Source organism: Danio rerio, chromosome 8 (genome assembly GCF_049306965.1).
Source record: "Danio rerio strain Tuebingen ecotype United States chromosome 8, GRCz12tu, whole genome shotgun sequence".
Classification (NCBI taxonomy): Eukaryota; Metazoa; Chordata; class Actinopteri; order Cypriniformes; family Danionidae; genus Danio; species Danio rerio.
In genome coordinates this window covers 21,413,827-21,558,005 of record NC_133183.1, presented here as the reverse complement: position 1 = coordinate 21,558,005, position 144,179 = coordinate 21,413,827, and the positions used below count along the sequence as shown (strand labels likewise).

At 36.4% G+C, this 144,179-nt stretch overlaps 5 protein-coding genes across 8 annotated transcripts; 1 reads left to right on the top strand and 4 right to left on the bottom strand.

Annotated features, from left to right (window-relative positions):
* Window positions 1-12,723: 12,723 nt before the first annotated feature.
* Window positions 12,724-15,013, bottom strand: foxd2 (forkhead box D2). Its single transcript, NM_131271.2, has one exon. It carries the CDS (start codon window positions 14,575-14,577, stop codon window positions 13,468-13,470), a length of 1,110 nt encoding a protein of 369 aa, NP_571346.2. The 5' UTR covers window positions 14,578-15,013; the 3' UTR covers window positions 12,724-13,467.
* A 4,051-nt stretch (window positions 15,014-19,064) lies between these two features.
* Window positions 19,065-20,712, bottom strand: foxe3 (forkhead box E3). Its single transcript, NM_001079682.2, has one exon. It carries the CDS (start codon window positions 20,580-20,582, stop codon window positions 19,314-19,316), a length of 1,269 nt encoding a protein of 422 aa, NP_001073150.2. The 5' UTR covers window positions 20,583-20,712; the 3' UTR covers window positions 19,065-19,313.
* Window positions 20,713-38,885: 18,173 nt separating this feature from the next.
* Window positions 38,886-50,035, top strand: fam78bb (family with sequence similarity 78 member Bb). 3 transcript variants are annotated; one of them, XR_012383903.1, is made up of 3 exons: window positions 38,886-40,007; window positions 46,534-47,446; window positions 48,351-50,035. XR_012383903.1 is itself a non-coding variant. In NM_001123313.1 (2 exons), exons 1-2 carry the CDS (start codon window positions 39,745-39,747, stop codon window positions 47,054-47,056), a joined length of 786 nt encoding a protein of 261 aa, NP_001116785.1. In that variant the 3' UTR covers window positions 47,057-47,163. The 3 variants fall into 3 exon arrangements, 1 of the variants encoding a protein (NP_001116785.1); NM_001123313.1 differs by lacking the exon at window positions 48,351-50,035 and having other exon boundaries at window positions 39,745-40,007; window positions 46,534-47,163; XR_012383904.1 differs by lacking the exon at window positions 38,886-40,007 and having other exon boundaries at window positions 44,431-47,446.
* Window positions 49,934-67,717, bottom strand: slc35a3a (solute carrier family 35 member A3a). 2 transcript variants are annotated; one of them, NM_001123249.1, is made up of 9 exons: window positions 67,356-67,635; window positions 66,462-66,531; window positions 64,535-64,760; window positions 61,554-61,708; window positions 56,723-56,845; window positions 56,467-56,641; window positions 53,448-53,566; window positions 53,177-53,310; window positions 51,001-51,091 (listed from the first exon to the last, which is right to left on the bottom strand). In NM_001123249.1, exons 3-9 carry the CDS (start codon window positions 64,722-64,724, stop codon window positions 51,001-51,003), a joined length of 987 nt encoding a protein of 328 aa, NP_001116721.1. In that variant the 5' UTR covers window positions 64,725-64,760; window positions 66,462-66,531; window positions 67,356-67,635. The 2 variants fall into 2 exon arrangements, with proteins under 2 accessions (XP_005166908.1, NP_001116721.1); XM_005166851.6 differs by lacking the exon at window positions 66,462-66,531 and having other exon boundaries at window positions 49,934-51,091; window positions 67,356-67,717.
* A 1,856-nt stretch (window positions 67,718-69,573) lies between these two features.
* Window positions 69,574-140,379, bottom strand: notch2 (notch receptor 2). Its single transcript, NM_001115094.2, has 34 exons — window positions 140,052-140,379; window positions 117,802-117,880; window positions 99,381-99,646; window positions 98,709-99,047; window positions 97,922-98,044; window positions 96,826-97,059; window positions 96,456-96,611; window positions 96,158-96,343; window positions 95,926-96,039; window positions 94,010-94,123; window positions 93,671-93,904; window positions 92,766-92,876; window positions 92,201-92,393; window positions 90,343-90,488; window positions 90,142-90,255; window positions 88,421-88,540; window positions 88,020-88,172; window positions 87,412-87,640; window positions 87,124-87,325; window positions 86,404-86,557; window positions 86,135-86,319; window positions 83,308-83,440; window positions 82,986-83,228; window positions 82,771-82,883; window positions 80,738-81,249; window positions 79,912-80,262; window positions 79,677-79,819; window positions 77,568-77,769; window positions 76,980-77,070; window positions 76,738-76,888; window positions 76,304-76,626; window positions 73,709-73,856; window positions 73,489-73,586; window positions 69,574-73,380 (listed from the first exon to the last, which is right to left on the bottom strand). Exons 1-34 carry the CDS (start codon window positions 140,122-140,124, stop codon window positions 71,986-71,988), a joined length of 7,428 nt encoding a protein of 2,475 aa, NP_001108566.2. The 5' UTR covers window positions 140,125-140,379; the 3' UTR covers window positions 69,574-71,985.
* Between the last annotated feature and the right edge of the window lie 3,800 nt (window positions 140,380-144,179).

The following is a 144,179-nucleotide window of genomic DNA, read 5'->3' as shown; positions in this document are numbered from 1 at the left end:
TCCTCCCGCAGCCCTGAGATGTCCTTTCATTCTGCTCTCTCTCTCACTCAGCATCTGTTACATCTAAACAGCCCCACTTAACCTCATCTCTGTCACTTTCTCCGCCGGCAGCATGCACATACACACAGAGGGGCATACTTTCTCCCAGCTCCCTCAACAATGCATTCATGACAGAAAAGGAGAGGAGAAATCCTTAGTAAAATTACTGGAGGACATTAATCATTAGGGCAGATTATAAGCAGCCCCTGTGCTGCCAGATGCTTCTCTGTTTGAGCCTCTGCTCTGCAATCTCAGGGCACTTCACCTCCGCTGCTGCTGCCTCTCAGGGAGGACGGCCATTGTTTCTGGGCAGCTTTTATTTCTTTATTCCTAACATTTTTTAAATAAGGCGCATTAGAGAGGTCTCATCATCTTTTCCCGCTTTTCAGCCCTCCTCAGCTTTGAACTTGGGGGCTGAAAACCACAACCCACTTCAGAACCTTTAGCCCTGTGTGGCCACAACACACACACACGTATATATGCACATGCACAAACCCACACATACACCACAAAAGACTTGTTCCTCCATAACATGGTGCTTCAGGGCTGAAAAATAGTCCTAGGAAAGGTTCTCTAAAGGCAACAAAAGGCTAAGGGGAATATAACTACACATGCACGCGCACACACACACACACACACACACACACACACACACACACACACACACACACACACACACACACAAGGCTCTCTTAAAGGATTAGGGTATGAGAAGCAGTATTTAGGACTAAAACCACTAAAGTAGGGTTACTACCTTAGAAACTCTCTGTAGGAGTGATAAGTAGTCTCCACCTCCTCTCTCCTTTGGTTGTGCGAAATTGAGTTGCTGTAGTAATAGTGGTGCTCCACGGCTCCTGTGCTGTTTGGTGATGCGGGGAAAGTATTTTAGTGATTGCATGTTGCACACGATGGGCTCATACCTGTCGGCTGTGTGCACAAACAGACAAAATCATAGGTAAACAGAGAGTCAACGCAGAGAGTCAACAAATATTGCACATATGTGGTCAAGGGGAAAAAAGGGCAGAAAGAAACGCATCATCTGCTCTTTGTTGAATTGAATTTAGCACATGTGTGCAACGAATCATGCCCCACCGCCCATGATAATGGCATGACTGTGCACAAGATTTAAGAAAGTGGATGAAGAATGTTTATATTTCCCTTAGGAAATGATAACCGTTAAATAATTTATCAATGAAAATAAGTTGATGTCTAATAAATTTAGTGTAGTGGTTACAAAACAGGAATTTGTAAATAGTTTGCGTATCAGACTTATATTAAACACATATTACAAATGTAATTATATAATAATTAATGCTTTATATAATTATTAATTAAATATATTCCCAAGAGATGTTTAATACAGCAAATAAATTTTCACCATATTACCGAGAATATTTTTTCTACTGGGGAAAGTTTCTTTTGTTTTAGTTAGACAGGAATCAAAGAAGTTAGAGGCAGTTATTTTAAAAACTATTTTTAAGGTCAATATTATTAGCCCCTTAAGATTTTTTGTTAATAATTACCCACAGAACCACTGCTGTCCAATGACTTGCCTAATTGACCTAACTTGCTTTAGCCTAACTAACCTATTTTAACCTTTAATTTGCACTTTAAGCTGATTAAGTATCTTGCAAAATAACTAATAAAATATGTACTGCTGTCATGTCAAAGGCTAAAGAAATTCACTTAAATTTATTAAATCACTTTTAATAAATGCATCCCAAAATTTCTGGTAAATCCTTCTAAATATTTTTTTGAAGTTAAAAGGAAAATTTCAAAGGAGGGCTAAATTTTATTGTGCAAATTATATGATATACGATAATGATACACTTGTATGCTTGGTAAAATGCACTAGTATCCTTCAAACGACAACTAAAAACTCATCTCTTCAGAGAACACCTGAACCCCAGTGAATAATACCAAAACCTCCAGAAGCACACACTCTCTCTCTTTCTCTCTCTCTATCCCTCTCTCGCTCCCAAAAAAAAAAAAAACTCCTACTCTATCACTAAATTCTCCGAACACAAACAAGTTACTTGCTGCTTGAATCGCTGAACAACTCAACTGTAAGTCGCTTTGGACAAAAGCGCCTGCTAAATGTAAATTTAATGAACTATCCATTTTCAAATGTTGTTGCTTAAAAAATATATATGCTTTTTATCAATCTATATACATTTTTTCTTGTGTAGCCAGTCTTTACACTGATGGCTGAAGCCAGAGTTTTTTTTTATTGGTGATTGGCTGAGACATATACTGTATAAAACAAAAAAAAGTAAAATGTAAAAATACATTGAACTTTTTACATGGTCAGACAGCCTATTTTGGTATCTGAATTATATAAAATCCACAAAGTTAATTAACATGCATAGAAAATATATTAAATGCAGGCACAAAGATACCCAAACTAGGGCACGTGGGCCAAAGTTTGCCTATATAGCCTTTGATTTGGCCCACCATCCCGTCTGAGAATGATGGGCATGATTTGAAATTGTAATTTCAAATCTAATGTAACTTTTACTTTGTTTTATCGTTAAAAGCTAACTGAAATTAAATGTTTCAGTTAAATAGTGTAAATTATTTAGATTTTGTTTAAATGTACATACTGTCAGCTGATGGATAGAGGACAATGCTGAGTCTTCAAATCAAGGAAAAGGCAGATTCTGCTTGACTAGTCTAATCAGCATTGAACTCCTCCACTAGTTACTGTCAATGTTTTTATTGCAATGAGTTATCATTTTAAATGGTATACTGCATTATTTAATACAAGTTAAAGCCATGTTTTTAATTTATTTTTAAATATTGTTAAATAAATTAGGAAATAATGTCAACTTTAATGTAATTTAGTCTGATATACAGTATTTCATCCCACGGCTCATAATGATATTTGGTTTTTGACCCTTTATATAAAAAAGTTTGGGTACCCCTTTGCAAGCAGCTTCTACTTTAATGTTTCACTAACTTGTTTTGAAATAAAATATCTAAATATGGTCAAATAAATGTCTGATGGTCACGGAGCATAAACTTACTAAAATATCTAAAGAAAAAGGTGATCATTTATTCATTTTCTTTCAGATTACTCTCTTATTTATCAGTGGTCGCCACAGCAAAATGAACCACCACACTGTAAAACCCAACAGTCAACTTTATCAAATGAAACGAGAGAAGTTAACTCAAAATTGACTGAATGTTAATTCTACTCGCTAGAAAAAAAGTTTTGACTCAGTGTTGAAGGTAATGAGTTAATTAAATACCTCAATATTTTAACTTAAATGGAGTAAGTTCACAGTACTCATATAGATTAGTTTTTTTAACTCAAATGTTTGTAGAAATCAGCTTACGCAGTTGGTTTGAGTTCTCTTCATTGATTGGGTTTTACTATGCTCAAATTGCTTTGTTTACTCAAATGGAATAAGTTTACAGTACTCATTAGGATTAGTTTTTTGAACTTACAGTAAATGGTTGGTTGCAATCGGCTTCCTCAAATGGTTTGAGTTACCTTAACTTATTGGGATTTACAGTGCATAAGTGATCATGTTGCATTTTATTATAGTGTGAAATGTTTAAAAAACATTTAAAAACATCTTACTGATGAATCTGTAAAACCATGCCGTTTAAGGATAATGGCAAAATATACATATTTGATATGTAATAACCTAATTAGTAGTATTTTGGGGCTACTGTGATGCCTAAATATAATGTTTTAATATGTAATTTCTTTGTATATACACTTCTTTGTAGTTTCATCTGCAAATAATGTTAACATTACACATTATAAAATATTAATAATAAATCTGCTTTTTTTTTATTTTGATGCTTGAAACCCCCTTTTTGTCTTTGACCCATATATACTTTCACCATGTTTGTTATTCTATAAATGTGTATAGAGAGAGCTCTTTTTCACTTGTTCCAGAACATTTGATTTGTGGATTCGCTTCGGCTGGCTGGGGTGTAGAAGAGGGATGACCAACAGGAGCATGGGGGAAGACCTGTCCCAAAATGTGCAAATCGTTTCCCCTTCTCATTTCCTCTCCTGCGCATAGATTTACAAATGTGAGCATAATGACAGTAAATCCATTCAGATAGTGTAACAATCCTGTTCATTTAAAGAATTAGCATGGTGCACAGCATAGAATCCTGAAAGAAAAAATAGCAGGAGAGGACACATTTGGACAAGTGTTAAACACTATGGTGCAACAAATCTGGATTACCTAGTATTGTTTAGCACATCACATACACTCTCTCTTTCTCTCTCTCTCTCACACACACACACACACACACACACACACTCATTACCTCACACCACTATACCATATAGAGTGGGGTTGGGGAAATGTGCTTGAGAGCGGTGGAACATTAAGTGTTTCAAGTCACCCGGTGAACTCAAATCTATTGTGCCCGTATGCTGGCCCATATCTGGGAGACAGGGGGTTCTGCTATGACAGGGTCCCACAAAGGTAGAACTAAGAGAGTGAAGTGCAAAGAGGCTTCTTCCTGCGCTCTCTGCCCGCTGCCTCTTCAGTGGAGTATGTTCTTTGGTATGTGTTGCTCCCCAGCCATTGTATATCTGTGCTCTCAATGGCCTTATCTCAGTGGTGTGGCATCTGGCCAGTAGTTTTAACGCAATAACACTTAAATTGCAAGCAACATGTTGTTGTTGCAACTCCATACACCCAAAGCCATAAGTTTGCAGAGATAATGGATTTTTTTATTTATTTGTTTTATATTGTAATTCAGTATTTTTTTCCTATTCTAAAAGATATGGGTAGTTGCAGTCTAAATTTGAATCATACAGGGCAAAAAAACTTTTTTTTAAATATATTTATCTTAATCAAATTTGTTTTAACAAATAGTTTGATAATCATTTGTTCAAGCCTAGGCTAAACATTTTGGGTTAGTGCAACCCAAATAAAAAAATATGGGAAAAACAATGACAAACACAACTTCTGAGAAAATCCAACCAGTTGGATTTAACATCTACAAATTTTTATTGCACAAATTTTATTTCATGATCTCACCACTAAAAAGTAATAGCTCTTTTAAGAATAGTCTATAGGCTATTTCAATAGGGCCATGTCATTGGCCCATGACCATTTTCTTCTTATTATCAAACTACAGCATAACTGTAACAAGAGGCAATTCAATCATAACTTAATGTTAAAACAGCTCATAACATTACTGATCAATGTGTGGCTGTTTTTTGGATTCTCAGAAGATATAGAAATAAAAAATGTAAAACAAGAAACACACTGGGACCATTGTTTTTTTGTTTACATATCTCAAAATGGTCTATTAAAAAACGGCATGACTGAGAATGGTCCATCAAAGCTTTTATTTTTTAAAAAGTGAGTGCATAGCATTAAGACCATGCTCACATATATGACAATAAATAAGGGTTATGTGTAGCCAACTTGCTTTGGTTCTATTATTCTGTACTTTGTTAAATAGAGAGCATTTTACTCAACATTTTGAAATAGCTTATCAGCATATACAGTATAGCCTATATATTTTATTACCACCACATACAGATTAATATCAAAAGTAAAATTTACTGTCACATTATTTAAATATTGAATTTGAATAAAATTGTATTTTACAAAAAAAAGACTATTATTTGTACTGTGACATTAGACCAGGAGTATTTCAGCTTGCTCATGTGACGTTCTTTAGAACCCTTAAAGCCAAAAAAGTTATTAAGATATTGGATCACTAATGTTTTTGTGTTGTTCCTCTAGGGCTCGTTACCATCCGTGTCGTGAGGCGCAGCCGGCCCGGGAGAGAGAGCGTGAGAGGGGACAGTCGTCTCAGGAGGGAGCGAGAGGCAGGAGCAGAGAGGGAGTTCGACGCGGAAGACACGGACTGGCTGTTTGATGGCCATTCCAGCTGAACAAACAAAACACCCCAAAACACGACGAACCTGGGAGTTGAAAATATGTGCGGGTCTGCTACGAGGTCAGATTCCTAACCGTATCTAATTCAATTTTACAAACTGTAAGAAAACACAAGAGTTCACTGGAGCATCGATCTACTTACAAACAACGCACACACTGAGTTAAACAAAAACACGGCGCTTTTATCTGTTATCAACAAGCATCAAATCAACGGGTCAATTGGTTTTGAAACAAGTTCATTTGCGTAACGCTTACAGTTCCGAAAAAACAAATGTGTTGAACCCAAATATTGTGATTGTCCGTCTCGCTTTTTGACACACAAGTCTCCTCGAGGGGTTCCCGCCACAGTGTCAGTAGCCAGGAGAGGCTCTCGCGCGCGCACGCGGGGAAAAAGCTGCTCGCGCGGTGGTCCGGTCAGCTCTGCTAAAGACATTAGTACTGCGCTCGAGGAGAGCGCGGGAGGCTCATAGACAGCGCTCACTTCTCTAAATAAACATTAGTCTTAAAAAGTTTGGCCCCGCGACCTCTCTCTGATCGCATTTCACTCTGGATAGTAAACTTCATTTTTATCGCGGGACTTTCCCATTCTTTCCGAAAACAGTCTTTGGTTTACGAAGATATGAAATGCCTACACTGACAAAGTTTCTCTTTCACCTGGCCCAGGGATAGACGTGTATCTAATTTCTTTTACTGTGGAAAACGGAGCCTTTAAAAGTGACACGGGAATTAAGTTTTTATTCAAGATGAAAAGGTTTGCATGCTTCATCGTTGAGAAACGTGTTTGGATTAGACCCGAAAACCAAAAGATCATTATTTTGTTTAGACAGACCTCAAAATTTCACACTGAGGGAAAATCTTTCTTTCAGAGTGCTACAGAGAGACTGCATGTGAAATGTTATGCCGTTATCTGAGGCGACTCGACATCCCCACATTTCACTTAAGACTTTTCTTAGGCCCCGTTTACACTAGTGCGTTTTAGTTTTAAAACGGCGTTTTAGAATGAAAACGATCCGCGTCCACACTCGCGTTTTACCCAGCGTTTCTGAACAGCTCTCCGTCCACACCAAAACGCTGAAAACGCACATCACGTGACCACACACACACACTTTGGCAATCGCTGGAGCCCATCTACCCAGATGAGAGCTCTGCTAGTCGGACTTCTCATCAAGCATCTCCCGCTGGATCTAATAATCTCACTATATTTATTAAACGTGATATTTCATTCATCTTGTTGTCTTTATCTAACGACATATTCCCTGACTTTGGTCACTGGAATCTATTACTTGTTCTCAGGTAACGTGTTTTGGCTGAGCGCAAAGATAAGTTAATGATTAATGAAACCACGTAGCCTATTCTGTATATTGACTGATCGCTTGCCTTTATTTCCTATAATGTATAAACTTATTGTATGTTATACTTTTATAATGGCCATTATCGATTATTAAAACTGATATTCAGCAAAAGAGAGGGTATGTTTCGTATTTTCACTGAAATTGAAAGGAGGCAGTTGTTATCGGCTCCGTTTTGTTAAAAATATGCACACAGTGAAGATGACACTCATGCAGCACGACGCCTCAACATTTCTGCTGTCTGTTTAGTTGTTAATATTAAAATAAAAATAGGCAGTTCCTTATATCAAGTTTACATTTTATTGTTGAGAAAGTGAAACAACGTAGCCAAGGTGATGTGAATGAAGTTATAAAGTACACGATTCCCTGTGAAGATTGACACGTGTCCTCGGTATGTTTTCCATATCAAACTGAGAAGAAGAGATGCAGCCTTGATCAAACTTGCGATGTCTGAACTTACACGGAGAAGATTCAGGACTGAACTGTGTGTTAGGCTACTTAATATTGAGGAAAAGCCCCAATCAGAGAGGCGAATGTCTGCAGCCCCGCCTCCGTTTTCAGATGTCTCCGTCTTTCCCCATCCACACTGAGACGGAGCAGCAGCGTTTTAGAATGAAAACGGCCTCTCCAGCGTTTTCGAAACGCTCCGTTTTCGGCGCTCGAGAACTCCGGCGTAGTGTGGACGGATGGCGTAACCGTAGCAAAACTTATGCGTTTTCAAACTAAAACGCACTAGTGTAAACGGGGCCATAGTCTGTCGCTGATAGTTTCTTGGGACTTGCTAAATTGAAAAATCACTATCCTCGTTGCACCCCTCTGTATTTAAATGTCATTTTCTAAATTGGAAAAGTGTTGGAGTTTGTTTAGTTCTTGCTATAAGCGAACCCTAGTTATTATGTGCCTGTGAAAAAGTCATTTTAAGAGCTACTCGATTTGTATGTAATGAATGAAAAAGTGAATAAACCTTTGGGAAAAGACATTCAAATTGTGTACGTTTAGACTGTGTGTGTATTTTTTTTCTTTTTCTTTTGAGAAACTCTGGTATCCTCCGGACCGGATAACGGGAGCATGCTCTCGGACAGACGACAGCTGCCCCTCTCCATCAAACTGAGAGTTTGTAGGTCACAAGTTAAGTCCTCGGCTTCCATAACGCTAACACTAAACCGTCACTAAGCCAGGCTCCGATTCGATGATATCCCCAACACATCTTGAGAGGAGTGTGTGTTTCTGTTTTCTGGCAAACCCAGAAGACGCACGGGAGGATCACTTGGGCATCGTGCCACAGAGACTGTCATTAAACGGACCATACATCACTTTTGTCGAGCGGTCATTTTTAGGTCATATAGAGACGCTATTGTGCTGATCTGATGACAGAACAGATTTGAGATTATTCTTCAGTACTCGCTCATCGCGGTGATGCCCGTGTGTTTCTCTGTGTGTGGGATGGCAGGACAACAGCAGGTGTCCTTCAGTGAGTCTCAATGAGTCGAAGTCGATGGGGCGAACGCTTCCAAAGTTAATATTTTGTTTCAGAGAAGAGGGGAGGCCTGTATCTCTGCTTTATTTACACATTCTAAATTAATTAAGCAGAGGATTCCTCGGTGCGCTAGAAAAACATGGAGGGGGAGATGCTGCGCTGCGGAGGGAGGGTCTAATTTATTGTGGCCGTACATCTCTGCTTCATGCCAGGGTGTCAGGGGACTCGGCCGCCGGCATTCCTTCACAATGAGGACGAGAGCTCCCGTCATGTTTATTTCACCGCTTTAAATGAAAGAGTATGTTAGAGATAGATAGAGAGAGAGAGAGAGAGAGAGAGAGAGAGAGAGAGAGAGAGAGAGAGAGAGAGAGAGAGAAGTTTTAAAAACACAATAGCAAAAGTTGAACGTAGGCCTAATTGTCTGAAATTGAAAGACGATTATAACACAAAACGCAATCACTTCTAGCCATTTTAGGCCTATATATTATAATTATAAAACGTCGACACGGGTTTAGACCTAATTATTTTGAACAACTCACTCCAAATTAATACACAGAAAAAATAGATGCTTTAAAGTACACGTTTGTACCAGATACATCACGGAGATAAATACCTTTCTTAAAATATATAACTAATAAATTGAGCAGTTGCTACTGAACGCACGAACATGCCCATGCGTTCGGCAGCAACTGCTCAATTTAATAAGTTGTGTATTGCGACAGGTGCCCCAGTTTACCTAAGGTTCATGTATCGAAGACCTATATTTTTATCAAATCGCTTTGCAGAATTTTCTAATTATAACCATGGAACTTAATAAGATTTACTCTAGAGCCTTGTAACAATATCTTTATAATATTAGGCATGGTGCAGTATATCAGTCACAAGCACGAATAACAAAGGAAACAATAGGCTACAATAATAGTAATAATAGTAATAATAATAATAATAATTATTATTATTATTATTATTATTATTAACATACATAACAGTAATAACAACAACAAGAATAATTTACCATAACCGACATTATATATTAAAAAAATTTATTATTCACAAAACAATAGGCTAATGCAGCTCAATTACAAATGTAGCTCGAACCATATTTAATATTTTATAAGTTACAATAAATAAATCACTATAATGAATGTTTTAAAAGGCTTGTTGTATGAAACTACAAAAATTATCGCTTCATTTTACAGTTTGAAAATGCGGTTTGCAAAAATAATAATAATAATAAAAAACTTAAAAAAACAAAATTGATGAAAAATGCTTTTATGCATTATTTGTCACAAAATTAAGTGAAAAAATGCATGTTGACACTTATTTTCCATAATTGAATTCCCTATAAATGAAACACCTTGTTATAAAAAAACAATGCATGCGTATTGAGAGAAAGCCATTTCTAAAATGAAAGTGCTGCTAATGTGCCTGTATCATTTCGGCTGAGGAATGATTGAAATATTAATATTCAATTATGCATGAAACAATAAACATTTTTTATGAAACAAGAAATGTATAGCTATACAGTGAAATAAATCTTATTTAAAGAAACCTGCACGTCATCTCTCCCTAAAATAAAAACAATATATAGAATGAATATATAGATTTTTCTATAACTTTTAAAAACATAGACTAGCTTTTACACATTTTTTTTTGGGGGGGGGGGGGGGGGGTGGTCGATCGGATATAATCAGTAGTAAACTTAACCTAAGAACCAAAAATTCAAACCTAATTGTCAACTCAAGTAATTGAAAAGACATTTAACTGCATTGAGATCATATTCAAGCAACATATATCCAGGCTGAAAAAAGGCAGACAAGAAAAGCTGACTACATCGCAAAAAACAAAACAAAAGAACACACAAAACACCGTCCAGAAGTTGTTTTAAAGATATCCGTTTTAAAATTACAGCGATAGATGAGATAAGTAGAGATATGCCTTGCTCTTTGCGAAATCGTGGGTGGTCCCTCATGGTGTAAGTAACGCGCCACACGGAAAAAAATGAAAGCTAAATGAACGGGCAATTAGTGGGATTTAAGGCCGTAACCCATGATTTACACTTTCGATCCGATTAAAGGAGAGTGATGTGATTTCTCATGGAGAGACAAAACAAGACTAAGAAGTACTGAACGTCAAAAGAGAAGATGAACATCCTTTTACACATTAAAGCCCATCTCGCATTTTGTCCCTTTAATCAAGAGCCGATTTTTCTGAAACTTAATTAACCACCACAAATTCATTAGCTGTAAATTATGACATGGCGCAAACACGACCACATGTAAGCAAGTGTGGTTAGGCTGAAGAGATTTTTCTCCTGATTTAATTCATAGGCCGCGATTATAGGCCCTATTTTTTCACTGTGGTAAATACAGATTAAAAGTATATTCTGTGTAATTCTCCTTCCTCTCTGCTCTGTCACCTACGACAAACAAAACATTGTGTTCTTCCTCCCAGTCTTTTTTTTTCACTTGTTGAATAGAGAAGCTCATGACCTCTGCTTTCAAGACAGCCTGGTGTCCCAATATTAACCTTGTATAATAATAATAATAATAATAATAATAATAATAATAATAATAGAAATGGTTGTGAATCTATAATTATAAGAGTATTGGTTTATTATTTAGACTAAGCATCCCCTTTCCCGCCTATTATATTCATGTGAAATTGTAATAATAATTCAGTAATTTACCTATTAAGACAATCTGCAACTAGCACAAAACAAAAATATACAAAATAAAATGTATTTTAAAATAAATCCCACACCCCTAAAACATTTTTATGATATTAAAATATAACTATTATGACAAAAAAAACACTTGACATTTGAAGTCACGCGTATTTGATTGGTGGCTTTGAAAACAGAATTAAATACTACTTTAGCTCTTTTTGTTCTTATGAGATATGACCACATATTTTAGCCTGTTTTTAGATGACACAATTTGTGACGTTTAAAATTAATGGGCTACAACCGCGACCGACATGTTTGCATTTGCTTCAAAAGGATTTGCGGAATTGAAAAGGAGAGAAAAATACGGTGAGTGAGTCAACCCTTCCTTTATCCCCAACAACCAGTTGTCAAAAACACCCCACGAAGCAAATTTACCCATTTACGCAAGCACCGAGTAAATAAAGGCAGCTTTTTCATACCACCTCCTGAACAGTACCGTGCGCTCGGCCAACTCTGAAATGGATTCATCAGTCTGTTTTTCGCTCTACGGTGAATTCCCGCTGCTTCTTTTGTACATGTCTCAAGACAACACAGATGACATGAAAGCGGACAACCGAGAGTCTTTTAAGACGATCGCCTTTCAGAAGTAAATGTGTGTGGCTTCTTTCGCTAGGGACCACTTGCTGGGCGCCCATTCAGGCCTTAGGGACAAGGTCTTCAGTGACAACATCAACAAATGGGCAAAAAGCTGCATTATTGTGGATTAGATTCCAGATGAAAAAAATGCTACCACAAATTAGCAACGAATCCTCAAAAGACTTCGTGGGTATCCATGTAGAACCCTCACATTCAATTATAGGCTTTCAAGCGCTGATGTTCCCATTGCTTTAGCTCTTTGTCATTTGCCAGAAACTGGTCAATTATCAAGGCTCAAAGCGCCACACAAGAGGAAACATGTGCCTTGGACCCTCAGTGTAGTAAATACTGGTGTGAAAATGTCACACATTTAGATTTCTTCACTTTTAAGAACTATTTAATTTAAAGTCTTCACAAATAAAGTACTGACAAAGCAAACAAGACATTTTGTAAAACGTTATTGCTCTTTGACTTTTAAACGTCTTATAGGTCAAGTATATGCATATGTAAAATTAATTGCAATAAACCAAAAACAATGTGGTTAATGTTTTCCTAATTAACATAATTCTTTAAACTTAAAAACGTAGTCTTTAAACCTTAGAGAACATTTGCTAGCTAAGCCAGTAGGCCTGATAAAAATAAAACGAAAAGAAGTTAACCAAAACATCTTGAAAATTCACAAACATTTATTGTCTTGCCATTACAACAAAAAATGACCTATGGACATTGTTTCGTCTCTTTACATATAACAACATTCTTTTTCACAGATAATTCTTTTCAATGGAATAATGAAATATGTAATAACGTATGCACAAGAGTCAGACAGAAAGAGGTAATGCGATTTACACCAAGAACCACATAATCATCTATCAACAGAAATAAAATAAAATTCACCAGAACACTTCTGTTGAGTGAACTAGGGGAAGTGGGACGTTAACCTATGTAATCTATTTACAGCCCCTATTGTCTCTGGCAATGTGCTTTCAAAACAAGTAAATCCTGAGTTTTAAGTCTCGGTACTGACAGTGCTTTTCACAAACTCACAAAATATACAAAACAATAAAATAATTAAAACAATCTTCATTAAGGTCAACCAAAAGAGGAAATTCCATGTCAGTGAGTATAAACTATTTAACTTTTTGGACAAAACGGCAAAGGTCCACTGGCCGTCCAAAGGTGAAATCTTAGCTTACTATTTACATGGACTTACTTTCCTCACTTCAGCCTGTTTCTCTCTTCAAAATCTTACATATTTACAGTTCATAAATATACTTAATTAGCCTTTTCATTTAAGAATTCGGAAACATGAAACGGGCGATATTTTAATCTTGCAAAAGTGTAAATCCTACCTTAGCAAATGACGAAACAACCATATTAAACGGACTGCTGCACTTTCTATTTGTTGCCACTCTAGAAATGGCAATTGTTAAGGCTTGACGTTTTGCTCGAGAAAGTCTGTGTGCCAGGCTGAAGCATCGTTTCCTGCGTTATACTTAAGTGGTTCGTGGCCGAAGCAAGAGTGGGAGTCAGCATGGCTAAGATTTGAGCCTGTCCAGCCGGTTGTGTGGTGTATGGTGAAGCCGGTGAGCTAGCCGCACCAATTATATTGTCTATAGAGAAGGAAGGCCGACTTGGACCATTAGTGTCCGTTTTGAGCGGAGCCAGACCAGGAAGAGTCGGGCTGAGTTGAGGATAGAAAGGCTTTCTTAGCTCGGTACCTAAAAATGAAGGCAAGCTGTGTGGCGTGGAGAAAATCGACGAAGGTGTTGGTAGAGCACAATGTGTGTTTTGGAAAGGGAACGCGCTTCCCGGATGGTGTGGATGATAGGGGTGATGCGCATGGAAATTTTGCAGCTGTAGGCCGTAATTGTAACCGTACGGTCCGTAGCCAAAGCCAGGTAGAAATCCCCCCGCTTCCCTAAGAATCTCATTGGTCTGGTGTCTTTTGAAGCGCTTCCTTCTGCGCAGAAAACTCCCATTGTCAAACATGTCGGCGGACTCTGGGTCGAGGGTCCAGTAATTGCCTTTGCCCGGGTTACCGGGTTCACGGGGTATTTTAACGAAGCAGTCATTTAGAGATAGGTTGTGACGGATGGAGTTTTGCCAAGCGGGAAATTTTTCCCGGTAATAGGGAAACCTGTTGCTGATGAATTCGCAGATCTCGCTGAGAGTTAAACGTTTCTTCGGACTCTGCAAGATAGCCATCGTTATAAGGGCTATGTAAGAATAAGGTGGTTTTACCAATGCATTTTTTCCTGGTTTATCCCCTGTCAACGCACCAGTTCGGCTGTCATCCCGTTGCCCTACTCTGTCAGCCGGACAGTCCAAGCTGCTTTGGCCCGGAGAGATTGCGCCCTCCCCCGCGTTCTGGGATAGATTGTCATCGGAGTCATTGTCCAAGTGAAAACTAAGATGATGGTGAAGATATTTACCCTCTTTCACAATATCCCCGCCAACGACATCGATGTCCACGTCGTCAGACAGAGCAGAACTGTCCGACATGTCCGTTCCCAGAGTCATCCTTAGAGAGTCTTTTTGTCTTCCTCTCTCACGTTCCGTGTCCAGTCTCGAGTAGCTGTGTGAGTCCTCTCAGTCACTTATTTGTTCTGTGACAACAGAACTCCCGTCCTCCAGAAGCCAGTGTTTTCTTCACGTCCTGGAGCCGCATAGAAAATGCACATTAAGAAAGAAAAACACTCGAAAAGGATCAGACCGTGCTCGCATAACACAAACTATCCAGAGCTCAGAGCGCTTTCAAGTCGAACTGGACACTCGGTAGAGACCTGGATTTCCTTTTCATTGAGCGAGTAGTTGTTCCACATCAAGTGCAAACTTTTAGGTCATATGAGTAGCACTAATATGCATTCGGTAACAACTTTCCAGTTTTCATTATTCGAGCATTTGTTTTCGTGTACAGTCGCAGCTCTGTGCGTGAATGAGCCTCCAAGTATACCCCCGCGCGGCTTCCAAAAACTATTTATCCAGGCACCACAATCACGTGATCAGCATGTCAGTAACCAGGAACTACTGGACGTTTACAGCCGAGAAAAGCAGCACAGGAGAGACAGCGAGTACGTGTCGTCAACTCACCCTGTGCTACAATCAGGGATATTCGCTAGAAATTAACTAAAAAATAATAAAAAAAAAAATAATAAAAAAAAACAATAATTGTAATTGTACAGTAAGCACAAAGTGTGCTATATTATCAGGTTTCAACCCGATTTACTTTTTTAAAAGCCAGGTCTTTTTAAACAACAAACAAAAAACTTTGAATAAATCATCTAACATTTTAAAACACAGATTTATTATCATTGTTCAGAGATACTTTTAATAGCATTTCACTGTCAATAAGATCTTAATAAATAACCTTGCCTATATTAGATGAAATGAAATTGTTATTATTTCTTATTGTTATATGCTTTATTAGATAATTTGGAAAAAAATAGACTAATAATAAGGCATATAAAGAGAAAGAAGAAAAGAAAAGAAAAAGAAAGAAAAGCATTCACATATTGTGAATTAAAACGAACTACCATAAATATTTATTCCTTTGCCTAAGCAAGAAATGTAGAATCATAAGAAGTAAATAATCAATATTTTGCTTTAAGAAATGTTTAACAAATTAATGAATGGACATTAAATCATCTGTTATGCTATATGATGTTTAAAATAGGAAGAAAATAGTCTATGCAAGAATAAGGGTAAATATTTTTTTAACATTTATTAAGGCTTAGTTGAAGATACATATTTATTTCATTATGCTTCATTTTTATTTTTTGTAGAAGTTAGCAGTTTATTAACAGCACGAATCAATAAGTTATTAATGGAGGATACTCGACAGGTGGATTGGCTATTTTCATAGTAAATTATGTTTTGGTAAGAATAAGCTTGACTTGTCTATAAATCAAAACGAAATTTGCAAACTCAGCGTTGCTGAAAATTTCTCTGGTTTCTAATGGGTACTATAATGCGTTATTTGTTATAATTATGATTATTTAATTTAATTTCGCCTTTAGCCGCTTTTCACGAGTTTATGTGTTTTGTGAGGAAAGAAACTCGGTTTAGTTTTTTTTTTTGCATAACTAACATACTCTCCTAAAGTATGTAAAAGCACACATATACTTTGCAACTTGCCAAAATTCGTCATTGCTTAATGACAAGCTGAATGGCTCAAGTCGCGGTCATCGAATTGTTCTACATTATGCTTATTCAAACTCCACTGTATCGCGGTGAGATTATAATTCCATAAGATTCGCCAAATTTCAGGCTCTGCCTGCTTTGCGACCATATATTCTTTTGAAAAAATCTATTTTATCCAATTTCCCATAGAATTTATTCTGTTTGGTTAACCGCCTGTTTCTAAATTAAATTAAAGCAGACAAAGAAATATGCATCTCGACAATTAAAAATCTGATGACTCTAAGAGTAGCCAACAAATTTAGAAATATGTAGAATACAGCTAACTGGTAAACATTATTTGAGAAACAAAGTTTTTGAAAGTATAAAAGAAAGACATAAGGTAATAAACGACAAACATGTGTGTCATGAACAGCTTTTAGATACGATGGCGGTGCCAGCAATGTGTGACACTACAGAACAGCTGCCTGTGAGAGTTCAGATACAGAGGTCAAGTTAACACTTCAAGTTCTTGTCTTAGCAAATATTCTACATGACATTTCTGCACTCCATGGCTTAAAATTCTTTAAATTAAATTCATTCATATATTGTTTCATTTTCCCATCTCTGTGTTAAGCGAATACATTTAGTGACACTATTTTTGTTTATTCAACAGACTAAGTCGGAAGTTTATGTCCAGTTCAACATAAATGTCATAGTGCAAACCGCAGGCGATACCCTGAAAAATAACCAGATAATTACCGTCGGGTTTTCGGGCTAAACTGACAAATATGGCTTCCCTTCCTTTTTTTCATTCTTTCCGCTTTTAAGTGGCCTCACCAGTTGATGTATTGAGGACAGACCAACGGAATAAAATGACCCTGCAAAGCATACAGTGGTTTTAAACCCCAATACTGCCACCTAGCGGTAATACTGTGTACGATACATTCTAAAAATTCAAAAGGGGATTTCATATTAATGTAAGTGTGAACTACTATTTTTGATCCTCAAAAGTAAATTTAAGTGACCCTTTTCAACAAGAACTATTTTTTTATTTTCATTTATCAGGGGAACGGTTCCAAATGAAAGCATTTGTGCTAGAAATATTCAATGATTCCTAAAGATTTACTTGAGCCATTGATTGCAATAAACAGCTCTTATTTTAAGAGTGCTTATATTAAATAATAATCGTTGAAATGCTGTACCAAACAAGAAATTACATATATAGGTCATTTTATTATTTTTGATACATTTTGTGGACATGAAAAGGATATTTGAAGCAAAACATGCCGCGGTAACTAAATATGTTGCATTGTGATACAAATAGTGGGAACACTCTACCGTTTCTCTATATAGCTAAATTTTACTCGTATTTAAAGTATATTTTACTTAACTTTTGGCAATATTTGACATATATTAATGTTGTCTTCAATGAACAAATCAGTGCATCTTTAAAAGTGCAAATGTCTTGAACGAACAAATGCCTTTGAAATTAAAAGAGGATTAAATAAATAAATAAATAAATAAATAAATAAATAAATAAATAAAAATCCGCAAAAATTAAACTGCAATTTATCTCGCCCTGATAAACAAATCAATAAACATTCAAAATGTGGGAAAATGTAGAGGAGAAAACAATGACTACTCAATGTTAACCTGCTTCGACACAATCTACTCCGTAAACGCGCTTAAGAAATAAATATACATTGAATTGAAATATAGATAACACTATTCCTGAAATTGACATATAAACATAAAATGACAGTAAACAGTTTAAAAACAATTCAAGCATTGTATGGCACTGCTACGTGTTTGAAAACAGAAATGAAACCTAATTTATACCGTAGAAAACAGGTTGTTAAAAATAATTAGAATGAATGATTGCATTAAAGAAAATTTTTTTTTTCGCAGTTGTCATTTTGATGCGAAAAAAAATGGGAAGAAATATCAATTTCAAGTATTTTAACAGTCACGTGTGCTTACCCATGCATGTATTTAAGGTATAGAAAATTTTGTTTTTGGGTGAATGGCCATTATTTACTCTAACTCTACTTGTTCCAATCAAGAGCAGTATGTGTTTCTTAGTCATGTTAAACTCATAAGAAAATATTTTTTAAATGTTGAAACCGGTAGGTTAAGGGTTTACTGTCTTTAGCTTTGCTTAAAATATTTTCTGTAGTGTTCAACAGAACAAAGAAAAAAAAAAGGTTTAGACCTCACCTGAGAGTTTTAATTTTTTTAGGTGAACTGCCTAGCATTCCACAGGAAACCTAGATAGGTCTTATCTTGGTGGTGACTGACATCTAGTGGATTTTATGTGAAATGCCGTGTTTCAAAAACTGACATTTATTTCAATACCCAGGTGATGTCGCCCCCTTGCCAGCAAAATGAGAAATCGTTTTTGACTATGTACTAAATCAAATGTTTAAAGAGCTGAAGATATTTTATCAGGGTTTAAAACGATTATGAAAAAAATGTATGTCTACAATTCTGATTTGATCTGATATGACTACCTATATGCTAACTAAAGTTAGTTTTAATAAATATACTCCATAATACTGGACAAAGTTAACAAAAATAACTTAAACCAAACTACATTATTAAATGTATAACTACATTAAAAACATTGAAAACTATAGGCATCCAGGGGCTTGCTAGAAAATTAAATGCCCCGAACATATGCCCCGTTATATTCTTTGTTATTCAGCAAGTAGTTTATTATTGCCTGTTATAATATTAATAATAATTATTATTATTAGTATTATTATTAATATTATAATTATTATTATTTATGAATAATAATTAATTTTGCATAAAAACTGCTTTTGCATTTATTTTAAAAATCAAATAGGTTTGAAAGATTGTCAGGATGAAAAACAAACGAAAATTTATTACACAAAAAATATTTATTTGCTTCAAATATTTACATTGTTTAGAGGTGCATTTGTCCTCTGATATATACCCTATAAAATAGCCAAACAATGTTTCAAACTACATGTCAATAACAAAACTGTACTTGTTAATTTTACATAAGGTATTTTTTCACACAATTCCGCCAAGATAGGCTACATAACTTATTTTACAGAGCAAAAACAAGAACTCAGTGTCGAGACCAGTAAAATGCAGCTGAACGCGAGTTTTCACATGTATCGCTCCAGTCCGGATGCAAAATTGGCTTGTCTCATATATGAATTATTGTAGGAATTCATCGTTGGCCCCGAGAGACCTAAAAGAGGCTCTGTGTGATCTGCGCAGGACCCAGAACGCACGGGCGGCAGCGAAATCCTGTTCCCCGAGCAGTACACCTGTGAACCTCCAGGGGAGAAGCCGGACTGCGTCACACCGGACAGGTGAGAGGGCGAAGTCGGAGACGGGTAAGTGTAGCTGGATGTCATATTTGAAGCAAGAGATCCAGTGTTCCTGCTCAGCATGTTGCTCGTGGGATTAATCGCTTGGGTCTGAAAGCAGGTTGGGTCAGAGGTGGATACGGAGCAGCTGGAGGTCATGGTACCCAAATCACCCGCACCCAGGCCGAGAGATTGCGTGTTGAGATCTCCTCCACTTTGCATCACTGTCTGCTGACTAATAATATTATCAATGCTGAACATCCTAGCCTGGCCCTGCGTGACCCCGGCCGATGCTTGATAGTGATGCAGCATCGCCGGGTGTGGGGAACCAGCCAGCTGAGACCCGTAGCCAGATGTCACACCCGGGTACAAGGTGTTGGGGTACGCTTGTCTACCCATAGGTGTGGGCGTAAAAGCGCTGGAGCTTTGCATGTAACCTGGATAGGTGCTGACATCAGTCCGCTTAAAGCGCTTCCTCCGCCTTAAGAAGCTCCCGTTGTCGAACATGTCCTCAGCGGCAGGGTCAAGCGTCCAATAGTTTCCTTTTCCGGGCCTACCGGGCTCCCGGGGGATTTTCACAAAACAGTCATTGAGGGTAAGGTTATGCCGTATGGAGTTCTGCCACTTCTTGGAGTTCTCGCGGTAAAATGGAAAGCGCTCCATAATGAACTTATAGATGCCGCCGAGTGTGAGTTTTCTCTCAGGTGAATTGGCGATGGCCATTGCAATCAGTGCGATGTAACTGTATGGAGGTTTACCTCGCTGCACTGGCCTTTTCCTCCGCCGGCTACCAGTGGCGGGCAGATGTTCTTCGGTTTGACCCAATGAAACAACTTCCTCTCTGTCTGTGTTTGGACTGCTGCCTTGAGGCTCGGCTTTGATGAGAATGCCATCTTTAGTTCGAGCTTGGTGGTTAAGCGCAAGTGGTGGAAGAGGAACCGGGGAGTCCAGACTCACGTTTGGAGACACCACCACTGGACTGGCCGCCTCGGCTGGTGAGTGCTGGGACTCTGCCGTCATGTTGCACATGCCCGTGAAATATGAAAAGTTTGCAAGATTCATAAAAGTTGTCTAATAAAGCTTAACTTTTAGAACTTTCAGAATTTTATTTACCTAAATTTGCCAAACTAAACGGGCAGTAGTAATAAAATGCGCGTATATCCTCAGCTGTCGATTAGAGAGGTGTTTGTCTAACCAGGTGAGTGAGACGGGGGGAGTTTTATAGAGCGGGCAGTGTGACGACACAGGTCGCCTCGTGACGATTGACTGGGTGACACAGTTCTCCCCTCACTAACAAAGAATGCAAGAACAGAAAAATCAGCGTTTGATGTTGTTGGTTAACCTGATTATAATCCACATACCAAAAGTTAAGAATAAATTACATAGAAACTATTTAAATAAAATTCTAGATAACGGTCGCTATACATTTTTTCCCTTTTAATTTCTTTGTTTTTATTTAGTTCGTTATTCCTTTAGTTGGTTAGTTTGATTTGCAGAGATACCATAACAGAACCTATTTTGGTTCATCAAAAAACTTTGTGAACAGTTCTTTAATGCAGCTTCGTTTTAAGAACTACTATTTGAACTTTTATTTAAATATCTAATGAATTGTTTTTTACTACAGAAACTTGGTAAGGTTCTTTGTAAAGAAAAAGGTTCTTTATGGAATCATCAGAACCTTGATTTGTAAGAGCTGACATGTTAAAAAAATACTTTTAAATTATTATTACACAGTAGAATGTCTTTTAGAAAGCATTAAAATAGCAAAAAATAAATAAATAAACAAGCAAACATCTACTCCAACAACTTGTTGCCATGAACTACAGCTAAGCTGAAAGTCTAAAGGTGACCAACAAAATTAAGTATTCTAAAGAAAACTTTGAATACTTAATTATATTATTTTATTTAGAAAAAAAAAAACAATTAGAAATATATACTTTAAAACATGCAATGCCATCAACAGTTGCCTATTTTGTCATTCAAGCATAAACACAATGGAAGCACTACTGACTTGTGAGCTTAAATGGAATATACATAGTTAGATATCAGATAAGGCAAAGTGGCTTACATAATGGCTTCCTCCTCTGACTTTGGGGGTCTTAAAAGTGAAAGGATTAGGCAGAAAAGGTTGGAGAGGTGGAGGTTAAATATCTGTCTCAAAATTGTGTTTTGACTAGTCTCAATGAGAAGGTCTTTCTTTATATCACACTATTAATTAAATTAAATTTAATTCAACTTAATTCATCTTTATTTCTACTGCGCTTTTACAATGTAGATTGCGTCAAAGCAGCTTAACATAGAAGTTCTTGTAAATTGAAACTGTGGCAGTCCAGTTTTCAGAGTTAAACTTCAGTTTAGTTCAGTGTGGTTTAATTTTCATTGCTGCAAGTCCAAACACTAAAGAACAAAAATTTTTAATTTGATAAAAATAAAGGTTATTTTTAAGTATTAATCATTCCACAAAGAGTCTTAAGCCTATCAAATCTGAACCGCTTCTAATTCTAAAGTTTGTTTAAAACTAAAAAAAGGTGCTTTAATTAATTCAAATGTTCTTCATGCTAACAAATAAGGGTTTTTTTTTAGATCTTTTAACTGAAAAGTTCTTTGGGGAACCAAAACAGTCCTTATATTGTATCCTTGTCAAATCCCATTTTAAAAAAGCACTAGTTTTAAAAGTGAACTCATTGAAACAAAAAAGAAACATTTTAATCCCTGACCATTTTTTTGTTTGTTTAATATAAAAACAATCATTGTTATGATCCCATGTTCTTAACATCTTAGAATCTAGTTTTATATTTACATTTTACTAATAAAGTGCTCCAAAATGCAATAAACCTTACTTAGCAGTTTGCCACTTTTGCATAATTTTGAGTTGACCTAAAACGCCAACCAACAAATTCAATCTACAATTGAACAAGGTAAAACTTAACAGCACAGAAACTATCAACAGAAAATAAAACAGCAGCCGCTCAGTCAAACTCTATCTTTGATCTCTCGCTCTCTCTCGCTCTGTCCATCTCATAGTTTGCCCAGGACTCACTGTGTATCCAGGACAGAAACAACACACAGAAAGGCCATAACAGACTTCCCAAACTACCTCTCAATCCACCAATTGAAAAATAACAACAAGCCTTTAAAAACAGCAATTGAGCTGTGAAAGCTTTACAGAATCTTAAGTAAATACTACTGGTTTATTTTTATTCTCTAGATTGAAACTACAGAACGGCGGTCGCCAATACGGCATCACATCACAGGCTTTCCCTGATCAAATTGCAGAAAGACAACAGCATCATGCACAAATTCTCTTTAGCTGAAAATGAATAGTTAAACCTATTAGGGAATTACAAGGGCTTTGCTTTTCAACACAAGGATCTACTAGAAGGTCAAAAGGTAGAAAGTCACCCCGAAAGTAACTTTTCCAAACATTCAGCTGATTTGAAATGCATGTTTGGATTACACCAAGCTAAAAAAAAAGTGATGTAAAACTAGAGAGGAGAACATAGGGACAGACAGTACTGAGCTCTGACTGATAAGAAAGAAATGGTGGGATGAATAAGACCAGAGTCATGAGCCAGAACAGCATTCACCCCTGCCCAAGCACAAAGCATGCGGCGGCCCCAGCTTATGCCCCTCCCTGTGCCCAGACGCACTAAGCCCAGCTAGCCCGACAGAGCGGCTGGCTAACAGCTTCAGACAGGCGTGGGATCAGAGTTGTATCCAAGCAGGATCTGCCCCGAGTGCTGCCAGGTCAGGCAGACAAACAAGGGCTACAGCCAGGAAACAGCCCCTCCTCCCAATATCCAGCAGCCCCAGGCCGGCCATCTCACCGTAATCCCCATCATATTACTCTCTTATCAGACACACACACATGCCTGCATGCACATACATACATACACATAAAGCGATGTAATGATGCCAATGTGCCTTAATTAACTTTTAAACAATGTGGTATAAAGGTGAATATAATGATGCATGATATAATGGTCTTGTTTGAGGTCATACTGGATTAAATTCATGTTTCCCTTTGATTTAGATGCATTCTCAAGGAAAATGAAATGAAATTAAAGTCACTGGAAACATTTTAGTTGGATGCTTAAAGATATTGCACTCAGAAAAATGACCAATTCTTATATACTAACTTTTAACTTTTTTTCTTTTATAAAGGGGTCAGTAAGGTTTCAGAAATAAAAAGAAACTTAATGTAATGAAACTTTTTTTGCATGCTGTGATGACTATTATTAAACATGATATTGAACTGTTATGTTTTAATATATTTATTAAACATGTACATGTTAAAGTGAATTACAGCATTTGAATTGAAACATTTAATTTCAGTTAGCTGATTTTCTGTAGTTAAACAATGAAATAAACACATAAAAGGTTGTATTAAATTAGAAATGTCCACGTCTAAACTATTCTTCTTTGTCTCTTCACAGATGGGATGGAGGGCCAAATCAAAGGTTACCATGGGCCAACTTTATGCTGCAGGCCCTAGTTTGAGCATCTCTGTCTTAGACTGACTAAATGAACGACTATTCATTTTAACATGATTTTTGAATGGCTTTTAAACTAAATGTTATATTAAACAAAAAAACTGCATGTTTTGGAAAACTATTTCACCCATGTTTATTGTGCAAAGACATGAGTTAGTGATGAGTTGGTGAACTGTCCATTTAAGACTTAAAATGTATGAAAGCCACTGCATTAGGCACATTCAATTATGCATATTTGCACATAAATCCAATATAAAAAAAAAAACAATCATTTAATTTCTTAGTGAAAGTGGTTTGTGAAATGAGCATTTGTCATCATTCTTAAAAAAATACTTAATAAATAAATAAAGGCAGCTATTTGGTTGCTTTATCATAGAGGTTTGGAAGCAACAACAACAAATCCTTAAAAAACAGCATTAATAAACAAATTATTAAAATTCACAGACTATAACAGACTTGAGATCACCTTAAAAAGAAAAATGCCAGAAAAAAGTCTCATATTAAACCAGTCCAACACATTACTGTAACCTAAAGTACATAATAATTACCATGTGCAAATGGTCCATATAATGTGTATCAAACACACACAAAATATCATCATGGCAGAACACAACACACAAAAATGCATAAACATAAGTGAACAATATGCCATATAAAACCCTAACATACATAAATGATGACAAAAAAAGTAAATAAATTCAATTTTAAAAATGTTGTGAGCCATCTATCCACTGTAAAACACAAAAAGTTAAGGTAACTCTAACCATTTGAGGAAACCGATTGCAACGAACCATTTAAGTTCAAAAACTAATCCTAATGAGTACTGTGAACTTGATTCATTAGAGTAAACGAAGCAATTTAAGCACAGTAAAACCAAAGAAATGAAGTGAACTCAAACCAACTGAGTTCTGTAAAACCCAGTAAGTTAAGGCAACTCAAACCATTTGAGGAAACCGATTGCTACAAACATTTGAGTTAACATCTAATCTATACGAGTACTGTGAACTTACTCCATTTAAGTTGAAGTAATTAAGTATTTAATTAACTCATTACCTTCAACACGGAGTTCAAAACTCTTTTTCAAATGAGTAGAATTAACTTTCAGTCAATTCTGAGTTAACTACACTCATTTCATTTGATAAAAGTCATTGTTGGGTTTTACGTGTATACCCACTGAAAAGGTATAGTGTATTTATTTCAATGTAAATCAATGTGTTCTGTTTCACTTCAAATGCAATATATTTAACAGTTCTGTAAAATGATATGAAATCTCCCATTAGTTCAGGTTTTCACTGTATATAATAATAAAATTCTACAATAAATTATTAACAACTAACGGGTTTTTACAGTAGTATTTTTACACCCTTTTACCTTCAAATATACCTTTTATAAAACTTTAACCCTGGGTGTTCCAAACACAGCAACTACAGAAAATAAATACATCTAGCTGTAACCTTGTCATCTAGCTGAATTTCATGTTAGAAGTTATTTTAAATTCAGCTCAATCTGTCAGAGCAGACAGACAGAGAGAGAGAGAGATGTGAAGGAATAGGTAGAGAGAGAGAGAGGGACAGAACTGCTGAGTAAACACTTGGAACTCATTCATTTGCACACTGGCTCCAGGCAGGGCTGGGGTTCGAGAGGGGGGTGCATGAGAAAAAGAGAGAGAGAATGAAAGAGCGAGAGGGAGCGAAAGAGGGAAAAGCGAACGGGAGAAAGAGCTGCCCCTTTTCTTACCCAAGCTCATCAAGTACGGGCCAGGGCTCCTGAAAACGGCAGGATTAGCGGAGGGCCGGGGCTCGGTCAGGTCGGCTCAGCCCACATCACTCCTGTACTGCACGCTACGCTGCTTCGCTAAAGCGCTCCAACATGGTTCTCACACACACACACACACACACACACACACACACACACACACACACACACACACACACACACACACACACACACACATAAAAACACAAAGCATATACACACTTAGTAGGCTCACTACACATAGGTCACCAACATTCTGAGCAAAGGACTACTGTCAGGAACATTTGCTGTAGCTCTTGATGCTTCAGTGTCCACAACAACATGCTGGCTGTCATTTTTATTAATGTGTTTGTTTTATTTATGCCTGTTTTATGTGTTTATCTGAAAGTGGTCATTCACTCTACCCTGAAAGCAAATCCTTCCACACACCTGTTGATATCACTAAATCACTATGAGAATTGTGTCCTAAATTAGGATTCTGAATGATGCAACTCATTTTTTGTTTCCATATCATAAACCGCTTCCCTCTAGGAGATATAGAGTCCCTTAAGTGTAGGTTGAACTGAAATAAGAAATCATTTGTACCAGTTTCAGTGTTTTTATTCAACAATAGTCTATCTTAATTAGTATTACAATTATTATGCAGGCTCATCCATATAGTCAAACTCATGAATTAATGTTACTGCCATGAAAAAGTTTTAGATCACACTGCTCTGCTTTCTTCTTGCAGTTGCAAGTTATAAACTAAAACAATTAAAGAGAATCAGAACTATAGGAGATAAGCTCAAATTCAGATTTTTTATGGCACTTCCAAGTTTATATCTTGCATAATTTGCTTTTTGTTTTTTTTACTGTGAGGAACTGCTTTTTATCAAAGTATAAATAGTGAAATTAAAACTCTAAATTGTTGTAAGATAACAAAATAAAATCTAAATGACCTTTTTATGCATTTATCCTGGAGGCTTGCTTTCCATGCAAGCCTGCACTGTAAAACACAAAAAGTTAAGGTAACTCAAACCAATTGAGGAAACTGACTGCAACAAACCATTAACAGCAAGTTCAAAAACTAACCCTAATGTTTACTGTGAACTTAATCCATTTGAGTAACTGAAGCAATTTGAGCACAGTACAAGCCAATAAATGAAGAGAACTCAAACCAACTAAGTACTGTAAAATCTAATAAGTTAAGGCAACTCAAACCATTTGAGTAAAACAAATCCATACAAGTACTGTGATTCGTGGTGCGAGTACCTCCATTTAAGTTAAAGTAATGAGGTATTTACTAAACTCATTGCCTTCAACAATTCTTCTTCAATAGTTCAAAACTCTTTTCAAATTAATAGAATTATCTTTCTGTAAATTTTGAGTTTACTACACTCATTTCATTTATTAAAGTTGATTGTTTTTTACTTTTTGACTGGGTTTTACAGTGTGTATTTGCATGGTTTATCATCATGTAGAACATAATTGTGATTTTATAAGAGTAAAAAAGTAAAGATTAGAACATGAATTATGCAACTGAATGCACATCCTTTTAGAAACATGCATCAGCTGATTTCATCAACAAACTCTTAATGACAGCGCTTGAAGTGATTTTGACCCTCAGGGTCTGCAGCCATGCATGAAGATGAGAACTCATACTCACTAAAACAAACATGGTCAGTTCATTACCAAAAATCAGACTAACCTGACTTTTTTGGTTCGAAAAAATCCTACAGAAAGTCATGCATGTTACTAAAATTAGAATTGAAATTGTTAACACATTTCAAACCTATAAAAGTTTTTAATATTAGAAAGTACTTTGTGTTCTAAACCTGTGGCTGACAACTGTTTAGCATTTTCTACATTGTAAAAGGATAGAAATATAGATATTTTTGTCAAATCTTTTCTGGATCCATTCGTTTGTTTTATTAAATATATTAAATAACAATTTAATTGATTTATTTATTGTAATCAAATTCTGATCAATTGTATTATTTATATTTATTAATTTTAGAATTAAATTGTTTTTATTCCATTTTGTATTTAGATGTCTTTTAACTAATGCATGTGTATTTATCCTAATAAAAATTTGGATAATTTATTTTAAAATTACTTGTTACATTAACATGTTCCCTCAATATTTTCACTGGCACTGCCTTGTGGCCCCCTAAAGGGTTGCCCAGACCCCAACCTGAAAACCCCTGTTCTAAAAAAACATTAAAGCCTGTTAAAAAATTATTCACAAATTGAAACGCCTAAAACATTGTTTGCCATTTCACCATTTATAAGCCTAAAATAAAATTGTTCATTGTATAAAATAATCATGTCTCTCTAGAAGACTCTAATGGTTCAATCGATATGGATATATTTTTTGATCTCTAAATGGATGATTTGGTGACAAAGCTTCAGACAAAAACTCTTTCAGTGGAGGGACAGAGATCTCCCAGAATTGACTAACATTATCTTTATCTGAATTTTAAATAAGAACAATAGTCTTATAGGTTTGGAATGAGATGAGGATAAACGATGACCGTATTTTAATTTGACTGTTTTTTTGAGTATGAGTGACATGTGTTCATGTATTGTAGTACACACACACACACACACACACACACACACACACACACACACACACACACACACACACACACACACACACACACACACACACACACACACACACACACACACACACACACACACACACACACACACACACACACAGCCATTACAGCAGTTATAGGTTCAGTGCTTTTCTCAAGGGTCTTACCTTTGAGGCAAGATTGTTTCAACTTGAGTCAGCAATCCTCCACTGTGTCCTATAGGATCTCTGTTTGTACAAGGGAAACTCATGGATGATGGTAAAACTAAGTTTAGAAGCCATATGGGGACAAATCATGAACATCTGTTGCATCATAACATGTCAAATATACACTAACAGATATAATAAGAACACCTTTCAGAAATCTCAAAATGAATGTTATTTAACCTGAATCTCCATGCTGTAGATTTTGGGGGGTTTGTTGGTTCAGTGGGTTTGTTGCCCTGAGCGCGCAGGAGATTCCTAGAGCGTTAGCTGGCCCAGACTGCTGACCGACTGACGAAATGTGTCTGCATCTATTTAGCACCAAAAAAGGCTTTTAGAGGCTCTTAGGCAGGGCTGCACAATTAATTGAATAAAGATTGTGATCTTGATTCTTCCCCCCACACAATCTTAATCCAGCATCTCTACGATTCAGCCAATCATATTTTCAAGCTCAGGAGAGAAGCAGATGGGCTGTTTTACAAGTCTTCACACCTCCAAATGGTGTTGAAAGAGTCAGCATATTGTATTTATAAGGTCAATGATTCACCAAAAAATGTTATTTCTGTCTTCATGTAACGGCAAAATTACATGTGAGCTGACACACTGTTTACAAGAGAGAATAGTAGTATTCTGATGTAATCACTTTACTGTGGACCAGAACAAGTCTATTAATGTACACGGTTCCAGGTCTATACAAAATTTAGCATTTTAATCAACAGTAGAAGTTTTGCTTAAAATAAAGATTCTCATTTAAGCCAGAATCGTGCAGCCCTACTCCTAGGTGTCCTAAAGCACAGCAAAAAATAGTTACATGCTAAAGACACTATCAAGTAAAAAGGTGCAATAAATATATCATAATGTATATTCTCAATCAATCTAATCTTGAAAATCACACAAAAAAGAACCAATACAAAACTGTTTTGCAAATCTAAAAATAGATGGTCAGACCCACCATGTGACGCAAGCGAGACAACAAGACGATGAGATGAGAGACAGCGACGACTGCGAAAAACACAAGGGCCTTCTTTCTTCTTCCAGCTTTATCTTTCAACAGACACTTGTTCTTGTCTTTACGCTCATAGCCTAAAAAAAAACTTACAAAATTTTGGTTAAAGTTCAAGAAAAATGACTTGAAAATTTTAAATAGGAGACATTATAAATATTTTCAATTAAAGCGTTAAATAACAAGTCTAAAAATAAAGGATCTTTATTGACAATGATGGTTCAACAAAGAACTTTTATCATCCATGAAACTTTATCATTCCATAATGGCTCTTTATAGTGGAAAATGGTTATTTAGGTCATTAAAAAGCTTTACAAATTAACAAAAAAGGTTATTTTAAGCACAATTTACTAAAACTCCAATATATTCCTAAACGGCATCCCTTTTTTAAGTTGACAACATGCAACTAGAGATCAACTATCAGTATCAATGTTGTATTTTCTTCTACTTCTCAGAAAATGTTAATTATCAAACACTACTCTGAACAGTGTGAAAGGACTGAATGTAATTAGCCTGACAGTCTGGCAGGAGTCCTGGTCTCCAGGCATCTGCGATGGAGCTGAGCATTGAATAGTGATGAGAGATGGAGCTTCAGCATCTCCAACCTTTCATTACATCGAGAAAGACAGAGAAAAAGGAGGGAAAAGGTGGAAAACGTACACAACTAGGCCCACATTCTCTTGAAACTAACAAACAGGCCCTATGTTGACACACACACACACACACACACTTCTCGTCTTTTATCGTTACGACATTTCATTAAAGGAGAAAGGTCAGATTCAAACAGGTTTCTGATGAGTTCCTCACCTTCTCTGCTCCTCCCACAATTCACCCACTAACACACACACACACACACACACACACACACACACACACACACACACACACACACACACACACACACACTTTCCATCACCTTAAAAGACACCAAGCAAGCTACTGAGCACAGCATTAAATGTTTTAGGGATTTTACTTCTCTACACCTCAGCCCTGGTTTCCTTTAGATTACATGGATTTTGTGTCTAGTTGTTTACTAAAGGAGGATTTTAGTGCTTGTCCCTCCTCTGAGTCACATTACACAGTTTAAATAGGTGCTAAAGCGGTCTAGACCTGCTCTGCATAGGAAAGAGCAGGCCTGGATTATTTACCCACCCATGTAAGGATTACAGCCCATCTTAGCCTGTCCATTAGCACTGGGCCATGGGACAAACAGGCTGCCTGAAAGGCTCTTCTTTTTCTGTCTGAGGTCTAATCCACTCTAGCAGAAGCATGATCTGATAGAAGAAAGCTGAAAGATTTTTTACTTCCATTTACTACTTCTTTACTTACATAGGTTCTTTCCATTGTCATTTTGTCTCGCAGATATATTCTGAAAATGCCGACTATGCATCACAAAAATGTCATATTAAAACAGAAAATGTTCAGCATTATTTTCCAAAAATTGAAAGTGTGTAAACTAAGACTATAACACATTCCTAAAAGAAACACTCAGACTTCTCAGAATCAATGTCTCCCCCTGGTGGATAATTTGGTAAATGCAAATTTAGCCCACAGGAGGGCCGGTGTGCTGGAGAGTTTAGCTTTAACCCTAATCAAACACACCTAAACCAGCTAGTCAAGCTCTTACTAGATATACTAGAAACTTCCTGGCAGGTGTGTTAAAGCTAAACTCAGCAAGACACTGCCCCTCCAGGAGTTTGGACACCCCTGCCTTAGATGTAGGTGGAATGCTTTTTGGATTATAACCAACAAACCACCCAACCAACTAAATAAATGAATAAAAACATACATTTGGTGTCACATTGGAAATATACTTTATGTTTCGGTGACTTAATGAGTAAATTGTGAATTTGTACATTTCTAGAAGAAAAACCTACCACCACATCACACATTGCAGCATATAGGATATATTTAATACCCATTCTATAGCGATTGACAGTTTCACACTTCAGATTCAGTGAGGTAAAAGCTGTAATGTGATTGGTTATCAAGGCACACACGAGCAGTAAAGGCTGGACCAGTACTGTAAAAAAGGACAATCAAGCCATATAGCCTTCATCTTGAAAAGCAACAGAAAAGTCTTTACTGAACAGGGTCCATTTATGTTAAAGTTTATAGAATTTGTATCATTATAAGGTAAACTACATTTCTTAAAAAAACCTTTCATCTGCCATATTCTACCCCCCCCCCCTTTTATTTATTGATATTAAACAAGACCACACATAGCAGTACGCAAAACAAAATGAATAATTACAGATTGTCTTAATTTAAACCAACTCTTTCTTTCCCATAAAAAAGGATACATTATGATATATACAATGCCAACATGAATTCAATCATACTTCCAATTATACCCCCCCCCCCCCAAAAAAAAACAAAAAAAAACAAATCCCTCTGATAAAAGAATGAATAAATAAAAGAAAAAAATTAAAGAGCCCATATTATGGGTTTTTGAAAATTCCCCTCCATGTAGTGTGTAACACAGCTCTAAGTGAAGTGAAGTATCCAGCTTATCCGGCTTAAATCTGTAAGAATACAGTGTTTAAAACGGTTGATTCATCTATAAAAGAGTCGACTCATAGTGCTTCAAACGAGTCGCCTTGATACCGAGTCATTAGGTGTTTCGCCATGACGTATGAACGAAACCAAGTTATTCACGTGGACGCGCAAACCCGGGAGATTTCAAACCTGAGGCCCCGCCCTCTGACGCAGAAACCCAGACACACACACCCACAAACACACGCACACAAACATGCCAGTCGATTGAAGTCACACTGCAGATGGATATATTGAGTCTCTACCCAAAGATGAAACCTCAGCATTGTAACCAAGCAGTTGGAAACTACTGGAAACTACATGCTACAAAGAATACTTCATTGGTGTTTGTTAAAGGAAGGATCAGTAAAGAGTAACTTACTGATGGACGTCAGGATTAGTTTCTTCCTCCATTTCTCAAGTGTAAGTACGTGGGATTAAAGTTGTTGCCTCGTTGACTCTAGCTTGCAAATGTATTTAGTTGTGATTTGTTACTTGTAACCGAGTGTACTGTATCAGGTTAACTGGCTATATTCTCTTATCGTGAGCAAAGTCACGTTAAAAACGCGACGCGTGCTGCTTTGTTTATGGAGCTCCGTGGAGGAGTAGTGTGTGTGTGCGCGCGCAAGGATGAGGGCAGTGTGTGTGTGTGTGTGTGTGTGTGTGTGTGTGTGTGTGTGTGTGTGTGTGTCTGTGTCTGTGAAAAGAGCAGAGTGAGACAAGCTATGTGATCTCCTCGACAGTTTTTGGAGTTTTTGCTCAATAAAATAGTCGTCTGAATTTTCAAGTCCATCGTCTGTATTTACATTGACCCACTGGCAGCTAAAATCCACGCCTACACTATCGAGCGTGTATGAACTGTGATTACTTTTATATTGCCGATTAGCTGTTTGGCATTTCACTCTGACTGAAGGCAGTCGACCAATCGCAACAGACTGTCATTGGTCCAATCAGCGCAGATTAGCTTCGCGCTAAGGAGGGGTTTGGGAACAAATGAATCACTGGACGATTCATACAGAAGTCGCTGGGATAATTAGGTAAAAATAAATGCAGATTATAAGACCATGAAAGTGTTTTTTGACCTTGCATGCATATTAGACTGTTGTTGGAGACCCTTACAACCAAGATATGACCCTATTTCATGTATAATATGGGCTCTTTAAGCTAAATTAAGTAAAGAAGACAAAAATAATCTAAATGTTTAAATAGATTAGGGCTGCACAATATACCGTTTCATCAATGTGAGCATTCGCAATAGACACATCGCGAGCACATGCAAAGTTGAGATTGTATTAGAATTCATCATTTGCTTGTGTTTTTGATAACTGGGACTGTATAAAGACCTTAAAAGCATTTAGGCATAAGAAATTGAACCATTTGTGAGTTTAACAAAGATTCATTTTATTGAATTATTGCTATTTTAATCATTCAGTTACTGTACTTGAACACTGTTAGATTCTGTAAATGATAAAACCCTTTTTCAATTGTATCTTTTTATTGGTTGTATTTATAGATTGTTATGCGTGAAAATACAATATGTGCAAATACACAAATGCGCTGCAAATAGCGCAGACCACAATAAAAATGTGGTGGGCGACCCCAAAAAGTTTATAGATTGTTTTTTAGATTTTATGGAGAATCACTCCCACTGCAGAATCATCCCAATCAATCTAACATTATAAATTCTTTCCAAACAGAGATATTAAGTTATGTCAAATTGTATTCATATCACAATACATATTGCAAAAAAAAAAACATCAAAATGCTAGATTTTTTCCAATATTGTGCAGCCCTAAAATAGATGAAAAAAATCCCTCCAAGGAGTCAATGTTCCCTTTTTTAAACAGTCTACTGTGTATTCGAACTGATATCAACAGAACAAGGTAAGCCTTCTGCAATATTCTCTAAAAATCACCAGCATTTCATCTATTCTTCATTAAGTAAAAAATAAAAACTGCAATTGAGCAAGCATTTGAAGGAGCCTTTGAACTGGGAAAGGCTTTGTTGCAACACAAAGATGCAATTCTCTTTTTAATGCAACCTTCAAAGGATGCATCCTCTTAATTGGAACACCACTCAAATGTACTTCACACATCCTGAAAAATAAAGCCAAACCATTTTAGCACCCTCTGCTGGTTGCAGTATTCATGTAAATAAATGACATAAGCCAAACTTTCTTGCAAACTATTTTAAAGCATTGCATTTACTTGTGGAATAAAGGTGGAGAAAACAGCGTGTGCCACCATGATTGCTTCAATTTGCCAAAATGTAACATTGCCATGAAATCATGGACTGTAAAACAATCTGGGTTCCACACAATTCCTTCATGTTGTCCTATTAATTAAGTTAATTTAATTTTTACAAATTTAATTAGATTGAACATAAAAAATTAAGTTGTCCCCAAATGAACTCAAGGATTGTGTTGATTCAACTCATTTTAAATAAGTAGTTAACAAGTGAATAATCAGCAAAAATAGTTTGAGTGTGTATTATACACTCACCGGCCACTTTATTAGGTACACGTTACTACCAGGGGGTTGGGCCTTCTTTTGCCTTCAGAACTGCCTTAATCCTTCATAGCATAGGTTCAACAAGGAACTGAAAATATTCCTCAGAGATTTTGGTACATATTGACATGATGACATCCCGCAGTTGCTGCAGATTTGTCGGCTAAACATGCATAATGCGAGTCTCCCATTCCACCACATGCCAAGGGTGCTCTATTGGATTGAGATCTGCTGACTGTGGAGTCCATTTGAGTATAGTTAAAGAAACCCAATCTGAGATGATTCTTGTTTATTCGCCTATTATCCTGCTGGAAGTAGCCATCAGAAGATGGGTACACTGTGGTCATAAAGGGATGAAACAGCAACAATACTTAGGTAGACTGTGGCATTGACATGATGCTCAATTGGTACTATTGGGCCCAAAGTGTTTCAAGAAAATATCCCCCACAGCATTACACCACCACCACCAGCCTAACCCGTTGATACAAGGCAGGATGGATCTATGCTTTCATGTGGTTGACGCCAAATTCTGACCCCACCATCCGAATGCTACAGCAGAAATCAAGATTAATCAGACCAGGCAACATTTGCCCAATCTTCTATTGTCCAATTTTAGTGAGCCTTTGCAAATCGTAGCCTCAGTTTCCTGTTCTTAGCTGACAAGAGTGGCACCCGGTGTGGTCTTCTGCTGCTGTAGCCCATCTGTCTCAAGGTTGGACATGTTGTGCATTCAGAGATGCTCTTCTGCATACCTTGGTTGTAACGAGTGGTTATTTGAGTTACTGTTGCCTTTCTATCAGCTGGAACCAGTCTGGCCATTCTCCTCTGATCTTTGTCATCAACAAGGCATTTGCGCCCACAGAACTGCCGCTCACTGGATATTTACCTTTTGGACCATTCTCTGTAAACCCTAGAGATGGTTGTGTGTGAAAATCACAGTAGATCAGTAGTTTCTGAAATACTCAGTCCAGTCCGTCTGACACCAACAACCACACCACATTCAGTCACTTAAATCACCTTTCTTCTCTATTCTGATGCTTGTTTTGAACTGCGGCAGATTGTTTTGACCATGTCTACATGCCTAAATGCACTGAGTTGCTGTCATGTGATTGGCTGATTAGAAATATGCGTTAACGAGCAGTAGGACAGGTGTACCTAATAAAGTGTATAGAGTGTATAGAGTATATCTGAGACATCTTTATGTGCAAATCGCATTTACAAGCAAAATGAAGGTAGCCATCTTAAATATTCTCTATTTACCTCCATGCATCAGATATTGGTCTATATCATTCATTTGGATTTAAAATAAAGCTGGAAGCACAGATAGTCACTTACAGATGTAGCAGATGCTTTTATGTAAAGGAACTTACAAATGGAAAACATGTCAATAATCTCTTTTGTGACTCACACCTATACATGTTTATTTCCTCTAGTGTTTTATTCCTGAGAGTTCAGATTCACTAATTACAATAATCTTCTGACCTCACACACACAGAACCAGATACCAGCCATTTCTTCACTGTGATGTTTCCCTGATGGATAAATTTGACACAAGATCGGCCTTAGTGACGACAGTCCATCTATGGTGGTTGTCATGGTTACATAGAAAGCCATCAATTAAGAAGCGGAACATGTCTGTGGCACTGTATTATCTCCCCTGTGCTAATAGACGAGGGCAAGCATTATGGATCAAAGTTGCAAAAGGTAATTATTATTTTCAGTTCGGCAAGTGAAAATGTATCTCTAAATGTCAGAGGTAAGATAGACTTCTATATTATGCTCTTAAAGGTGAACTGCTGAGGACTGTTAGTCTTTGTAGTGCATTTTTCTTTGAAAATTCTAACAAACATAAAGGTTTTTGAATCAAAGATCCTGACAATAAATATATTTACACAGATTCCACAGTGTATGGGTGTTTGCAGTTTTTTAGAAGTGTTTGTTCTGAAAGTAGTTTTGCTTTTTCCCCCTCCTATAGGAATTTTTGAAAAAGATTAGGGTTAGGGTTCAAACTTCATGCATGATGAATCAGCGTAAAATATCATTACCTGCTAAACTTTAATCAAGGTTTAACCGTAGTTTTGAACTACTTTTATAAAAAATAAAAAAAATAAAAAAATAAACAAAACCATGTTTCCTTAAAGAGAATCCTAAAAGTAATTTCATTCTTAATAACTCAAAATGTGGTATCAAATTAGAAAATAAAACAAGTAGCCAAATTACTTTACTATTTGTTACAATCATGCATGTAAACCCTGCCTATACATTTTTAAATGACTTTTTTTTTTTTAAATTACAATTTCTAAGAAGAACTACTCAATTACAGTAATTTGAATATTTGTAATTTGTTACTTTACTCCACTGCACCTCGCTGAAGATTCAACCCCCCTCCTTTTCATTTTGTTAGGTACCTTCAGGCCAGAAACTATGTCCATTGAAATATAAACTCTTCAAATGCTATAAGGGTCTAACCTCTTTAAAAACAGAACAGATTGTGATAGTCACTTGGGAAGAAGACTTAGGGGTTTTAATCTCTGAGACTGGTTGGGTTCAATACCTTTTATCTGTTTATTCATGTTCTATAAATTCTAGACACAACTTTATTAAGTACAAAGTATTACACTTCACTATTCTAAAAAAGAGCTTAGTAAATTATATCCCTCGGTTTCCCCCACATGCGCCAAATGTTAAGCTGCCCAGGATACCTTAGCAAATCTTTTTTGGGCGTGCGTTCAAATTCAGAGTTTTGGGTTAGAAAAAATTCAGTTCTTTCTTAGGGTTTATGTTTGTGTTTTGCTGCCTGACCCAATGATAGCAATTTTTGGCTGGTCAGATTTTTTGGAGACTCTCAACTAAAATGTACAGTTACCTGTTCAGCATGACACGATCATAGCTTAAAAAAATAAATAAATAAAAACTTACCCAGATAGCAAAATTCATGTGGCTTAAATCCAGCCCACACCAAACACTTACATCCGGCCCACATACCGCATAGAATGATGACACTGTTTGCCAGATCTGGGCCACAATTTAGCCATAGCAATACCACATATCAGCCAGAATTCAACCAAATGAACCAGAACTGACCCTAATCTGGAACACAGTCATATCACATCGGGGCCACTTTAGGCTCACAGTCACATTAGCTAGAACTTACTTTGCCAAATATTTGCCAAAAGTGTCCCACATATTCTTAATACCTGGGTCACATTTGCACCTAAACATGTGAGCTACTTTGGGTTTAGATCTAGATTACCCTCAAATGACTATACCATATTTTAGCCAACTGTCATTTGGGCCAAATTGATTCCACATGGGCCACATTAGGTTCACATACAGATTACATTTTGCTATAAGTGCCAAATCCTTGCCTTAAATGGCCCATATATGAATTGGAAACTTTGGCACACTTTTGCCATTGTACAAGTGGGCCACTTGAGGCTCACGTTCATTTCGTCAAGGCCAAAAGACGACCAGACTGTCTAAAGTGGCCCACATTTGTATGCTGTCTGGGTATCCTTTGTTTCTGGAAAAAAAAATGTTAGGCCTCTTTTTTTCTGACTGGCTTCTTGGACTCAACTCCATTTTACATTTTACATCTGGGAGCTCTGTAAAATTTGAGAAAATGTGGGACCCAGTTTTTCACCGTAACGACTAATAGTGTTGTTTAATTTCTGAATATTTGTTGGGTTTTTTCTCCCTTGTAGGTCATAGTCTTGTATGTCGCCATTGTCTCCTTTCATGTTTTATTTTACATTTTGCACAGATTATCGTTTCATGATGGGTTTGTCTGTCTGTTCTTTGTTTTTCTATGTCTACAAAAACTAAACTATTATATAATTATTAAATAAATAAAATAAAACATGGTTCCATTAAGGGTAAGAATGCAGTTCTTAAACCATCTTTAAAAATAGCTACAGAAAATAACATAGAGAGATTTGGTTATGCGTTATGTATAATGTTATGAAAACACTTTGACATCTAATAGCATGCGTGTCACACAGGTCTAAGAAAGAATAAAGATAATAAGGCCTTGCCTACATATGCATAACTACAAATATCAACAAGACTTGCATGCTAACATTAGGAATAAGCTTACAAAGGAAGTTTTTTTTAAGATCAACTAAATCAACAGGTGCAAACTGTTATATCATTTTACATGTCATTAGCCTACTGCAATGCATAGGTTTTCTCCGTTTGACAAAAGCCCAACCAGATGAACGGAGAGCTACAGTACGTGAGCAGGATTGAACGTGCTCTGGAACTCCCACGCGCCTCTGACCGTTCATTCAGCACCACAGCAACTGAACAGCGACCGCGGAGCGTGCACGCGCTGACAACGGAGATGAGGACTGTTTCTATTTAGCCGTGTAACAGTCCTACTGACAGTGCACGCTTTTTATATTTATGCAAGCAATATCATTTGGATGCCTCGCGTGTTTATGTGGATGCCTTGTTCTTACTGTTGGAGCACACGCTATAACGGAACGTCAAATGTGATGTGATCGACAACAACAAATCGTCGTTTAACACTCCTTCGCACGGATTCTCCTCTGTCGTGAATCATGTATTACTTTGAGATTGTTTGCTGTTCCGAAAGCGCAAACATCAGTCGGGAAAAACAGAATCGCGACCACCTCTTATCGAGGCGAGCCGTCCGCCACACCTGACTGTTTTTGCTCTGCCTCCGCTTGTGACATGAAAACTCGGACCAGAAAGAAACGTATGAAAGGGCGAAGAGCTGCAAAAGGTCATGCGGGTTTGAAAGGAAAAGTATCAGATTGAAGTTGAAGACAAAAACAATCTTAAAGTGCAACCGCGAGTGACAATCAAAGGCATGGGGACAGCAAAGATGAAGAGATGGTCGGAGGTCTTGCAACCTGTTGTTGAGTTACCAGTCAGCGGCTTGATAAGATGTGGATCATAAAATGGCAATTGATCTGGAAAAAAACACGTGCTTTTGAATGACACTTGTTTATTTATTTTCTTTTCAGTAGCCTGCATTAAGCCTATTAATTTAAGAGTAACTGTTTGGCGCATTGACTGGACATGAGATTTTACTGATGCGTTTTTCGTCAATATAAAATATCTTCATATAAAATCACTCTTGTTTGGTTGTTCATCCTGATTCTGACAACGTCCAGCAATGGGCTGCCTTCAGAGCGTCGCCTGCAAGCCCCGAATCAAGCGCGAGAACATAGTTGTTTACGACGTGTCTGCTACTATTGACCATTGTCCGACAGTAATCGAGGAGAATTCACCAATAGTGCTCCGCTACAAAACTCCGTACTTCAAGGCCTCCGCCCGGATAGTAATGCCGCCGATTCCTCGAAACGAGACTTGGGTGGTGGGCTGGATTCAAGCGTGCACTCAGATGGAATTCTACAACACTTATGGAGACCTCGGCATGTAAGCTTGATTCATGTCATTATTCAGTGTCTTTGCCTTCAACCAAAGACACATTTCCAGCTAAATTTGATAAATGAAATGATTTATAAGCAATTATCAACTTAAATAAAGTCACCTGCCAAAAATTCACAAACACACTAGGTTATCTTTCAACCTGTCAAGTTTTTAAAAAACAATTAGCCAGGTTGTTAATAAAACTTCAAGTTGCATAAATATCAACGATAGCCTGCTAAATACTTGTACGCTGAATACAAGCAAGTAATTTGAATCATGATTCATACATTTTACATAAAGTTACAAAGTTTTACTAGAACAAAACCTGCCATTTTCTACACCACTAATAAGACCATGGCATGTTCTAACACTCTCACTGCACTTGCTCTTCACCAAAACAACATTAATATGCAGGAATTGGCAGCATTTATGATTTAAGTATTTTAAATGCAAAATTGTATTTTGTAATCAGTATTTTAAAGAGTTTATGAAAATGGCTCAACATTTTGTATCAATACTTAAGGATCTTGTATTTTTAAAATATTTTGTAAGAAGTCTATTTGATGACATCATAAAAATGCGGACTCAGATTGATGCTTTCTCAGTTTTTTTTAATCTAGTCTTGAGATCAGAACAGAACATTGCTTAAGAAGGTAGTCAATGCTCGAAGTCATGCATCTTTGCTTAAGAAATGAGATGGAAAAAAATATCATTCCTTAAGAACAGGATGGGGAGCCTTCAGCACATGATCATTTTCTGTCTCAGTGCTGCAGCTGGAAATTCAGATGAACTTTATTAAACAGCTAAAGATGTTGTACTGGTGTTCACTAAGAGGGTAAACTGAGACTCCTCCAGTTAAAGAACTGAAAAAACCTTGGGAGAATGAGTAAACTGCACATATAATAGCAGTTTTGGGTGAATTGCTGATGTATATGCTGAGAAAATATAAGAGAAACAACATACAAACAAGTCCTACAGTGACTGACTTAAACTTGCCCAGAAAAGCTGTTGCTATCAAACATTGTTTACCAAGTCAGTTTAATAGTGAAAGGATTGATTGAATAAGCCTATTGATTTAAAGTTTTGTGAAGAAATGTCCCATGCAAAAGTATTTTGTATTATTTTCAAAATACAAAACACAATATTTTTTTCATAGTTGATGTGGCTGCTGTGTTTTGTAGTTTATTGTAATACCAAATACCTCAATTTTAAGCTTATATTATTTTAAAATACATGTTCCATGAAGAACTTTAACCATATGGAACATTTTTGTTCAACAAGAGGTTCATCAAAGTAAAGGGTTCTTTAGATTGTTCCTACATTTAGAAAAGAAATGGTTCCTTTAAGAACTTTTCACTAAAAGTTTTTCTGAGAAAACAAAAATTGGTTCTATATGGTATCTATGGCTTAAGAAATCTACTAAAACACTTGAATGTTATAACTTGCATGTTGTAAGAGCAACAAATAATAGCTTGACTTTAAGTTGATTATTTGTAAAAGTGGCAGAATGTAGATTTTTGTGATTATCTGTTGAACAGCATCCCAATCATCACTGCAATACTGCAAAAGATAGAATACACATGAACCCAAGATTCTCAAAGAAATCAATCAAGTTTGGTGAAGTAAAAATCATGGTTTGGGGTTACATTCAGCATAGGGCGTGCAAGAGATCTGCAGAGTGGATGTGAACATTAACAGCCTGAGGTGTCAATAGATTTGTGCTGCCCATAACATTAAAAACCAAAGGAGAGGGCAAAATCTTCAGCAGGATAGTGCTCCTTCTCATTCTTCAGCCTCCACATCAAAGTTCCTGAGAGCAAAGAAGGTCAAAGTGTTCCAGGATTGGCCAGCCCAGTCACCAGACATGAACATTATTGACCATGACTGGGGTAAGATGATGGAGGAGATATTGAAGATGAATTCAAAGAATCTTGATAAACTTTTGAAGTCCTGCAAGAACGCTTTCTTTGCCATTCCAGACTTTAAGTTTTTTGAGTCATTGCAGAGATGTATGGACGCAGTAGTCCAAGCTCATGGGAGTCTAAACTGTACATTACTTCTGTTAAGTGTAAAGACTTTTGTATAAGTCTTACTGTCCTAATTAAATAATTAGAAATCAAGGCACGATCATATTATATTTTGGTATAATAAGCTAATGTCGAGGCCTTTCATATAAGCCACTTTCCAATGCCAAATGATCAACTGGAAGTCAAGTTAATATTTGCTGTTCCTAAAACTTGGATGGGCAACAAGACTCTTGTCAGGTAGTGTATATACACACACAAACATACAACAGTCTTTTTGATAGTAAGCTTAATTTAAATTATTTTAAAACTACTATTTTTAAAAATATTTCTTTAAATCCGTTGAATTTGTTATGTCATCAGAATGAACAGTCTATAAGTAGAGCTATAATCGATATGCATGACTTCAATGTAATCAAGACCTTAAAGTGTGTGCAGCACAGGATAACTTGAGTGCAGTGCACCAGTGATTTATATTCACAGAGAGTATGCATACATCAGCTCAGTGCCTGAGGGGAGGAGTGTTTGCACCTTCATCAGTCACTGCTTTCATTTATACTCCCACAAATGAGTTTCACAGCCTGTCACTGGATCAGACGTGGAGAGGCGGATAAAAACAGAATAGCTGCTCTGAAACATCAGTGTGGTTATGCTAAACAGAGTTTCGTTTTACAGGCAAATGCAATTAAGTGCTCGCTGCTTAATCTACAAATAAATCCAGCGCAGGAGAACGAGAGATGGAGACATTCTCACACCCACCCACCAGCCCTGTGACTCGTGACGTGGGCCCTTTGGATGCTACTTGGGGGGGCCTGTTTGTGTGGAGGTGTGGACATGTGTGTGGGGGAGTGCATCACTGCCTGAGCGGGTGGTTGCGTGGGGTTTTCTGTGACACAGATGGTGCTGTACTGAAGAAGAAATGCCAGCGTCGGGTCATACCTAACAACACCCAGCCACATTAACGTCCTCTCACACTGAGTCATTTTAAACTGGCAGCTGGGACCCTGATAATGAATGCCATCATTAACCCCAATTATCATCTGCACTATTGGACTCAGCATCTCCTTTCTATTATACATTCAACAGCGTAGTTTGTTTGCTTGTCATGTTTTGTTGCAGGTCAAACTGATGGACATTGGTTAGCGTGCAATTTGCCAAAACAAGCAATATAAAACAAACTATTGTACTTTTCATACTAATCAATGATGAAAATGAAAATTTATTATATATTATAGATTACACTACCTGACAAAAGTCTTGTCCTCAATCTGAGTTCTAAGAGCAACAAATAATTTTGACTTCTAGTTGATCATTTGGAAAAGTGGCAGAAGGTCGATTTTTCTGATGAATCATCTGTTGAACTGCATCCCAATCATCACAAATACTGCAGAAGACCTTCTGGAACACGCATGGGCCCAAGAATCTCACAGAACAACAAAGTTTGGTGAGGGAAAAATCATGGTTTAGAGTTGCATTCAGTATGGGGGCATGCAAGAGACTTGCAGAGGGGATGTGAACATCAACAGCCTGAGGTATCAAAACATTTACATTACAAACCACAGGAGAGGGCAAAATCTTCAGCAGGATAGCGCTCCTTCTCATACTTCAGCCTCCACATCAAAGTTCCTGAAAGCAAAGAAGGTCAAGGTGCTCCAGGATTGGCCAGCCCCAGTTACCAGACATGAACATTATTGAGCATGTCTATTGAGCATGTCTGGGGTAAGATGGAGGAGGCATTGAAGAGGAATCTAAATAATCTTGATGAACTCTGGGAGTCCATCCGTTTCAGATGGCTTTATTAATAAGTGATTTGAGTCATTGTAGAGATGTATGGATGCAAAGCTCATGGGAGTCATACACAATAATAATTCTTTTTCCCATGCAGCATGACTTTATAATCTAAATACTGTACATTATTTCTGTTAAGGGACAAGATGTTTGTCTAAACAAAGTCAGATCTTACTGTCTTAATTAAAAAATTAAAAATTAAGGCATGATCATATTTTATTTTGGTAAAATAAGCATAACCTGAGGCTTGCATTTCATATTAGCCACTTCTGATACCAAATGATCAACTAGAAGTCAAGTTATTATTTGTTGTTCCTAAAACCTGGTTAGGCGACAAGACTTTTGTCAGCTAGTGTATATTATATTACATTGGGGTCACAAAAATTGATTTTTTTTTTGTCATGGCCACGTACTGCAATTATTGTGTGAAAAACACTATTAGTTCTCAAATTTAGTGACAATATTTTATTTCACACTTTTTGTTATGCTACTTGTAGTGCACACTGAGGACCAAATAACTAATAATTTGTACTTCTGCCTTTTTGTCACGCCTCGTCCCCTGTCAAACCCTTTGACAGGAAATGGGTTTCTCACACTTCATTTACTGCTGCAACCGTCTAGTAAGTGAAGGTCTAAAAATATACAAAATTGGTCGATTTTCAGAAGTTATCATGCATTGTGTTTTACATTTTAGTATCTGACTATCCTAAATATTTTATCTATATTTAAATGAATATATACTGCAGCATTTATTATTTAAAGTGTTGATTTTGGGCAAACAGCCTTGAAACCAATAGGTGATTTTTTTACCAACACAGAAGTAATATAAAATATTTTATTTTTTATAAACTTTCTAAACCACATTTATGGTAATAATAACAATAATAATAATTCTTTACATTTATATAGTGCTTTTCTGGACATTCAAAGCGCTGTACACTTTTTTTTTTTTCTCATCCACTACCAGTCTGCAGCATCCTGAATGACACGACAGCAGCCATATTGCACCAGACCACACACCGGCTGATTGGTGAGGAGGAGACAGAGTTCATTCATTCATTTTCTTTTCAGGTTAGTCCCTTTATTAACCTGAGGTCACCACAATGGAATGAACCGCCAACTCAGGCCACATCTGCTCCACCACAGTCACACTCAACATTGGTGTACCACAGGGCTGTGTGCTGAGCCCCTTCCTCTACTCCCTTTTTTTACCATCGACTGTAGGCCTGTGAACAGATCCAACACCATTATCAAATTAGCTGATGACACCAAAGTGATTGCCCTAATCAGCAATAACGATGAGATGGCTTACAGAGAGGAGATACAGCATCTGGCCACTTGGTGCACAGACAATAATCTGCTCCTTAACACCAACAAGATCAAGGAGCTCATTGTGGACTTCAGGAAGGGACGAACAGGCTCACATGATCCCATCCACATCAATGGGATGGCCGTTGAGCCTGTCTCATCCTTCAAGTTCCAAGGGACCCACATCTCAAAGAACCTTTCTTGGATCACCAACACCTCCAGCCTGGTCCAGAAGGCTCACCAGAGTCTATTTTTCTTATGGCAACTTAAGAAAAACCAGCTTTCATTAGCCGTCTTGGTGAACTTCTACCGCTGCACAATAGAAAGCATCCTGACCGACTGCGTCACAGTCTGGTATGGAAGCTGCTCTGTTGCCGAGCGTAAGGCACTGCAGCGGGTGATGAAAACTGCCCAACGCATCACAGGGACCACACTGCCAGCCATAGAGGACATCCAGAAGAAACACTGTCTGCGCCGAGCACGCAGTATTCTTAGAGACACCTCTCACCCTGCTCACAGACTGTTTTCACTCCTGCCTTCTGGCAGGCGCTTCAGGCTCCCCCGGGCAAAAACCAGCAGACTGAGGAACAGCTTTTTCCCCAGAGCTGTCTCCCTTTTCAACTCTGCCCATCAGTGATTCTTTTGCTGCCATCTCTGTTCATAGCTAGTACATCCATCTGTAAATATCGCCATAATTTTTCTATAACTGCACTTTATAATTTATACCCGTGTCCTGCATTTGCACTGCTGGTTAGACCTAAACTGCATTTCGTTGCATTGTACTTGTGTAATGACAATAAATTTAAATCTAATCATCTAATCTAATCTTATCCAGCATATGTTTTTACGCAGTGGATGCCCTTCCAGCCGCAACCGATCACTGGGAAACATCCATACACACTCATACACTACGGTCAATTTTAGCATATCGAATTCACCTGTAGCACGTCTTTGGACTTGTGAGGGAAAGCTGAGCACCCAGGGGAAACCCACATGGACACAGAGAGAACATGCAAACTCCACATAGAAATGCCAAATGACCCAGCCAAGGCTCGAACCAGTGACCTTGTTGTAAGGCAATCGTAGGAGAAAGTGATGAAGCCAATTATGATATTGGGATGGTTAGGAGGCCGTAATGGACAGGTCAGCAGGCAAACTTTGCCAGGATGCTGGGGTTAAACCCTATACTCTTTTGTTTAAAGACATCCTGGGATTTTTAAATGATGCCAGAGTCAAGACCTTGGTTTAATTTAATCCAAAAGACGTTAAAACTTCACATATAATAATGACTGTGCTATATGAGAAATACTTCCATAATCCTAAGCAGAAATATTTAGTTTAACACGCATTTCAAGAACAAGAATGAATTCAGAAGTGGGCCAAAATTAACATCTAAACCTTCATTCCCACAGGTCAAGTTGGGAGCTGCCAGAGTTACGAGAAGGACTAGTGAAGGCTATCAGCGACTCCGATGGCTTGAGTTACCCCTGGTACGGAAACACAACGGAAACTGTGACCCTGTCTGGACCCACATCCAAACCCTCACGCTTCACTGTCAGCATGAATGATAACTTCTACCCCAGCGTAACATGGGCCGTCCCGGTCAGCGAGAGCAATGTGCCTTTGCTCACACGGATCAAACGTGACCAAAGCTTCACCACATGGCTGGTGGCTTTGAATGTGACTACACAGGAGAAGATCCTCCTGCAGACAGTAAAGTGGAGGATGAAAGTGGACATTGCTGTGGATCCATCAAAGCCGCTCAGCTCTCGAGCAAGACTCATCGGCCGGGTGCACCAGGATCAGCCCAAAGTGTTGACCCATATGGAGCAGATTCCTCCTAACGCTCTGGGTAAACCCAACGCTAATGATGCCCAAGTGCTAATGTGGAGACCTAAGAGAGGACCACCACTTGTGGTGATCCCCTCCAAGTAGCAGGCTGTCAAAATATTCAATTTGCCTTAAATCCACACTGCTGCCTTTGAAGACATTTGGTTCTGAATCGCCCTAAAGACACTTAAAGGAACAGCTTATAAACAAAAGGACAATTCTGCATGCTTAACCCAAGTCTCCTGCATTTCAAACCTTTATGTCTTTCTAGTGACAGGTGCTGCAAAACGTTTGCAAATCATTTGTTTTGAATGTGTTTCAGAACTTTGCTTCTATCACACTTTTCTCTTTCCAGTCTGGATTCTAACCCAACCCAACAGCGTTTGGTGAAGGCTATCAGAGCAGAAAGGAAAGCGGTTCCTCTTTCGGTTTTGTTGTTGCCCTTTACCCTACATTGAGTTTATTTTACAATTAAAGATTGAAAGATCAGAAAAAGTGCATCCATAGCCCTGCCCAAAGACCCTCCCTTTAGAGAAAGCAGGAAGTAGTCCAAAGTGGACACAGGAGATGCAATAAAATACCAGGTGTAAACAGAAATCTGTCACCTCAACCTAAAAACATATCAGTCATGTGACTTCAGCAAACAAAACTGTTTAAAAATGTCAATGGTTTGCTGCCAGAACACAAGGCTGTGAACCTGTAATAGGAAGACTAGTATTCAACAGTCTCTTAATAACCTGTTTAGCCAAGTCGGAACAAGTTGGAACAATGATAGTCTGGGTGAACAATCCCTTTCGCCTTAAAACCTCAGACTTAAGAATTAAAAAAAATTATGTGCACTACTTGACAAAAGTCTTGCCATCAATGCTAGTGGTAAGAGCAGCAAATAAGAACTTGACTTCAAGTTGAGCATTTGGAAAAATTGCAGAAGGTAGATTTTTCAGATGAATCATCTGTTAAACAGCATCCAAATCATCACAAATACTGCAGATGGAACCTGCATGGATTCCATCTGCAGGATTCTGATTCTGAGAGAAAACAGTCAAGTTTGGTGAAGGAAAAATCATGGTTTGGGGTTACATTCAGTATGGGAGCGTGCCTGTGAACATTAACAGCCTGAGGTATCAAGACATTTGTGCTGCCCATTACATTACAAACCACAGGAGAGGGCAATTTCTTCAGCAGGATAGTGCTCCTTTATATACTTATTTATATACTTTAGCCTCCACAAAGTTCCTGAAAGCAAAGAAGGTCAAGGTGCTCCAGGATCGGCCAGCCCAGTTACCAGACATGAACATTACTGAGCATGTCTTGGGTAAGATGGAGGCATTGAAGATGAATCTAAAGAATCTAGATGAACTCTGGGAGTTCAGCAAGAATATGTTTCTTGCCATTCCAGACATTAATAATAAGTTATTTGAGTCACTGCAGAGATGTATGGATGCAGTCGTCAAAGCTCATGGGAGTCAAACACAATATTAATTCTTGCACTTTGACTTTATATTCTATACTGAACATTGTTTCTGTTAAGTAAAGAGACTTTTGTTTATGCAAAGTCAGACCTATTGTCCTAACTAAATAATTAAAAATCAAGACATGATCATAGTTTATTTTGGTAAAATAAGCCTAATGTAAAGGCTTTTGCCTTTCATATAAGACACTTCGGATAACAAATGATCAACTAAAAATCAAGTTATTATTTGTGGTTTCTAAAACTTGGATAGACTTTTTTCAGGTAGTGTATACAGACATTTGCAAAACACAAAGGGACACTCAAACCAAAAATGGACATTGTAATAATTTACTAATCTGAAGATTGTTCCAAACCTCTATGCCTTTCTTTACGTCTGTGGAAAATAGAATTTCTTGAATTATTATTCTTGAATTAATAATTATCGACATTAGTAGTCATAGGTTATCATTTTGTTTTGCCTGTATATATTTGTTTCTTTTAACTCTCAAGTTGATAATTCCCTCCCAAAAAAACTTTAAATCTTTGTTTAAAAAAAAGCCTACATACAAAGCTCAAGTTTTTGGTGAAGTATCTCTTTAATGACATCCTCATCTTTTAAACCTTTTCTCCAAGTCAGCTAGGAGTCGGCTAATATTGCAAAATGAGAGAAAATGTTGTGCTTGAATGCATGACTTCAGAACGAGTACAGCTGAATTCAGCATAGCATCTTCACTCACAACTAAACTGAAGAAAACCATAAATCCTAACCATCACACAGGTTTGCGTTTCAGCAAAGCACAAATGAAGAACGAAAAGAAATGTAAGACTTTCAGTTCCTCCGAGCACAATCTGAAACGCGAATTACAATGCAATGGAAATGAAAAGATTTTGACTGCCTAAATCTCTGAGCTTAAGAATGTCTGGAGCTGTCAACTAATTCACAGTTCTGCTCACCTGGGGGCGAGGGAATCCACCAAGGGGAAGAGAAAGATTTGAACAATTCTGCTAACACCAGCTCCCACCGCTACTCATTAGAGAGGTGCAAACCACTCGGACCTGCCTACTGAAATAACGAACACGAACACACACGAACACACACACACGAACACACACACACACACGAACACACACACACGAACACACACACACACACGAACACACACACACACACGAACACACACACACACACGAACACACACACACACACACACACACACACACACACACACACACACACACACACACACACACACACACACACACACACACACACACACACACACACACACACACAAACAAACAAACAAACAAACAAACAAACAAACAAACACACAAACACACAAACACACACACACACACACACACACACAAAAAGCACAACAAACACTCAACTCCTTTTCTTTGAAAGAGGATCCTGCGCCTGCACAAATCACAGTAACTCCTTAATCCAACAACAGATCCAAGGAAGCCATTGGATTTGTATAAAAAGGTGCCCTGCAAGACGCACAGACTTAAACAAATTCAAATGCTGATCTTAAATGCTATAGTTTATTGTTCTATAGAGATTTCACAGTGTGTGGGCAAGCTAGAATGTGCTGACTGATCAAATAAACATGGAAACGTCTGAAAAACGTCTCTTTGATGGAACTGAAAAACATTTGTACCCTTTTTAAAATATGATTTCATGCGTCGTTTACACCTTTTGTGCTGCCCTGGTGAAAATGTATGTACTGTCTGAAAAAAAAAAATCATTAAACACCTGATTTATAATCATATCACTCCTCAACAGATACTAATATAGCTTCACACATAGTGCAAAGTTGCTAAAAAAAAAAAAAGCTCATCCTTGCATATATAACGGAGTAACTCAAGTATTCTTTGTTGCCTGGTGACAGAGGTAATCCATAAAATAGTCTGTAATCATGACTTCCCACAAATAAACCAGCTAAGCCTTGTTATTTTCATTTTCATGATAACCATAATATCAAAAGTTTACATTATATAGACCAAAGGTCAATTATTCCCTCCATTCCAAATTATCCCAGTAACCCAATTAAAATAACATAAAATATTTGTAAGCAGTTTGAATAATGACAAAAAATACAGTGATGCAACAATCTCATGAGAAACCGAATCTCCTTTGCCAGGTTTCTGAGAGATTCAAGTTTCATTTGTGGCGAATTACTCCGGGCCACTATAACGATCCAAAAGCTCTGACATATTAGATAACTTTGTCCTTTGTCTTGATTTTCCAAAAAAAAAAAAAAAAAAAAAAAAAAAAAAAAAAAAGCTCTCAGCGCATCCAGAAACATTTGTAAAATGGCACGTTACAAAGTGTTTTTTATCCATCACCCATTAATTTGATTAGCGTAGATTAATGTTTTTTTCACGCGAAACGAGAGTTAGACTGAAAGTAGAGGCCCAGAGCATTTCACCCAGTGTGCTTTAGCTCAGCACTGCACAGCAGTGGCCATAGCTTGTTATCCAACCTTGTATCCATCTCTTTTCCCCGCTCTCAACACCTCCTCTGCTACTCTCCGTCCTTCCACTCGATTCATCCCTTTATTCCACTCCACTTTCACCTCATCCATTTTTTTCATGCTCGGCTTGGATTGGATGGCGGTTTGTTCTCATAACCATAGAGAAATGTAGCCATTATGACCAGTATTGCACCCAAGAAGAATACGCTGTTATGTGAAAAAAAAATACATGAGTGAAAAAAGACAAAAAAAAAAAAGAAGTAGATTCTTAGTTTAGTTTAGTTTAATTCAAAGGAGTCCTATTAAGCTTTATCACTTTCTAAATTGTAATTACGTTTGGGTCAAAAATATATAATTTCCCTCGCAGCAGCAACCCACTCACGAAAAATACACACTTAGGCTCCGTTTACACCAATACGCCTTAGTTTTAAAATGAAACTAATAATGAAAATGATCCACATCCACATTGGCGTTTCATCTAGCATTTCTGAAAAGCCCTCCTTCCACACTACCGCTGAAAACGCACATCACGTGACCACACACACACTGTCATATGCAGCTCTAGCATATGTGACCTTTCTGAGCTTTAGCACTCAGCAAGTGCTTTAAGCACAAAACAACAGAAAGCAGTCAACGTCGGACAGTTTATTAAGGATGTGCTGCTGGATTGCGTCTCACTATAGTTGTTAAGCATAATATTTAATTGTCTCTATCTAATGACTTTTCAGTCTTTTGAATCTATCAGGTAATGTGTCATAGCGTCAGTAAACTGCTTCAATCTTTCGCTTTCACACTTGTACTTAGTAATTTTAGCAAAAACCTCAGATGCTGTTGGTTGCGCACTTTTTTTACCAACCAAGTTGGTTAACGCCATCATAACTTATCTTTATTTATTTATTTATTTATGATTTGTTTATGGGTAAAACAAAGACCATGTGGGTCAGGTAGTCGAAACAGTAGGCTACAAACAATTTATTTGTTATGAATTATTTATAAATAATAATTCACTGCCGCCTATGTCTAATGTGAAACATTGCGATGGACGATGGCATTGTTGTCATTGTACGATGCCAAATAGGTCGACATCGCCCAACCCTACTACACTCAAAACATTATGTATGTTTATTAAAATGAGCTAAAACACCATTTTTAGTTTTTTGGGGGGCAACAACTAAATTGATTTATGTTCAATCCACTTAAATTAGTCAAAACGAATACATTAACTAAATGCTTTCATGTTGTCCCAACACAAATCGATTGTGTGGAACCCTGCATCTTTTTACAGTGTATGGAAATTTGAATTGTTGATGGGTGGGAAGAGGCAAAATAATCATGTTACCACTCAGACATGTCTTGATATATTCAATTTTGTAAAGGTTTCACAATATAATAATAATAATAATAATAATAATAATATTAAACTATATTGTGATATGTCGATTCTCAAATATGCGTACAAACAAGTTAAACACCTTAATAATGAACATATTAGCTGAATTATGATGGCTGATGAGGTTAGAGCTGCTGGATTTACAACAAGTAAACTCATCAACTTCTCACAAATGACATGAAAGTAAGTGGCTCTTTAAATTGTTTTAACAATAGACTACACACGTTTTAGTTTACTAAACTGTTTTTGATGTAAATGAGACAAGGTTAGATTGTGTAAAATGATTATCAGTGACTTCTCCATAGACATCAGAGTGTATTTTACAAACCATAAATGTTATGCTAGTACAAACAGTAGTCAACATTTGAAGTTGTTCAAAACCTTTCATCAAAGTTGTCCTAAAACAACACCCATTTTTGTCTTATGGCAATTTTAAATCACTTTAAATGTTGACTACTACTGATGTATTCAAATGTCTGCAATAGAAAACAAACATTATTTCATTGAAAACACTAGTAGGCTTTGACCTTTGACAAGTAACAAACTTGTCTTTCTGTGGCTCATCGCCACTCACTGAGAAACAGATCGAACTTGCTGCTTGGACCAGAGATATGGTACTGAAATAGCATCTCTGTTCATCGATCACAATGGACTGGGAGAGCTAACCAATCACATTTTGTTAGGGGCTAGGGTGAAAGCTATTTTAAAAATGTAAATTAAAATTAGGAAAAATGATGCGGTTTTCAAACCACCGAGCATGTGTACATGTTCTATTACATCCTCTAAACAAAATCAACACTTTATAAAAGAGTATAATAGGACCCCTTTAAAATGAACTAAACATTTTAATTCATTTAAAGAACACATTTTTCACAAGAAGGTTTAAAAAAAATAAAAAGTACCTCGTAGGCTCAAAGTCCTCAAGCAAGAAATATGAAATTAATGTGGAGAGGATAATAGAGAGCGATGTAGCAAAGCCTTTCAGTATGTTGTCAGCATACTTGATGACAGCAGCAATTACAAGCCCTCCAAGAGCCTGTGGGGGAAAGAAATCAGTTTACATTGTTGCACATTAATGTGTTGCAGGAGAAAAGCTCTTGCGTTGGATTATTCTTCATTGTGAAACCCCTGTAAATTTCTGGCTCACATGTAAACATTTGTGTTTATACTCACCTGGAGAGCGACCACTATCCAGGTCAGTGTGTTGTAGCCCTGGAACATTCCATGTTCTCGGACTCTGTCACCATCATAAGCCAACATCCCGAAGACACCAAAAACCAGGCCAAACAAGCCTGTGCACAGGAGATGCAATCTGGTTTTTGTTTCATACAAAGAACCACAGCATTCAATATGCTGAGAACTACAGTTGCAGAATTTCACTATTAACTTGGGGACACATTAAGACCAGATATACATTTAAACATCAAAGTTTTAGCGTAACGCATCTTTAATTTTTGGCTAAGCACAGAAGGTGCGGTCTTCTTCTTCCGGTCTGGGAGACTATGGCAGCCCTATGAACTGTTTGCAGCATTTTCGCAAACTTTGACACACTGATGAGGATAGTGTGATCTTCAACCACAACAAATTCTGACTCTCTAACTCAAACTCTCTAGCACTACCACTTGTCTAAAGTTTCACTTATGTTTATCTTTATCATTTTTGAACCCAATAGGCTACAATCTATTTTTTTGGCTCATGAAGATTCAAACTCACCCATATGAATTTTTCTGCCATTACAAATTTTTCCCAAAACCTATTTGTACAAACTCATCCTAGGACGTTTGTCCAATTTTCACCAAAACTGAAATCACATGATCTACAGAGCATGCTTACCAAACGTTTTCGAATAACTTGCAAACAAATCTAACTTAGAGCTTTCGAAAATTGACTTAAGGTGTTATCTCTGTAAGGCAGTAACACATTCACACCAAACTTGGTGTGTGTGATCACAAACATGGCCTGAAGTGAGCTTCAGCATTTTTTGGTGCATCAGTTTGCACAACCTTCTAAGCAAAACTGACAATTAAATTCTATCAATAGAAATCATGCAAAATGGATCAAATAACTTTTGAATAGTTTTGTTTATTGTCATGTGGCTGGTCTTGCAGATTCCTTGAATCATACAGAGAACATTGATATAATTTATTCCCTAATTGACACGACTTCCTGTCCACCATCTTGAATTTGCTTGAAAATCTGCTGTTTTGAACTCTCCATAGATCGTTAGCCCAATTTCCACCAAATTTGGCTCAGACTATGCTGACAAAAATTTTCCAGTTGCTCTGTAGCATTATGCCGTGCTTGTTTATGATGTTGCCGCTGGGCTGCTTTACCCCAATAATTGCTGATTGCAGCTACATTTTTGTATTTTTTTTTTTTCAATTTTTAAGATGCCATTTAATTTTTAAAAATCATACACTTTCTTTCTCCTTCAAGTCAGCAATAAGGCTTTATTTATCTCTTAATAAATATGAAAAAATACACTATGAATACTAAATCCTTCACATATTTGAATGACTATGTTAAAATCTTTACATAATTACACTGCTTATCATTAATGAGAGTTTTTATTTTACCCATAGTCCCATTTGTTTTAACAAGGGTTATATAAGAGATTAAAACACACTTTAAAACACACACTAAAAATGCTTTTCAGGATATTCAATAAATAGAAAGTCTAGTTTGTATTTGATAAAGAAATGGCAGCATATTTATACAAGGAAATAAATAAATGACCTCATTCTGAGAAAATCAAAGACTCAATAACAGTATAAACTCTAATATGATCAAGTTATAGGTTATCAAGTTACGCTGCTACTCGCTGAAGAACAGGGAAGCTTTTTTGGCTCAGTTCTTCCTGACGAACAGAAGTTCACATTAGGAGGTGAATCACTACAGACGCTCAATTCACACATTGACAGTTATAAATAAACCCTGCACTGAGTCTCCACATGGCAAGACTGACACACACACACACACACACACACACACACACACACACGCACGCACGCACGCACACGCACACGCACACACACACTTTTAGCTCCTGAATGTGACCTCAGGCTGTTTTGCTAGAATTCAGCTGAAAGAAATAAAAACAGCTGTCTGAAATGTAAGATTGCCTTAAGAACCAGAGATTATAAAGATGGTAAACAGAGGTTTAGTCTAAAAATAGACTGCGTGTGTCATAGTGATGCGTGTTATCAGGTAATTGTTGCAGGAGAAGTGTCAAAGTGTTAATTTGATCCAAACACCAGCATGTTTATGTTGAGGATGAGCATCACACTTCATGCCCTTCATATGAGGAGGCTTTCATTATACTGAAACCACACTTTATTGAGTGACTACACATGCAAATGCCTCTGCAATAGTGGTTTGCAAATTTACACAGGTAGCCTACAAAGCCTACACATGTGTAGCTGCCCATCATTGTGAAGCAGTTAATTCATGATCAGTGATTCAGTATTTTATCAGGTCTGATTTTTTTAATTTTGGTTATCAATTTTTTTAAAGGGCACCTATAATGAAAATCAACTTTTGTAAGCTGTTTGGGCAAAACTGTGTGTATGTATAGGGTTAGGGTTAAATAATATTTTAATGAGTTAAAAATATATATATGAAAAAAAAGCAAAACATTAATAAAATCCAACAACTTTATCTCAATAATAGCTCAACACAGTGTAGTTTAATAGGCATGGGACGATAACTGGTTTCAAGGTTTACTGTGGTTTAGAAAAGTCAGGGTTTTAAAACAGCCAAAATCCTCTGCTATACCGTTCCTAAGGTATATGTAAAAAAAAATTATTCACAATTTTTATTTTTATTTATTTTTAAAAATCTTTTAGGACAACATTATCTCCAGCAGAAAATATATCCAAAGATGACATTTTAAATAGTACAGAAATCTGTGTTTTTGACAGTAATGAAGACAGCAGAAGCGAATGATTCGAGTTATTTAGCTTGACATGTTTACTGTTCCAAAATATTTTAAATGTTTCTCAAAATAAAACATATCATCTTCAAAGGGGAAAAATATTAAATAGTTTTTTATATTTATTATATTTATAGACATTTTAAAAGAATATATTTTAGAGCAGTGATCACATAAAAACTGAAAACCGAGATATTTTTATGCAAGGTTAACATATCATCAGAATCTTATACCGGCCATTTTCTGTCAGATCACACTTACCAAGCTGGATGTTTCGGACCCAAACACTCTGCTTGGTCTCTTTCAGGATCTTCTCAAAGTAAACGCCAGCAAACCCACTGGAGCAACAGGCCACCAACACAGCCACCAGGCCCACAAACTGAGAGCCAGCTGTCAAATGCTCTTTCTGAGGGTCTGCTGGAGAGTCTGTAGGCCACTGTTCAAACAAACAAATCAGGCATCAAACACTACAGCAAAATTAAGTGTTTCATTGCCAGTCAAAATCAAGCCAAGATACCTGTACAAATGCAACACCAGCCATGAGAATGAGCAGAGACAACCACTGGTAAACCCCAAGTCTGCGGCCCAGCATCGACACAGAAAACAGGGCTGTAGTCAGGATCTTCAACTGGTACGTCACCTTGAAATGCATATAGCACCCAAAAAAGGTTTACATTTAACTGTCTGTGTGTGTGGGGTTTGGGGGGGGGGTACACTTATCACAAGATGAAATTGAAAATATAAATACAGCACTAGAAGAATTTATAAGTCATCAAATCATCCTGTATTGTGCGCACAAGTACCTTAAATTAATGATAGAAAATGACCCATTAAAAGAGCTTAGAAATACTATTTTAATGGAGAACAGAGTTCAGAGGAGCTAATATGCAAAACAATCTCTGATGTTCATAAATGAAGCTCAGCATAAAGAAATTCTCTCAACAGTAGCATATTCAGTATTCAATGAAAATAACCCAGATTAAATAAAATGGCTATAAAAAACAGTCACCAATTGTGATTTATCCACTATTTAAATAATATATTTTGATCAGTGATTTGTAAGGATCACAACCCATGGTTCGGAACTCGCATGGCTCGAGGATTAATAATTTTTTTTTACTGGTAGATTAATCCTAAACTTGTAACGATCACAGAGAGATCGCCTTTCGCGTCATTCAAATAACATGTATGAAAGCATTTGGGCTTTCCTGTAAAATATAATGATGGAAGAAGTTTTGGTTGGGTTATACTGGATGTGGTGGGTTTCATTAAAGGTGTTTTCTGACACTACTTGTTTGACCTGCATCAATGCATTCAGTGTAAGCTGCATGATTAATCATTAAAAGACCGGGATCTTAGCAATCATGCAGCAAATTATAAATGATGGTGATTTAAATATGTTTGTTTATTCTTCCAATCACTGAATTCAAATCAGTTTGAAAAATGCAAAAATCAAGAAAGAGATTCAGTCTTTAGTCTTTTGAGTTAGTCATAAAGTTAGAAACAGTCAAATAACACAGAAGTACTGGGATAACGGTTTATAGTTAAGATAAAACCACTGATTAAGTTAATATAATATTTAAATGTAAATTAATATTTACTCAGTCATCAAAATTATGCCACTGAATAATGACTATAAAAATGACAAATCTTGAAGTTTCAACTGAATCATTAATTGAAAACCAGACTAAAAATAAATATGGGTTGTATAAATATAATGTTAGATTTGTACATTTTACAGTTAACAGTAGTAGTAACAGTGAATTATTCGATAATTTACCATTTACTTTTGTTCAGCTGATTATTTCTTCATTTTATTTTTTAAAAAAATTACAGATTTTAGGTTCTGTTTGTTAAAACCAAGTGTCTTGCAGTACTGTTTTGGTAATAATTGGAAAGCGAATTATATTTGTCTCTTCCTTTTTGGCTGATCCAAAAATGGTCCGATCCACGACTAAAAAAAACAATAATGTGATCCGAACCGTGAGATTTGTGATCAGTTACACCACTAAGTTATGAAGCTGCTTAAAAAGCAGACAATCAGGATTTAAGTTGGTTTGTCAAGACTTTGCCCATGCAGCTTCCCGTTCATTAAATAGTTCTGACAATGCATTTTAACCTTTTGTATATTTTTTAAAAGGTGAATGTTTGTGAATAATAATCATAAAAATCATACAATTATTTCTCGCCATTTTCAATATCCTGAATTTATGTAATTTTATTCTAATTAAGTTTATTCTAATTAAGCAAAGGTCATGTAAAAGATCATGAATATTGATATAATTCACATAGCACTTATTGATGATTACAGGATTATGCTTAGTTTTTCATCTCTATCTACTGCAACCACTCAATAATCCGTAATATTTTTTTGCAAATAAAGCCTAAAGCTTAGGAACATTTCTAAGTGGTAAATAGGAGACAGGATCCAATCATTTTTTGGGGGAATTTCAGGTTAGGTCTTATGGGTGAATATACAAATTGAAATAAATTAGTACAGGATTTCTGCCGGTTTAATCAAGTCAAAATAAAGACTTTTTAAAACCCTTTTAAGATCATTATGAATTAAATTTTAGACTTATACAGGGCTAAACACTAATAATCATTTCTAATAATCCCGTTGGCTGCCACAAAATAAAAAAATAAATAATCTAATGTGCTTATTTTTTAGCAACATATTTTATGTGCCAAAACAGAAAAACTCTAGTTGTATGAACTTTTTTCAACATAATATATTTTTTCTTTTCTTAATGACAAGTTTAACATTATTTATTATGGAGACAATGACAAATAATAAAAAATATAGTTTTGTTGACTTTTGGTCCAAATTGATTGAGTAGTGTATCATGTAAAGTGATACGTTGATCTGTTATCTTTAATACATTTTAAGATTATTTAAAACCCAGCGGCGACCCTGTAGTAAGTAATGTACATTTATATTGTGCATATATTGTGTATGGCCATACACCCAAAGCACTTTACAATTGTGTGAGGGGGGTCCCTCCACACCACCACTAGTTTGCAGCATCCACCTGGATAATGGTGCCAGTGCACTTACCAAACACCAGCTGCAGGTGGAGGAGAGACAGTGAAGAGCCAATTCGGTGGATGGGCATGAGTGGGAGGCCATAATGGGTAAGAGCCAATACAGGGAATTTGGCCAGAACACACCCTTACTCTTTAGAACCATGCAATTTTTAATGTGCCAAGGGATAATAAATAACCACAGAGAGTCAGAACCTCACAGTTTAACGTCTCATCCGAAATATTGCACTCACTGACAGTATAGACAACAAAAATTCGCAAACTGCATTGCAAACTTGTACGCTTGCAACTACACCTCTGAAGCTGTAGTTAGAAGCATAATTCGTGGCTGTGTTCTATTTCAAAATATCCCCCCTTTGCCCTATTAATTTAGAATGCAATGATTTTAAAAACAAAATGAAAAAAAAAATCTTTAAAGTTACTTTAATTCCCTTTCAAAGTATTTTTACCGTTCAGTTTTAGCAATCTTCATAGACAATTGCGTTCCCTTCGTAGTGCACTTTGAAAACATTTATGCCATTTTGAACACAGGCGTGGCTTATGGCGAAAGCTAAAGGTGATTATTTAAAAGCGGAATTTACATTATGTCTCCAAAGCTTGCGAAAAACAAAAGTATATAGCATACTTAATGGTTTTAATTTGCAATTATTATCTGTACTGTATATGACATGGGCCTGTTGGTCAAAAGATTTCTGCAGTGGTTTGAACGTGTCAAATTGTAGAAGTAGACTTTTCAAAACAAAAATAAATAAAATAAATAAATAATAATAAAAAAATAAAACAATATCATACTTAATAATAATAATAATAATAACATCAATAATAATAATAATAATAATAATAATAATAATAATAATAATAATGAATATTAATAACTATTATTATTTTTAATAAGTAGGATTTTTTTTTATAAATAGCCTAATGTAAATTATGCCTACAACCATTAACAATTTATATGATTTATATATAAGATTAGAATAAATGTTAGCTAAGTGATTTTATATGAAATATTCTTAATAATATTTGTAAAGGAAACATTTGTAGGTCCTATATCTGTCGTTTATATACATTTCAATTAATATGGAAAGCGAGTGCAAGTTTTTACCAAAACTAATATTGGATCTTTTTTAAATGTGTGTGCATGTAAAACAATAATTTGCACAAAAAAATTGTGGGGGTTTTTGCTAAACAAGTAGCTACTCCACTCCGTTTAGAGCAGGGGTGTCAAACTCAATTCCTGGGGGGCCGAAGCCCTGCACAGTTTAGTTCCAACCCTGCTCCAACACACTTACCTGTAGGTTTCAAACAAGCCTGAAGGACTCAATTAGTTAGATCAGGTGTGTTTAATCAGGGTTGGAAGTAAACTGTGCAGAGCTGCGGCCCTATTGGAACTGAGTTTGACACCTGTGGTTTAGAGCGTCATTATAGACATTCTACATTATAACTAACATGGTTCAAACGATGCATCTGCAACAGAAAAACAAGGGTTTTGGGAAACACACGTCACTACATCATTCTTTTCCCAAACAATGCATCATACTATGATAGTTCAGTCACGAGCTATGTCGTTGTTTGGGAAACGCAGGGTGATGTGGCTGGGGCATTATAAACATCAATTAATAATTTTAAATCATCAAATGCTGAGTGCATCCAATCCAAGGCATGTATACAAAATACACATAATGAATTTACACAATACACACACAAATATTATGTAAATACGAACTTTTAGGAAAAAAAACAAACAGGTTTGGAAACACTTGCGGGTGAGTAAACAATGACAGATCTGTCCATGTTTAGGTGAACAATCTCTTCAATTTCATAATTTCCCCAATTACAGCTAAAAATGCCATCCAAACTAAAATTAAAGGGATGTTGCAGCATCGTGATCAAGTCTTGACTAATATTTGATGCAAATTTGATAATAAGGTGTCTCTTGGAAAACAGTCATGGAACAATGGCCAAGTCCAGTCTTTAAACCTAGTATGAGTGTAACATTTTATTTACTATATTACGATAGACAAATAATATTCTCTCCTCATTTTAACTGAACCAGTCATCTCTGACAAATCTAAATCTGTACTTATATAAAAATCAGCTTGTTACAGAGCCACCTATGGTCTGATTGGGGTGTATGCGTGCATTTGAGTAGTGAGGGAGATGTGGGACCATCCTGCAAGTGTTGAAGAGACTTAATTTAGGTGGACCAGATTTTTTTAGATTTTTAATATCAGAGCAAATACCTTTATGTTTAGACCGCTAAATGGCCATAAAATGCTACTAAATGATGAAAATGATCTTACCTGGTAAGTAGCAGCATCAAGGTTGGACAGCGCTACGTAGAGCAGGTTATTCTGTAGTGTGTAGATCCCTGAGGGAATAGCCAGCTTCAGCGTCTCTACAGGTTTGTGTATGATCTCCTGTCTCATAATACTGCTCAGGGCTCGGCCGCTGTAACCTGTGTCACACACACACTGGTTAGCCAATAATAATTTACCAGGGAATTATTAAACAGCCATGCCACCATGATGTAGACTTTATGAGAAAATTATTTAGTTTAATCTGGGTTCAAGAGGGTAGACTGGTTTTACAGGGATAGTTCACCCCAAAAATTTAAACTTAATATTTACTCTCCCTCAAGTCTTTCCTAACCTTTACGCATTTCTTTTTGCTGTTAAACACAGAAGAGGATATTATTAAGAAAGACAAAAACCTGTAACTATTGACCTCCATAATAGGAAAAACAAATACTACGGAAGTCAACGGTTACAGGTTTCCATTATTCTTCAAAACATTTGTTCAAAAGAAAGCTCAAACAGGTGAGGAAATAATGACAGAACAGTCAGTTTTGCATTAACACTTTAAGCAGTTAAATCCCTAATTTCATACATCATTGTTTAGCAGCATATCATCTGACCAGTAAATGCAAACTGGCTACAGTTCAATTGCATTTGAAGTTTGCATGAATACAAACTGTCTGACGACTGATTGAAACTTTGCTACAAGCTGTTGACCATTCTCTAAATTCTTTTAAAACATCAACAAAACACTTCGAGTAAATATTCAAGGTCAAAGGTGACAAAGGTTTGAGAATACCTTCCTCCCTTGAAGAATATGTTGTAACTATTTGTTTACAGAGACATTACATTAAATGTAAAATTTTAGGATTTTATTTATATTAAAAAAACATCTGTTCAACATTAAGGCTACATTTACTCGATTGAGAAAAACAGTGTAGAACACACTGTAAAATTGCTTCAATTTAAAGGTAACTTTTACATAAATATCTATTTTAAAATGCATTTCTTTCTGGTGTTTTTAAAGCTGATGGTTATACTGAAATCCTGAAAATCATCAAATGGTTTTTAAAGAATTTTTATAGAAACTAAAAATTGTCACAAAAACTTTAACAAGTTTAAAACACATTTAAAATATACATTCTATGTTTGTTGAAATAAAAAAAAACATAAATTTACACAATTATAAACAAACCAAGACTTTTTTTTGCAACCAAAACTCAAAACATCTAAAAAAGTAGATGTTAACATTATGCTGAAACATCGGTTTATTTTTTTTTCAAAACTACTAACCACAGAGTTATGGGATCAGAAAAATCTGTAAACATTTTTTTTATTTTAAATGAGGAAAATAAACATGCCTTATGGATGTGACCAGAAATTTAGCAAGTTTATAGTGTACAGTATACTTTGTATAAATTCTGTAAATTAAGCTGCACAACCCAAAAGAAACGATGCTAATCAAAAGGATAAGAGTTTACTCACTATAGAAGAAAAACGATTAATTTTAGTTTTAATTTTTTGCATTTATGAGGAAAAAGCTTGAATATGGATGTGACATCTCTGTTATTAATGTGACCGATGTGAAACTGGTACTTGTGTGACTTTGGTAAATCAAATATAATTGTTTGAAAACACAGACAGGGAAATTTTTTAGTTTTTAATGTACTGTAAAATACTTTCTTCTCACTTTTGGTGATAAAAAAATTTCATGGCACGGATGACATTTGCATGGAATTGTTTGTATAGAGTATTGTTGCTTTTCTGATGATTTAACGTGCTGTACTGTTGTCATTAATTGTGAGTTGATTTTGATAAAAGCATCTAATAAAGGAGTAAAACTAAACACAGTTAGGCCCATAACACCCATACCCAGGAAGCAGAACAAACCTTTCTTCTTTCAGCCTAATAAAACTATTGACTGGGAAACAGTGTGGGACAATACATTCCCTAATTTTTATAGTTTATGTATTTTTAAAATATTCACAGGGCATATTTAACTACACGTATATGACATATCATAAGTTCATCTCCACATCCTTATTGTAAGTTCTGTGAAGCAGACCGTCCAGACACCTTTTTACTTATGATGTGGGAATGTCTGGAGGTGCAAAAACTTTGGGATTCTGTGCTGGACATTTTATTTCAAGTTACAAAAATTTGTTTAGGCGAAGATCCTGTATTGTTATTATATAAGGTTAACTCTCAATTCTAGGCGTCACAGTGGCGCAGGGGGTAGCACGATCACCTCACAGCAAGAAGGTTGCTGGTGCAAGTCCCAGCTGCGTCAGTTGGCATTTCTGTGTGGAGTTTTCATGTTCTCCCCATGTTAATGTGTTTCCTCCAGGTGCTCCAGTTTCCCCCACAGTCCAAAGACATGCAGTACAGGTGAATTTAATAAACTAAATTGTCCGTAGTGCATGTGTGTGAATGAGTGTTTATGGATGTTTGCCAGTGATGGGTTACGACTAGAAGGACATCCACTGCATAAAACATATGCTGGATAAGTTGGTAGACCATTCCACTGTGGCGACTCCTGATTAATAAAGGGACTAAGCCGAAAAAAAATGAATGAATGAACTTTCATTTTCCATTAAATCCAAAGGTCTGTAAAATTTTGGTTAGCCGCTCCAGAGTACAGAGGTGGAAACCCCCTTTATGATCTCTCGGTTAAGCACTGGTTGCATTCACTATTGGAAATACTGTACCTAGAACTGTCATCAGCATGGATCAAACATGCTAAACTGGACATTCGGACAGTGTGGAAATCTATTTATATGACATCAAAGAAATCTTAAGACACTTAAGCCTCATCTAATACAATGAAAGTGAAATGTAATGTTATTTATGTACTTGATTGGTCTAAACTACAGTTTCCTGATGTGCAAATATACGGGGTAATGGTTGTTAAAGCACTTTTCAATCTGATAGTAAAAATTTTATATTTTAATTAAAAAAAAAAAAGAATTACAAAAAAAGAAACTCACTGTTCTCCTTGAAGACGAGCCCCACGCAGGTGAGGATCTTGAGGAACTCTGCCACCACCACAGCAGAGGAGGCCAGGTAACGCGGCCCATCACCCTGAAGGGTGCGCGAGTAACGCATGGTCAGCACCAGGGACGTGGTCTGGAACACCAGAACCCCCAGAGAGAGGTACTTGAGCTTGGCTGATGCCATGATGATGACAGCTTCTCACGAGGAGACCAGGACAGACTGGGGTGACATGAGCCAGAAGAGGGCAAAGAGCAGACAGATGTTGAAATACAATGTTGTCCCAGCTGGGTCTGACAGCCAAGCTGCTCTGTAAACATTAATGGCCATAAACAACACGAGAGCTATATAGAAAAGTAAAGTGTCCTTGAGCAAGAAATTAAACATTGAAACTGCAGTTTGCTAAATTTAGGACTTGAATGCTTGGGACATTTAGGTATGGTTTCACATTCAAAGCCAGGTTTAGGATGTGCAATTGAAGTCAGAATTATTAAACCCTCAGATTTATTAGCCCCTTTGTTTATTTTTTGCCCAATATCTGGGTAACAGAGAGCAGATTTTTTTCAACATTTCTGAGCATAATAGTTAGGTTAATTGAGCAAAGTTATTGTAAAACTATGGTTTGTTCTGTTTAAAGGGGATAATAATTTTGTCCTTAAAATGTTTTTAAAAATATTAAAAACTGCTTTTATTCTAGCCGAAATAAAACAAATAAGACTTTCTTCAGAAGAAAAAATATTATGAGACATACTGCGAAAATTTCCTTGCTCTGTTAAACATCATTTGGCAAATATTTAAAAAAGGAAAAAAATCAAAGGTGGCTAAAAATTCTGATTTCAACTATATATAGGATAATAGGGTATATGCCGAGCTAGTGGTGTTCCCATACTGATAAACTTCAGGTGACCTGCTATTGTGAGTTTTTTCCATTTTATATGGTTCCTTTTAGAGCATCGATGTTGTAATGTAATTAAAATACAATCAGTTAAATAGACTTTGGCATGAAGGCAGTTGTAATTATTGCTGCCATTTATAATAGATGAGGACCAGCAAGACAAGTAAGAGCTATTTAAGTGAACTTGTTTATTCAACAAGCTGTGGATGATGTAAATGCTTATAGAAAAATAAAGTTTCACACAAAAGTAGTAATAAGAAAGAAAACAACGTTTTCACAAAAAAAAAATTAACCGAGTTTAACAGACATAAGGAGGACAAAGGGAACGAGACTGTGCCAAACAAAAGAAAAGACTAAAACAAAAATCAACTAATTAACCTAATTAACTCTTCCCCTAGAACTACAAAATAAAAATAAAAAATTAACCTTTAACATCCGAGACGTCGTATCTTACCCATTCTCTCCTCTCAAAGCAAAACTTACAAGTGTGGCACAAATCCATAACGTAGTGTGTAAAACTAAAAGAATGCTGCATGAGCAGCATGTATATCACAGGAAAAAGCTTACCCATTCCCTTCCCTCCATCTACATCAGAGATGCCCAAAGTAAGGCCCGCAGGCCACAGTTAGCCCATTGTAACCTTTAATTTGACCCACCATGCCAACTAAGAGGAGAGTGCGAATAATGGAGGGGATTGGTGCGAATGCCTTTTACACAGAGATTGTCATTTCTAATCTGACGTAAACTTTTTTTGTTAGTATTATTGCTAAGCTACAAAAAAGCAAACGGAAATTAAATATTACAATCAATGATGTAAATTAAATTAGATTTTTTAAAATGTAAATACTGTCAATCAACAGATAAAGGACTATGCAGAAAAAAATCAAGACAAAAACTAAAGTAATTCTGTCATAATGAAAATGTTTGGTTTTTACTGTAACAAGTTCATTACAAAATGTGGAAAAAAGCACTGTATTGGTTAATACAACACAATTTTTTTAGTCATTTTTAAACCCATAGCAATTTACCTTTGGCCCACTAGCCTCGATCAAGTTTGCTTTTTGGCCATTCATAATAAAAAGTCTGGGCATCCCTGATCTAGAATAAACACAGACATGATGTTCACACTCCAGTTCTCAAGAGTTTGAAACTAAAATGTATAAATGTGTCATAAAAAAAGAATCGTTGCAGGCCTTCTTGAAGAAAAAACAAAACAATTATTACTTTTTTTTTAAATTGATTGTGATATGTCAGTCAGTGCACAATTGAAATGGCTCAGATTCACATTTTTGTCTGAAATTAGGCTTAAATTGGGTCCTGGGGATAGAGAAGATTCAGCTTAAAAAAAAAAAAAAGGAAAAGTGTGTAATCATTTAGGTCAGAGGTGTCCAAAACTAGGTCCTGGAGGGCCGGTGTCCTGAAGAGTTTAGCTCCAACCCTAATCAAACACACCTGAACCAGCTAATCAAGCTCTTACCAGATATACTAGAAACCTCCTGGCAGGTGTGTTGAGGAAAGTTTTTTAGCTAAACTCAGCAGGACACTGGCCCTCCAGGACCGAATTTAGACACCACTGATTTAGTTGAATTGCCATCAAAACACAAAAGAAAATTGGTCAGAATTACATTTTTGATCCCCACTAACGTTACTTGTTTTACCTAACAGTTAAAGTGGTAACTAGTGGTAACTAGTGGTAAATATCACTTCTGTGTGAGCTCAATTGAATAGAGAATATAAAGTCAAAAAGATGAGAGAAATCATCTGTAAAGTGTATATCCGCATTTAGAAGTGAAGAAATATACGTACACGCCTAAAATAGTCAACCCAAATGTCTATATTTTATCGTAAAACACACTTAAGTTACATTGTCAGAAGAATTACGGCCCCAATCAGTTTTCAATTGATCAAGTTTTTAAACTCACCTTTCCTGAAGATCCGGAAGAGTTGTAACGTTAAATTAGTTTGTGAAAAGGAGTTTGAAGGCGAAGATAAACTTCAAAACCATTTCAAAGATGTGTTCTTGTTGAAGAGTACGTCTTAAATTGAATTGCCATACAGTGTGGTAAATAGTTGAGCAGTGCCTTGTTGACAGTTTAACACGAGAGCTACTGCAGCTAAGCTATTTCTTGAGAGAATCGACTGTTCCGGGTGTTCATTGCGCATGATCATCTGCTATACGTCGCTCCCATGGCGGATTCCCTCGTCCATCATGAATGAAAAACAAACTGTCAAGTGAAGTGCAGAAAATCTTCACTTGAATCTCAACAGTCTTGCGGTACTTCCTAGTGTTTGTTGCTGTTGCGATCCTCATCATGTGCTGTTGTCGCCACCTGTTGGTCGGCGGACAGAATGAGGATCAGTTTGTGTCGGGAGTAGAACAGAATCCTCATGAAGAGCGTAACGTTGGAGAGTTATTCATCTTTGCACGTATTACTTTTTTGTTGCAGTTTTGAGAACCAAATTTGCTCAAAATCCGTTGTTTTTTTTTCTTTTAAAAAAAGTATAGTGACTAGATTTTGTGAAGGTTGAACAAGACTTGTTCATTTCAAATCTAAAAAAATGATGACAAACTATTGCATGTTGTTTTAAAATTACTGTTTTAAGTGTCAGACAGATAGACGGACAGACATATTAATTGACAGATCAGACAGGCCAATAGAGAGATAAATAGATCAGACAGACAGATACATAGATAGATCAGACAGATCAAACAAACAGACAGATAAGACAGCCCAATAGACAGGCAGATATAGATCAGACAGATAAACAGCCAAATAGAGAGACAGACAGACAGACAGACAGACAAACAGCCAGATAAATAGATAGATTTAGACAGATAGACCAATAGATAGATGAGACAAACAGCCAGATAGATAGATGACAGACAGACAGACAAATAGACACAGACAGATAGACAGACAGACAGACAAACATGTAGGCAGGCAGGCAGTCAGACAGACAGACACAAACAAACAGCCAAATAAATATAGATATAGACAGATAGACAGACAGACCAATAGATATATCAGACAAACAGCCAGATAGATAGATGACAGACAGACAGACAAATAGACACGGAAAGATAGATCAGACAGCCAGATATATAGATAGACAGACAGGCAGATAGACAGACAGACAAATATAGATCAGACAAACAGCCAGATAGATAGATGACAGACAAATAGACACAGATAGATCAGACAGCCAGATAGATAGATCAAACAGACAGTTGGATCAGATAGACACACAGGCACAGACAGAAAGACAGATAGATCAGACAGACAGAACGCCAGATAAATAGATCAGACAGAGGGACACAGACCGACAGGTAGATAGATCAGACAGACACACAGACAGAAAGATAGATAGACAGACAGACAGATAGATCAGACAGACAGATAAATAGATCAGATAGATATAGACAGACAGACAGACAGACAGACAGACAGACAGACAGACAGACAGACAGATAGATAGATAGATAGATAGATAGATAGACAGAGAGACACAGATAGATCAGACAGACAGCCAGATAGATCAGATAGATCAGACAGACCGATAAACAGACAGATCAGATAGATCAGACAGCCAGATAAATAGATCAGACAGATAGATCAGACAGACTGATGGATCAGACAGACAGAACGGCAGATAAATAAATCAGACCGATAGACAGCCAGACCGACAGATAGATCAGACAGACAGACGGACAGATAGATAAATCAGACAGACTGATAAACAGATCAGAACAACTGATAGATCAGACACACAGATAGATCAGACATACAGACAGACAGATCAGACAGAAAGTCTGATAGATGGACAGACCGATAGATCAGACAAATAGATCAAACAGAACACCAGATAAATAGATCACATAGACAGACCAACAGATGGGTAGATAAATCAGACAGACAGCCAGATAGAGATTAGACAGACACACAAAAAAATAAAAATAAATAGACCAGACAGCGAGATAGATCAGAAAGACAGATCAAACAGCCAGAGAGATGGATGGATGGATGGATTAGACATATAGATCAGACAGACAGATATGAGAGTGAATGTCGATCAAGGGACTGGATGTTTAATGGTGTTTTTTTAAGTGAAACAGCTGTAAAAAGGACTCATTTCACCATATCAATTTGTAAAGGTTTTCCTTTATTGTGTTCCATCTCTATTTTAATCAATTGTCTTGGATTTTTCCAATACACAGGCGTTTGTTCTCAAAATCACAAATTTAAAATCAACAAAATACTAAGACGAAACATTTACTTCATTCTAGCATACTGTATGCATATGTTTGGTGAACATGAAAATAAAGTACAATGGCATAAAAAAACCCAAATCATAGAATTATATACAGCACATATAAAAATAGCTTTGCATAACATTTGGGTGAAAGTACGATACGCCAAAAGCTTTTCTTTGATCTCTATTTGGTACACTAAAGATCATACTGCTGAAGGGCCCTTAAGTGCTACAGGATATTAACCAATAAAAACAATACGCCATTTGGAGCCTATAGGACATAAAGGGTTCTGTTTGCATAAGAAGACTCTTAATATTGACCTTGAGTACAAACAATTTGACTGACCCACCCATCTGAACAAATACCTCATACAGGGAGTTCATAAGACTATTTTATCGCCACTCTGGTTAACCGATGCATGCATTTCTAAATACTATTATGAGTGTTTATTTGGTGTTTAAGAGACCCATGGGTTTATTGTGCAAAACACAGTTGAAAAATGTGATTGTACTAAACAGGTTTATAAAGCTTTGCTCAAAAACACAAGACAGAAAAAAGTCAAACAGTACATTTAAATGTATAAAGTATGATTTCTTAATTAACGAGTGATTCAAGCGGTTGCACAGACAAGCTGATTGTATTGAAGATAACACATGGCATGTAAATAAAATAACTAGCTAAACCGCTCAGAATATTAATATACAGTAACACAACAAAGGCAGAACAATAAAATAGTAACAATGGTTACAAATGCATTGTAAAAGGCACTGATAATATAATTTGTGGAAAACATTTGCTTTTCTGCTTCGGCTTGACGACGGCTGCTGGAATTCCTCTTCAAACCTCTGTCATGTTTGTGCGGCCACTGAATACTGCAAACCATTTCAACAGAAACAAAGAGGAGCCCATTCATATTTACACACCGCCTTTACCTCACTAGCAAAGCAGAGGTGAAACCGTAACAGACAACATGGAAACACATAAAACAAAGAGTAATATTTTAACTATGTACACCACAGTTTAGCTCTCTGAACCACACATGAATGAATGAGATGTATGCGGGCACGAGTGTGAATCACCAATCACGTGCACAAATAAGTACCAAATCATTTAAGAAACATTTCATCACTACAAAAAAAAGATGCAGGTTGATCTATACAAAAAACCCCAGCAAACAATTTTGATTAATAGACGTCTAATAGACATCTAAACGTAGACAGCTTGGCTGAACTTGGGCTGTCAGTGAAAATAGACATCTAAAAATAGCCCAAAACTACACTGTAAAAAATGCAGGGTTCCTCACAATTCTTTTATGTTGTTCCAGCACAAATTGATTAAGTTAACCTAATACTTTTAACAAATTTATGTGGATTGAACATAAAAATATTAGGTTGTCCCAATGAAATCTCAAGAATTGTGTTGATTCAGCTCATTTTAAATAAGTAGTTTGAACGAGTTTTTTTTTTGAGTGTACACTAGTCGTCAAATAGACAGATTAGGAAGACTTGATAAGTGTAGCTATTCATGTGTAGTCTAGATTGGGTCTATTTTCTGACGTCTATTAGATTTTCACTGTCAGCCCAAATTTAGCCTTGTTTTAGCCAAGACGACTATGTTTAGACATCTATTAGACATCTATTAAAAACAAAAACTGCTTGCTGGGACAAAACACATGAAAGCTGACCCAATACATAAAAAAGATGAATTAAATAATCAAAGATTAGTTCTCGCAAAATTAAAGATCTTTATTTACGCATCTTCGTCTGCTTTCAAACTTACAATATGACTTTTTTTTCATCTGTGGAGGATGTTTTGAAGAAAATATTCTTTTCATTATACACTAGACCTTAATGGAGTCTTGTTTTTTTAGTCCCACAGATGAAAGTCATGCATGTTTGGAATGATTTGAAAATGATTAAATAAAGAATATTTCAATTTTTGAGTGAACTATTCCTGTAACTTGATGATGTTTGCCTTCAACACCAACAAAAAAATGACATATTAAAAGTTCCTTCAAGGTTTGACTTAAATTTGAAATTTTCAGTACCCCCAAAATGAGACTCCTTACTTTTGGCAGTGTGATCGTTCAATGGTAACATTGCCTCAGATCGCAGATGGCTGTAAACAGGAATCCCGAATGGTTTTGTCCTTTGGAATAAAATATTGGGGCTGTTGGGAATTTACAATATGTAATAACTTCACAGTCAACATGCAGAGCGTAATAAAGACATAAAGAGTGGAGGATAAGATGGTTTGCTGCTGAAGAGAGAGAATCAATACACTCTCAAAGGTCTGAGTTTTTATGCGTACACACTGCTGCGCTGGGACTGCTGGGACTGTGTTGGCTGCGCGGCCTGTGATGGGGGCTGCAGCTGGGCCTGTTCGGGAATGTGTGTGTGGCAGGAAGGTGGCATTGTGTGTGGGTTTCCTAGAGGTGTGGGGCTTGTGGTGACATCGGACCAGTCTGAGTTGGAGTGTGGGGACGAGGAGGACCAGGGGTCGGGTGACTCTGGTGAAGGGGTGAGGTAGGGGTGTTCGCTGGGTTTTTGTGCTGGATGTCCAGGGGTGGTTCCCTCAGAGCCGGCAGTGGCGTAGCTGTGCTGGGAAGGTGGCGTGGGGTACTTATCCACAGGGCTCTGACGTGGCTGATAGGACACCACCTGCCGTGCTTGGCCATCAGGCAGCCCATGCTGGAGTGTGTGGTTGTGAGCATGAGAAGGGTGCTGAAGGGCGTGAGATAGGCTGTGCTGCATGCTCACGTCAGGAATGGGGTACATCATACCCTGGCTGCAGTGTAGATGCTGAGCCTGTGGCTGATTTTGCCCTTGGGCCTGCATCTGCCCCTGTTGTGGCTGCTTGAGGAGGCTCTGCCCGCTGCCGGTCGGCATCATCTGGAAGGTGACAATTGGCGGGAGTTGTTCACGGCTCATGGTGACGTTCATTGGGGCGGACATGCCTGGGCTGTGGTGCTGCTGCATGCCACTATGGCCTGCACTCATTTGGTGGTGTGGCATGAGGCTAAACATGTGGCCATTGTAGCTGTGTTTAGACAAACCCACCCAGCTTTGCTGCTGGCCCAGCATGTGACTCACCGGGGGCAGCATGGGCCTCGCTGACTGGCTGCTAAGCAGAGGTGGAGAATTGGCCGTGCTGGAGGTGGCCACGGGCTCTCCGGCATATGAGTGTGGAGACTCTAGGGAATCCACAGGAGACATGGTAACTGAGCTCTCGGAGAGACCACCAGCTGCTCTGCTTACATTCCCTCCAGCTGTGGTCACCGGCACCACACTTGGCCCCTCTCCTCCGGTTGGTTTCTTCCGTCTCTTGGCTTTCATTTCTTTCAGATCTTTGGCTGTCCCGGCTGCTACACCATTTGCTTTTCCTCCAGCTCTGCGGTTCTTTTTGCCCTGTGGTCCAGGACGCATGCCGAGGATGTATCCTGTCCCGTTTGTGCCACAGACCATCGATGAGTGCCCTCCACCATTTCCTACATGGTTGGGCCCGGAGTGTGGGCTGTGCACCAGGTTGTACTCATCCAGCAGACGCACAATGTCATGATGCATTCGCTCTTGTGCGGTGTCACGCGGCAGGCGGTCCAGGTGATCGGTGATGTCACGGTTTGAGTAATGGTCAAGCAGAATTTGAGCAGCCTCAAAGCTGCCTTCTCTAGCCGCCAGAAACAACGGCGTCTCCTCCTACACCACAGAACAAACAGAGGTGAAGTGTTTGGCTGACATACAAAACATTTTTGTGCTTAAAAAGCGACTAAACATGCACATAAGCAAACAGACGTGAAAGAGCACCTTGTTGTCCTGCATGTCTCGGTTGGCTCCATTTTTGAGCAGCACCAAAGTGGCATCCACATTATTCACAGCAGCAGCCCAGTGCAGAGCTGACTTGCCTGAAAATGAGACCAACTAGATTGACCTGGGTATCTTTTTTATTTTCTGATTCATTTGATTTTTTTATATTTATTAAAAAAAATTATACTTTGTTGTACATTCATATGTGTTTTCATCTTACCATGATCGTCCACAGCATTAACGTCTGCATGGCAGTGCACCAGTTCCTCCACCATGCCTTCCACTGCCAGTCTGGCTGACAGGATGAGAGGTGTTGTTCCGTCATTCATACGGGCATCAAGATCAGTGGCACGGTTCCGGATGAGAATCTGGACATCAGAAACACATTTCAGCAATGATTAGTATGTGCACACACAAATTCTGAAAATGTCTTACATGAACCCTGAATAAAGATGGATAATATAAATGTAATATCTGTATAGTGCAATAGCTGTGTACATTTATAACCATTATTAAGATCATAGATATCCACTTGTTAAGTGTGATGTCACGCGAAGCGGCTTCCGGGTCCAAGCGCTACATTAAACTGTATGGGGAGACTCATCAAATGGTAATAATAAACGTTTACAAAGCGATGTAATACTTTCGAAAATCACGATCGCAATGTATATAACCATGCCTTATATTTGATGGCCAGAAAGTGATAAATTCTTTAAAAATTGTTACAATTTTGGTGGCGATGCAGTGGCACAGTAGGTAGTGCTGTAGCCTCACAGCAAGAGGGTAACTGGTGCGAGCTTCGGATGGGTCAGTTGGCGTTTCTGTGTGGAGTTTGCATGTTCTTCCCGCGTTCGCGTGGGTTTTCTCCGGGTGCTCCGTTTATCGCCACAGTCCAAAGACATGCGGTACAGGTGAATTGGGTATGCTAAATTGTCCATGGGGGTATGTGTGTGAATGAGAGTGTAGGGGTGTTTAATGAGTTGCTGCTGGAAGGGCATCCGCTGCATAAAAACGTGCTAGAAAAGTTGGCGGTTTCATTCTGCTGTGGCGACCTCAGATTAATAAGACTAATGAGACTAAGCCGAATAGAAAATTAAGGAATGATTAAATTTTGGTATTTGTGAAGCAGCAAGTTTATAGGCTGTACACCATGATTTTATATAAAATTCACTTTAATATGTGATAGGACTAAAAAGTGGCCATAAACAAACATTTTCTCTATTCAAATGAGTAGCGGCTCAGACTCAGAAACAATATTCAATACATCACCGATACGTCACGGCTTAACAACCGTGTAAACTGCATTTACACTGCATGCTTCAAGTGACTCAATTACGATTTTTTTCTCTCCCACGTGGCACATATTGGATATGGCCCATGTACTGTACGTGTAAGCAAGAAAAAAATCACATGGATTCCAATTTACTTAAATTAGATTCAGGCCTTGATCATATGTGGAAAAAAATTTTCTCATTTGAATCAGATCCGTGCCCTTGTGTCTGCATTGTAAGCAGGTAGATCGGATTTACACAGGTCAATGTGAGTCTCATATCATTAAAAACCAAAGAGAATAACATCACCACTGATGCTTTCATTTTGGAACAGACTTCAGCAGATTCCCATACATTAAATCTCATACATGAGGACTAAAAAAAGCTTTTATATTGTCATATAGCAAGTTATTATTGCATACTATATTGCATATTATATAGCATTATTATTGTTTTTATTACTGTTTTATCCTAGAACGTTGATTGTTAAATGTACAGTGTATTCTGATCTATTATTATTTTTTATTGATATGTGAATAATGTATATATATATATTTTTTTTTTTTTTTACTACTACTACTACTACTACTACTACTACTACTACTACTCTTTACTTTGTTTACTGTGTTTTTTATTATATATGCATGCTCTTTTCTTAATGTAAACTTTATAAATGCTTTGGCAATACATCTGTATCATTTGTCATGCCATTAAATATAAAACTGTAGCATACGTCACATGCATAAATCACGCCATGGACATTACATTAAGATGCCTACTGGTTTAAAAAGGTCTAGATTAGAAGATGGCAAAATGACAATTTTTTTTGTCATAAAATATAGTACAACAACTTGTCTAATAGAGTTTAAAAAACTGAAACTCTGCAATCAGACTAAATAGAGAAATGGAGAAAAAGTCAAGCGCTCTTTTATTATCAGCTGTCAGTCAGCGCCTGCTCTTTTTTTCCTGGTCATTGCGTCTTGCTGTGTGCAGTGTAAATACAGACAATTGGATACGAGTCACTTTTAAAAGATAATCTATTTTTATTGTTTTATTTAAAAAAAATCTAAACGGAATAGACCAACAAGATCTGCAGTGTAAAAGCAGCCATAGAGATTTTTTTAAAGAAACAAGTCGCACGAATAACATAAAAGCAAGTATAAGCATAACTAAAAACACCAAAAAAATAGCATCAAGGTATTCTTTAAAAAATGTATATAGCAATTTAGTAGAAAAAAATCTACTAAAAAATACACAATTTTTAAAACATTTAAAACATGGTTAAAATAGTAGTATTATTACAAATAAATAATAGTTTTATTTATTGTATATAAAAAATAAAAATTTTTATAAAATTTTTTTTTTTTCTAAATACTCTTTAGTGCCATTTAAATACCATAAAATTTCATTAATGTACTGCAAATTTGTTTTATTTTAATTAGATTTTAAATATTCAAATTTGAAAATTCTACAATTTTTGCATGATTACCAGTGGGGACCCTGAAAAACTAATGTATCATATGAATAAAAGCACATGTCCTTACCTGGAAAACTCCTTGAGCATCTGCTGCTACGGCCGCATGAAGAGGTGTACGGCCCATGTTATCATGAGCATTGGCATCAGCACCAGCGTCCAGCAGTCTCTTGGCAGCATCTGCTCGAGCGTATCGTGCAGCGAGGTGAAGTGCAGTCTCCCCGGTGCGATCAGTCTGGGCATTGAGCGACGCACCCTGGCCAATTAAGTCGGTAATGACGTTTGTGCCAGGCTCGTCAGCACCACTTTCCTCCTCCTCCTCTCCTAGCATGCTGCCACAGTCAGGGCTGCTACCATTTCTTAGAGATGCCAGCATGAGAGGAGTGAAACCATCTACGAACATTGAAAAGAATACAGGGTTAGTCAAACTTCTGAAGGGGAAACACAGACATGAAAACTGCCTTTTTCAAACTGAAATAAGAAATGATGAGTCTGTCCATTGACCTGGCCCTTTAACATTGACGTCCAGACTCTCCATGTCGTTGTCTGCCTGAGGGGGGGTGAGTGTGATGTCAGCAGCTTTATGATGCTGCAGGGTCCACTCTCTCCTGTCCACTCCATCCACTCCAACAGGAAGCAATGGCTTATCCTCCATCTGTGGGGTTAGAGGGATGCATTCAGGTAGATCAAAATCATACTAAAGATGTTCAAATGTCATCTTTAGGGCTGTAAAAAAGCTGTCTCACTCTAGGTTTTTTAGGAAGATGATCTTCTTCTGACCAGTGATGGTTCGAACTGCAATCCAATAATCCTCCATCCTGTGGCTTCTGCATGCTCCTGGGAGAAAGAGGTCAGAGGGGAAAGGAATGATTGAAGATACCAATTAACAGGTAAAAAAAAAACATCAAAAACAGCTTCAGGATGTGATGCCTTTAAGGTACCATAATATCAATTGTTTCATAGTAGCACAAAAATCTCTTTTTTGATGGTAAATGAACTAAAGTAAACAAAAAATACTGCAAACTTTTACTAAATACTATTTATAATTATTAATATTATGTAAAATGTAAATATTAAGCCAATTATATATACCCCAAAATGATTGTATTTAGGAGATTAATGCTCATGAAATGTTGCTCATCAATGGGAAAACCTGTGATTTTGTGACAGTTCAAAATAACAGTAAAATATATATGAAATTGTCCTATAAAATCTATTTTACTTCAACAGGTACTTTTTAATCACATCACTGTCACAGTTTATTAATAGGGAACTTTCCAAGAGGACGGCACCAAATATCCTGAGATCATTGTGGAGTTCAGGTGAACACTTACTTCATGCCAAAGTCATCCTGTCCCACTGGCTCCCTCCGCTTGCTCTCTTTGTTTGGCAGAAAGCCATCAGGAAGCCACAGAGTGCCGTGCTTGCGTTTGCGCTTGGCAGCCAAAACACCCAGCACCAAAATGAGCAGGATGATGGCAGCAGCCACAGCAACCAGGTACAGGAAATTAAACCCAGTTTCTTTAGGTGGCTTGGCTGAGGTGGAAGAGGACAGTTAACAGTTTATAAAGAGAGAACAACTTAATAAAACCTCTATTTCATTTTGTAGACTAAGGAAGGGTACTGAAAAATGTTGTTGCATGACTAAATTAGTGCTAAATTATATTTTGGAGTATTGATAAGGCCATTGGTTCTGCATTTGTTGTAGGATAAACTAAAACAAATACATTCCCAAACTATTACTGCTAAATGAACATTACTTTGCACGTTTTATCTCACTATTTTTAATTTGTGATCTTTTGTGCAAATAGTTTATTTGCAAGTCAAAAGTGTGCTGTCTCACATGTGAAATATGTGTCTGTCAAGCACACACATACACACACACACACAAGCTTATGCTTTATAGACCTTTTTCTTGGCTGCTGCATAGAGGGCGCCATAGCGACCATTGCTTTAGGTAGAATATTTAGAAATTTCATTTACACCGTTAACAATAGGTAATTTGCGCTCCGAAAATGGGTTTCTAATAGATTACAGTGTTTTTGTGAAGCACAAACTTAAAAATGTGTCTGTTAAAGCCGTAATAATCTGTCAGATGTGGTTCAATCGCGTCAGAAATAAGAAAAAAAACATTCTCCTAGTTCACGTGTTTGCCGTCAGAAATACAGTGTGTGTGTGTGTGTTCCTGGCCTGTCAGCCGTTAGCTCAGTGGCTCTTCAATACACACACACGCACACACACACACACACACACACACACACACACACACACACAAAATACTTCACTGCATTATAGAGCAAACCAGATTACTGGCATGAAACTTAACAGGTAACGTTATGTAAGCCATGCAATTTACAAAAATAATCAATAAAAGTAAGTTATTGATACTCTTCTGGCTGATTTGCGGTTCATTCTAATCGCTAGCCGTTTGTTTCATTTCGTGTGTTGTTTTTACCACGGTTTGTGTTTTTCTGTCATTTTGAAATGACTGTAGCCTATATTTTCACTTTGTCACAATTTTTAAATCAGTGTGTTAGTGTGACAGTACAGGCTACACGTGTGTCAAACATTTTGGTAAATTATATTTGTTTGGGCTGGTTATATATTTGAAAGAAAGAGAAACTGTTGACTTTAGCGATGACGAGGCTTCATTTAAACGGCAGAAGATGCCGCCTGACATTGAGGTGAAAATGCCTCACAGCAGCTGTTTTCCATACTATTAGATAACATTTCTTTAAATAATCAGTCCAGGAGATGGTGCTGATGGACAACAGAATTAGTGATAAAAATGATAAAAGCAGGTAAAATAGATTAAAACTATAGTTTCAAAGCTGTCCAAATGTGACCGTTTACAGCTGCCGACCGGAAGTTCTAAGCACTCTCCTTGCGCATACACACAAAGCATAATGGGTAATTTTGTGTTTAAAGAAAAGTCTCTATAGAGTGATGATGGTAAAGAAAATCAAACTTTCACAGATGTAACTAGGGTTTCACAAAGGTACTTATGAATGAAACCCACTGTCTTCAGAAAAGTCTGAATGGTATTTTCTTTTAAAATGTACAATAACAACCTTTTTACTAGTTGTTTTGTTTACAACACTAAACAAGAAAATCTAATTCCTTCTGTTCTATAAGTGCCACCTACAGGCAGAGATTTTTTGTATATGTATGCAGCAAAACGTAATAAAGCACAATTTCACAAAGCTAAAGTCAGACCATTAAGTTTTTACTTCATATATTTAAAGCATTCGGTCTAAATTAAATGTTTAAGTTAATGTATGCAGCACATTTGTTTGAATAATCAAGTGCAATGGTTAATGCCTTTTTCATTTTTCATACAAAAACAAAAAGCACCAAAATAGTACCAGTCTAGGTAGTAATACCTTTCAATCCATGACGATAACAATCTCTAGCTATGACCATGTTTTTTGTCGTTCACTTACTGGTGATGGAGTAGATAGGGTACGGCAGATCTGACTTCAGGTACTCAGCAGCTATAAAGGCTGCAGCCTGGTCTGCACTGGAGATGCATTCGTCTGAGTTCTGAGTACACAGCCGATTGTCAATCTCCAGGTGAACCCTCGATCTAAGCCAAGGACAAATACAAAATTAGATGCAATCAAAGGGTACATAAAGACAATATTTTTTGGGGGGTGGGGGGAGGTGGGAAGAACATACCCGATAATCTCGTTCTCCAGCTCGCGTTTTCCACGTTGCTTCATAGCGGCAATTTCATTTTGAATTTCATTCTGCTCATTTCTATAGAATGGGTACACCATAAGTTTATTATGCTCATCTAGCTTCACTTGCAGGTTGGTGTGCAGGAGTGTCCCCAGAGAACGCAGGAAACCCTTAAGGTCAGCCAGCAGCTCTTTGGGTTGCAGCAGAACCACAATCACCAGTGTGCCGTTTGCCAGCTTGGGAGGAGTGTCTCTGGCACAGTCCAGACCATCCCAGCCACATGCTTCCGTGTTGCAGCCCTGGTTGCAATGACCATTGGCGTAATGATCTGCACAGTATTTGTCGTATCTAAGGAAAAACAAGGGTAAGAGAGATTGGAGCTAGAACATGTTTTTTGATCTATTCCATGTCAGTGCAGAGATGAAATTAGTGATTAAGCAAAAGTGCAAAATGAAATATAGAAAATAAAGGCTAAAATGCTATGGCTCTGAAAGTGTGTGCTGGTGAGTCCTCGTTATGACTTTACATAAATATTTATTTTCTTGCACATAAGTTGAATTGAATAAGTCTAAAATGTGCTGTAAATTTTATACCAGAACATAATGCAATTAACATCTAGTAGGCATAATGTGCACAATTTGGTTTGGTGCCGAATAAGAAAGGACATGGCTAACCCTACCATTATCAGTACATTTCCTGTTTTTTTCAGAGACAGGTTTATGCTAAAACTGTAGTTTTGTAAAATACTGCTTAATTATATCAGCAATTTTCCTAGCAGAGAGAAGTGAGGTGCTAAAGTATTAAAATACACTGGTAAACATACTTGCAAATTCCCACCGATGAATGTTTGTCGCATTCAAAGCTGTCGAATAGGCAGCCTGCATTGTTGCACTCTGGGTCACAGCGGCCGTTATGAAATAAGTCTGGGCAGGACACTGAGGCTTTGCAGTTCTTCCAGGGTTTGTCCCAGTGGAGCGTACAGTCACTTCCATCCCAGTCACACTCCGGGTTCTTACAACGCAGGTCACATACTTTGTCTCCAGCCCGCTGTTCGCAATCCGGATAAGGGCAAGAAGGTGGAGTCTCCTGACAGGTCTCCCCGCTAAACCCTGGTGGACACCGGCAGCTAAACTTGTTGGACTCATCTGGCATGCAGGTGCCACCATTTTGACACACGCAATGGTTTGTTAACATCTCACAGTGTGTTCCAGTAAAACCCACTGGGCAGTGGCACTGAGGGCGGCTCTTTATCTCCACACACTGTCCACCATTCAGACAGCGTAAACTGGCACATGGGAACATCTCATAATTGCCACAGTTAAAGCCAGAGAAACCCTGAAAGAGGCACACGTGGACGATTAGATTGGCAAAATAAACAAATCACGGTCTACTTTACAAGCAAATTACTGGGGCTGGTAAGAAAGCAGGAGTTAATGAAAGGAGATTAAAGAGGAGTTAGAAGAAGAAATCTGAGTTTTACTCCATACCTGATTTATGCAGCCTTAGTGTTTAGTGAAAGCACAAGAATAAAGACAGAACAAGAAATGATTTCAAAGCAAAGCAGAACCAAGTCAAAGAAATGCAGTTGTTAAAGGGTGCAAGAGAAATGTTAAAGAGACACATTAGTCATTAAAAATATCTCCTAAACCTTTTAGGGAGCAATTAATGAATATTACATAGAGGGTTCATTTTTTTTTACCGAAATTACCAAAGGCTTTAGAACTACAGTGATTATTGATTGTTTTAATTTTGTCATATTGGTCAATATTGGATATTTAACTGAATGTTTATTTTCTGTCAGGAAATATCAATCACTAATATTTAGGGCCAGACAGAATCTGCTGACATTTTTTGTTATTTCTGTGCACAATTTTGTAAAAGATCTGCGGATTTATGCAGAATGATTTTGGGAGTATTGTAACTAAAAACTTAGAGATAAAAAATAATACCTTAGAGATAAAAATAATAAATTTTAAACTTTTATTTAAATGTTTACAATGCAAATCCAATTAGATCCACTTATTTGGTAAACAAAGCAAGTCTCTCACATAATAGATCTACTAAAAGACAGAAAATATTACTTTACAAACTGTATTGTAAATGAATTATATAAACATTTTCATGTTTGTCAATAATATTACCGAAATTAATTTAAAAAACTGAATAAATTTACACATGTAAATAAATTATAAGCTAAAAATGTGTGAAAATCTGCAGATTTCTGCACACGAAGATTTCAATGTGGGCCTACTAATATTTTAACAATGTGTGATGCAACACTTAAGCAGATCTCAAATATAGACCATTTTGATGTGGCGATGTCATTGGCCCATGAACATTTCCTGCTTGTTATCAAACTAATTCATAACTGTAACAAGAGGTAATTCAATCACAACTTAATGTTAGGATAGCTATCATAACATTATTTATCAATGTGTGGCTCTTTTTGGATTCTCAGAAGCTATAGAAATAAAAAATGTAAAACAGGAATTACGTTGGGACCATTGCTTTTGTTTACATCCTTAAAAATGGTTTACAATGTGCATTTTTCTTACTATATGGATTTAGCTTTTAGACCATACAGTATCAAGCTATTATACAAAGATCTATATTCTTTTTATTTCAACTACTAAAAAGACAAACATTAACTTAATTTAAAATAAGACGTTTAGAGTCAGTATGATTTTTATTTAAGAATAAAGGCTATACTGTTGAATTTTCATTTTATCAGCCAATCTGAAATATATATTATGCAATTCTTTTAAGTATTGATAATATTATTAATTATATATTTTTAAAAAAAGCCAAATAACATGTTTTTTCTATATGTTTCATGAAATATAAACTAAAACTTACAGGTGGGCATGTACAGATGTATCCGTGTACAGAGCTGGAGTTCGTAGTGCATCTACCATTGTTGTGGCATGGCTTGGACTGGCACAGATCAACCATTGACTCACAACGTTGACCTACAGGGCAGAAAGCATAAAAGCATAAAAAATAAGAAATCAGTGACTGTCTATTGATCCACTTTTTAACTGCCATTTATGAGTCTAAAAATAAGACCTCACCAGTATAACCGAGACGGCAACGGCATTGATAGCTGTTGATAAGTGGCACGCAGTCAATGGTGCCAGGTGAGTAGCATGGTCCAGAACGACACTCGTTCACATCTCCCTCGCAATGCTCTCCAGCGAAACCAGGAGGGCAGTTGCAGGTGTACCGGCCCACACCATCCACACACTGGCCGCCATTCTTACAGCGCGGGCCAAATTCCGGGGCACATTCATCCACGTCCACTTCACACTGCAAACCTGTAGAACAGAGAGAGAGCAGGTGATCAGACAATATTTAATATCAGTGACGCATCTGAGGATAAAGAATCAGTCATACCTTTGGTTCCAGGAGGGCAAGAGCAGGAGAAATGGTTGATCAGATCTATGCAGGTTCCTCCATTGCGACAGGGATTTGACTGGCACTCGTTAACATTATATTCACAGTTCACACCCTGAAAACCTGCTTTACACTGAAAGAACAAGAAAGGTTTAGTTATTAGAGAGTAAATAGAACAGAATGATAGGTAGTCTACACTTTATGCAAAAAACAGTTATTACAGTTTAAAAATATCTCTTATTTTAATTTATACAACAGTTCTGTCTGGTTCTCCATTCTGATTGGCTGATAGCCGTGCAATATTCCCTTAATAACAGTGCTCGTACAGCCTCCTCACCCTTGTGTATTACTCCGCCCATATAGATTGACAGTAGATCAATAAACTCATCACAGTTTGAAAATATTGCCGCTATTGGACAACATAATGTACTTTGAGGCTTTTTTAGTCGAGAATGTAGTTGTTTAGATTGCAACTATGCAGTTTATTTATTTACATTTACATTTAGTCATTTAGCAGACGCTTTTATCCAAAGCGACTTACAAATGAGGACAAGGAAGCAATTTACACAACTATAAGTATAAGCCTGTCCTACTGAGCAGAGATAAGATGGTTGCCGTTGTCCATCAACAAGATGGTGACAGAGACTGCATAATAAGCCCTTAGTATGTTGTAGGGCTGCCTTTGTACCATATAATTTGTAGTGTATTGAGTATAAGATGGGACTCGCATATTAAGAATGTACGTACAGTTTAAACCGGAAGTTTACATACACTCTAAAAAAAAGGAACATAACCATTTTTTTTTTTAAATGTCTGACGCTAAATCATACTAAACGATTACCTTGTTAGGTCCATTAGGATTACCTTAATGATTTACATTTGTTAAATGCCAGAATAATGAGAGATTTTTTTTAGAATATTGTATTAATTTCTAGACAGTCAAAAATTAACATTCACCTTCTTGGTATTTATTTGGCTTTGCTTTTAAACTGTATAACTTTGGTCAAATGTTTTGGGTATCCCTCCACAAGCTTCTCACATTAGTTTGAAGGAATTTTGGACCAATACTCCTGACAGAATTGGTGTAACTGAGTCAGATTTGTGGGCTGTCTTGCTCACACAAGCTTTTTCAACTCTGCTCAAGTTTTCTATAGGATTGAAATCAGGAATCAGGGCCACTCCAAAACATTCACTCTGTTGTCCTTAAAGCTTATTTTAACTAATTTGGCAGTATGCTTAGGGTTATGGTCTGTTTGGAAAACCCATTTGTGGCCAAGTTTTAATTTCCTGGCTGATGTCTTGAGATGTTGCTTTAGTATTTCTACATAATGTTCTTTCTTCATGATGCCATTTATGCTGTGAAGTGGACCTGTCCCTCCTGCAGCAAAACAGCCCCACAACATGATGCTGCCGCCCCCATACTTTACAGTTGGGATCCTAGGCTTGTTTTTTTGTTAGTTCCATCAGAGCACAGGACTTATCTCCAAAAAAATTTTTGTATTTATACAAAATTGTATTTAAAAAATATTTTCCCAGTGTAAAATACTAAATTGTGTGTTTTTTTTTTTTTTTGCTGATTCTGGCTTGTTGATTTTCCCATGTTGTCACACAATGAAGTAGTGTGTTTGAGGTTTTCTTAAATACTGCAACAGCTTGCCTCCAATTAACTCAAATGTTGTCAATTAGCCAATCAGAAACTTCCAAACCTTGACACCATTATCTGAGCTTTTTCAGAGGCATAATAATCTTACTGTATGTAAACTTGACTTTCAAGAAAAGTTTTAACAATTTCTCTAAAAGTATCTCTCTCATTATTCTGCTATTAAGCATAACAGAAACAAATTTGGTAATTCTAACTGACCTAAAAGAGGAAAAGTTTAGTCACATTAACATATGACTTTTTAAAATGGTTATGTGCCTTTTTATACAGTGTATGTAAACTTCTGGTTTCAACTGTGTTTGTGTTGGCCACTCTTTGTATAACCCTGAGTTTTGGTTGGCCATCTGTTTGTTTCTAATGAGTCTCCTGTTTTCGTTACTGCAGACTGGTTCAGTAAAAAGAAAGAAAGAAGAAATGCCTGCATGTGTTTAGCGTTTTTCCTTATTGCAAACACAACAATGATCTGGTAGTGTTTGCCTGCTTCTGCTTTTTCGGGGTTAATTATTGTGATCTCCCTATTGCAACAGAGAAATACTGGGAAATGTCTCTAGACTGATGGCATTTCTTGCCGTTCAGCCTTATAAACTTAAAATGTGAGCAAGATCAACTGTTTTGTCATCATTTTAGACATTAGGCTAGGGAATCATTCAAACACTAGCTCTAAAGTGACGTTTGTGAATTAGCAACGGTTTCTGCTGTTCCGACATCAGCTGCATATGTAAATGATTGGTGGAAGAAAGTAGTTCCTTTTACAAAAGGATTTGTAGACTCTCTGTGTTTGATTTATATACACAATTATGCCGTCAAACTGTTGTATAAACACAATACCACGAGTGGCAGTTCCACCATTGCCAATTAACAGCCCAATCACACTGCTACGCATCTGATATTGCTAATTTATCTTACAAAGTTATTTATATTGTGATTCAAAGCTGAATTTTCAGCATCAGAAATCATTCTAAAATGTAGACTTCATTCTCAATTTCTTAATATTATCACTGTAAAAACAATTGTGCTGCTTATATTTTTATATTTGTGGTAAACATTATACTTTTGCAGGATTATTTACATAATCAAATGAACTGCATTAATGTGAAATATTTGTAAAATATTTGTAACATGTTTTAGAATCACTTTTCAGCAGTTAGTAAGTGAGATTGGTGATACCTTGCAGTCATATCCACCCTGGTAGTCCACACATGTCCCTCCATTTCTGCAAGGGCTGGATAGACATTCATCTATCTCAGTCTCGCAGTAACTGCCCGTATATCCCTTCTGACACTCGCACTGATGTGTGTTGCCTATGTTCTTACAATGACCTGCGTGCTTGCAGACCATGTTCTCCGCCACACCTGCAGCACACCAGAGTTTACATTAAAGACTTATACATAAAATATCTTCCAAAGGAATTACACTGAAGATGTCTAATGTATTACCTTTGTTGAGGGCAACAGCGTGGCAGGACATGCTGGGGATGTCACAATACAGGCCTGTCCAGCCAGGCTGACAGCTGCATCTCCAATTGATTTCTTTCTGGATGCAAGTACCTCCATTCTGACACTTAATCTGACTGCACAAATTCACCATTGACTGCAAAAACAAAAGTGTATACACCAATCACTGAAAGATATACATCAAAATCAAAGTGAAACTGTAGAACAAACTGGCATTACATCATTTTAAACATGTTGAAATAGTTTTCATCTAAATACTGCTTCACTTGAGTATATCAGGGTCTTTACTAGCAACCAAATGATCAAATCACTACAAATAACTAGTTTGTATTTTCTGTATTGAAAGAATGCAAATGCATTTAAAAAGCATTTGGTCAAGAAAGTATGCATAAAACAAAGGGATATTTTACCCAAAGTTGAAAAATATCTCATTATTTACTCTCCCTCATGTTGTTTATTTCTTCTGTTGAACACAAATAAAGATATTGTGACAAATACCGGTTGCTGGAACCCATTGACTACCATAGTATTTTCTTAGGTCCCAACAACCAGCATTCTTCAAAACATCTTCTTTTCTTGAAGATAGAAACTCATAAATGTTTAAAACCACATGAGGGAGATTTATTAATAAGGTAATTTTCATCTTTGGCTAAACATCTACAGTTTATGTTTACAATGCAATACAGAATGTGCAGTTTGTACCTCACAGGTTTTTCCATTGTACATTAGTGGGCAGTTGCAGTGGAAAGTCCCCAGACCGTCTATGCAGGTGCCACCGTTTTTACAGGGATGAGAGTCACACTCGTTCAGTTCAAACTGGCAATACTGGCCCGAAAAACCTTGCCGACAACGGCAGGAAAAATGGTTAATTCCATCCACACAAGTCCCATTGTTCAGACAAGAGCTGTGGAGTGAATGAGGGAATGAATAACAATTTATATAATAAAACAAAATGTAACACAATCCCTGTCACTTATATAGAAAACGTACGTTTCAGTGCAGTCTGGGATATCACGTTCACAATTGATGCCGTCATAGCCTGGCGGGCATTGGCATGTGTAGCTGTTCACGTAGTCTGTGCAGTGTCCTCCATTCCAGCAGGGGTTGCTGGCGCACTCGTCCACCTCTTCCTCACAGCGCTCGCCATAAAAACCAGCTCTGCACTCGCACAAGTACCGGCCCACTTTATCAACACATGTACCCCCGTTACGGCATGGATCTGGAGAACAAACAAATGAGAAAAAAAATTGAAGTATTTCCAGATTGAGTAGACAGGCAGAAAATACAAAACACAATTTCTTTTCTGGGCTGTCACAGTTAACTTGTTAATTTAATATACTCAACCAAACTAATTATCTTCTTTCTGCTTCAAACTGGTAATGAGATTAACCTTAATTATTTATTTTACTGACAGCCAAAGATTCTATTAGTTTTTTATTGTTTGTTTGTTTGTCACATAAGAATCATCTTATTTAGGAGTCCTTCTTAATCTCACTAGGCTGCACGACCCTCCTTTAACAAGATATTAACAGAAGGACACGCGCATGTGCCCACCAAGCCACTGCATATAGAAAAATCGGTGTGGGAAAGACACGTACTAGAGCTGCAGTCATCGATGTTGGTCTGGCAGTTGTCCCCGCTGTATCCAGGCGGGCATTCGCAACGGTAGCTGCCAACTATATTCACACAGCGAGCACCATTCTGACAAGGGCTCTTCTTACACTCGTCTTTATCCTCTGTGCATTGGGCTCCTGCACACACATACCAGACAAAATCCCTTCAGACACTTTTAATAGATGTCCACAGCTCACATCATGTTTTATCAAGGAAAAGTTTATATGTGATCGTCTCAGATCAAATATGAGAAACACTTTATTTTGATGGTCCATTTAAGTATTAGTAGACTGTCAGCTTAATATCTATTGATACTGTTCCTTCAACAGACATTTAACTGACTTAAATATGTAATCACACCAACACCCAGACTTGAAGCGCTCACCCTCCCAGCCGCTGTGGCATTTGCAGGTGTAGCTGGTGTAATCCAGCGATGGCTGACAGACTCCTCGTCTCTGACAGGGCTGAGAGGCACATGGGATCAACTTCTCCAGACAGTGTTTCCCTGAGAAGTGAAAAGTCCAGTCAGTTGTGGAGAATTTAATGCTGTTCAGCTGGATTTGGTACAGGTCCCATAGTGTAAAAACCCCAAAATAGGGCTGCACACTATTTCGTTTCATTATCGATATTGCAATGTGTGTATCTGCAATAGTCACATCGCAGGAAATGCAATGTTGAGTTCATATGTTGCAATTAGTTGTCTAGGAGAAATCTTTTAGATGTGATTTGTGGAATCACTGCAGGACGTAAGGATAACGGAGTGAATGTGTTTTTAAGGCCTATGACTAAGAATTCAAGCACAATAAATTTACCATTTGTATCTTATATTGAATTATTTTTACAGCGAACTACACAGTGTTTTTACATTTAGTTATTCAAATGCTGTGCTTGAATGTTGTCAGATTTTTTTTATTTTTTTTTATGCATGAGTTCCTCCTCTACAGAGTCATCCAAATCAATCTTACTGAATTCTTTCCAAACAGAGCTGTTCAAGCTATCTAGTAAAATTGCAATTAGGGCTGTGGGGTTAATCGAAATCAAATCACAATCGCAATTTCAAATGTTGGAATTAGCAAATTGCAAGAGTCTGCGATATTTAAAATATATGTATTTTTTAATTTCCCCTGCCCAGACCAAATGCGTGACTGCCGTCTGTGTGTGATAGTCTTACTAGCCAATTGAGTAAGCACACTTTTGTTCTGCCCAATCAGAATTGCGCAACTGAACTATGGGGAATGCCCACGATAAAAAACAAACAAAAAAACAAACTGGAAATCACTTACAAGTGGGATATGGCGTCTGCTGCTTTAAAAACATTTATGGACCAATTAATATCAAAGAAAAACAGCACTGGTAATATGAGAATATTTTAGTTTCAAAGTCATAGACATCAAACAAAAACGGGTCATTTTTAAGAGCTGTCGCAGAACTGTTGCCACAGCTTACAAATTTTATGAAGCTGAAGCTTAACTACAAAAGTAAATCGCAAAATCTGTCAAAAAAAAATCAATTAGATATTTACCCCAAATCGCACAGCCCTAATTGCAATACTTATATCACAGAAAAACTAAATATTGCAATGTCATATTTTTCCAATATCATGCAGCCCTACCCCAAACTACTAAAAATATCCATTATAATTAAATATGTCCTTTCAAATTAAACAGTAATTACAATATAATATAATATAACATAATATAATATAATATAATATAATATAATATAATATAATATAATATAATATAATATAATATAATATAATATAATATCTGTTTTGAGCTGTCTATTCATAAAAGCATCCTAAAATATTATTATTAGAATGTATTATTTATTTTTATATGTATATAACAAATTTTGCAAGGTTATCAGTTTTGGTGTCTTTCAAATAGATAAAAATATTTTGCCAATACATATGAATGAATGAATGAATGAATGAATGAATACATTTGTCAAACACAATTATAACACTTTAATTTGGGAACTCACATATTCATATCAAGTTTATAAAATCTGACAACTTAAGTGTCATAAATGTTGCTTATAGAAGTCAAATCAAGTAAGAAAAAAGTGTTTTTGACAACTGTAGACTGTAAATATGTGCATCACCTGTGTAAGGTGGTTTGCAGTGGCATACGTAGCTGTTGACTCCATCCACACAGGTTCCCTGATTCATGCAGGGGTTTGACTCACATTCATTTATGTTGATCTCACAGTTGAAACCTGAATGAAAGAAAGGGCAAACCAGGGAGTTGGAGTATGACCTAAATGTCTTTGTTACTTTGTTTAGAAAGGATCACATGCCATTACCTGCAAACCCACGGGCGCATACGCAGGTATAATCATTCAGACGGTCATTACAGGTTCCACCATTCTGACACGGGTTGGACAGACACTCGTTCTTCTCTTGGTCACAGTTCGTACCCTCCCAGCCTGGCTCACATTGACAAAGATACCTACACAGAAAACAGTTGAAAATAGTAAGGAACAAAGGCCACTGAGGAGGATTTATACTGTATATTTAAACATATAATAGTTCCTTATAATAAGCTCACAAAACACAGCATTTGTTATATTTTGGACAAATAATTTAAACGAATGCTACTACACCTAAACAAATCATGACACAGAACTTTGCCTGGAAATATAAAAACACAAAGGGCTCTATTTTAATGATCTAGGCGCAAAGTCTAAAGTGCATGGAGCAAAAGCATTAAGGGAGTGTCTAAATCCTTTTTTGCTATTTTAAGGATGGAAAAATACAATTTGCGCCGCGGCGCATGGTCTAACAGGGTTGTGCTTATTCTCATTATGAGTTATGGGTGTGTTTTGCACATAACATGTATTAAACCAATGGGGGTGTTATCTCTCATTCCCTTAAAATTCAGTTGCGTCACTCCGTTGTGCATTTGCTATTTATTAACATGGCAGACTTTGTAAGAAGAAAAACTGAATGGACAAACTGAATGCTTCACTAGCCAGAAAACCGTTAAACAAACCATCTGCAGAGCGAGGATAAAGAACGAGCCTCTTCCATGCGGTCTTTTCTTTGCTTTTATGAATAAGTCAACGGTGTTGTACGCACTCCACGGAAGGCATTCATTAGCCAACATATTTAATTTTGTTTGTCAAGAGCAAAGATTTGTTTCAAAACTATTTCTAAATTCAGCTCTAATTTCCAGCAAAGTAATAAATGAACAATAATAACAAAGTGTGCTCAAAAACAACATATCACAATGTCATATTGCAAAGTTACTATTTTTTTGCCCCATTTGGTGATGCAGACGTCAAAAAAACCCAACAGGTGGACAAATCTTGTTTTTATTTTAAAAAATATATACATAAATATGCATATAATAAGTAATACGGCTAATAATAGCAACACTATAATAAAAATGCTAATTGTCATGAATAAACTGAAAAAAGCTTATATGTAAAGATATTTTCATTTGTTAAGATTTTTTATATGTAAAGATATTTGTTTATTGCTGTACATCCTGTGTGTATCAAGCGTTTGATAGGCGCATAACTAACTTTAGCCAGGTTTTACTTGGTCAGTTGCATGGTTTATTTAACTTTCTCAAAATAGTAACATGCCAACAATGCGCCTCAACACACCTTCTTTATTGACCGGCTCACTAGTCAAAGTAGTGCAAATGGATTTGATACTTAAACAACGTGGCGCAAAATGTGAATATTAGGATTGCGTTGGTATGTAAATTGCAACAATTCACGCAAAACATGTCTTGGGCCTTATTAAGCTGGGTGCATGGTAGGGCCCAAAAGCCCTGGAACAATAAAAATAATGTAATTCAGGAAAATTTAAACAGGAATTCAGGAAAAATTCAACAAAACCTAAGAAAAAAGTTAAACTGTAAATAAAATATAATAAAATAAAATAAATTTCACAGGGCCCTGGCTTTATAATAATACACATTATAGTGACTCTCGTTGCAGTGTGAACCTGTCATGAATTCATAAAAATGCATTTTGGCATGTTTACACAATATTTGTAAAATCATTTGGTGTTGATGTGTATGAATTTTGTGTATGTGTATGTTTTAAATGTATGTTATTGTATGTTATTATATGTTGTATCAATGTTAATAAACATTAAAAAAGAATTGATGCATGGACAAAATTGCTTGCAAATTAAGTCAGTTCTTACCCTTCCTGCTTCCCAATGCACTCTCCATGCCGGCAGGGCATGCGGATACAACGGTCTGCCCCTGAGAGACACAGGGGCCCATAAGTCCCAACTGGACACTTGCACTTAAATCCATTCACTTTATCCTCACACGTCCCCCCACTCTGACATGGGTTTGAACTGCACTCATTGATCTCATCAGCGCATCGTTCCCCTGAAACAAAAAAAAAAGAGTGAATAATGAAAACTTTCACTGTTGATTGAAGCAGCACAATCATATATCAGTGGTGTCATACTCAGCTATTAAAGGGCCACAACCCTGCTGAGTTAAGTTCCAACCTTGCTTCAACACACAAACCTACAATAAGCCTGAAGGACTTAATTAGTTTGATCAGGTGTGTTTCATTGCGGTTAAAACTAAATTGTATGGGGCTGTGGCCCTCCAGAACTGGAGTTTGACACGTATGATTTATCAAATTGAAGAGATGCATTGTGTGGTTGTGTTACAAACTATTTACACAGAACTTAATGACTGAAGCACATCTGCATATGTGTATTTATATTTGTGCATGTGGGATGAACAAACCTGTGTATCCAGGTTCGCACACGCATTTGTACTCATTGATTCCATCCTCACAGGTCCCGTGCTGGCAGGGATTACTGGCACAGTCATCATAGTTAATCTGACAGTTCTCACCTATAATGAAAATAAATGGAAAAATAATCAAAAGAAGCTTTACACAGCAGCTCTTGAAAACGTCTGCAAGAAAGTTTACATAATGCCCTTATTTCCTAAGTGTGTGTGTGTGTGTGTGTGTGTGTAGTAAGAGCATGCATCCAGCAGGGGGGTTAAGTGAGCTTTATTTCTTTTATTAGATTGAGGAATATAGGACTTTTTCAGAATATAGGATTTGTCAAAAATAAAGCAGGGAGATGGACAAAGTAGACATACTCCATTATTCACTGCACAAATCTTTTTGACCAGTATCCCCAGATTACTTGCATAAATCAAGCAAACAGTTGTTCTTTAATATTCTGTTGTGTCATTGATGATCAGGCAATTAAAATAGAAGCACACAAGCTCAGAGATTTTCCACACAAAGATCAGCTGATTAACACAAGTAAACATCTCAAACACCTCCACCATAAATATCAGTCTAATTCTAAAGTCTAATTACATCATTTTACTGATTTATCAGGGGTGACCACAGCAGAATGAACCACCAATTACTTTGTCATATGTTTTATGCAGCAAATGCCCTTCCAGCTGCAACCCCACAATGCAAAACACCCATACACTCTCACATTCGCACACATTCATTCACTACAGCAAATTTAGTTTACCCAATTCACCCATACCTCTTGTATTAGAACTGTAGGCGTATTTTCATTATCAGAATTTAATAAAAAGTGAGAGCAACCCAGCAATGGAAAACACCCATATACTCTCACATTCCCACAGAACGTATAAGGATCACAGGTGAGTCTCACCTGCGGTACCCGGCTGGCAGTTGCATTGGTATCTGTTAACCATGTCAACACAGCGACCTCCGTTTTGGCAGGGATCACTCTGGCACTCACGTATCTGCTCGCTGCAGATGGGGCCCATATAACCTGGGAGACAATCGCAGTGAAAGGTAGCAATTCCATCTATACATTTGCCATGATGACAGGGTTGGGGTTCACAGTCGTTGATGTTTTCCATACACAAAGGCCCTGTGAAACCTAAAAAGACCAGCAGATAAGACATGAATTCCTACTGTAGGATCAGTTCTGTGAGAACTTTTACTAATGATAACTATTTACAATGGTTACTGTTAATAATGTTACCTTCAGCACATTCACACTCGTAACCGTTAGGACGGTCAAGACACTTGGCACCATTATGGCACGGAGTGCTGGCACACTCATCGATGTCCACTTGACACGTTTCCCCAGTGAAACCTGTGGTCAAAACACACACATTCAGTCTCATGACAATACCACAAAGTAGTGCATGCTTTGAGAAGAAGTGTTCCCACAGCTTATTTTCAACAACACTGTAACAGGAAATGTTATTAATTGCCAGCACCTATTACTAATATCAAGTCAAGTGGCCTTTTTCTAAAACTATACAATGCAAATTGTGCCAAAGCAACTTTACAGAGTGAAGCAACAAATAAATAAAAAACAGGTACTTATGTTCACCAAAGTTACAGTTTTTAATCTAAAAATTCAGTAAAAACAGATCAATTGTGCAATATTATACCTATTCTTATATGTTTTAAAATAATGAAACTGGCCTTTTTTAATATTTGTATTTAATATTTTAATATTTTAGTAGTACTGTAGTGTGAATTACATTACTAATACTGATATTATACAGTTTTACAACAATCTAACAGATTTAAAATGCCACAACAAACATGCAACCATGACAGTCACTGAAACTGCATTACTATGAATCATGGTTTAGTCCACACTCCTAGTTACAGTTCATGAAAAAAACATGCAGATCATATCAGAAGTACCTGAAGAAATAATTCATAAAGCTCATACAGCGCATCTGGAAACTATTCACAGTGCTTCATGTGTTCAACATTTTGTTATGTTCCAGTCATATTTTAAAATGGATTAAACTCATCATTTATTGGCCAGGTTTCTTTCAGGCAAACAGCTCAATCTTTATATCATCAGCTAAAGGCCTGCTCACACTGTGCGATTTTAGCCATGATTGGGAAATCGTAAAAGATTCCCACTAATGAAGTTCTGGCAGTGTCAAAAGATTTCAGACACTTTCCTGCAGTGTGACTTCAGCTAAGAAAAGTGTCAAACCAAAAACCAATCGGAGATCCGAATCTGGTGATGCAATCAGTGCAACAATGTCAACCAATGGCAAAATTTGCCACTATTAAGGCATTTTGGGAGCAAAATTATCACTACAGCTTGTTTATGTTTGCTGTGTGGTATTATTTAAAAACCTGTGTTATTGAATATGTGATGGATGGACGACATCAAATTCCAAACAGTGTGACATAGAAATCATGTTTATGTAGTCTGAAAAGCTACAATCAATTAGGAATATTAAAAACAGCACAGTGTGATCCGGGCTTAAGAAAAATGTGTTTCTCATGGTCTGAAAGTTCTTCAGGTGTCTTTTGGCAAACCCCACACAGGTTGTCATGGCTACTCTACTATACTGGCCTGATTGGTGGAGTGCTGCAAAGGTTGTTCTTCTGGAAGGTTTTCCCTTAATCCACAGAGCAACACTGAAGCTCTTTCAGTGACCATCTGGGTTCTTGGTCACCTCACTAAGAAAGGCGTTTTTTCTCTGAATGCTTAATTTGGCCAGAAATGTGCTTTAGCTTCTTCCTGACATGCACTGTTAACAGTGGAACCTTATAATTGACAGTTAAATGCCTTTCCATATCACGTCCAATCAACTGAATTTACAACAGGTCAACTCCAATCAAGTAGAAACACCTCAAGGATGATCAGAGGAAACAGAAAGCATCTCTATTTTGACTATTGGTAAATGCTGTAAATACTTATTACCCTTTTGGAAAGATGTCAAATAAATTAATTTCACGTTGGAATTGTAGGGAAGTGTTTGTAGAATGTTTGAGAAAAACAATGAATTTAATCAACTTTTAAATGAGGCTATAACAACAAAAATGGAAAAAATTAAAGTGCTGTAAAAACTTTTTGGATGCACTGTATGGGTGCCTTCCATATTGTTGTTTGACTGCACCAATCATTATACTGACCCTGAGGACACTCGCAGACGAATCGGCTGACCTGGTCTAGACATCTACCGTTATTAAGACAAGGTGAGCTGAGACACTCATTAATGTCATTTTCACAGTGTGTTCCATCAAAGCCTATGAAGGGGAACACAGACAAACACACATCATCATGAGATTATTATAAAGACACAGAGCCAAAAAATGCCATCTTCCAATGGATTATAGAGCGTGTGAGAGAGCGTAAATGCAGTACCTGGCATACAGATACAGGTGTAATCTCCTATCTGATCCAAGCAGGTGGCATCATTCTGGCAGGGGTTGGAGCCACATTCATTGATGTCCTGCTCACAACGTGGGCCGGTGTAACCTGGAGCGCAGTTACAAGTGAAGGACCCCTCTGTGTTCTTACATGAGCCTCCATGCTCACATGGGTTTGGCCCTGATGGATCAAAAAAAAGATTCAGGTAAGATATGAAAAAATAATCAACTGTGTATGCAGTAAAAGAGGCAATGCAGAAAAAAACAAAGAAGAGAAAAGCAAACTATCTTACCAATGACACACTCGTCGATATCCTCTGCACATGTGCTGCCCTTGTATCCTGAAGGGCAGTTACAGCTAAATTTGCCATTGACAGGGTTTGTGTCGCAATGAGCGCCCATCTTGCAAGGGTTACTGATGCAGGCATCATCAATGTGACACAGCAAACCTTGAACATGGAAACAAAGACTATGTTTAATACAGCTGATTGGAGTTGTTTCTGTTTACTACTTCAGTGAACAGGATTTAAGCATATTATCTTAACCAGTATGACAACCACAGATTGTAGTTCATAAGGATTGCTGCTGGTTTTTGAGATAGTAATAAATCAAATACCAAAATGTCAAATGTCATATTTAGCCAGCGTGGTTGTTTATACTGACCAGTCTTGCCGGGAGGGCAGCTGCAAACGAAGGAAGCCACACGGTCGATGCAAGTGGAGCCAGCGGTGCAGGGCTCAGCTGCACAGTCATCAATGTTTTCAGAGCAGTCCAGGCCGCTCCAGCCGTTCACACACACACAGTTGTAGCCGTTGCGTGTGTTACTGCATGTGCCTCCGTTCTGACAGGCGTTGGGCTGCAGTCTGCATTCATCCACATCATCAGTGCAAAACTGACCTAGAGATAAAAGGGTCACTATTTCAATCGCACGTTTTGAAGGAGTTTGAACACTTTGAGTGGAACATTAAAACTAATTAGTTAAAAAAAATGGTTTGTAGGTCAAAGACTGATTAATTTAACCCATAATTATATAGTGATTACTGTACTTGTCACATAGATTGCATTTTATATATTTTTCATTCATTCATTCATTCATTTTCTTTTTGGCATAAAATGAGCTGTATACATATAATTAATACATTCTAATAATAATATTTTAGGATGCTTTTATGAATAGACAGCTCAAAAACAGTTATTTATTCATTTAATCATGTTCTTTTCGGCTTAGTGCCTTTATTAATCTGGGGTCACCACAACGTAATGAACCGCCAACTTATCCAGCATATGTTTTATGCAGCGGATGCCCTTCCAGCTGCAACCCATCACTGGGAAAAATTCATACACTTATTCACACACATACACTACGGACAATTTGGCTTACCCAATTCACCTATACAGCATGTCTTTGAACTTGTGGGGGAAACCGCAGCGTTATATATTTTAATGTAATATAAATATTATTTTATTTAGTTTAAATGTACAACTTGTCTCCAAATAATGTTATCATTGCAAACTATTATTAGAGTGTAAAATAAAATAAGCCAGTAATAAATCAAAAGAATAATTAAACAGTAATTCACATACAATACTAATATTTATGGCAGACTTTGTCTAATTTATTTAATTTTTTTTCTTGTTAAATCACAAAGCTAGTCAATTACGTTTTGATATCATTACAAAATCACTTGTGAAAATGAATTGTTACACAAAACAAACAAGGCACATAAACAAGCATAAAAACACATAGTCATTTCTTTACCTGTCCATTCAGGTGGGCACTGGCAGTTGTAGGTGTTCACTCCATCCATGCATGTGGCTCCATTCTGACAGCGGTGATCTGGACAGTCATCAATGTTCACCTCACAGTTTGTACCATTAAAACCTGATTTGAGAAAAAAAGAGAAAATTTCCTCAACATCTCCCTCTCAATCCCAGGTCTCGGTAACACAAAGATGCCCTGTCTCGCTCTGGCAGTATCAAACATAATTACTCAACTTTAAAGCACGAACAGACATTTCTCACGGCTCGTGTTCGCTGCCTGGGGTGAGAGAGGAGTTTTGGCCTGTTGCTGTGTTTTGCCAGCACGGCTCTCTTTAAATGACAAACTGATAAAGTTCGCTTAAAGTATCTCTGTGTGTTTACTCTCAAACAGATGCAGATATAACCGGCATCTTATTCAATGGAGAAACTTCAGTTTGTTTTGACTGAGATTAAATTAAGCTTCTCCTCTATTTAGTGTAACAGCTAGAAGTGATTTGATCAAAAGTAGACTAGTAAGACTGTGAAACATGATTACAATTAAACATTTTCAAATGTGACTTATAGATGTTAATGGATTTCCCCTTGTGCTGCGGTAAAATCCCATTAGACACTGGTCTATTTGGCTTAGGTCCAAGTGGACTCTGACGTAATGATCCGGCAAGCTGCGGCACGTCTGACTAACATGTTTCAGTTCCATATGAACAAGTCTAGCTTCTCTTCAGATTATCACCTTATTTCTTCTTATAATCAAAACAGCTTTCTACTTTCTCTCCTAGGAAACTCACCTGGCAGGCAGTGGCATACATAGGTGGTTTCTGTTGTTTGCCGGCAGGTCCCACCATTTTGGCAGGGGGACGGAGAGCAGGGGAAGTAAGGACTCCCGCAGTCCAATCCGGTGAAGCCAGGTTGGCAGTTGCATCGATATGAGCCTATGGTGTTCACACAAACGCCTTTGTTCTTACATACTAACGGGTCCACACACTCGTCTGTGTCGTTAAGACAACGGGAACCATGAAAACCAGGCGCACAGGTACAAGAGTATTCGCGATTTGGCAGAGCATTGCATATACCCTTGTTGGCACATGGGCTGGACAGACATGCGTCCTCTTGCTCACAATGCTGACCTGAAGAGTAAACATCAGCATAAGACAAAGTCAATTCAAACTACAGACCATTTTGTGGGATGTAAACAAAAACAATGGTCCCAACGTATTTCCTGTTTTACATTTTTAGTTGCTATAGCTTACGAGAATACAAAAAGAGCCACACACTGATAAATAATGTTATGATAGCTGTTTTAACATTAAGTCATGGTTTAATTGTTATGAAATAGTTTGATAACAAGCAGGAAGTGTTCATGGCCTAATGACATCACAACATTGAAATGGTCTATAACAGAGCTGTTTTATTGTTGTTTTTATGATTATGAAAAGAAAAGATTAAGAGAGAGATCTGACCTGTCCACCCAAGGGCACACTGGCATTTGTATTGGTCGTTGGGAAGGAGCAAGCACTTTCCTCCATTGGTGCAAGGGTTATTGGGGTAGCAGGTGGAGTTTTTCTGGATTTCGCAGTGCTCACCCGCAAAGCCCAGAGGACACACGCATGAGGGGCTCCCAGGGACACCGGCCACGCTCACCTTGCACTCTCCTCCATTTTTACAATACAACAGATTACAAGGGTCACTGTGATGACAGTACTCCCCTAAGAAACCAGGAGCACACCTGAAACACACGCAAAAAGAGTACAAATATTATTTCATCATACTGTTACAAATACTGTTATAGTTTGTGTTTTACCACATACAAAACAGTGCTTTGTTACATTGCTAAACAACTTAGCTTTACCAAATACATCTAAACAAACAAAAATCTGGAAGTGAAGCCAGGATTTCTGCAGATTTTAGGCTTTTTTAAAACCTTTTTAGGACCATTATGAATGAAATTTCAGACTTATAAACAGTAGAGCTGCACGATTCTAGCTAAAATAAAGATCACGATTTTCTCACGATTCTGTAGATGTAAAATAAAGGTTAATATGAGTCAGCAATTATTATAGCTTTTTCTCAAACATATGGTAAAACAACAATAATATTATGTGTAGGTCTAGTGGTTTCTATAAATAATTCTATTATTTATATGTGACTATTATTTGTATGTGATTCTTTCAACATCATTTGGAGGTGTCTATGTTGCTGAGCAACGTATGTGAAACACTGAAAAGACTCGTGTAGCCGCCTTTGCTTCTCTCCTAAACTTGAAAATATGATTGGCAGAATCATGGAAATGCTGGATTAAGATCGTCTACGGGGTCGAATCGAGATTGCGATCTTTTTTCGATTTATTGTGCAGCTCTAATAAACAGTAAGGATTTTTACTTGAAAAAATTCAAATTACTTGAATAGTACTTAAATAATGTGTCGAAACAAGCAAGCCACACATACACTGTAAAAAATTACTCAAGGGGGTGTTAAATACCACCCAAGAAAATCAGTTAAAGTTTAATTAAGTTTATGAGTTAGCATCTAAAATGCAACATAATGGGTACATTTTACCTACACTATCTATTTTTTAACAGTAAAAAAATGCAACACTTAAAAAATGAGTAAAGTATACTCTTAAATATTTGCTTTGGTACCGCAAATTGCGCATGTGTCAACATCCAGGAAGGAATCGCGGGGTCGCCATTTTCCATGTCATTGCCAACGTGGTGGGACAGCAATTGAATTACAGGTAAGTTTTATTTAACTTGTTGAAATGTTGAATGCAAATGTTAAGTTGTGCAACGTTAAAATCAACCAGAAGATTATAATTTGCGCGCTTCTCTTTGTTGTCGACACCACAGTGAAAGATTCACATTTTAGAATTTGTGGTCAGTCAAATTAGCATTTAAATTTTAATTGCCCAGTACTCGCACCTGCTAATGTGAATAAACATCTATATCACTTAATTATAGTAGTTTTCATCATTGTCAATGTCTGAAATTTATAAACAGCGAAGCTACTCCACTCCAGTGTTTGAACTTGAGGTAGTGGTCGTTCTCAATTGATTCATTCATGTTGAATGAATCTTTAATGGCACTCGAGAAGAACATGATATACGCTTCACCTGTGTGAATGCTTCAGCTGTTTGAACTTATCTTGGATTCGCGAAGAACGACGTGAAGCAAAAGTGTACTAAATGTAAAATCGACATCCCGTGGCCAGATCCAGAGGAAACACTACCGATCTATACCAGCATCTTCAAAATCGAAAATCGCATTGCAATCACAATATTTATTGCGCTAAGGCAATGGCTAACAGAAAGTGCTCTAATGTTTGGGTTACATTTCACAAAGGTTCATGCGGACGGATATGGAGGACCAGAAATTACCCAAGTATAAATAAATAAATGAATAAATGCATAAATAAATAAATGTAAAAATACATCAATTAATAAATAAATGCATGTAGAAATACATAAATAAATAAATGTATAAATAGATAAATGTATATATAAATAAATTAATTCAATGCTGAAATAAATAAATGTAGAAATACATAAATTAATAATTTTGTGTTAAAGTGTCATTTTTAATTTAGCTATTTTGGTACCATTTGTGTTATGCTACGTTTATTTCTACATTTATTTGTATTTCTATATTTATTTATTTTTACATTTATTTCTGCATTTCTACATTTATCTATTTCTGTGTCCATATGTTAATGAGGTAGGCGGTCCTAACCTCTCTCAACGCAGGATTAGTTAAACGTGATCACTATTTTTACAGCTGTACTGTGGATAATACAATCATTGCTAATGATTTAACAGTGAATGCACCAAACGACGGCCTTTTGCTTTGTTTAAAACATGCTCTCGATGATTTAGTTCAGTTCAGTGCTGAAAATGCTTTTTTTTCTTTTTAACAGGAGAATGAACTTGAAGGCCACAATGAAATTGGTAGTGATTAAAAACCCCACAGCTGAGGTGGACCCAGTGGATGTGTGTGTCGTCATAGAGGGCAGCAGAGTGCTGAACGGTTGTGGGAACATAACCACAGCATGCACATTATTGATGGGACTTATCTATGCACTCAACCTTCAATATCCCAAAAACCTCAAGTACACTTTTGAAGTGTTCCAGAAACTGTTTTTGGAACTTGATGGAATGAAGCTGCTAAAAAAGATCCAAAGCCTCAGGTGTAAGCTATATGTAAATAGTATTGTGTTCCTATTACAATGTTGTATAATGTTTTATGAAGTTGTGTTGGGGGAAATTTAATGCACTTGTACCTAATTAGTGTTTTTTCAAATGTTTTTCAAAATGTTTAAGAAGTTGCATGCAATGGAAGTTATATGAAGTTGTATTTTCCTAAAAATTGAATCTAAGAGCATTTTTTGTTTTGGTTTAAAATAAAAGTTGGTGAAATGTTGGCATGGTATTCTGTTGAGGTAATGGAGATTTTTTTCATTTAATTTTTTTTTTGTATTTTTTTTATTCTCATTTCAGTGACTCCTTTTATTTGTGTTGCAAGTGTTGCACACGTATCTAAACACTGAAGTTTTAATTTTGGAATGTGTTCAGATTGGTGGAAAACATAATATGGAATGTTTAATGCTTTATGTAATGTATTTCTTTTGAAATTCATGCTAAGGTGTTTTGTACGTACTTTTTGGTAAAAACGTACCTTTTTTGTACTTGCATTTTTTTTGTACTTGCATTTTTTTATTACATTTTTAAAATGTTTTTAAAAAATGTTTTGTCAATAAAAAAGCAATTGATGCTATCTCCTGCTTCTGACAATTTTTAAGTAAATTCAACCTTTAATGAAAAAATTATTTTTGATTATTCTTATTGGGTAATAATTAATAATAGTAAATTAGTAGATAGACTGTTGCTTACTAACATAGAGTTAATGTTACTCAATTATTATAAGTAATAATTTATGCAATCTAATGTAAAATATTAGGTAGACCGTACCTAATTTTTTGCAGTTTGTCAGAGCTGTTAAATTGAGGTATTCTTTATATAAATATATAGTTTATAATCTACCCAAACAAAGTAAGTGCAAATTCTTACCTCAGTTTTATTGAGTAGATTCTATAGGTTGTTTTTTACAGTGTACCTTTCTTTGACAAGCTTTAAAAACTATCACAAAAAAATTTATAACAGTCTTTCCAGGTCAGTGTCCTCCCCACATATGGTCTATAAACACATGGAGAACTTACAAATGTTATTTTGGGGAACCATATTGTTAAACAGAGTTGTAAATAGAGTTTTGTTAAAAGTTTTATGGAGATGTATTGTTATTGTTGATGACTGTATACTGTGTACAGGTGTTGGCATGATTGGGTAGCTTTACATGGACAATGGAAAATTAAGACCAATTTAAAATTATTTAAGTCAATATTTTAGCAAATTGAAGACTTTAGGACCTTTTTAAGACCATTATGAATAAAACTTCAAACTTATAGAGGGCTTCATAGTAAGAATGCTTATTTGTCCCATTAAAATAAATTTTAATTACTTAATACTTAAATAATGTGACAAAACAAGCAAGCCATACATACTTCTGTTTGACAAGATTTAAAAACTATAATAACTATAATGAAATAAATGTTCAACAGTCTTTCCAGGTCAGTGTCCTCCAGGTGGTATTACAAATGTTATTGTGAGGAACCATATTGTAAAATAGAGTTATAAATAGACTTTTGTTAAAAGTGTTATGGAGATGAATTGTTGGTGACTGCATACTGTATACAGTCTATGGGATATGGACATTCAGAATATGGAAATTGGATAATTAAAACCCATTTAAAAGGATTTAAGATCTACAAGTCAATTTTTCAGCGAATTAAAGACTTTTTAAGGCCCAAAAATTTGTTTTTGAAATATAAGACCTTTTAAGACCCTGTGAATACCTTGTGAAGCAAATTGAAAATGTCTAGAACAAACAAACCACTGTCATAATTTTACATAATTATAAAAAAGTACCAGTCAGCTAAATGCCCATAGCAAAAAATAAGTAAACAAATGAATTACTGTTCATTTGCATGGAGTTCAGAGCATTTGCATTTTCAGTTAATTTTAATGCAGGTAAATATCGTATTCAGTTAGGTACCTGAGTTTAAGTTGGAATATGTGTAGAAGTGATAAAACAATATCTAAATGATTTATGCTATCTATTATTTATGAATGAAGTTCCATGTCGTCTTTTAAAGTCCTTGAGATGCCATGTGAGGTGATTGCATACGGAGGGCAGAATAAGGGCAATACGAGATGTCAAAAGCATTCAGAATAAGTTTCATTTCTGTATGACAGTGGACAACAATTCGTCATGAGACAGTAAGGGCACATTTCTCCTCCTCCTCACTACAACTCTCCAGAGATTTCAGCACATGACCAATGCTTACAAAGAGGAAATTACATGATTGCAAAATAAGATTGAGAGGGAAAAAACCCTGTGTGCCCTTCTGTCTCATTCTTTCTTTATCCATTTGATTCCCACCCCTCTCTCTCTCTCTCTCTCTCTCTCTCTCTGACCTTTCTAGTTCTTGCTAATGTTTAACCATCATGGTCTAGTGAAGTCATAGATATAGGCTTCCAAAAAAGTATTTCATTTGAGAAAAAAAGTGGCAGGCAGGTCTAAAGAAACCAAGATAAGAATGAGCATTAGTTTCCTTAGCATTAATTTAACTTAGTTTGTAACTCAATGCTCTTTTGTCAGTTGCTAAATGACTAGATCTAATGTAAAGTTTCGGACACTTGTAAAGTGTTCTTGTGTGTGACACACTACAGCCTGCTGCCATGCAGGTGCCGGGTTCCCAGAGGACGCTCAGGTAACACAGACGAGGGATAAAAAAGCCCCATTGACAATGTCTTTGTATGTGTGTGTGTGTGTGTGTGTGTGTGTGTGTGTGTGTGGTAGTATTTGTAGTAGTAGCAGCACCCGTATGACTGCATATACACACCTTCTTGAGATTTCAAACAACCCGTTTCCCAAAACGTATCTCCTAAGATCATACACAGGACCCACACATACAACTGTTGCAGCAGAATTATGGCTCAAGATCAGATCTTTTTTTTAAACACACAAGTTCTGATTCTGGTGTTTCAAATGAGAAAATGTGCAGCTCAGTTTTTTAAATAACCTATAAAATGTATTTTGCATTATTTATTTATTAACAAAAAAAACTTCTATTAAGAAAAAAAAAATATTGGGAATCAGTGACAACACAAACGTGTGATACATCATTTTCCTCATATTTGAATTTTAGTGGTTTTAAGCAGTAAAATATTTCATATTGTCTTTGGGTGGGTTCAATGCTTACGATTTTTTCTACTGGCCCGGTCAGATTGTTACTTGCCCTGCCATAATTTTCACTGGCCCCACCAGAAAAAATAAAACTAAGTTAATAGCTATTTTTTAGCCACATATTTTAAATAATGTGTCAAAAACAACGTCTGTGAATCTAGAATGTATATATCGTGTAACAATATAATAGATGTATAATGAGCAAAATTTAAAGTGTTATGCAGACAAAAAGAGGAGTAGGGCTGCTCGATTATGGAAAAAATCATAATCACGATTATTTTGGTCATAATTGTAATCACGATTATTCAAAATGATTATCAGTTGAAGTCAAAATTATTCTTCCTCCTGTGAATTTATTTTTATATATAAATATTTCCCAAATTATGTTTAACAGAGGTTTTTTTTTTTTACAGTATTTCTTATAATATTTTTTCTTCTGGAGAAAGGCTTATTTGTTTTATTTCAGCTAGAATAAAAGCAGGTTTGAATATTTTGAAACCTATTTTAATAGCTCGATATGATTAGCCCCTTCAAGCAATATATATGTTAGATTGTCTGCAGAAGAAACTACTATTATACAATGACTTGTCTATTTACCCTAATAAAGCCTTTAAATGTCACTTTAAGCTGAATACTTGTATCTTGAAAAATATCTAGTAAAATATAAAAGATAAAGATAAAAGAAAAGATAAAAGAAATCAGTTATTAGAAATTAGTTATTAAATCTGTTATGTTTAAACTGCGCTTTAAGCATGTTCACTGTATTTTTGATTTTATTATTGATTAATAATAAAAACAGTCGGCAGCAGCAGGAATACCGCACGCTCACTTTAAGAATAGTGCGGTTCTGATATGGTTTCTCTTTCTCGTGTCTTTTGATTCTCAACTTGTTTGTTTATTAAACAAATGAGGGTTAATATGAATAATCACTAAACACCACGCTCTGACACAATTGTGCATGTATTTGACCATTAAAGCGATCACATTAAGATCGCGTTAGATGTGTGTGTGCTATGCTGTCCGAGGCTAAGCAATTTTTTTACTTGCATTCATGCATGGTGGAGTAAAACTTGCACTCTGTGCATGATTTCACTTTGAGCTGTAAACTTCCGACACACACACACACACACACACACACACACACACACACACACACACACACACACCTTATTTGTTATCATCATGCATTTAGTTTCATCTTCTCCATCCTGTCTGTATCTGAAAGTCCATACTCTCCACCACAGAGCGGAATATCATAATCTCGTAATCAAAAACATCATAATCTCACATCATGCATCAAACTGTACAAGCATGATTTAGCTGCTTTCCAGCTGTGTGTATGTGTGTGTGTGCGCGTGTGTGTGATTTTTTGCTTTGGGTAAGAATACACCCACAGTGACCCTCTGGTCACGAGATCACAGCAGTGCTGACACTCAAACAACAACAAACACACTTAAAACCGGCGCAAGCAAATAGCCTGGACTCAAGGGAACAGGCCTTTTCAGACAGTTGTGTCACTTTATACTATTCAAAGACATGGAGGGATTTTCGCTTTATCTGCTCCTTTGATTTCCGCGGAGAAAAGCTCATTCAGACCACCATCACTGCTCTCAAGGGTTGCAGTTATTACAGCCATGCTTTGGATCAATAAATGAGCATTTGTTACTTTACTTCTGACAGTCATGGTGATTTATATACACAAACATTCACAGACTGCAAAAATCTAAAAACCAGCCGTCTCTGGCAGCTAAACTCATCTATAGGTTTCTTTGTTATACTTCATGCATTTTTCTCTCTCCCTTCCTCCGTCTCCCCCTTATTCACGCTCTTTCTCCCGAGGTGTCAGATTTCTACAGATGGTTCATATTAGCGCCCCTCTCTCTCTCTCTCTCTCTCTCTCTCTCTCTCTCTCTCTCTCTCTCTCTCTCTCTCACTGACCTCTATGTACCATCCACGGGGCCTATGGTTACTGGGTGGGGGGAAACTCTTTTTACTTCATACTTTTACGAGGCACCTCATCAAGGATTTGATTTCAACCCACTCACTTCCTCCTTGCAAAAAAAAACATCACCTTGGAATTTGTCCCCCACCCACACAGTACTTAGATTATTTAATATGAACGAGTTGAGGGTCGAGTGGGCAAAATTGGTAACATGGTAACTAAAAAGTCTTTCTATGCGCACTCCCTTCCTCCTTTGTTGAGGAAAAGAGCTGTCTGTATTTATAGACGCAGTCGGCCCTCCGCTACATCACTGGCTTTCTCTAATTTTCTCTAGAAAGCCAAAAGACCACAGGAAAAACAGAGGGAAAAAGAGCAGAGGCGGGGGGAGGTGTGCAAAATGAAAAGAGTAACAGAGACAGGGCTGAACCAAAGAAAGAAAGAAAGAAAGAAAGAAAGAAAGAAAGAAAGAAAGAAAGAAAGAAAGAAAGAAAGAAAGAAAGAAAGAAAGAAAGAAAGAAAGAAAGAAAGAAAGAAAGAAAGAAAGAAAGAAAGAAAGAAAAATAAGTCAAGTTTTATTTCTCCTTTTTCCCTCAATTAAGAACGAAGCAAAAAAAGAAGCGGATAGAAGGGCAGGGTGGAGTAGGCAGAAGTGTTGTGGTGAGACTGAGTTTGACTTCAAGTGCATATGTGCTATAAATCTGATCTGAAAACAGCATGTCTTTATGAAGGGAGGGTTCTCTGCTCTTTATATACTCCTCCTTAATATACTCTTCCTCTTTCGCTCTTTCTTTTCCTGCTCTCTTCTATGATCTCTTTCTTCTCGCTTCACTCGGTTACTGTATCATTTTGGTCTGTGCTTTGATGAAAAGCTTCATTGTGCTAGTGTAAAGTCTGAGCTCCAAAACACACACTGAGCAAATCTGGACTTAACAAAACTCAAAAAGCTGAACAAATCCACAGCTGTGATCGTCAGAGTCCACAAAGACAGATGATTAAAAAATATTCCTTCAATTTTTAAATGCAATTATTGTTGCACTATTTATAAAAAGCATTTGAAAATAAAGTCAAATTACAAAAATGGTAAAATACAATGAAACGCTCTTAAATCTTTAACATGATTAATTGGTGTTTAAACTTGAACATAAAACATGGGAGAACAAATCTACAGGTGTCAGGCCCGTAGCCAGGTGGGGTTCAGGTGGTTTGAAAGACCCATTCCCCAACTGACAAAGGTCCAAAATTTGTCCCATACATGAGCTTATTAGTCCTATTTTGACTGCTAAGCCATCATCAATTGTCAAAATAATCAATCAAAGGCTTTCAGGACAATAAGGCTGGGTGATTTGGCCTAAAATCAAAATCTCGATTAGTTGAACATTTTGACTGGATTACAATTAATGAATGGTTTATTTTATTTATTTTATTTTTTGCCCTCATAGTTCACTGACAGGTTTTGTACAGTAAATATGCTCACATAATACAGGTGAGAGATTTTTGAGTGAAGGGTGCAATAATTGATTTTAAAATAATTGAAGTAAACACACTATCTATCTATGATTATTTATTGAACATCTGTGCTGAACAACTGATATTAAAACACATTGCCACACACACACTTTTTTCTTAAACTAAAAAAATGAAAATAAATAACTTGCCCTTTTGGAAACAAAATGAATTTTTTTCAATGTTTTCAAAAGTAGAATATAAGCAGGATCTTTCCTAAATGAAATGACTCTTGTATATCATGTAAATCATATTTTAAACAGCACATTTCTTGAATCTTCTGTAAACAAATATTTTAATGCAAACAATAATTTTATTGTAATAGAAGTTTATTTAGTCTCAAGGCATCTCTGGCGTAGCTTCCAATAATTGTCAATGTAATCCAAACATGTGTTGTGTAGTTACATTTTTCACAAGATGTGCGGGTATGCGGCTGTGCAAAGGCTGTACCTGACCATACTCGTGCATTCGATGCAGAAGTATAAATCAGTCTTAAGAGCGGGGTCACATGACTGCACACATGGTAGAGAAAGTAATGAAAAAATCGTGCAGGAAAAATTTGCTCGATTATAGTTTCTGAATGTCGATTTCGATTTCATCAAAATAATCACCCAGCCCTATTTTTTCATTTAAAACAGATTTCCTTTTCTTTCTTAATGATTTATGATGTTATAAATTTGTTTTTTAAAAGTAAGGCTTTTTTCATATTTTTGTATTATAATTCTTAACCTTTAGGAAATATTTTAATACATCAAAAAAGTGTGGTTATGATGACCATTCGACAAGCTAATCCAGCTAAAAATAAAGTTTAAATGCATTTTATAAACAATTTTAATGCATTTGAATAAGTAACATTTAAAAAAAATGTAAAAAGTAAATAAATAAATAAAAAACTAACGAAAAGTAATTTCAAATTCCAATAAAACATAAATCTTTTAAGTGATTAAATAGTGATCAAAATCCATACAAAAGCAAAAAAAATAAATAAATAAATACTTTTTAAAATCTTAAAAGTTGGCACAGACAGTTTGATCAATGTGCACCATGATGTTTTCATACAAAGTTTTCCCACAAATAGAGATAATTACCAGCAATTACGCAGAGGTCTTTGTTCTTGATGACAGGAAAGGTGGTCTTTATATATCCCCTGGAGGTCATAGGGTCAACAACATGCCCAAGTACACAATGACGGCTTTACCAAAAAGAGCTGACTAACTATCATTAGTTTAACAGATGGAAACATTTATCCTGCCTGTTTTAGAAAATTTTGTGACCTCCAAAATTATCTGTAGTATTTTTAATCTAATGCTTTGGTTTGCTTAGAGAGTGGCAAACAAACTAGTTTCACAAATGAAAAAAAATCCTTCAGTATACTTTTCAGGAATCTTTACGGTAACAAAAATGCTAACATGCTCTAAATCTCAGAGTAGTTAGTTAATTACTTGCCATTTACCAGAGGGCTCTCATTCCAAGAGCCTCATAGTGCTGTAATTATAGGGTCGGTTCCCCTGGAGCAACACACACAGGGTTAAAGTACCGTTCCCAAGGACAAAACGCTACTCTGGACTGAACCCAGGACTGAACTTTTTGTCAGCAACAAGAATCTTAATCATTGCAGGTCTCCCTCCTCCAAGTCCAACAGTTGGAAATGTCAGTGAAATCACAGCCAAAACTGTACTCTAGGTAACCTAAAACCTCAGCAATGTTAACACCCCAAGTAATGTTGTGTGTATGTGCGCTGGTGTGTGTCATTGTTCTCATAATCATGTCATCTTTCTGTCACTCAGCTCCACTTGTCAGCAAGCCGTGTCGTGGGTTTAGGGCCTGGTTACTACATTTCCCACTATTGTGCGAGGCCTCCAGCAATAGGAAACATTTGTGAGAATGTTTTTAATAGACTCGGTTCGTCTTGACTTGGGACGGCCCCTTCCTGGCCGACGACAGTTGTATATTAGATTAGTTGGCAAGGTTATGAAACTTTCTCTCATGTAAAGATTTTTTTATGTAAGACTGTGGCTAATACGTTCATAAGTTGATATTTATACAGATAGCGAGGGCTTAGACTCCTAAAAATCTAAACTTAATGTTCAACAATTGCCTTTATTTGTACAAAACAGATGAGAGAAAGAAAGAAACAAAATGGTGGCTGTGAGAGAAACTTTTTTATGTCGATTGAGTGAGTTTATGTGGATATTTGGGATAAAAAAATCTAAATAAAAAAAAAAAAAAGAGTATAAACAATATACAAACTGTTTTCCACCTATAGCTCAAGTGGTAAACAAAGCACTAGCATCGCTATTGAAGTTGTTTTGAGGCAAATATAATTGTACAAAATCCTGTATATAAAATATATTTATATATATACATACACACACACACACACACACACACTAAAACTAAAATGTTTTTCCTTTGCATTTTTGAACCTTCAAATCCTCACAACATAGGTTCATTTTGAAAAAGTAGCTCTACATACATTTCTGGAGATTACCAGATTGTCCAGTAAGATCACCATGTACGTCGGTGAACTTGAGATGCAGAGAGGACCACGACGACAGGGTTCGGCAAAGTACAGTTTCAGAAAGCGGGTAAGACAAAAACAGATGCCAAAAAATAAAAAATAAACAAGTAAATAACAGGGTGAGAATGTGGTAAAATCTGTTTGGGTTTAATGAATTGAATGATTTATTAAAGTCTTTTGTTTGTTTTGTAGCAGAAATATTTTTTATTAAATTGACATGCATATAAAAACAATAGTGCAAAATAAACATTTCTTACTGCAATGCTTCATTTTTGTTTGGTGCAAACCATACATTTATTTTTCATAAAATAACAGACTTTTTATAGCAGATAACTTACATTTAAGCAAATTCAAGTTAGCATCATAATGAGAAATGTAATTCATTGTTCAGTCATGTCATTTTTTATTTGTTAATTCATGTCATTGTCATTATCATTAATATTCTATAATTATTAGACAATCATTTTGGAATTATTGCACACAAATATCAATGTCATCTCAGCATTAGTTAAATAGTTGTTTCTGGTTTTTGTTAATATTAATTGATGTCATTTACAATACAATAAATCCCTTAAAATACAATTGGCAATGGGGCTCATTTATTTTTGGTGGTGCTTCCAATTTTTTTCTGGTGCTCCTAAATTCTTTTTGGTGCTCCTAAATATTTGAAGTTGGGAGCACTGGTGCTACCAAGAAAAAAGTTAATTTCGAGCCATGGATATAAAACTAATATAAACATATAAGGCTTATAGTTTGTCACTTCCGCTCAAATGGACTAACAGTTTTATTCACTTAACCTCATACTTCAGTTTCTCATCACATCATAACCAATCAATGATCTCTAGTATCTGACATGCCCCGCCCCCGAAATGATTATTTACAAAAAAAACCAATAAGAAGTTGAAGGCATGTCCTCACTTAGGTCAGCTAGCTAAACGTGTGTTCGGGGGAGTTTGAGTAAATCACGGCCTCTGCTTGCCACTCTTCACACGCAGATGAGTTGTTGACTTTGACTTGAGTGTTATATACAGAATTGGGTACATGATCCAGAAGCCTACATTCTCTCTCTCTCTCTCTCTCTCTCTCTCTCTCTCTTTCTATGACTAGAGTTTCTGGTTGGCAGACGCTCTTCCTGAGGCCATCACACTTTGAATGTGGCTTTGAAACAAATCAGCCCAGCCTGTAGGCACATAGAGAGACAGAAAAAACAAGAGAGAGAGGGGTGAACGAAGGACAAGGATGAAAAGAGGGTAGAATAAAAAAAAAATCTGAACAATACACCATGGTAAGGGAAGGGATGATATAGCTCAAAGATTTGAGATGAAGTAACAATGAAAGAAGAAGCCAAAGAAGAGGTCGTAAAGGAACAGAGGGCTATGAGACAGAGAGATGATTGACAGAGGGAGGTATTGACAGGGTAATCTCTCTTTCTACCTCCTCTATCTCTCACCAGCAGGCAGACACATCTCCGATTTCACCCTCTTGAGCGCTAAAAGACGTCTCCGCACTGCTCTTCTCTCGCCGCAGGCACATTCTACCTGTCAGATCAAACAAACGCCAAGCTGACTCCACTCTCCCTTCCGACCAGAAGGGGGAGGAAGAACTGAAGGGTGGTGGGGGGAGGAAGTGAGGGGTAAAAAATTAATAAGTTTGCACCCCTGAAGCAGGCCAAGACAAAGAGATCTTGTTTGATGTGGAGGAGGGAAAATAAGATTCTGGGCAGAGAGAGAGAAAGAGGTAAAGAGCTCAGGTATTCAAGGCAGTCTCACTTCTGCTTTAAACACACACACTCACACACAGGCAGCGATTCTCTTACTGCTAACTCACTCACTCTGGCTCAGATCAGCGCAGGTCCATTTGCAAGTTGCAAAATCCTTGACTTGTGAGATAAGACTTGAATTTTGATGCTCTGTTTCATGTAAGAATGTACCAAACACTCCCCAGGTTTTTTATGTTTTGCTAAACTTTTTAAAGCTCTTCAAGGCTGCATTTATTTGATAAAACACACACAAACTAAAATTTTGTGGAGGAATTATTACAACTTCAACAAGCGGTTTTGAATTAATCCATTGTACTTCAGTGTCACATGATTCTTCAGAAATTATTCTTAGTAATATCAATGCAATAAAACACTGCTGCTTAATATTTTTGTTAAAACAATTACCTTTTTTCAGGATTCTTTAATTATTTGAAAGTTCTAAAGAACAGAAAAGCAATCCAGAAAAAGAAAAGCCCTGACCTGAATTTTACCACATTCTCACCCTGTTATTTACATTTTTATTTTATTTTTGGCTTCTGTTTTTGTCTTACTTCCTTTCTGGAACCGTTCTTTGTCGGACTTGAACCCCGTCGTCGTGGTCAACTCCTCTCTCCATGTCAAATCTGCCGACAAGCATGGCGAGCTACTGAAAAAACTGGTAACAGCATACGGAGTTAAGCGGTCTGCTGGTAAGCGCAAAAGGAAAACCATCATACCACCCCGTAGCGTTTGTTTTAAAGATGAAATGCAGCCATACATACTTCTGGCTACATAATTTGCGTTTTCCAGAAATGTATACAGGGCAACATTTTCAGAATAAGCCTATGTTGACCCAAACACATGGATTACATTCAAAGCAAATGCATTTTTAATTGCTTTCCTGCTAGCATTCAATAATATTTATGCATCACACTGAGCATTCCTGAAAATAGTAAAAGTGGAATCTTTCAAAATAAGATGCAAGTCTCTATGAAATAGGAACACAAGTGCTCACACAAGACACATGTTAAAACAAAATAGAAACAGTAATGCACCTTGAGGAAGTCAGAGTGTCAGCAGAGCTAATCTCAGAAGGGTTGCATTTCTAAATTCACCCCTTTTAATATAACCGAAACTAAAGAAACACAAAACGATTTAGAAATCAGCCTAACTTTTTCATTACAAGGTCAGGTTTTCAAGGTCAGGTTTTCAAGGTCAGGTTTTCAAAGTTACTCAACTATGCTTATACATTCCTGATTTTAAACTTTATTATGCGTGCAATTGTTTCTGAAACTGTGGTGCTGCAGTGGAAATGCTGTGCTTCCTCTCACATCTCTATCCTAGACTACAAACCCGCTTTTATGTGCAATAACACACACACACACACACAAACACAGGCACATATGAAACCAGACAGACACATATGCGCACACAAAACATACAAAAAAATGACATAGGCACACAGATGACACACAGCTTGGTTCTCACACCCTGACTGGAGGCTTGCAGACACACCGGTCTGACCACTAACACACACAGACATACACACACACCCTGCTCTGCCAACCTCTGTCACACTGCTTTTCCTGTACAGAGCTCTCAGTGGCAGAGGGGAAAAAAAAACTGAAAAACACCTTGTTGACTTTGGTTCTCGGGTGTCACCTCACCTACACAGAATGTATTACTAAGTCCTCAGAGTACCTTGTGTCAGCCTGTTCCATTTTGAGATCACACGCACACCCAGCCAGGCAGCCATTTCAGGTCGCTGAAAGCCTGCATTCTCAAGCAAAGTCAAGCCGAGATGAACTTTCAGAGAATTCAAGAATTTGAGCTGTAGAGAGTCTAGCGCTGTCTGCCTGATTGTCTGATTTTGTCAGCCTGGGAAGGTCAGATTTTGTTTTTCACGCCAGAAACAAATCACGATAACGTCATCGGCACGGTCCTGTGGCTTTCATCTTATCTCTTTTACAAACACCTTTCAATCTTATCCATAGAAAAGCAACATCTCTCAGTGAGTTTAACTGTTTTTACAATTATGCCATGGGAGATTTTGACAAATCCTGATTCTTAACAAAGTCTCTGCATCTGTCTCTGCATCTAACAAAGACTGATAATTCTTCATGACAATATTATATATTTTAGCCACTATATTTCTTATAACTAATGACTAAATAATCAATGGTCAAAATGATAGAATATTGTCAGTAATTATGTCACAATAATTAAATTGGACTTCCCAGGGCGCACTATTCTGTTGTGTTTGGCATATATTATATTTTTCACTTTCATTGGAATGTATATGAGCAATTCCAGCGTTATGGATGTGACATTTGCAGTAAAAACTCAAAACATAAATTGACATAGAAAGTATATGTTACCATTATATTGAAACTTTTGTTTATATTTTCCAGAACAACTGACCACAGAGATACGAGACCAGAAAAATATCAATCTGTAAACATGTTTTGTACTTTGTATGAGGAAAATAAACATGCGTTATGGATGTGACAAAAAAGTCTGACAAAAAAAGTCTGTCACAATGGGGTGAGTGTTCTTTGATTGGTATTTGCTTACTAATACAGTATGTATGTATCTCATTATTCATTATTCAAGATCCAAAGCATGAGAGCTACTCTTCTGAAAGTCGGTAACCGCAAAACTAAAACACTTACTCAAAACTCTTCTTTATATTTTAAATATGACGAATAAACTCTAACAAGTCTTTCTCTTAAATTTAAACACCTAAGATTGCTTTTATTGTTAAAATATTCTACTCTTAATTCACTCCCATGCAAAGCATTCTGGGAATTACACATCAATTACACAATTATTAAAATTTACGTAATATTACTAAGCTTGCAACGATTAGAAAATATTTAAACATTACAAGTCATTGAATATTTATATTTAACTCTTTCCACTCATATCATTTATTACATGAAGTAAATGTGTAAATATAAAATATTCATTCATTCATTCATTTTCTTGTCGGCTTAGTCCCTTTATTAATCCAGGGTCGCCACAGCGGAATGAACCGCCATCTTATCCAGCAAGTTTTTACGCAGCGGATGCCCTTCCAGCCGCAACCTGTGTCTGGGAAAATATTAAATATTTACTTAGAAAATTCTAATTATCCTTGATGCTTAATATTACAATGTAAAAGTTATGAGAGTAAATTCATTCTATTCTGCCACATGAAAAAGTCACTTCTTTCAGTGCATTTTTTCAATAAGGTTGTCAGTTGTTATGCCAAATTAAGAAAACAACTACAGTATTTTAAATTCAACTAAATAAAATATATCTAAAATATTTTATATAAATATATAAAAATCTTTACAATTAGATTGTTACATCTTTTATTTCATGACTTTTATGATGCACTGACAATGCTTCCCATACGCAATGTCAGATTTTACTCCACAGCACAAGAATTCTTGTATTAAGAGGAGGGGACCCAGGGAGACTCCCAGGAAAAACGGGACTGTTGGCAGGTATGGCCTATGTTAAAGTACTTCTATTTCAAGCTAAACAGAAATTAACTGCTAAACTATGTTTCCCTTGTTGATCATTGACTCATTGTGTGGGATTTGTCCTGGGCAGTGCCGAGTGTTGTGTGTCTGTGTTTCTCTGTTGTTCTTGAAAAATTCAATAAAACATAATTATTACAAAAAATGATAATCTCTATAAAGACTAAATTATCTGAACAATAACATCACAATTACAAACCAACACAAAGGACCACAATAAATTAACTAAACCACACTACAAACCGAAACCTCTAAGACTTTGCAGTAAGGAATAGGCTTTGCTCCATTCACTAAGCAGCTTTACCTTTTTATAAGCAAACACTGACCAGCTCACTAAAACATGTCTGAGGTAGATGTGGAGGATTATTTGTATGAAAATTGAGAACGATATGTCTGAGGTTTTATCATGTCTATCTTGCTCAATCTGAAGGCCTGACTCATGCGCTTTCCTGGCAATATTTGTTGTGAAAATCACAAGGTCACAACTTTCATTCTGTAGAAGCCAAGAAACAACCAGCAACAATTCAGCTGAAGTCACAAACAATCTCTGAAGGTTTCGTGGTGCTGAGGTAAACTTTCTGTGCATTCCTGTCCTGATTTACCGCAAGGACAAGCTTTACAATCAGATGTAGTTTCAATTTCTTTGTTGCTTTGAAGATGGAGATGCAGCTATAGGAACTTACTTACTGTAACCCAAACCTGAGATGTAAAATATTATCAAGGTTAGAGATGTGGAATTTGTCAAATATATTTCCATGGCAGTAGATTTAAGAAAAACTATTCATTCAACGATGGGAAAACAGTAACTCTGTGTTTCACAGCCCATAGAAAAGTAACATGATAGGTTTGTTAGCAAGTGTTTATTTTGGGCAAAGCAATAAATGCAACCCTCAATCATATGGCATAAAAAGTGCAATTACAAGTTGCCACAAGCAGCGTTCAACGAACAACAGAAGTAAAGGAACCGGCATTTAAGAGTAAAGGAAACTTGTGTGTTTGTGTGTGTGTGTGTGTTTGTGTGTATTTTAAACTCTGCAACCACAAGAATTGGATGCATTTTACCGTTTTTCCACTCCAACTGTTACTCGTCTTTTTGAATCCACTTTGCATAGTTTTTCCTACTCTCAAATACACGCACACGCACACATAAAAGGCAATCATTAAGACCCACACTTCTCAGTGTACCGTGGGAGGAATCCAACTCTGTCAGGAAAGCAGATTTGGCAATATTAAATTCTTAGAGTGACCTAATTTCATTATTTCTGTGGAATAATGAAGTTAGGCAACGCGGCTTTGAGCAAAGCAGTCTCACCACTGGGTTTTTCCAGTTCTGAGTTCGAATGTGAAAGTCTTACCTGCAGTAGTGTGTCCCGTTGCTTGAGATGACACAGGTACCATTCACACAGGGCTTCTCGTGGTCGATACACTGCAGAGCTGGGAAGAAACATGAACACATAGGATCAGGACTACGTTGGGCATTACTTTTGAAGGTGCATAAACAGTGACTGAATAGACATTTTAAAAGACCCACAAAACAATACTGAATATCATTAAACAACAGATTTTTACTGAATAATATATTAAAAGTTCTGGGGGGGGAAGCAGAAAACACTACAAGCTTTACGTATGCTTGATTAAACAAAACCACACCATTTACTTGTAAATATTTGAAATATTTTATTAAACACTAGTCCATATGACAATTTAAAAGGATAGACCTATTTCATGACATTTTGCCTTATAAAGTATTTCCGTTTTTCCATTTCCATGACACATAATTAATTCAAGTTAATTTTTGCTAATTTTTTTTTCATTTTAATATACTGTACACTACTGAAATGATTGTAGTTCAATATGTCTTTTCTGAAATAAATGATTATTAGGAAACAGATAAATCAAGGGACAGTAAAGACATCTTCATTGTTATGTAAAAGCTTGTTTAATAAGCTGTTCTTTTGACAACATCAAGGTTTTATGGTGGCAAAGGTGAACAGATCATAAGGTAGGTAAACACAAATAAGGTAAACACAAATAAAGCTGACACTGAGGAAATACAATGGGAGTGATGTCACTGTGACATCAACAAGACTATGCTAAGTAGCTCCTCCCAATTTTGTGTTCAAAAGTCCATTTTAATGTACAGTAAAAAAAAATGGCTTGTGAAGCAAATGTGAAAATATGAATAAAGAGTACAATAAAAGTAATACAACCTACATAGTGGGCCCAACAACTGCATTGATATTATGAGCTCTGAATAGAAATTTCAGACTAATGTGAAAAAAAAAAAAAAAAACATACAATGTAGAAAGTAATGTTTTTAGATATAGTTTTTTATAAGTTTTTAGGGATGCACAATATGACAATTATTAACCGATATGAAAACTAAGTCGTTCGCATGACTGATTTCAGTATTCATGCAGATTATCAAATTCATATTTTGATATTACAATGTTTATAAAATCTGCAGTTTGTGCACCCAGGCAGTGGCGTAACTTCCACAGGGGACTGGGGACATTCGCATCCAATGATTTTGCCTGCACACTCTAAAAATAACTCTGTGAAAGTTCAAATAAACAGATATTGCAGTTAAAACAACTGTCTCAGACAGCGATGAAACGGCAAGCTGCAACAGATGACTTTAATATCAGAATGGATGAAAAAAAGATGTGCATTGCTTGATTCATTATGTTAGCTCAGGTCAGAATAATCATATATTCTGGCAGAGAAAATATGTCTAAACCTCATGATGTTTGTGAAATGTTTAGAAATTCAGAAATTTGCACACAGAATTAGCACCAGGCATGTGTATATATAGCGTTTTGTTTATTTATTATTAGCGTTTTGTTTATTAAGCGCTAATAAAAATGACATGTATAAATTATGTCATTTTTACACATATTAACCTATAATTATCTGACCAATAAATATTGTATAACCCTATAAGCAGTGATGAGAAGGACAGCTTTATAAAAAAAAAGGTTTTACTAATACAATTACGTTTTACTGACATTACTGACAATAAAATGCGCCATTACATATTTGATATACAATTTGCAGTTTAGCTCACTGAAGCGGTTTTTGTGGATGTGTGTGTGTGTGTGTTGCAGGGGTGAGACAACCACATAACTGATGAAGATTGGCATGTGTGTGTATTGGGGGTAAGACAACCACATAACTGATGATGATTGGCTAAGCATGCAGGTGACATGAGCTCCACTTTTAGAGACAGAGCCATTACATTAAAAAAACACACAGAAATGTCAATAGTAGCAAAATAAGTCAATGAATTCAGTCTATTCTGCAACTATTCTGCAACATCTAATTGCTGTGAATATCAGGGATCTGGCCATATGGCGCCAGTGTCCGTGAGAGACAGCGTGGACTCATTTATACTGTATTTTATTGTATTGTTTATACAATAAACAATTAAGCAATTATACCAAGATTAAAACATAAATGAGCACTATGAAACACTGAAATGTACAGTATCTTGTGTAATCACCAATAGCCAGTGTTTTAATCATGGAAAGATGTCAATATTGTTTTTATGTTTTATATAAATATGAAAATAATACTCTAAAAACAATATTGTAGTTGTAGTCAACTGTGCAATAAATATAAAAAGTTCTAAAAAAAACACACATTATGGCTTTTGTTATGTTTTATTCTACTATAGAAATGATTGATTAACTGTAAAAAATTATATTTCATAGGTGTCTCACGTTGTCCCAAAGCAACATTAATATAGTATAGAATAGTGTACAATGTTTAATAAGAAGAATTTATTTAATTTAGCGACCTTTTTATTCATCGTACAAACATCCCAGTTTATATATATATATATATATATATATATATATATATATATATATATATATATATATATATATATATATATATATATATATATATTAATTTTAAAAGTAACACAATAGTTACTTTTACCGGTAATTTGTTACTTTTATAATGATGTAATTCAGTTACTATTTGAGGGAAGTAGCAAGAGACAATAACTAATTACTTTTTTGCAGTTATGTGCCCGAAACTGTCTATTAATTTTATCACAGCAATAGTGACCAACAACATTTATTCATTTTTCTTCGGTTAAGTCTATTTATTCATCAGGGGTTGATACAGCGGAATGAACCACCAACTTATCCAGCATATGTTTTACACAGCGGATGCCTTTCCAGCTGCAACCTAGTACTGGGAAACACCCATACACTCTCACGTTCACACACATACACTACAAACAATTTAGTTTATTTAATTCACCTGTACCACCAACACGAGGAGAACATGCCAACTCCTCACAGAAATGCCAACTGACCCAGCTCATCCAAAAAATTAATATAGAGGAATACTGAAATCTCAAAACCTGCCAGCTGAACGTGCGCTCCTATTACTGTTGTTGTTTAAGCTCAAATTGTATTTAAAACACACAATTTCCAGCTACGAGTTAGCTCCAGCTACTGCACAAAAATTGGCATGATGATGACACTAATATCCTTTGCAGCTGTTTCAATGGTAATCAGATGTAAACACATGATTAGATTAACACTAGAATAGCAGAGACAAAACCTGAGAAAAGACTGGAGGACGACACTGGAAAGACACAAAATTTATTGGAAGCAATATGATTTTATTTCTTTTGTCAAATCAACGCAGACAAGCTGTCTGCATCCGAAACTGCCTACTACTCAGTAGGTACTGCATTTGAATTTAAATGTACTACTCTACCATTAGAAAATTACGTTTTATACAGTATGAATGCGAGTAGTGTAAATGGAACTCGGAGGTACTACATTCGCCATTTGTCATGATCACGTGAGTTGCAATGCTTCACTCCGATTTATGAATTCTCTCGTGGGGCATCATTGGATAGCATACCGTCCATATGATGACACTTCAGAATCTCACCGGAAGTAGTACATCATCTGGGTACTTCTCGCATACTAACTTTTGAATTCTATGAATTCGGACATACTACTCAGCTTGCATACTGTTTTTAGTGTACTATATAGTAACACACAAAACAATGGGGCTTGCTGTAACAAATAGTCAAATTTGTACAGCCCCTCCCTTACAGAACTGCAAGGCTTTTAAGACAGACGATTGGATATTTTGACCGGAAGGCATTGTACTTCTCCCCATTCATAGTAATGCCAGTGATCCATCTTTCTATATATATATATATATATATATATATATATATATATATAGTCTTTGACTAAACCACAAATAAAATGACAAAAGTGCTTAAAATATGTACAAGCGAGAAAGATAAAACACATTAATGCGTGTGAAACAGTGATTGGGAAAATTTGTTTCTCGCATAACCCTTCTCTCAGAAATAGAAAGATTCGGCATCTTTTTCAGAATGAAATAACTTCTATTCCACATGTCATTTTTCACTGGAGTAATTTATTTTATGACATTCCTTGGAAGATTGTGTGGTCTTTACCCAACAAATTTCTAATTACAAATAAGGTTAAAGAGGTTTCCTTCAAATTGCTACATAGAGTTTATCCAGTGAATGTTTATATTAAAAAAATGCTTCCGGAAAAAGATCCCCTTTGTTCCTTTTGCAGAATTCTAGATGAATCTGTTGATCATCTTTTTTGGGAATGTACCCATATTAAGATTTTTTGGAAAGAATTCAGTTTATTTATACGTGTATCTCTTTTATATAATTTTTCTTTGTCATACAAGGATGTTTTATTTGGTTTTTATCATGTTGATAAAGTTAAAGATAAATATTTTCTAATAAATCTGTTTATTTTACTAGCAAAATTTTTTATACATAAATGCAAATTTTTGTCTGTAAAGCCCCTTTTTCTTATTTTTTGTAAAGATTTGAAATATTATTTAAATACAATCTCTACCTCCAGCAATGTTAAAGCTTTAAAATCCGTAACACTATGTGAATCTTACAATATTCTCTCTTTTTTATAATAGATGACTGTATTGTATGTGATCTTGTAAACATCACTGTGACCTTGCTTTAAATTTAAAGTGCTTTTTGTAATTTATATTCCCCCTGGCATATTCTTTAGTTTGTCATTTTGTTTTGTTCTGTTCTCTACCCTTGTTGTTAAAGGTTTTGTACCTTTTCTGTATATTTTTGTATTCTTGTTGAACGCTTTAATAAAAAAAAAAAAAAGAAAGATAAAACACAACATAAAAGGAAGATAGAATCAGGATAGGAATCTCAATATGTCAAGTCAATATCCTTAAAATATTACAATTATGTAGATGATGGAGGAAGGGACCACAGACTTTAGAAAATGTTTTAAAAGACTTTTGTTAAACTGTATTCTCTCTATAAAAATTAAGTTAATTATGTCTTATATTTAAGTAATCACGATTTAACACTAAATCCCTAAATCTTACAATCAGATGAGCGTATTGCAAACTAGTTGTAAGTAGAAAATGAAATCTGCTTTTCATTGTCAGGATGTTACAAAGAGCGTGTCAAAATTCTTGTGATGACACAAAGCGAAGGAAAAAAGCTGCTGTCGATTGTAACCACACCACTCCCTCTGATTCAAACACTACCGACAGAGGAGTTGTTGGGGGAAAGAGGTGACAGACAAAGTGGCAGAGCAACAAAAGTGAAGAAAAAACCTGTAGCCAAACTCAAACTGTAGCCAAACTCAACAATTCACCAAACTCAAATTCAAAGCTATAAGCAAACATTCAGTTTTAACTAAATATGTATAAAAGATAAAGACAAACAACAAAATGGAGATAGAATCAAGATAGAAATCACAGTTTCTCAAATATCCATGTCCTTAAAACATTACTGTTGTGTAAATGAGGGTGGAAAGGACCAAAGACTTTAAACGGTTAAAGTGCATTAATCTTCAAAGCTTACACCAAATATTTAGTTTAAATATGTGAAAGAGTAAGATAAAACAACATAATAGGGAGATATTTATTGTGTTTAAACAACATTTTTATTATATAACTGTTGATTTATGCATACGAAGCAAGTTTACCGACAGCTCAAGTACATTTCTGCAAATAGAAGCAAACCCTGGCCCACACTTCCCTTACAGACACTGGGTAGCATGTCATATGATTTCAAAGCAGCGCTGACACTAAGTAACATACTACTACAGCTCAAGACAGGAAGTGCATTGAGCGCTAATACTGACTTCCTGTTCTTTGACCGGGCCTCAAAATATCCCCGTGTGCAAAAGTGCAAAGAAAGTGTGCACAGCCTGGGCACTGAGCCAACAGCTAAAAACGGGGCTTTACATAAATGCCCCAAAGCTCTTCAACTTTGAGCATGGCTACATTTTCGTTAATAACACTTGGAAGTCTAACACTTAAAAGACAGAATTTGATCCTGAAGTCATGAACGGCATGGAAAAAAGATCAAGAACATCAAGTCAAGACCTAAACATGGTTTTACTGACCCTAAAACTCATAAGAGAGGCTCATTACATATGCCAAACATTCCAGGAGCCTGCTAACACACAGCATGGCATAAAGAAAAAATAAAGAAAGAGTTAAATAATGTCAGCAAAAGGAGGTTGAAGAGTGGAGGTGTATGTGGTCTTCCCATCAATTCATGATGCATTAAAACAACACCTAAACCACTAAATAACTCAGATCAGCGAGTGTTAATTAATATACTTTATTAATATACTTTATTTATTTATATTCACCGTTTCCTCAAGGATTTTAATTTTTTTTGCTGTGGTGGCAAGCCTTTTACACAGATCTTCCAGCTACCTATGATGTTATTTCAATGACAAATATCGTGAGCGCAGTTTTATAATCTCGAGATCACATTATTGTAATATGAGTGTGCGAATCTCTTTGCTTGCGCACCGATTTTCAAAACTTCAAGCGCAGATTTTTTGTGCACTCTGAAAGAAATGCTGCTGAAGTTCAATATAGTGTGTTTATGCAACAGAAATGTCTCCAACTTGTATCAGAATAGCTAGGAATATTTATGTCTCAAATGGACCAACAGAATAGCATTGATGCATCCTGAAGTAAAGTGAAATGTCCATAAACTCCAGCAAGATACGGTAATTGTACGAAGAACCATAGACCTTTATCTATGAATAAAATATAATTACGGAAACTGTGTTTATCATAACTGATAATCGCACAGCCCTGTCAGTCAGTCTTTCAGTCAGCACGTAACCTTAAAGGGTTTAACAAAAAAAGCGCAGCACTACTATGATTACAGAAATGTTTGCTATGTCATAATTCACTTATATTTTAATGTGATTTGGTGCAATTATAGCTGGCTATAAATTTTAAAAAAAACAGCAACAACTGAATGTTTTGAATGAGAAGCTGTGATGTAGTCATGGAGGAAAGGTATTTTGGTGTGGCGCCCAGCCATGTAAGAATAAATGAAGCAAAAGCCATGATATTTTATGCTTTTTACATGCATACACCTCCGCCTTCTCAAAAAAAAAAAAAATGCCATGCTTACTCTGAAACACTCAAAAGTATAAAAATATAGTTCATTCAAAAAGCCTTCACACCCTCAGTGGATTTCATGCAACACCAGTGAACTTGGATGAATTTGGCTTATTTTTTCATCTAAAAGAAACACGATCTTGTCAAAGAATCAAATTATTTTTTTCATTAGTATTCTTGTATTGAGTTATTTAGCATCTGGCTATTGCAGTTGCGCCAGTTTCATTTTCTAAGAGAATACAAGTTTTATTTTATTTGAACACTAATGAGGTCCAAAGCAAAACTCTTCTCACTGTAAAGTAAATTTTGCAAGCTTCCCAATCACCAGGTTTAATCTGTGTTTAAGATCTGAAGAAGAGCATCTTTAGGGCACAATGCTGCCATTTCTGCATGTCAATGCTTTGTTTATGACCACGCTAAACATTTGGTTCAGTTAAGGTCTTACTGGACCCCAAAAACGTCCATAGAACAGTAAATTGCAAATCATTACCAGACAGACAGCTCATGCTTCAGACGGTTAAAAACACACTCAGGACTGTTTTTCAAGGCTGTGAATAAAAGGCTCAAATGTTGTAAATAACGTAATTTTCTTGAATTACCAATTGCTTCACAACAATACATTAATTCACTGTCAAGAGTCACATTTTGTTTTGCCCGTTTTGTTTGTCAGCAGCAGTTGTCCATTTGCATTTCCTGGTGTTAATTTTTTAGAAATCACTAAGTATTAGTTTCAGCTAAAATCATCTGAAATGTTTTATTAAAGAAAAAAAAGTCACCTACATTCTGGATGGCCTAAGGATAAATAAATCATGAGTATACTGTACTTTTTGGATGAATTATCTTTTTTAAGTCTTCCACATGATTTCAGCTGAGATGTCATATGACATCAGAATAGAGCCTTCTCTCTGCTACTCTCTAAAATAAGCTGCAACTGCTGACCTTCCTGTTTTCATCATCGTTCTGCTGTTTTTTAATTGCTTATTGAATTGCTTTTATTGCTTCTTTGACTTGTTTGCTGTGTCTTTTTATGTTTATGGAGTATTAGGACTTGGTGATATGTAAAAAATATTTATAGTTAAACTTATGCCACAGATCTGCTGCGAGACAGTGGGTACATCACTTCTGGCCCACGTACACACATTTACATTGATGTTAAATGTGAAAGAACAAACAAGTACAATCGCTGAAGAGACTTATAGAGAAGAAGAAAAAAACACTGGTGAGCTCATCTGAATGACCAAATACACCCACTTATGAGGCAGAACAGGCCGCTGTGCTGCTCATCAAACTCTTTACAAACTCAATGCAGCTTTACAGAGAACACTCCTTCACCCTTACATCACACGATGATAATGATGATAATAATAATAATTAATTAATGATTAATTTGCTCATAGCTTTGCGCATCATCCCAGGGAGGATTTTATTGATTAGGCAATAATAACGAATTTCCCTTGTAAGCTGAAAATTGCTTTGTGCACATGTATGCAAGCAATCCTTTGCAAAAGATTAGTATGACTGTCCTAATGCTTCTCAGTAATGCTTTAACTTTGGAAAAGCGCATTTGTTTTCCTGTCAAGAAACCTGCATTGTTTCGTGATGTGAAGTTGAGAAAGGTTTAGATTTAAGCTTTTTTATATGCACATTATAAATTGATAACAAATGAGTCCCGTGCCTGAATATAATTTTGTTAAATTTAATTCAACAATAAATTCATCAATAAATACACCAGGAGCATTTATTTGAAATCAAATTAATACATTTACAATTATAGGCCTATGTTTATTTTCTATTACTTCTATATTTTACTTGAATTGTTTTTATAGGGCTATATTATAGAACATTTCTGAAATAATGTGCCTCATTAAAATAAATGCTTTTCCAGTACTGGGTTGTGGCTGGAACGGCATCCGCTGTGTAAAACATATGCCGGAATAGTTGGAGTTCGTTCTACTGTGGCGACCCCTGATTAAAAAAAAGAACACTTAGCTCAAGGAAAAAAACATGAATAAAAATAAATACAGCCATCATGCTGTACCGTATGCATTCATTCACTTTAAAGGTAAGTGTAGTGTTATAACTAGGCCATTTAAAATTCAATTAAATATCATCTAGATAACCTTCATTTACGTCAGGGGTGTTCAACCCAGTTCCTGGGAATCTACCTTCCTGCAAAATTAAGTTGTTACCCATATCAAACACACCTGCCTATAAATATCAAGTGCTGTTCAGGTCCTAATTAATTGGTTTGTGTGTGTTTGATCAAGGTTGAAGTTGAACTCATAATCGCCATGCTCATTAGGCATCGTCAATATATAATATTATCATCTTGTCGCCCAGCCATATAGAATATAATAACCAGTAACGATTAATCAAAAGCTGGACCATCTATATAAAAATTTTTTACCATCAACTGAAACTCCAATTAATTAATAATGTGATGCCAACTGACTAAACCAGTGCTTATTTTTTACGAATAACATCTGAAGAATCTTTTTCATTATTTATAGAAATCTACATCCGCTTTGAGATTAGACACTTTTCATCAGAAAGACCAATGTGCAGCCAAATTAACTCGACTGTGATTCAATGGTGTAAAACAAGAAAACATGGAAAAGACCAAACAGAATGAATACTTTTTATAGGCACTGGGCTAAGAGTCAGAGTTGTGCCAGGCATCTAATGCCCAGTGAGGTCAAAGCCTGCAACAGGAGAAGGCGTTTGGTTGCACCCCTTTTTGGCAGAAACTGTGGTGGGAAATATTTGGGAGAAGTGGCTAAGCTGAGTGTGAAATTGTGCTTTCACAGAGATTTAAGAGCCAAGGGGAGGAGAACTGGAGTGCTGGAGATATGAGAGGGAAGAATAGAAGACAAGAGCAGGAGTCAAGTGTGTTCAAGATGGCAAGAGGCAATAATGAAGAGCAGAACGAGAGAGAAGAGAAAGACTGGGGAACACTAGACTGTGAATGCACTCTTAAAAATAAAGCTTCTATTATAAATGTTCATTGCAGCCTCTTTGCATAAGTATAAAGTATTAGTTAAAAATATATAAGAAAGCTTAAAAATGCTTTCTGATTTAAGCATGTAAATAAGTCATTCAACTCCGTTACGAGTCAATAAACTGTAAACTCAAGAAAAGTAAATAAGCTGAAGGTCATATAGCAATTTCACTGTTAGTTTTTTCTGTATACTTAACATATAATGGCCAATAAATGCATGTGTGAATACTTCATTTTGTAACAAAATACAGTAGCATATAAGCCCGTTGAATTAACAGAACATAAAACAGAGCATTTTGAAGTTTCAATTGTTTTGGGCAGTTGAATGTCAGCAATAAAAATCAGCTGGTTCCAAAGCACTCTGCAGAACCTTAATGAGTGCACATTTTTGGCCAAACCCTCCCGTTACATAGGTTTGTGTAACATAGGCCAGCTGACTAGTTCTAAGTTCCTAGCAAACTTGAATACCAAAGCTTTTTAGATATGTATAAAATATGTAATATATCAACATCATCAAATAATAGAAATATACAGCAAATGACAAATAAATGACAGAAAAGGTAATAAAAACAGCCAATATCTCTAGAAATTATAATAATTACAAGATTAAAAATAGTAAAATTCTATAATTTGCCTTACAGAAGGCAAATGCGTTGATTAACCGTTACCAATGAAATAGTTTCTACATATATTTTGCAGCCAGTTCAAACCAGTCATTTTGTCCTCTCTGAGTATATTGTGAAGTTTTTCTAAGTCGTTTTGATTAAGGTATTAATTATTTGTCAATCAGCTGTCAGCTGCGAAGCTGTGAAGTTACTGCAAAAACGCATATGATTAACAACAGCTTTAGAAAGTGAAAGCAAAAGCCAAAATCCTGGATGTTCTAGGAGATTTTAAAACTCCGGCCGGACAAACTTTTAGGTACCAAAAAGGCATGTCTCCGTGGGTCTGCAGAGCATGTAAGACTGTCTGTGGCAGTGTTGACAGTACGGTGTTACTAATTATAGTAAAAAAAAGTGTCACTAAATATACTTGAGCAGCTGAAAATATGCAATATATATGTGTATGTGTGGAAAGCACTGTGTAAATATATTGTTACATTTTAAAAGCTTACTAGAATAATTGTTTATAAAAGTTGTTATACAAGTGGTCATGGTGACTTCATTGAGTCATAATAGATGATTAAATGCCATCACTTTTTAAAAAGCTCACTCACTTTAAAGGGCCATGAAACCCCCTCGTTTCAGCAGGGTGTTTTCACACCTCTACTTTGGAAAAAGTCAGAAAAGTGGGCGTGTCCAGCTCTGTTTAGGGGGGAGTGTCGGAGGAAGAAAAGTGGGATGGTGTGGGAGTGTCTATTTGGGCACGCGCGAGTTTCAGAGTCAAAATATACACACACACACACACACACACACACACACACACACACACACACACACACACACACACACACACACAGACACACACACACAGACACACACACACACACACACACACACACATATACAGGAGAAAGTGATGGTGTTTAACCTACATGGACATCTGTAGTCGAATTATTTGCCAAATTATTAAATGGTGGACTTTAACTGCAGTTTGGCTCTTTCATTCAGGGAATTCATTCATGCCCCTCGCAAAACACAAGATATTTGATTCGAGGAGCTGCTCTAAGCGTGTATTTTTCATGCAATGTTTTATACCGCACGGCGAATGAGAGAATAAAAACCTCCGCATTTCCCAGAAACTTAGATGCACACGACAGGTAGCGTCAGAAAGCCGCGCGTGTTATTCCGGTCACTAAATGCGGTAAAAACCCTACACGAGGTTAAAGTTTGGTTGTGGTGCTAACGTGAATGGGATTGAAAAAGATTTTAGCGCTTGCTAGTGCTGTACAATAAATCGTTATCGAATTGCAATAGCAATTTGAAACGGTGCGATTAATTAATCGCAAAAGGCTGCAATATAAAACATATATGTATATATGTAAACAAAAATAACAAATTACACCTTTTAAAACAGTCCGCTATGCTTCAAAAAAGTAAACATGCTAGCCTCACGACATCATCGCAGACATGGTATCGTTTGTCATGAACTATACCACACAAGAAGAAACTATTTAATTTTATCATGACGTCCATTTGTTGTTTTCAACTTGCCATGACACCCTATTTCAAGAAAATTGTGCCGAAATCGTGTGATCTGACCGGCTTTTATAACTAGCCAACTGAGTAAGCACACTTTCATTCTGCCCAATCAAAATTGCGAAAACTGAACCACACCAAAATGAAAAAAAAAAAAAAAAAAAAAAACAGGAAAGCGCTGACCAGTGGGATAATGGTGTCTGGTCCTTCAGATGCCTTAATAGATGAATTAATATCAAAGAAAAACAGCATTTGTGATATATGAATTTTTAGGTTTCAAACTCACAGACACTGAAAAAATAGGCAATTTTTAAGAGCTGTCACAGAATTGCTGCCATGGCTCACAGATTATTGAGCTGAAGCTTGAATTAAATTAAAATCAGCTTGAGGCTTAAAATAAATAGAAAATCAAATCAAATCGCAACATCTGTCATATAATTATTCGCAATTAGATATTTTCCCCAAATCGCACAGCCCTAGCGCTTGCACCTGTAAAGTCAATTTTACATCAATCAGCTTGTACATTGACAATAAAGTTTTTGCTCTAATATTTAAATTGCCATCAATAGTTTTGAAATCAAACTGGTTTTGCTACTGAATGCTGTAATGATTGTGACATTTTATTTCGAACTGTGTGGTCACAAAGTCTCATAGGCAAACAAAATGAAGACAAAACGACAGAATGTAGATGAGTGAGACACACATGTGAAGGGTGAGGCTTGCAAAAAGAGAAAAGAGGCTCAGCCCTGACTGGTCTGTCAAGCTCCCCATATGCTTCCTCAAACCGCCGGAGGGGAAGTTCTCAAAGGATTTTGGAACTGGCTTTGCTAAATGAACACTTTTAACTCCTCTTCATTTCCAGTCCTACTAAAGAGGCAGTTTTGAATCCTGTACGACCTCCTGCACATCTAAATCCAGGATCTGCCTACTGTAAACCAGGCACTTAAACTTAAAGCCTGCACACCTGCTGCGATCAAGATTCTGGCCAAGAGTCAAGACAAATCGTTGCATCACTGATCTGTGATCAGGCTCAAGTCTGAACCGCCCAATGAGTAATGATCAGACAAACAGGATGGAACCGTTCCTAAGTCATGCATGTTGGCTTAAAAATGTGTGTATAATCTACTTTACACAAGACAAATTCACTCTTTGTGTTTATCGTGAGATTCCTCACAAGCAAACAACAACCAAACTTTCACACAAACTCTGTTTAGAGTAACCCTGCTGTGATTAACCAACTGCTAAACATTTTGTCTTCATTTCTCCACATTAATGAGGCCAAACTCTGTCCCTGAGGTGTAAAGGAATGGAGTAAGGGGCAAATGTGAGGACAATGTGAGAAAAAAGGGGGGGAGGGGTAAAAAAAACTAGTAAAAAAAGTGAGAGGGTGATAAGTAAAATAATTAGGAGAAGCAATTCACACTTATTTGTTCAAAACAAACTTTTTTTCTTTACCTTATGCTTACTCAATCTGCTCACTAACCTTCTAGTTCTTCCAGGAACAAAGGACTGGATTAAATGTTCCAGTAATAAAATCTGATGATAAACATAAGATAAACAGTAACAATGTGCAAACCTACATTTTCACATTTTTTGTGTCATTTTGGGTTGCCTGAACCACAGGTTTCTGGTGCACCTGATGCCAAACGGACGCCATTCTCAGGCAATGTTTACATTACATGCATTCTTGCATTCAAAAACAGCCAGACGAAGCGCATCGAAATGGAACAGAATGCAGGGTCTTAAAGCACGTTTTAAAAGGAAGACTATTTTTAACTTTACACAAATCTTGAAAACTCATGGCTCATGGGATGGAGTTAAAAAAATTTAGGTGCAATGCAATGGGAAAATATCTGTTTATGGCTATTGAGGGTGCAACAATACAGACTTCACATGGTTCAGTTTAGTTTTTGCTGCGGTTCAATATATGATATAATAAAAACTCTAATACAAAATAAATCCAATAAAGCAAAGATTATACTAAAATAAACAGTGCTTTTCAGGTTTTTATGTGCCTAAGAGTAGTTGTCCATTACATATTTATTATTAATCAAATAACATTGCATAATATAATATAGGTAAAGAAATGTTAACCATTACTGAGCGATATAGCAGAGTGATTTCATTATATATTGTTGTTTGATTAATCTTAGAAAAATAAGAGGAATAAGATGCGTTTTATAAGACGCAGCACAGATGCAGCACAATGAGACATTCCAATGTCTCATGCATAACCGATTGAATGCTTGTCAAGTTGGACAGGTACACAAAATTATAGGTCATAACTGAGTCTAACCGTTGATAATCAAGACATAATTTGCACTTTGTAACTTTCATTCAGCTGTTCATGTTAGACATTTTCATATGGTTCACATCACTTTTATTTTCACGTGAAAACATCATCTCCTACTTAAGTGCTCACTGATGGGACATTTACTCATGGCGAGCTGTGTAACATGCACAGAGCCAGTTCAGAGAATAATTACAAGAATGGGAAAAATGCAGAAAATTATTTAAAAATTAATGCAAAACCCCAATATCCCTATGCATTTTGAATCGTGGAGGTCATACCGAACTGCCTTGCAATCTGCCAAGCTAGAGTTGCATGACATCTTTTAAAAATCCCATTGTAATATTTAGTTTTTCTGCTATATCCAATGTGATATACCATATAATCAGCACTATTTAAAAAAAAACATAATAATAATCACAAGTGGAATGATTTTATCCGGGAGTATATCTAGAGTATATCTGGAGTATCTATAGAACAATGATTCAGGAGATGTTTTAGTTGTATTTTTTTTAATAAAAGAATATTAAAGATTATTAGAGTAATAATAGCAAGAAAACACAAAAAAATGTTAAGTTTAAATTTAATTAAACATTTAATTATTTATGAAACAATACTAAAAGTATTTTAAAAAGTTGTTTTCCTTTTTTGTTTTGAAAAACTACTAAGCTAAATTACGAAATTAGTTGTTTATTTTCTTTCTTTATGATGCCACATCCTTATAATATTTTACCAATCCAATATGACTATACATTAATAAATATGATGTTTTTATAGGTAAGAAAAACATATTTCACAAAATAACCAATATAATGTAATGCACTATTGCACTATTATAAAATAAAAATAATAATTAAATGTATTTTATTTCATCATAAGTCTGAGGTACAAATATTAACTGTATGGTTTAATTTCCTTATTTACAAATAATTAACCGTCATGTTTATGGTTTGATAGCTTGCTAATAAGACAGACAGACAGACAGACAGACAGACAGACAGACAGACAGACAGACAGACAGACAGACAGACAGACAGACAGACAGACAGACAGACAGACAGACAGACAGACAGACAGACAGACAGACAGACAGACAGACAGATAGATAGATAGATAGATAGATAGATAGATAGATAGATAGATAGATAGATAGATAGATAGATCTTGCACCCTCATACTCTTTCCTGTCTGTGTTTTTCATTTTCTGTCTCTGTTTCAGATGGGACTCCAACAGTAACGTGACCAGATGTGAAAGTATGTCTTTCTTAGAACTGGTTATAAATCAATTGCAAAACATCTACACAGCAGATTCATAATGTGTGTGTACTCAAGCAGTACAGCACACCAGTATTCAGTGTGTTTGTGTGTGTGTGTGTGTGTGTGTGTGTGTGTGTGTGTGTGTGTGTGTGTGTGTGTGTGTGTGTGTGTGTGTGTGTGTGTGTGTGTGTGTGTGTGTGTGTGTGTGTGTGTGTGCTTACTGGCACTGAACACTTGGGTGTACGATCTGAAGCCAACTCAAACCTGTCTTCAATGAAAAGCAGTCCCATGACTTTTTTATCCCCACTAAATGCAGGAACAGGATCAGGGACTCTCTGAACTACATTCAGCAACTTACAAAAACAGTTTTCAACACAAAATCTGTCATGAATTAGGCCCTAGGCTTTGCTGAGCTAAGGAAAATTAGTCTTCAATACATAAAACAGATGCGATCTAAAGAAGCGCCCACAAAGACACATGAAATAGAAGGTTCACACAACACTCTATCAGTCAAAAGTGCTGGTCACATCTGACCTGCCTTTGACCATTAGAAATTACAACATCAATAGCAAATCTACAGTTTGACATTTTCTCCACTCATTTTAAAAGTTTTGTAACTTATTCAAGATTATAATCTTCTTTAACTCTTCTAAATCAAACCACACAATTTGATGAAACATTCATTCATGTCAATTCACTGTTGAGGATATCAGTTAACTAAGAGCTTTCTGTAGTTTAAGATTTAGGGGTGTTTTCCATTAACTTATTATTGGTTTAGATTTGCATTATGGACATTTGATCTCTGCTACAACTAAATTTGTTTAAACATTTTAACAAAATGACTTCTAGTGACATTTTTAAAGATTAAAACAATATAGTTTCTGGATCGGATAAAAACTACAAAAAAAAATTCTATGTAATTTTACAATCTACTGTAAATGCTTATACTATTTCACATGGTTTCAGACCTCTTAAAATATTAACAAAAGTCGGTTTGTTAAACTCAAAAGTTTTCAGATCAGAGATTGAGGTCTTACAATGCAATACTAAAATGTAAATAAATGTAAAACATCTATGAATCAGGAGCTTGGGGCGACTGCCAATTAGGAGAAAATTTTTTAAGTGTACATTACTCAATATTTACTTACAGTATTCATTAAAACCTCTAATCCTAACTAGGCATGGGCCGGTATAATTTTCTGACTATATGTTATTCGTGAAAAAAAAATATCACGATTGAACAGTTTCACGGTATTGGGATTACTCTAAAATAAGTTGTATGTCTGGGTAAAAAAAAATTAATTCAAATAAATAAAAAAAAACTTTCCACCCCATTTTACACAATATATTTAATTTTAGGAAACATTTCTGATATTTTGGAACAGTAAACATGTCAGGCTAAATAATTAAAATAAGTCATTGACTTCTGCTGTCTTCATTAGTTTCAATAACACAGTTTTCTTTACAACACATAAAACAACACGGATTTACCCAATGAGCAAGGTATGTGGCCGTTTAGGGCTGCGGGAAATCTGAATAAATTCCTAGAAGTATTCCTAGAAGTATAAGTTATACCTATCAATTATATATAACATAATTTGTGTCTAAAAGTGTCTAAATAAAAGTTTAATGATTATTACTTCTGTGCAAATGTGTCCCGACCCTTAATCATGGAGCAGTCCAGCAAACAAATTATGTAAAGATTTAGTTTTAAAACGAAATAGTTTATATATATTATATTGTGAATTCATTTAAAAAAAATAAATCATGTAAAACTGTTTTACAAGATGCTTTACATGTTGTTACTATTATTTTGCATTAAGACAAAAAAAAATACAAAAGGAGATTGATATAAGAAAAAACAGCTAAATAAACCAAATAGGAATAAATTAAAGCACAAACTTTTGGACCCCATGGCTGGAATTGCTTAGGGCCCCCAAATCACTAAATCCGCCCCTGCTTACATATACGTTAGGAATGATATAACAGAAAATTTTTGCGGTTTTAAAACCTATATCGTCTCATGCCTAATCCTACTGTAACTGTGAGCAAGAGAAATGGTCATGCAAACAGCCTTAATAAGGTCAAGGAGTGTTTCCAACACAGTCTAAGTCCCCTCCTTCTTGACACGGATCAGACGGCATGAGTGTGTCGAGGCTCTTGCACAGAGCAGCTGGTTCACAGCTGTAAGCTCTGCTTGTCTGCAAGCAAGGCCTCATCCCCGCGACCAAACCCAGAACCCAAGGGACATCTCTGCTCGTGTGTGTCTCTCTCGCTCTCTGTTAGCACTAATAGCTGCTGAGAGAGATGGGGAAGTAATTATGCGAGTCTGACAGGGCTGGGTTGAGAGGAAAGTACTCAATAGAGCGAGTCAGAGAGTTAGAAGAGATTTGTCGGCATTGGCCCACATCCATGTTGGACAGCAGAAGGAAGTTGTTCACGCTGAGTGAGGAAGTAACCCCATTTCCTGGTGTTCCTGTATATACAGCAAACGCTCTCTATTCTGCTAAACGTTGACATGGCAACAAACAATAAACCCTTCCCAAAGCCATCTGTAATGAGACAGGGGGCGTAATTGCATACAGATTTGATAACATAAGGGTGAAGGGAGGTTTTCAGTGGCGCTCATTAAATCTGTACATCACATGGGGCCAAAAAGCACCCTAATTGTTTAATGATAGGCTGCATGTAGTTTGGGAGGAAACCTGATAATTCTCAAAGCAACAACATTCCAATGAAAGTGTCCTGAGAGCTGGTTGTATGCTAACAATCAGAGTGAGAACTTTCACATCAACACAAGCACAGAATCTAACAAATATCCTTAGAAACGTTCCATGTACTTTTTATTGGCCAAAATGAGATATTTAGTTACATTATCATTCGAATATCCAATACCATCTAAACTTTAAGATCAGAATGATTTTTGGTTGCATTTCATTGTAAGTGTCCTTGTTACATTGTATATTAGTACTTGCCATGGTAATAACAGCAAATCATAGATAATTACAATAGCCCTAAACCAAACCCTAACATTAAAGTCAGTGTAAACCTGAAAAAAACCTAAAAGTTGCTAAGACTTTTGCTTCAGTATGTTGGTTTACTACCAGCTCAAATGGACTATTGAGTAGGGGGTGGACCAACACTCCAAACGCAGTAGCAAATGGTCAGACTTTGATTGAAGTTTACCAAAACAAATATTTTTAGTGGATTAACTTGCACAGATTAATTGTTCAACTAAAGGATAACAATGTGCACAACCAAAACAAATCATACATCTTTATTTCACAAGGACTTTAAAGTACATTTTGTTCATAAATATCACACAGTATGTTAATCAACAGTTTTCTTTAGTTTAAAATTATGTGTAACCTCTTTTAATTATACTTTTATTCAGCAATAATGTATTTAATTGTTTAAAATGTGACAGTAAAAATTGGTTTATATTTTTATTTGATCAAAGAATTATGAAGAAACACTTGTTCACAGTTTTTGCAAAGGGAAAATGACGTTTAGTCCAAGATGGAGAAACCTTTCTTATGCAAATCAGCATGTTAGAATGACTTCTAAAGGATCGTGACACTAAAAAACTGACACTGAAAAATTTAGTTTGCCATAAAACATTACAGTAGAAAGAATTCAGTTTCAATTATTAATTAAATTTACAAATGTAACTTTTTCATTAAATAAATGCTGACTTAATAAAAACTTATTCCAAAGAGCTACCTTAATATCTTAAAACTACCTAAAACTTTCAAACAGTTGTGTATATGTAATTTGCATAGGGCCAGACAGAATCTGCGGACATTTTGTGATATTTCTGCGCAGAATTTTGTTAAAAATCTGCGGATTTATGTGGAATGATTTTGGGAGTACCATAACTAAAATCTTAATATATGAAATAAAAATAGTAACTTTTTGCTTTGTATTCAATGTTTACAATGCAAATCCAATTAAATTAAAATCCACTTTTTTTGGTAAACAAAGCAAGTCTCTCATATAATATATCTACAAAAAGACAGAAAATAATACTTTACAAATTGTATTGTAAATAAATCATATAAATATTTTAATTTTAGTCAATAATATTACCGAAATTAATTTAAAAATTGAATAAATATAAATTTACTCATATTTACACAAGTAAATAAAGGTAATTAATGATGGGCTAAAATCTGCTGATATCTGCAGAATTCTGCGTGCGTAGTTTCCGTGTGGACATAGTATTTGGCCATAGTGCTCGTTTAATTGTGTCAATTCACGTTAACAGCAGATCACAAAAAAATACTTATAACTTGAATTAATACAAACTTACATTACTTCTGTACATTACAATGTTGTGATGCCCAATGCTCATTTAGCATTCAAGTGTGCATTAAAATGTTACTGTTAGTGTTTTTTTTTTTAATTCAGACAAAATACTCTAGTTTCATTATTAATCAACATTATCGATATCAGCGGATCATTGATATAAGTGCATCCCTATTAATAAGCTCACTAATTTCCGCAACTAACATCAACATTTTTGATACACAATAATATATTGCAGCACTATAAAAGTAAATGAGGTTGCATGACATCATGTAATAAATGAGGTTGCATGTCAGGCATGCAATACACAACACACACGCAGGAACACACATGCACTGTGCATATATCTGATGCCTAGCATATTGCCATGTGGCAGGAATCCAGAATGTCTTAATTTCCATTTCATCTGTTAACTTGCACAGGGGCTTTAATCCATGCATTTAACAAGACTGAGCATCTCATTCCTTTCTGACCTCCCACAGCACTTTCCTACAGTCTTACAAAAACTGTGGCGACACCTCATGTGTGGAGATTTGGCTTTTTGGAGCTCAATGCATCATAGATGACCCCTTCAGGCCTCCACATACAACACAAATGAGAAATAAAAGGCATCTTCATTTTCATCAGCTTCCCTTTGAAAAAAACCTCATAAGTGTCACCCTTGAAGTTTTTAGGTGGCACAAGATGCTTAAAATGCCAATTAATTTGCAAGATTGGGAGTTCACTGGATACCAGATATTAAAAACAAAACCAAAAGAAAAGTATACAAATGCTCACCCACTACATCCAACTAAACTGGATAATCATTTTAGTATGTCATTATAAACCAACAAAGCTCCTTCCAATGTCCTGGTCAAGACCTCCACCGCACCAGCTGGTGGGATGTGGGCATCCCTGATATATGCACCACCGTGGGCCATTTCATAACCAGCCTGTTGTGTTCTGACAAGTGGGAGTTTGCCGAAGATAAATCACATTTCACACCAGAGAGCAGCAGCGGGTCAGAACCGTGGCTGGGCATCATGCATGCCGCTCGCAGGCGGGAACAATGGGCCAACTTCTTACTGCACACACGCTGTAACGGCTGATGTGAGCAAATACAAGAGGCTTGAAACATCCTACACAACTGAGGCAACATGCCAGGCGAGGAAAAAAAAGAAAAGTGAAATCAATCCCACCCCAAAGATTGATACCCAATACAGAGAAACAAGTAGAAACATCATCTGTGGGACACAATAGGCGAGCTGCAGCATTGTGAAAATGAGTGCATCCACAGGGAAAAGTCTGTGTGTGTGTGTGTGTGTGTGTGTGTGTGTGTGAGGGAGAAAACGAGAAAGGCAAGAGAGAGGAATGTGAAACACCAACAGCAGCATTCCTCCCTCTTCTTGCCGAGCCTGCAGTCATTATTATATTGTCTTGTTTTCTTTTGTGAGGCTCCTCTTTTCTAGAGGGATTGGGTCTGACTTGCATGTGGAATAGAAGTCATGTGTGACCTTATTCCACTAAATAGGTGTCTCTAATGCAACAAATGGCACCCTTTGTGTCTGCATCCCGCTGAGATGAGCTGCTAAGCATAAATAAACAGCCGTCAGATGGAAAGCTCTTCAGTACTGCTGAACTGAGGAATAACAGAACTACATGCAATCAATCATTCAGTTTCATCAATCTGGTAACATTAAAAACTCACTGTCCACACACTTGTTCCACAAAATAATGAGAGTAAATACATTTAGTTACTTTCCTATGAAAAGAAATTAAGTGGGTAATTTGATTACGCGAGTGAAAACCTCAAAAAGTCCATATTTTCCGCTCATACGTGTCCATTTTGAATTCTCCTCTCACATTAGTTACTGGAAGCCGCTGCAGATTTCATCCGCCGACTTTCACATCTGGGCAGAGGTGTGAAACACGAGAGCTCACTTCGGGGGGGAAAAAGCTTTGAGTTTTTAAATGTTTATGCAAAAGCGTAAATAATATGTCTCATCTTTTACTTCATTATGTTAGTCAATTTCCAATAACGTGAGCGGACACACGCCATTTGAGGCCGTGCAGAACTGAAACGTGAGCGCTGATGCTTCACGCCGCCGTACAGATGCGTAACGTTACTGACGGCAAATAGCGGTTTAAAAGAACGAGTTCAGATATATAAACTGTTAAACCACTTACCATATGATGTTTTGAGAAAGCAAATAAGGAGAAGGATGACTCCGCCCGAAGAGACACCGGGTAATTGGCCCATATTTTGAGTAAAATCCACATAGAGCCGCCAGCGCGAGGCTGAGCTCCGTCAGGTTAAAGCGTCACGAATCTCAAAAAGCTCTTCAAATCGCGGAAAACGAATTATACTCGGTGGAGAAGCTGTGTTTTGTCTGTCAGGGTGTCTCGTTTGACCACATAAATCCGTATAGTGACTTCATTTGAAAGTTTTTTTCTTCACGTAGCTGCGCTGTGATCAAACTTTCTGAACTTCTCTCTTCTTTTCGTCCCAGTCACTGAAGTCGCAGACGGAGATGTTCTTCCGCCAAACCCTACGGGTGGATCTATATTCTGTGATGCGTCCTTAAATAACGCCCTCTTCAAAAGTTTACTTCCTAGAAGTCGTTAAAAATATATGGAAAGAGTTAAACTATGTGTATAGGTTAACTATGGATTCATGTAGCTTTGAGTAGGTTTGAAGAGAAAGCTCAATTTTGGGTTTAATACGCTGTTTTCTTTCTGCGGCGGAGGAATTTTCACTTCTTCTGTAAAGACGAGTATGACTCAAATTTAACCCGTTCGTACTTTTTCCTCTCCACCCGTTAACGTTACCTCATAAATTACCCACCCCTTTCTCTGGGGTCTGATTTAGGGAGATTTATCCGTCAACTCCTTGCCTTTCTTTCACATCTGCTAAATGCATGAAGAAGAACAAAACGGGGAAAACGGTATCCTCTGTACATTTGATGACTTTTTTGGAGATAACGTATTGATATAAGTATATTTATATGAAAACAATAGGCCTATAATAATAATAATAATAATAATAATAATAATAATAATAATAATAATAATAATAATATAAGTGTTTGTCATCCTCGCATAAACAAACTATTCAAAAACGTTTTCTAAAGATCAAACGTAGTTACACTTGCTGACACGGAAAAGTTCCGTCAGTCAGTGAAACACTGCACGTGTCCTGCCCCAGTTTTTTTCTACCAACATCACATCAAAACATTACAACACAAATAAACACAAATCAAATTATCCTGAGATTATTGTTAAAGATGTTGCATTAAATGGGCTCCCGTTGTAAAGGAAAAACAAACAAATCAATCCTTTTTTGTTCTTTTTTGTTCTGCTTTCATTGATGAAAGACTTTGCACTGAATAGAGCTAATTAACCCTTGCGTTTTCTCTGTAGGGGGTCCAGCTTTAATTGCAGTAAATGCACTGCTGTGCCATAATGTCTTCCTCCAGGGTGCCGCAGACTTTCTGTGCTTTCCCTGTTTTTCCAGACGTCTAGCAGGTCTCAGCTCATTCCCCAAGGATGACCTTTTCAGATGCACATCATGTGATTTTCAATTACAGCTCCATATTGCAAACACAGAAGAATTTGATGAGGATAATTTTTCTCAGCTGACATCATACCATAAATTAATTGACCAAAAATTCAAGAGACCTTTATAGCAAAGCTGTTGCAGATTTTTAATTTTGCTTTAAGGTTTTATAAAAAGTCATGATTTTGCATGTCTTCATGTTGGACAGTTTTAACCTTTCACTGAGTTTCATCTGGAATCTCCCCTAAACTCCCTACAAACACAACGGCTTCAACTTTTGGGTGTGCCATCTGTGCCAATGAGCTCAGATTATACTCATCTGTAAAAAAAACTATTTTATTGCTATTTTAAACTTCTGGAAAATTTAAATTAAAAGAGCTGAATCTGGAAGATATGTTTGTTCTATTGTAGGAACGAGACCAAATCTGGCACTTCATGCACATTAAAAATTTAGCTTATTTTAGACTATTTTAGACCATAACAGAACATTGCTAAACAAATGTTAACATAAATGGCAGCATGGCCATTACCATGTCTTGAACAGGTTGGTTACAATATCAGGCCCGTAGCCTGCCAGGGGATAAAGGTGGTTCTTTTTTCTTAGAAAGTGGACTTTTTTGCAGTTATTTACCTCATATTCAATTAAATTAAGAGGTTTAAATACTGCATTTTGATAAATTTTAAGCACTATTTTAGCTGGATTAATCTGTTGAATAGTCATCATAACTACACTTTCTGAGATAGCCTACCAAAAATCCTGGCTAAATATTTAAAATAAAGAAATATGAAAAATTTATTATTTAAAAATAAAGATTTATTTATTACATCATAAAATTAGAAAAAAGAAGTCTGTTAAAGTTTTAAGTAATAAAAAAATAACTTTAGCCTATTGTCATTTATTGGGCAAATAAACTGGCAAGCACATTCAACTTTCCTTAGACAGAATTTGGCCATCTGAATAATACATAAAACAAAAATAAATTATTATTAATAATGTAGAGCTTCACAATTTTTCTAATCTCTTTTGTAAAAAGAAAAGTAAATTTTGAAAGTGTATGGGTAACAAAAATAGCCTAATTAGCACGCTGAAAAGAAAAATATGTCTGCAAAATTGTTGCAAACAATTTATATGTGTTGAATTTAAACAAACAAATTAAATTTAGTAATCTTCAACTTAATTTGTTTGTTTAAATTCAGCCCAAATAAATAGTTTACAACCACTTAACTTAAAAAAAATTTAAATCTAAGGAATTGTTTTTTATTATTTACTTTGTGCATTAAAATAACTTTAATGTGGGCTGCTTTTGGGCATCCCTGTAGCACAGTGGGTACCACGATTGCCTTGCAGCAAGAAGCTTGCTGGTTCAAGCCTCGGCTGGGTCAGATGGCGTTTCTGTGTGGAGTTTGCATGTTCTCCCTATGTTGGCGTGGGGTTCCTCCAGGTGCTTTGGTTTCCCCCACAATCCAAAGACATGTGGTATAGGTGAATTGGGTAAGCTTAATTGTCTGTATGTATGTATGTATGTGTGTGTATAAGTGTCCATGGATGTTTTCCAGTGATGGGTTGCAGCTGAAAGTCAAACATTCGCTGGATAAGTTGGCAGTTCATTCAGCTGTGGCGACCCCAGATTACAGTTTTTCTCAGTCGCTTTGATGCATTTCTCTCAAAACTAGTGGATTTCTACACAACAGTTAGTGCATTTCTCAAAACAATTAGTACAAACTGCAAAAACCTAGCTGATAACCTGCAAAAGCGCGTCACATGCTCAAAATGGATAGCTCATTCCTCAAAAACAAGTATTGATGTCAATGAAAGTGTGAGTGTCATCAAGATGAAAAGTCCTGGCAACATTGTTTTTTTAACAAGATAGTCAAATGGCTTTGTCATGTTTTCATTACAGCAGTTTACTCTGGACATTTTTTCAATACAAAAAAGTCAGATTTTGGTAACACTTCTTTAAAATGCTCAAGACAGCACTATATACTATTTGCACAGCCATTTGAAAACTACAGTAAAGTTAGATCACTGCATTTAGTATCAAGACACTGAATATGAATGTTTCACATTTCACTGAAATTTCTCTTTACAATTCTAATTTATTGACAGCATTGTGCAAAAGAATAAATACACCCGTATTTATATGATTTACCTTCATATATTTACAACAAACATAAACTCCCTTTGGGTAGAGCTGTGTACAACTGCATACAATATTGCAGTACATATCAGAACTGAACCTACGACATACATAAGTCTGTAAATCATTCATTAGATTGTTCAATATAGAAGGCATTTTCAGGAAAATAAAGATTTTAATTACTTTAACAAAATTAGCTTGACAGATTTTGACTAGTTCAACATTTGTGTATGTAATGACTCAAGTAAAGAAATGAGGACTATTAGTTTTATATGGAATGACTATTCAGCATTCACAAGTTTAGTTAATTTTGACTGACATGACATAAACAAATGATGTTATAAAACAGCAGAGAGTTGTATGAAAGCAATTTATGCATATAAAAAAGCATTTGCAATTTGTTGGAAAGAATGGGAAACTGCTACAAGGATGTGCACAAAGGACTAATTGTTTTGAAAAATGCATTAACTTTTGTGCAAATGTAAATAGGGTTGTGAGAAATGAACCAAAGCAACTGAGAAAAACTGTAATAAAGAGACTTGGCCAGAAAAAAAGAATGAATGAATAAGTGAATAAATGGGCTGCTTTTGGTGACTTCACTTATTTCAGATTCTATATTTT

What these genes read in the sequence shown, in the direction of transcription:
- fam78bb (NM_001123313.1), top strand. Translation starts at nt 39,745, where the DNA reads ATGGGCTGCCTTCAGAGCGTCGCCTGCAAGCCCCGAATCAAGCGCGAG. An exon ending in ACTTATGGAGACCTCGGCAT is followed by an intron (nt 40,008 to 46,533) that starts GTAAGCTTGATT and finishes TCATTCCCACAG; the next exon opens with GTCAAGTTGGGAGCTGCCAG.
- slc35a3a (XM_005166851.6), bottom strand. Translation starts at nt 64,724, where the DNA reads ATGGCATCAGCCAAGCTCAAGTACCTCTCTCTGGGGGTTCTGGTGTTC. An exon ending in GCTCGTCTTCAAGGAGAACA is followed by an intron (nt 61,709 to 64,534) that starts GTGAGTTTCTTT and finishes TGTGTGACACAG; the next exon opens with GTTACAGCGGCCGAGCCCTG. An exon ending in TTGATGCTGCTACTTACCAG is followed by an intron (nt 56,846 to 61,553) that starts GTAAGATCATTT and finishes ATGCATTTCAAG; the next exon opens with GTGACGTACCAGTTGAAGAT.
- foxe3 (NM_001079682.2), bottom strand. Translation starts at nt 20,582, where the DNA reads ATGAATCTTGCAAACTTTTCATATTTCACGGGCATGTGCAACATGACG.
- notch2 (NM_001115094.2), bottom strand. Translation starts at nt 140,124, where the DNA reads ATGGGCCAATTACCCGGTGTCTCTTCGGGCGGAGTCATCCTTCTCCTT. An exon ending in AGGGTGGATATGACTGCAAG is followed by an intron (nt 83,441 to 86,134) that starts GTATCACCAATC and finishes TTGTTCTTTCAG; the next exon opens with TGTAAAGCAGGTTTTCAGGG. An exon ending in ATGCTCAAGGAGTTTTCCAG is followed by an intron (nt 73,857 to 76,303) that starts GTAAGGACATGT and finishes TCTGATGTCCAG; the next exon opens with ATTCTCATCCGGAACCGTGC.
- foxd2 (NM_131271.2), bottom strand. Translation starts at nt 14,577, where the DNA reads ATGACTCTGGGAACGGACATGTCGGACAGTTCTGCTCTGTCTGACGAC.